Raw genomic sequence first — 144,179 nt, 5'->3', positions numbered from 1 at the left:
CGATTACCCAATGAATGAGTGTTTCGCTCGTTCATCAGGCAATCAGTGGTCCCTTTACATGGGCAGATTGTTGTTCCTATATATGATTGTTAGTGTTTATCTGGAAGATTCTTGGCCTGTGTAAAGGGCCCTTAACTTCAGTTGTACATAGGAAAGGTCTTATCAGTGATTGATAGCATTCTCTGTGTAAGTGTGTATAGATAGCTGTCAGTCACTGATAGTTGTACATGGGGGAGGTGTTATCAGTGATTGATAGCATTCTTTCTGTAAGTGTATATACATAGCTAGCTGTACACAGGGGAGGTGTTATCAGTGATTGATAGCATTCTCTGTGTAAGTGTATATACATAGCTAGCTGTACACAGGGGAGGTGTTATCAGTGATTGATAGTATTCTCTGTGTAAGTGTATATACATAGCTAGCTGTACACAGGGAGGTGTTATCAGTGAAAGTATTCTCTTTGTAAGTGTGTATACATAGATAGCTGTCAGTCACTGATAGCTATACACAGGGAGGTGTTATCAGTGATTGATAGTATTCTCTGTGTAAGTGTATATACATAGATAGCTGTACACAGGGGAGGTGTTATCAGTGATTGATAGTATTCTCTGTGTAAGTGTATATACATAGCTAGCTGTACACAGGGGAGGTGTTATCAGTGATTGATAGCATTCTCTGTGTAAGTGTATATACATAGCTAGCTGTACACAGGGGAGGTGTTATCAGTGATTGATAGCATTCTTTCTGTAAGTGTATATACACAGCTAGCTGTACACAGGGGAGGTGTTATCAGTGATTGATAGCATTCTCTGTGTAAGTGTATATACATAGCTAGCAGTACACAGGGGAGGTGTCATCAGTGATTGATAGTATTCTCTGTGTAAGTGTATATACATAGCTAGCTGTACACAGGGGAGGTGTCATCAGTGATTGATAGCATTCTCTGTGTAAGTGTATATACATAGCTAGCTGTACACAGGGGAGGTGTTATCAGTGATTGATGGCATTCTTTCTGTAAGTGTATATACATAGCTAGCTGTACACAGGGGAGGTGTTATCAGTGATTGATAGTATTCTCTGTGTAAGTGTATATACATAGCTAGCTGTCAGTCACTGATAGCTGTACACGGGGAGGTGAGATCAGTGATTGATAGCATTCTCTGTGTAAGGGATTATACATAGATAGCTGTCAGTCACTGATAGTTGTACACGAGGGAAGTGTTATCAATGATTGATACCATTCTCTGTATAAGCATGTATACATAGATAGCTGTCAGTCACTGATTCCAGTTATGTGAAGTTATCCCCTATCCATTGGATAGAAGATAATTATTAGATCGGTGGACGTCCTACCATGGAACCCCCCCGATCATGAGAACGAGGATCTCGTACCCCGTGGAGCCCACCCAAATGAAAAGAGCAGCCAGTCAGCCATGCATGCAGCCGCTCTATTCATTTCTATGAAAATTCTGAGTACAGCGATAGGACCCCCACCAATCTAATAGTTATCCCCTATTCCCTATAGTTATCACCTAATCTGTGGATAGGGGATAACTTCATATAACCCCTTTACATTAATAAAAATCACTCCAAAGTAATCAACATTCATTACAATTATTAATACAAAATAAATGAAGACTGTTCAAACCATTTCATATTCTGACACAGCAGAATGATTTTTTGATATTTTTCCCCTTTGCTCCCTCTCTTTCAGTTTACATAAAACCAGTTCATCAGAGGTTTAGGAACTAGGAAAATGGAACGAGAGATGCAGCAGAAGAAGCATACGAGAATTGCTAGCCACATGTTTGCCTAGCAATAAGATACTCAAAGTCATCAAAGACACGGATAACTACTGGACAGCAGTTTTTATATCCTTACTATAAAACTAAAAAAAGTAGAGATGAGAGTATTGATTTTAATAAATAGAATTTGTTCATAAAACAGCCTGCTTAAGCAGCGAGGGGTTGGCCTCTGCTGCTCAAGAGATTCCTACACCCCCTTGATTGATGGGGCCAGACATTTCGTCTGGCTCTGTCAATACACGACTGTACCATTGCTCTGAGTAGCAGCACAAGAGAAGAGGCTCTCTCTTCCACCTGCAAGCTAGTCTCTATAGAAACTCAATGTACAGGAATAGAACAGTCCTTAGATTATATAAATTGATGTGGAAATCATTAACGAAAGACATCAAAGGTTTTTAAGTAGAAATTCCTGAGTAAAATATTTGTTATTCATGAGATCTTGTTTTCCACATTTAGAGGAATTTCCTTAAATTACCATTCATTATATTACAAGCAGTGATTTTAACCCCTTAAGGACACTGCCATTTTTCACCTTAAGGACCAGGCCATTTTTAGCAAATCTGACATGTGTCACTTTATGTGGTGATAACTTTAAAACGCTTTTACTTATTCAGGCCATTCTGAGTCTGTTTTCTCGTCACATATTGTACTTCATGACAGTGGTAAAATTAAGTCCAAAAAAAATAATTTTTATTTATAAAATAATTCCAAATTTACCCAAAATTTGGAAAAATTTGCAAATTTACAAATTTCAATTTCTCTACTTTTCTAATAGATAGTAATAACTCCAAAAATAGTTATTACTTTACATTCCCCATATGTCTACTTCATGTTTGGATCATTTTGTGAATGCCATTTTATTTTTTGGGGACGTTAGAAGGCTTAGAAGTTTAGAAGGATTTTTCAGAAAATTTCTAAAACCCACTTTTTCAGGACCAGTTCAGGTCTGAAGTCACTTTGTGAGGCTCACATAATAGAAAACATGAAAAATGACAACTACAACCCTCAAAGTATTCAAAACTGATTTTACTAACTTTGTTAACCCTTTAGGTGTTCCACAAGAATTAATGGAAAATAGAGATAAAAATTTCAAAATTTCACTTTTTTGGCAGATTTTCCATTTTAATCAATTTTTTCCAGTTACAAAGCAAGGGTTAACAGCGAAACAAAACTCAATATTTATGGCCCTGATTCTTTAGTTTACAGAAACACCCCATATGTGGTCGTAAACTGCTGTACGGGCGCACGGCAGGGTGCAGAAGGAAAGTAATGCCATACGGTTTTTGGAAGGCAGATTTTGCTGGACTGGTTTCTTGACACCATGTCCCATTTGAAGTCCCCCTGATGTACCCCTAGAGTATAAACTCCAAAAAAGTGACCCCATTTTGGAAACTACGGGATAAGGAGGCAGTTTTGTTGGTACTATTTTAGGGTACATATGATTTTTGGTTGCTCTATATTACACTTTTTGTGAGGCAAGGTTACAAGAAATAGCTGTTTTTATTTTTTGTTATTTACAACATTCATCTGACAGGTTAGATCATGTGGTATTTTTATAGAGCATGTTGTCACAAACGCAACAATACCAAGTATTACAACTTTTTTTGGTTGTTTGTTTCAGTTTTAAATAACAAAGCATTTTTTAAAATGATTTTTTTAGTGTCTCCACATTCTGAAAGCCGTAGTTTTATTTATTTATTGGGCGACTGCCTTGTGTAGGGGCTCATTTTTTCGGAATGAGATGACTGTTTGGTACTATTATATCGTGCATATAATTTTTGATCGCTTGCTATTACACTTTTTGTGATGTAAAGTGACGAAAAATGGCTTTTTTTACACCGTTTTTATTTTTTACTGCATTCACCTGAGGGGTTAGGTCATGTGGTATTTTTATAGAGCGGGTTATTATGGACGCGGCGATACCTAATATGTCTACTTTTTTTTATTTATGTAAGTTTTACACAATGATTTCATATTTGAAACCAAAAAAAAAAAATTTGTGTCTACATAGTTTGAAAGCAGTTTTTTGGCGATTATCTTACATAGGGTATGATTTTTGCGGGATGAGATGATGGTTTGATTGCCACTATTTTGGGGTGCGTATGACTTTTTGATCGCTTGCTATTACACTTTTTGTGATGTAAGGTGACAAAAAATGGCTTTTTTTTACACCGTTTTTATTTTTATTTTTTACGGTGTTCACCTGAGGGGTTAGGTCATGTGATATTTTTATAGAGCAGGTTCTTACGGGCGCAGCGATACCTAATATGTCTACTTTTTGTGACATAAGGTGAAAAGCTTTTATTTACACAGTTTTTATATTAATTTTTTTACGGTGTTTACCTGAGGGGTTAGGTCATGTGGTATTTTTATAGAGCCGATCGTTACGGACGTGGCAATACCTAATATGTATACTTTTGTTTATTTATTTAAGTTTTACACAATAATATCATTTTTGAATTTAAAAAAATCATGTTTTAGTGTCTCCATATTCTGAGAGCCATAGTTTTTTTCAGTTTTTGGGCGATTATCTTAGGTAGGGTACCATTTTTGCGGGATGAGATGACGGTTTGATTGGCACTATTTTGGGGTGCATATGACTTATTGATCGCTTGCTATTACACTTTTTGTGTTGTAAGGTGACAAAAAATTGCTTTTTTTACACAGTTGAAATTTTTTTATGGTCATGTGATATTTTTATAGAGCAGGTTATTACGGACGCGGCGATACCTAATATGTATACTTTTTTTATGCTACACAATAGCAGCATTTTAAAGAAAAATTATTTTGTTTTCTCCATATTCTGAGCCATAGTTTTTTTATTTTTTGGCGATTGTCTTAGGTAGGGGCTCATTTTTTGTGGGATGAGGTGACGGTTAGATTGGTACTATTTTGGCGGGCATACACCTTTTTGATCGCTTGGTGTTGTACTTTTAGTGATGTAAGGTGACAAAAAAATTGTTTATTTAGCAGAGTTTTTATTTTTTACATTTTACGGTTTTCATCTGAGGGGTTAGGTCATGTGATATGTTTATAGAATCAGTCGATACGGACGCGGCGATAGCCAATATGTCTACTTTTCTTTTTTTCCCTATTCTTTACAAAAAAAAATATTACTTTATTTTGGGAAAATGACGTTTTTGTTTTTTTTACTTGAAACTTTAAATTTTTTGGGGGGGAAACTTTATTTTTTCAACTTTTTTTGTCCCACTTTGGGACTTTAACTTTTGGGGGTCTGATCCCCTTTACAATGCATTCCAATACTTCTGTATTGGAATGCATTGGCTGTATAAGTAATACAGTGTGTATTACTCATACAGCTTCCTGCCTGTGAGATCCAGGGGGCTAGATCTCACAGGCTCTCCACCGGAAGGCAGCCCCGATACCTGCTGCCTTCCATGCCATCGGGTCCCCGTCACAGCAGCACGGGGACCCGATGGCAGCGCCGATCCCCGCCGGACATCGCACGTGCAGCGGTCAGCACTAACCGCGGCACATCAAGGGTTAATGCGCCGTCATCGGTGATTTCACCGATGCTGGCGCATGCAGCCGGGGTCCGGCTATCAGTGACTGCCGGACCCCTGCTGCGGATCGGGCGGGCACAGATCCTGCACCTGCCTGATCCCCATGAAGTACATGTACGTCACAGGTATTTAAGTCCCGCAAAGAAATGACGTACATGTACGTCATGGGTCCTTAAGGGGTTAAACAACCAAAAGTTCTGCATTACCTGCTTTTAACAAAATACTGCTCAAGTGACTGACTTGTATATGATAAATTGTGAAGTGTTAAACATGTGATTGGCTGTAGCTGTCCTGTGTGTGTATCATCACTGCAGCCAGGTACCGTAATCAAAGACCAGAAGGAGGCAGGGAACACAGTGCTGAATGCACCATGGGTCCAACAGGGCATTATGGGCTTTTCTTATGTTATTACACTCCCTGGGTTGTACAACATGTTTTAATTGCTCACCGCTGGCCCTGGGAGAGATCTTAGAAGTTCAAATAGACAGAGGACTTAGGAGTCTATTTGACAGATCTCTTGTTTTCATTTTTGCTGACAGGTTTCCACCCCTTCGCAGATGCTGCTCATTATCAGTCAGGTGGCTCTTTATATGTTCCGCCTCTCACTGGTTTCATTGCGGCTGATAGCTCTTCTGTGGAGTGCTCTGCTTGTGTGGTGGTTCTCTTGTTACAGTTCATCTCAAGCTAAGTCCTTTCCCTTTTCTTGGTGTGTCTGCCTTTACTAGGCCTCAGGGAGACACTAGCTACTTCAGTTTGGAAGGAGCCGGTTGCCTCTTGACCTGTTACCTAAGCTGAAAGTTTGGTGCAGTGTTTCAGCAGTCTCAGGTTCCGGTGCATGTGCATTTCTACCATTGAGACTTGCACATGTTGTTAGCAGCTTAGGGAGAGTATCAGGGAATGCTAGGAGGTGACCTCTTTATTCCCTTGGTTTGGGGCCTAGTCTGTTACTTAGTTGTGGTTCCCTTTGGTTGTCTTTCCTTCCCCGTACTTCCAGTGACACAACCTCTTTAAACATGCTAATGACAATAAACCCCTTTAAACATCTATGAAAAATGGAAGGAGGGGGCACACCAATAGGTACAAATGATCCAAGGAGTGCAAAGTGGTGATTAAAATAATCAAGGAGAAACAGACCCAAGAACGAGTCAAAAGAACCACCCTATAAATGCACATCCAAAAGTAATCATGGATAAAAATATCAAGTTTATTAAATCACACCAAAAGACAAAACATTTAAAAATTGTATACAATATAAATGACATGTCGGTAATAAAATGAGACCGACACATGCAGACTCCACTGAACGTCCACAGATAAGGACCTACAATCAATACCAGCTATATAAGATAAGCACCTATAAATAACATACAGAAAATGTAAAGTAGGATAAGGCCACAGATAAATGAAAACAGACCACAATGGGGTCAAGTGATAAAAGCCAAACCCTGTATGAACTGCTGGTGCAGTGGGTCTGAATGAATGAGAAATGCCCAACGCGTATCGCCGACACAGTCCGACTTCCTCAAGGGTAATGAGCCCTATGTCAGTGCAACTTATATATACCACACATACAATCAAACAAGTAATCATAATAAAATTCACCTGTGCATTGGAAGTGTGCAGCGATGGCATGCACAAGCGAATCACAAACCGGAAGTGCACACGTCACATGCCCGGAAGTGGGAGGCTATAATGGAACGCAAAATGCGTTCCACAGGTGAGAGCACCCACCGTGGAACGCATATTGCGCTAATAGATATGACAGGTATGGCCGCCTAACGTCGCATGTTGCACTCACTTGTCATGCAAGAATCCAGAAAGCCAGTCTTGAGCGTGGATCGCATGCCAAAGTGATAAGCGCCAAGGACCGCGGACCGGAAATGATAGTGGTCACATGACCGGAAGTGGAAGGCCGTAATGGAACGCAAGATGCGTTCCATGAACGAAAAAAGCCGCCGTGGAACGCATACTGCACACAAAGTCACCAGCTGACTCAAGGGCCAATATATGACATAGGTGAAGACATAAGGGTACATAACGGATATATATATATATATATATATATATATATATATATATATATATATATATATAGAAATATAGCCATGGTTTAAGCAAGCGCTCAGTCAAAGAAAAAAACGTGAATGATAATTCATGTATATTAATAAATAAATAAAATGCATTGAAATAGAAAAATAATATCAAAAGAGATGACATGTGCAAGTGTATCAAAACTCGTGCAGTAATAATAAGTGCGGGGATGATGGGGAAGGAAGTGATGGTGCAACACTGAGTGAGAATAAAAAGTAAAGAAGACCTGTAAAGGATTAAATCAATAATTATGAACAATTCATAATACGTGAACCTGACCGAAACAATATTGATTATATACACACACCTATGAGCCCATGCGTCCAATGTGTATATAACCAACATGAAAGTGCCGTCATATTGCCAAAGGGATATTAATATCAGCAATAATGACCTGTGTGCAAAAGAGCTGTGCACTGAGTGCACTGCACTAAAGTAACCATAAAAGTACATTATTATTACTGTAAACTGTATGATGTACATAATTATACGAAACACTATTAATTAATGAATAGTTACAGATATAGATACAGTATATAAATGACCCGTCATGACTCTATATATAATAACAGTGCTAAATAAATGTCGGCCCTGGTGACCTATGTGCAGAGAGGCCATATGCTGAATACATCAAGTGTAAAAACCGGTAAATGTAAGTTCTTCATTTAATCCATGGGGGGCCACCGTATCAAAAGAGAAAATCCATTTGGATTCCAAACGAAGTAGCTGGGAGGTGGCCGAGCCCCTCCCCCCTCGCGGTTTTGCGTACCAAATAAAGTCCAGCAATCCTAAGTCCAGATGTAATACATTGGTGGCAGTCCAGAAAATGTGCAGCTACTGAGGTCAAAGGTTTCCTGGCTTGGGTCCGGTCTCGTCGAGCCAAAGCAATATTCGAAAGGTGCTCTTGAATACGCTTCCGTACTTCCTGGCCAGTCTGGCCAACATAGATTTTATCACATTTACAAATCAGTGCATAGACCACATTCTGAGACCGACAGTTGATGTAATGTCCAAGGGAGACCTCATCTGGGTGCCAATTTGTCCTGTAGACTTGGAGCTCGTCTTGCAATGATCTTTGGGCTTGAATTAACATGGTCTCGTATCTTGGGGTCTGAGTGCTCCGAGGCCTTGGTTTGGGTTTAAGCAATTCCAGACGATCAGCCCCCCTTGCTGTTTCATATGCTCCTGATATCACTTTTTTGGGGTAACCACGTGATCGAAATCTGGTTGTCAGATCCCTTGAAGCTTCACTAAACCCCGACATGGTTGTACAGTTACGGCGTAATCTCAGAAACTGTCCTTTAGGGATACCTTTTCTCAAATGAGCCGGATGAAAGCTATTAAAATGTAACAGGCTATTGGTTGCCTTTTCTTTACGGAATAATGATGTTTGAATGCCCTGATCATCCAGTTGTAATCGTAAATCCAAAAAGTCAGCACTGGTGTCCGAAATCCAAAAATGTATGATGCGCCGGATCTCCATGGGTGTATCTTTGAAGAAAGTATCGGGTCGCCCGTATACCATCCGTGTGCGAAATATTTGAATAAAGAGACTCAACATCACAAGTCAGGATCAATGTCCCTGGAGGCAGTTGAATCTCCTGCAGATGTTGCACCAGCTGCATAGAATCTCTGAGATGTGACTGGAGGCCTAACACAAAAGGCTTAGGAAGCATGTAGAAGGTAGGAACCGTGGGTTGTTTAACCTCCAAAAACTATTTTTCCTTTTATGGTGATAATGTTGAGCTGCCATGCAGAGGTGAGTAATCTCTCCATTTTATGCATGAAGGTTTGTGTTGGATCTCCCTTATCCACCTCCTTGATGACGAAGGCCGAATTGCATTGTAGACTCCTGATGGCTGCCGCCTCTGCATTGGATAGATTTGTATTGAATACTCTGTTGGGTTGTAATTTTCTTATTTCTGATATCATAACCTGTCTCACATTCACTTTCTTTTAGTAGGTCCATTAAGTCCATAAAGACCCCCCTTTCATCCTCAGGCAGTTGTTGTACCAATGAGGGTTGAGCATATAAAGCCTTGAAACATAATTGTCAGAACAGATCTTTCCGTCTGTGTGAGTGTATAAGATGAGAGGTTAAGGATCTTCAAGGCGTCCTCATCACTTGCGGTGCTCACATCCAGTGCCCCTGTTCAGTGGCGACTCTAGTAACAATATATAGGGGGGGGGGCACAAAGATACCACAGTCAAAAATGGGGGGGCAAAAACAAAATAAGTATATATAAATAAGATTACAAAATACGAGAGAATTGCGGTATGCAGGGATACATTTATAATAAAACAATTTACTTACAAAAGAAGCTATTCAGTCGTCTGCTGTGCCGTCCTCTGCTTGCTCCCGCGGATTCTTTCCCCTTCTTTCTGTCTCTCGTCAGTGCGCAGGCGCACTGTTATGGTGGATCTGTGGAAGACACACTGTTATGGGGGCATCTGTGGATGACACTTATTATGCCTTTCATTAGCCCTCATTATGCCTCTCATCACTCCCATATCAGCCCCCATGCCTCTCATTAGCCCCCATATCAGCCCTTATGCGTCATTAGCCCCCATTATAAGCCCTTATGCATCATTAGCCCCCATTCCTCTTATTAGACCCATTATGCCTCTTATCACCCCCATATCAGCCCCCATGCCTCTCATTAGCCCCCATATCAGCCCTTATGCCTCATTAGCCCCCATTATAAGCCATTATGCCTCATTAGCCCACATTATGCCTCTTATTAGCCCCCATATGCCTAATTAGCTCCCATATGCCTAATTAGCCCCCATTATGTCTCTAATTAGCCCCCATTATGCCTCTTATTAGCGCCCATATGCCTTTTATTAGCGCCCATATGCCTCATTAGCCCCCATATGCCTCATTCCCCCATATGCCTCTAATTAACCCCCATATGCCTCTAATTAGCCCCCATATGCCTCCAATTAGCCCCCATTATGCCTCTCATGATTAGCCCCTATTATGCCCCCAGAAGCCACATTTTTTATAAAATAAAAAAACACTTACCTCTCCTGCTCCTGGACGCCACCTGCAATTTTCTCTCTCCTCAGTCGACTGTGCTCTGAACTGGCACGCACAGAGTGAGGTCACAGAGCGCCCTCACGCTGTGCGCAGCCCTGCACAGCCGACAGCCGAAGACCAGGAAGTTGTAAGTACAGAGCGTTTACCGCTTCCTGGTCCTTCGGTACTAATGAGCGCTTCCATAATGTAAGCGCTCATTATTATTCACCGGCCTGCTTTGGGGGGAAACAGCGGGGGGGCACCTGGGGGGGCAAAGAATAACATAGGGGGGAAATTGCCCCCCCTCGCCCCCCTGTAGCAACGCAACTACCCCTGTTAGTGTTGAGGGCGTTTTTTGCGAGTTACGGGATATTGGCTGTTGCCCCTCTGCTGTGCAAATGTTCTCTTTCTTGGGTTTACGTAATCCTCGCCTAACACGCCCTCGTCGCTTGTTTCGGATAAAAAAACATCACTGGCATTGTTAGTAGAGCAACCAATACTAGATGCTATGTTGTCACTGCGGTTATTAGGGGTATAGGTGTTCAAACGACCCCGGCCCACACTCCGTTCGTTGCCAGCATGTTTCCATTTATATGCTTGTTAGCATTCAAAATCTAGTTTATCCCTCTGAAATTTACTTTTCTTGCCAGTCATGATTTCTTTTTCATAGCTCTATAAATTGGCCTGTAATCTGACCTTGAAATCTGTGACCTTATCTACATCCATTTTATGCAATCTCTCTTCCAGATCTCTGATTTTGATTTTCACATCACCCAACAGAGCCTTGTCATGTTTAATAAGCATGCCCATCAGGATCTTGGAGCATTGCAGCAACCCCAATTCCCAATTAGTCTTAAATTCGGCGGTAACCTCCCAGGCTGGAAATTTCTGGACTCTAAGCCCCCTGGGTGCAATAGAGCATTTGAGGTATTCCACCAGACCCTCGTGAACAACCTGTGTGCCTCGGTCAAATCAATAGTCAACTGTTTGAAATCATTATTACCAATGTTACTGTCAGTATCATGAAACACAGCCATAACCTGTGTATTCCATATAGCCTCCCTGGCCTCCAAAGTGGCCGCCATGCTGATAATACCACACACTCTCCAAACAAAGGGGGAGGAAGACCCTACACAGGTGGTGCCACACCCTCAGAACGGGGGAGTATGAATCCACCCAAAAAGAATATCTATGAAAAAAGGAAGGAGGGGTCACACCAATAGGTACAAATGATCCAAGGAGTGCAAAGGGGTGGTTAAAATAATCAAGGAGAAACAGACCCAAGAACGAGTCAAAAGAACCACCCTATAAATGCACATCCAAAAGTAATCATGGATAAAAATATCAAGTTTATTAAATCACACCAAAAGACAAACACATTAAAAAATTGTATACAATATAAACGACATATCGGTAATAAAACCCCTTTAAACATGTTAATGTCAATGACAATAAAAATCATAAGCATCATTCCAAAGGGCGTCCATGAGGGGCCAATGACAGCCAAAGTGCAGCATCTGCTTACAATGATATCTTGCAGAACTGCTAAGCTGTTAACTGAAAGGGTTGATTGGGTTTCATTATGAATTTTGCCGTCATGGTGCATGGGAGCGTAGCTTATTGGAAGAAATGACTTGGGCATGACACAGCCATGTGGAAATTGCTATAGGGACAATAGTCACAGAATTTTTTTTAATAATTTCTGGCTGTTTTTCTTTTCCTTTTGACAATACTGCACCATTGAAATAGTAGATCAGTAGATTCAGGATAACAGAATGGCAGCTCTATTATTCTAGGCCTAGGTAAGAGCCTTTCACTTATTAGTGTAATGTGTAATCCTCTACTTAAGTCCCACCCTCCTTCTCCATTTAGAGCGAATAGTCAGACTCAGAAATCAAGAGGGCTGTTTGCTGTGCTAAAGGAGGGGGCTAAAGAGTCAGGACAGAAATTAAAATACATTGAGAATTTGTATTCTGTTTTTTGTAAAACAAAAAAATAAAATTAAAAAGGGAATGTGTTCTTTTTTTTCTAATCAGTTTTTATTTTCCAATTGTAGAATTTTTATTTCATTTTCTGTACATGAATATGGGGGACCCATTTTGCCTGAGCTGTTCTTAACAGTATTTAGAGATATGCTTTACAGCAGCCACCATGGCCAAAGACACAATAGACTGGAGGGAACTCATTGACTTTTATGGGAGGGTTTTGTAGACTTGTGCAAAGGTCACTGTATGGGGGAGTTAGATAATCTGTGACACCACCTAGTGTGAATGGTCGATCCCTTGTTATCTATGTATGTGTCATCTGTCATTGTAATCCTGCCTGTGACAATAATAAAATGACTGCTGAAAAGGGATCTGTACAGAAAAGGAAGTCTCTATATTTTTTAAAATATAAATAATACCATGGAAAATTAGAAATATCAGCAAAAATTAATAAAAATTATATTTAACATTAAACTTGATTTAGCAGCAGGTCATTTTCTGATGACACATTCCCCTTCAAATTACTAAAGGTCTCTTTACACAGGACGACAGAGCAGTAGATTGTCAGGAGGGAAGCACTCCTTCCGACAATCTGCTGCTCACTAATGGAGGAGACCGCTTCATTTACATGCAGCAATCTCCACCAGAATATGGAGAGGAGTGATCCCTAATGCCATCGCTCTTCCCCAAACTGACATGTTGTTTGCTGACAGCAGAAAGGCCCACAAAAAGAAAGGGCTCAAAATGGCCCTAAAAAAAAGCTAAAAATTAAACTAAAAACTTAGATTTTTAGGCAAGAGACTTGCCTCCTTATTCGTGTATTGGTAAATAGGAATGATAATCACTTCTTGAAGTCGTGCATATAAGTGTGGTATGTACCTTGTTTTTATCACTACTTACTGTCACTTCTTCACAAGACTGTATGACATCACTATTTTTAAAGAACTGCTATAACAGTTAAAAGAATGTATTTTTTGGAAAATAAAAAAACTTACAGTCGAAGTTCCATCACGGCTCTCAGAAATTGCATCTGCTGAATATAGAGGTATGGGTGTTTGATCTGTGCACCATGCCCAGTATGCTTTTCATCCATCAACACGCAACAGAAATGGTCCCTGCAGCTATCCTAGCATGTCTTAATGTGTTTGACTAACAAAAAAATCTAAAAAAGAAAAATTTTTAACTCTGAAAAAAATGTATGCAAGAATTCAGTATGGTCAAGTACAGTTTAATGAGGGCAACAAGGGCAGCCTATAGAGGGGGTAGTTTACAGTTGTGCCACCTGTTTGTTGGTCACATTGCAGGAATGAGGGTCAGACACGCAGGGTGCACCTAGCCTTTCTGCTGTCTGAGGCAAAAACGGAAATGGCGCCCCTCCCTCCCCATTGCCAATTTCTTAACCTAACCCCTTCCCTTCAGCCCATGGCCCTTTGGCTGCCCCTCTCTAGTAGTGTTGATCACAAATATTCGAATTGCAAATTTTTATCGCAAATATTGGCACTTCGAGAATTAGCGAATATTTCAATTGCCAATTTCCGCAATCAAGAAAATAATGACTGGAGATAACGAATTCACGAATATATAGCGAATATTCACCAAATATCACGAATTTGAATATTGCCCGGCTGTCACAGCCTTTGGTTTGTGCTGTGACACTGTTGCCACACTTGCGGTTGCCTGCGGCAATGTGTTGCTGTGAGAGCATGCGGTGGCAGTGTCTCGGCCTTCTGGGTGTTTGCCGTGATATGGTTGCCACGCATGCTGTTGCCAGTGGTAACGTGTGGTTTAGTATGCTTGTGTGTGCACTTCCCCTTTTAGTGGCTTCCTTCCTCTGTCTGGTGTTGGAAGGGTTAACTCCCTTCCTAGTGTTTTGTGAACACTGGGTTTGTGTGTGTGTGTGGCTGCTTGGGCTATTTAGCCTCTGCTGGATGCCTGAAGCTCAGTGTTCTTCCAGCCTTGGTGTATGCTGATGGTTCACTGTTCCTGGCTTTAACCATTTGTCCAGTGAGGGCCCCCCTTGTGGTCATTGATGTTATTATGGTGTCTTTTTCCATTCTTATCTTTTGGTTTGCGTGGGTTATGTTCAGGGTGTTGTATGTCTTGTGTTGTGTTACATGGCTGGTGATGTTTAGTGTCCAGCATGTTTGCTAGACATTCCACTGTCTCACGCTTATTGCAGCTATGGGTTTCCTGGGTTCCTGTGTGGTTGTGGTTTGTGCTGTGTCCTTTAATGGTGTGGACAGCAGCACCTGTGCACGGGTTCCAGTCAGTGTGGCTGTGGTAGGTAAATGTGTTATGGGTTTCGCTTACCTGCCAACTCCATATGCTGCATGTGTTCCCCTCCCCTTGCAGCCTGGCCTCAGATAGACTCCTGTTCCTCCATGACTGGGATGAACAGGTCGTCTCTTCCCGGCTCCTTGGTGAGAGTTTTCCAGGGGCGACTCAGGGTCTCTAGGAATCCAGAGTATGAGTCGTCCTACCATCGGGGTCCGCTCATACGGTGAGGAGTCAGGGAGAGGATTAGGGACGCTGTAGGAGGTGACCTGCTCCCTTATTACTCCTTTTGGCCAGGCTGATCCCCTTTTACCCTTTGACACTGCACGGTGGGGGGTTTCCCCCACTCCCCACCGTGACACCAGCTCATCACTACTCTCTAGCCCCTACCTGGTGCTGCCTGAGGTGATTGCCTCACCTGGCCTCATTGGTGGTGCACCCCTGCAGATATACGTGCACGGACACCAGCAAATGGACTTACCACTTTTGACTTGTTGGATCCGGCAGAGGTTTTACCATTTCTCTGGTAGCAGCTCTATGCAGATCTCTTCCAAAGTTGTATCTTTGTGGAAACAGTCATTCTTATACCAGTACAATCAAGCTGGATGTTTTGATTCTGGGCATTATAGTGGCTACTTCTTCTTTCTGCAGCTCTTCAGAATACAGTTGCAAGGAAAATCCCCACACAGCATCATAGAGCACAGATAAGACATACAGTTGCAAGAAAAAGTATGTGAACCCTTTGGATTGATATGGATTTCTGCACAAATTGGTCATAAAATGTGATCTGATCTTCATCTAAGTCGCAACAATAGACAATCACAGTCTGCTTAAACTAATAACACACAAATAATTTAATGTTACCATGTTTTTATTGAACACACCATGTAAACATTCACAGTGCAGGTGGAAAAAGTATGTGAACCCCTAGACTAATGACATCTCCAAGAGCTAATTGGAGTGAGGTGTCAGCCAACTGGAGTCCAATCAATGAGATGAGATTGGAGGTGTTGGTTACAGCTGCCCTGCCCTTTAAAAAACACACCCGTTCTGGGTTTGCTTTTCACAAGAAGCATTGCCTGATGTGAATGATGCCTCGCACAAAAGAGCTCTCAGAAGACCTACGATTAAGAATTGTTGACTTGCATAAAGCTGGAAAGGGTTATAAAAGTATCTGCAAAAGCCTTGCTGTTCATCAGTCCACGGTAAGACAAATTGTCTATAAATGGAGAAAGTTCAGCACTGCTGCTACTCTCCCTAGGAGTGGCCGTCCTGTAAAGATGACTGCAAGAGCACAGCGCATACTGCTCAATAAGGTGAAGAAGAATCCTAGAGTGTCAGCTAAAGACTTACAAAAGCCTCTGGCATATGCTAACATCCCTGTTAGCGAATCTATGATACATAAAACACTAAACAAGAATGGATTTCATGGGAGGATACCACAGAGGAAGCCACTGCTGTCCAAAAAAAACATTGCTTCATGTTTACAGTTTGCACAAGAGCACCTGGATGTTCCACAGCAGTACCTGCAAAATATTCTGTGGACAGATGAAACCAAAGTTGAGTTGTTTGGAAGAAACACACAACACTATGTGTGGAGAAAAAGAGGCACAGCACACAAACATCAAAACCTCATCCCAACTGTGAAGTATGGTGGTGGGGGCATCATGGTTTGGGGCTGCTATGCTGCGTCAGGGCCTGGACGGATTTCTATCATCGAAGGAAAAATGAATTCCCAAGTTTATCAAGACAGGAGAACTTAAGGCCATCTGTCCACCAGCTGAAGCTCAACAGAAGATGGGTGTTGCAACAGGACAACGACCCAAAGCATAGAAGTAAATCAACAACAGAATGGCTTAAACAGAAGAAAATACGCCTTCTGGAGTGGCCTAGTCAGAGTCCTGACCTCAACCCGATTGAGATGCTATGGCATGACCTCAAGAAAGCGATTCACACCAGACATCCCAAAAATATTGCTGAACTGAAACAGTTCTGTAAAGAGGAATGGTCAAGAATTACTCCTGACCGTTGTGCACGTCTGATCTGCAACTACAGGAAACGTTTGGTTGAAGTTATTGCTGCCAAAGGAGGTTCAACCAGTTATTAAATCCAAGGGTTCACATACTTTTTCCACCTGCACTGTGAATGTTTACATGGTGTGTTCAATAAAAAAAATGGTAACATTTAATTCTTTGTGTGTTATTAGGCCTCCTGTACACGACCGTATGGCTTTTTCAGTGTTTTGCGGTCCGTTTTTTACGGATACGTTGTTCCGTCTTTTGTTTCCGTTTCTGTTCCGTTTTTCCGTTCCGTTTTTCCGTTCCGTTTTTCCGTATGGCATATACAGTATACAGTAATTACATAGATAAAATTGGGCTGGGCATAACATTTTCAATAGATGGTTCCGCAAAAAACGGAACGGAAACGGAAGACACACGGATGCATTTCCGTATGTGTTCAGTTTTTTTGCGGACCCATTGACTTGAATAGAGCCACGGAACGTGATTTGCGGGCAATAATAGGACATGTTCTATCTTTAAACGGAACGGAAAAATGGAAATACGGAAACGGAATGCATACGGAGTACATTCTGTTTTTTTTGCGGAACCATTGAAATGAATGGTTCCGTATACGGACCGTATACGGAACGCAAAAAACGGCCAGTAAACGGGGAAAGAAAACGGTCGTGTGCAGGAGGCCTTAGTTTAAGCAGACTGTGATTGTCTATTGTGACTTAGGCTACTTTCACACTGGCGTTTCTGGGTCCGCTTGTGAGATCCGTTTCAGGGCTCTCACAAGCAGCCCAAAATGGATCAGTTCAGCCCCAATGCATTCTGAATGGATAAGGATCCATTCAGAATGCATTAGTTTGCCTCCGTTCAGCCTCCATTGCGCTCTGGAGGCGGACACCAAAATGCTGCTTGCAGCGTTTTGATGTCCGCCTGATGATGCGGAGCCAAATGGATCCGTCCGTACTTACAATATAAGTCAATGGGGACGGATCTGTTTTCACTGACACAATATAGTGCAATTAAAAACGGATCCGCCTCCAATTAGCTTTCAGTGTAAGTCAAAATGGATCCGTTTGCATTATCATTGTTCATGGTAAAGCAAACGGATCCGTTTTGAACGGATACAATCGTTTGCATTATAGGTGCGGATCCGTCTGTGCAGATACCAGACGGATCCGCACCTAACGCAGGTGTGAAAGTAACCTTAGATGAAGATCAGATCACATTTTATGACCAATTTGTGCAGAAATCCATATCATTCCAAAGGGTTCACATACTTTTTCTTGCAACTGTATGTCTTATCTGTGCTCTATGATGCTGTGTGGGGATTTTCCTTGAGTTTCCTAGTAATGTCTAAGAAAAATACAGACTGTACACAGATGGCTTCCGTGTGCTGTCCGTGGTTTTCGCTGATCCACTGAATTGAGTGGGCCTCATGCAGGGAATAGGAGCAGTTTTATAATTTGTGGCACTCAGAAGAGCAGATCTGCAGAAAAACACTAAAGTATGCATGGCCCCATGCAAATGAATGTGTCAGTTTGCAAATCACAATAAATTCGGATTGCACATAAATTAAAAATACGGTCATGAGGCCTAAAATAAAGAAATAAATAATTTTTCCAAACCCAATAACCCTACAGTCACAAAATTTCCCAGTAGTTCTTTGAAGCCTCCTGTATATTTCTAGCGTTTGGCGCAGCTGTACTAATACTGTGAAATCAATGTCACAGCATAAGATTATAACAACACATGCTATTGTGTATGTGTCATTATTTTTACACACCACTCGGTTCTCCACCACGCAGACTCATCCTGTGCAGCGCAGATGACTCTTCTGGCCCACGTGAAGCGCATGGCAGATAGCAAGGAAATATAGCGCCTTGTTGTGGACAACTACAAGTAATGGCAACAAGGTACTAAAAGGGATAAGGGGTAATTCTTGAGTATTACAGAACAATGTATTTTTAGTATTGTGTTATAGTATTATATTATAGTAGCTTTATAGCTTATGGCATGAATTTAATGGTAGGTGCTTTTTGTCAAATAAAAATTGTTAGTATAAACGTGCAGTGCATTTTATAAGTGGAAACCTTTTAGTTTACTCTATTACACAGAGGTATAAAGCTGGGCACTCATTTTTTGTATAGTGAATGAGATTGATCAATATTTCCCAGTTATTAATTTTGCTATTGGCCCAATCATTTGGCCAGCATGGAAGATTTCAGCTGCTTAGCTTGCTACAAATTATTCTTGCTTGCTAATTTTATTTTACAAAAATGTACTGCATGAGTGGCTCTTTTTCTATCGAACTGCTATGATTAGTTTTCCTGGCCATTTGAGGAAAATATTTGCAATAATGCATATGATAGATATTCCGCTTAGAGACAAATCATTCATTAACATAACCGCCTAGGCTACACAGTATAGTAGAGCACCACAGATCTCTATGTTATTGGTGTAGAATGCCAAGTTGGTTAGGGTTATAGATGCTACATCTGTAGGTGCATAGTATTCAGAAGATTGCATTAAATTAAAAACTATGTATTGTACACCTTTGGGGGCATTTCCTTTTATTGCATTGTACTCATTTTGAGCTAAAATAATTTTTTCAATTGGTCTTTATTAAAAATGTGGAGCCCTTTTGTCTGTACAGGGCTGAGTTTATCTAGTAGCAGCACCTGAATTTTCTCTCTGCTCCCTAAGGCAGTTAAACTAACAGACTCCTTATCTCTGATCTTTGACCTTATAAATACACACTATAGCTCAGTTCTTATCTTACTGATAAGAATGTGGCTTAAATAAGTGTTTATGACCTATTAGAAATTTAGCGATAAGATTTATTAGATAGCCAAGTGAAAGTAAAAAGTACATTCACACATGTAGAAAGGTAACCTTTTGTGACAGAATAGCTCAATATTTTTAGTAAAGACCATTGACAATTGAAAAAAATATATTTTTTAAATGAGCAAAATGCAAGCATAAAAAATTGCCCCAAAGTTGTACATAGCCTTTAAATGTAGGTATGTAAAGAGGTTGCCCACTTTAGTCAATCCCTATTTATTAGATGGGCCCCTTTACAAAAAGCAGATCACAAAATGTCTGGTGATAATTTCTTGAGAAACCTGACAATAAGTTTTAATTGTCCCTGCAGCCACACTACACTGGTGTGCATAACACAGTGCACATTCAAGCAAAGGGGACGTTGTTGTAATGCTGGACAGGTCCTCCAGAGTGGAAAATGCTCATTTTGCTCTAGTATGGTTTGTGAAAATTGGTTTCATAAACTAGGCAACACATAATGAAAGTGTCTTCTGATCCAAAACTTGAGAGTGAATAGGTTTAAGGCTCCATTCACACGTCCGCAATGTGTTTTGCGGATACACGGAGACACGGATCCGCAAAACACGGAAAGCGGCAATGTGCGTTCCGCATTTTGCGGACCGCACATTGCCGACATAATAGAATATGCCTGTTCTTGTCCGCAATTGCGGACAGGAATAGGACATGTTCTATTTTTTTGCGGAAACGGAAGCACGGATGCGGAAGTGCGGATCCGCAAATGTGGATGCGGACAGCACATTCCGTCCCCATAGAGAATGAATGGGTCCGCACCCTTTCCGCAAAATTGCGGAAAGGATGCGGACCCATTTTGCGGACGTGTGAATGGAGCCTAAGTCCAGTATATTTACCCCCCATGCTCTTAAGATAACTCCAATTTAATCATCTAAAGGAGGTCATACACATTACATAAAACTTGTTTGATGGTTGAACACCAGTTGAATAAACAAACATCTGGTGTACGTTCTTTTTACATACACAGCCATACACATTTTAGCCCATATTGGTTGTTACAGTTGTTTGAATTGCTCATACATATTCAATGCCACTGGGCGATGGACAAAAGATCTTTCTGGGAATGTTCTTTAAAAGAAAGATCGTTCGTCCATCTATCTTTTGAAATGATAATAGTCTATCATCAGTTGGCTAAAACAATCATTCGTTGTTAAATTTGAATTAACAAGTGTTCGTTTTTGGTTGAAATCATTCATTTTTATCAACTTTAGACTAATGTGTATGGCCACATTAAATGCCATTTATTTATTAGAAGAGGTAATTGGAAATGTCCTAAAACAGGGTTTACAAACACAAAATGATTGCTGCTGCTGTTTGTGCTATAATCTGTATAATCTGTCTTTTTTATTGTATTCCTCCTAAAAGATGGTTTATATAAATGCTTTTAACTCAGTTTTTGAAAACATTCCAGTAAATGCAGACTATGAGCTTTCAATGTATTAAAGTCGCATTGAATTTACTTTAATTGCTGCTTTGATACTTTGTATAAACAGGGAATTCTATCAATTAAAGTACATGAGATAAATTGTTTATACTGAAACGGCTTTTCAGAGGTGAGTTCAAGTGCTTTGTTGTTACTCACTGTCATTCAGACCGACTAATATCTAGTAAATACAGAATGATTTTTGTGTAATAATTACATTTATAATCAATCCACAAAAAAATGCAATTTTTTTTACCATAATGTCCAGCAGAAAAAGACATTGTCTGTCATTTGACAACATTCACAGCACCCATGGTCAAACAGTTCCCATTCTTCTTGGTTTTTTTTCATCCACCAGCCAAGACCCACCCACCAGAGACCAGAGCCTGATAAAAGGCTCTATAAGGCCGAATGCACACGGTCGTGTTTTCCGCGGCCGAGAGCGGTCCGTGGTATGCCGGGCTGGATTCCTGTTCAGAGCAGGAGCGCATGGTGTCATTGGTTGCTATCACACCGTATGCTTCATGCCGCCGCTGCACTACAGTAATACACCCTTTAATATTTTTAGCAGACCTCCGATCGGATGAAAAAAAATATTTTTATCTTATTTTTCTTTGTTAAAACCTAGGTGCATCTTGTAGGGCAAAAAATGCGGTGGCTCGAGTGTAAATGGCTTGTGGCTCCTGGTAGTCATAGTTTTTTTTTTGGGGCTCTTTGTGTATGTAAGGTTGGCCACCCCTGCCCTAGCCTAAAGCTGACCTACAGCAGTGAAGAAAAATGGCTGGGTTGTTATGGAAACCTGGAGTAAAACTGTGTGTATGTGGAGACTAAGGGCCATGCGAGATTCTATTGGCTGATAAGGGACATGTGACCGTGTGTATGGCAGTTCGGATATGAAGAGAAAGACTTGCAAGCTTGTATTGGCTAATACAGGAAATTTTTGGGGAATATTTCAGGAACAGTACGTCGTAGAGAGCTGTGACCCCCACAAGATTTTTTTCCAGGTAGCAAGGGATGTGTATACCAAGTTTCATTGAAATCGATGGTTGCATTTTTGAGTGATCGCGGAACATACTGTACATACATACATACATACATACATACACACATATATACGTCCTTCTTTATATATATATATAGATTTTTTTGTACGTACAACTTTTGAAGAGAAAAAAAAGATACTGTAGTAGATGAGCTCCCCTCAATGTGCAGGTGGTACTCGAATGCTGGGCTGCACACCCAGGATTCACATGGAAAAAGTGGAGATAGGTTCAGCACTGGGTTAAAAATCAATGCTTTATCGGAACTCAGGACATATAAAAAGTTTTTAAAAACATAGCAGCGCTTATGCATTTCAGAGATACCCTTAGTCATAGCAAAGAATATATAAAATGTGACTAGGTTAAATACCGAAGAAAACAAGCATGGCAGTAAGTAAAACCAGAAGTGGATTACAATAATCTCCATTCAAATAAACCAAGCAAAATGTAAAAAGCAGTAATTAAATAGCTAGACATATATAAAAATAAGTGAATAGGTGTGACGAATACCGTACCCCGACTGACGTCGGACGTCAACTACGTTGAGCTCACAAGACACGGTATAGTCACCAGTTACCAAGGCGTGACGTTACACCCTTCTGGAGGAGCGGGTAAGGTCAGTCTTGGTACAGTTTTCACAGATTCCTTCTGTCCACACCGGCACAGAGAGGCAACTAGTTGAGAGAGCCTTTTCACTGCTTCAGTGAAACAGCGTGTTCTCAGCCCGGAAAGACTGCCACCAGTTCCTTGTTTGATATAAGCCCGGTCCGCTAACAGGATTATATAGGGTAAGAAACCAACCCGCGGTAGCATATTACTAGGCCGAAACACGGATGTGGGGAATCGTGATCGAGATACCAGACAGCACAAGATTAAATTATATATTTAATCGCCTTAAGGGCTCACTAGACAATATACTATACACACAAGGATATATACAGTGGTCTGAGGTTACAAATACAGATGGCGTGGTACAAACAGGGTTAAACAGAACAAAAGTCAGTTTACCAGGTATAGGAGTCCTTTTGGGTTGTGATGAGTCCTTTGCTGTAGTCACATGTAGGGCAGTGATGTCAGCAGATTGCAGGTCCCTCTAAACACATGTCACAATGTGACCCTCCTTCAGAGAAAAGACACGCCCGCTTGCTGGCACAAGCCTTTTAACCTGTAGTCGGCCCTTCCCCTCCTGGCCTCTGGGAGGGGTCCACCCTCCCTCTGCTGGGCTGGCAGCACATGAGCCACAAAACCGATTAGGGCTAATGGCTCCAGACCAGAATGTTGCAGGCAGGTGGTTCTGGGACCAATGGATCCGCCTGGGTTCTGTCTGCCAGTAGAGTCCAAGCATGGTACCGTTATGTGGTTTCTTCCTGGAGATATGTATATCTCCCCTCCTTGGCATCCCACCGCCAAACTATGACCACAGGCCTGTTCATCGTGGCCACAGGGACACAAATATGTATCCGGTTTGTGCCTGTGATGGCCGGGCGATTCATAATTCCTTATGAACCGCCGGCTCCAATATGTCTGATAAATTTTGATTGAACTGGGGAATGGCCTAGATCCCCTGCAGAGAGGTCTTTCCTGTTCCATTAGCTGGGTTCCTGAATGGAGGTGAGAAATTGTAAACAAAAATGGCCTGCAAGAAATTCTCTGCCAGATGGCTGGGCTTTAAAGCAGGGCCCTCCTGTGGAGTTCACTACCTCTTCTATCTGACAGCTGATGGCTGGTGTGGGAACGTGGCTGACATAAAATAATAATCCATATTCCTCACAATAGACAAATAACAACATGAAAAAACTAAATTAAACCATGAAAAGTGAACAAATATTAGTACAAATATGCCAGATCAGTTTTTAGGTTAATTTCATGAGGGGAGCGGCTTTCCCATAATCAGTATCCAATAAGTATCACAACAGAGTAAAGCATTCCTTTAGTTGGTTAACCCTTTCAGTGGTTTTTACTTGGAAAGTACTTGTGTCCCTTTGGTGACAATTCACAAGGTGCAATGCCGCACCAGACAGATTCCTTTGATTTGGGTGTCTAATACTGTCGAGGTGCTTAGCAATTCTCGCTTATAAACGCTGTGTAGTGCATCTGATGTACTGCATTTTACATTGGGTGCATTCAATAATGTAAATAATATAGCTGGTGTTACAATTCATAAACATATTCAATTGATGACAGTAGTTACTTGTGGAGACAACACGTTTGCAAGGTTTTAGATATGTGTATGTGGAACATCTAGTGAAGCCACATTTAAAAAGGCCCTTGCATGACAGCTATGTTTGCATTCTTTTGGTAACAGGAGAAACATATATTGGTGGTACTTGAAGGTTTCCCAATGTAATACCACGTCTGTCCACAAATCTGGAACATTTGATTGGGAATGCTACTGATGGGGGGGGGGTCATTCTCTAGAATTGGTAAGTATATGCGGATTTGTTGAGTGATTTCCCCATATTCCAGAGAATAATTGGTTGAGAAGGTTACTATATTGGTTTCTTTTTTTTATATATATATATTTTTTGTACCATTTCTGGAATCATTATTGGTATTTTTTAGCATTGTGATTTTTTTAGGAGGTTCTGGAGAGAGCAATATGCTTAGCTCTCTCCAACAATCATAAGGGATATAATTTTTCCTTCAGGTGAGAGTCAATAATATTGCATTCAACCACAAAAACCTGTGATGTGTGAGTCCCGGGATGTGAGATGCTAGCAGCTGCCAATGGTTATCTAGCCATTGACAAAGTCTTTCAAAAACAGAACCAGAGCATGACACAATGGGATGATAAGTAAGTGGAGCATCTTGTTTGTGTATTTTGGGCAAACCGTACATTATGGCAATGCAGGGGTTTATTGTTAAAAAAAAAAAAATCTTCTTTTCACTTATGAGTGTCCCTCTTCCAATATTAATTGTAATGCAGTGGTATTCTCTGTCTAGTTTTCTATAAGTATTATGATGATCATGTAATACCGTATTTTTTGCCCTATAAGATGCATTTCCCCCCCCAAAAGTGGGGGGGGGGAATTAGCAGTGCGTCTTATGGGCTGAATGCTGCAATTTACAATAATACATGGCCGCCGCTGCACAGCACGGTCGCCGGGTGTATCAACTAAGAAGGAGGAGGGGCTGGGGACCGGCATCTGCATTAGGAATGACAGCGGGGACCGGTGCAGCCCCTGTATTCTAATGCACCGGCCCCGCTCACTGTAGTATAATCTTATCTAACCTGCATTGTTAAGATATAATAATCGTGTAATCCATCTGCATTACTTACAACATTAAGTTCCGTAGCAGAGAGGAGGGAGGAGGCAGGCCGGGAAGGCGGGCGGGCTGCGCATCACTCACTACGTCATGCGCCTGCGCCGCCCACTTTATGACATACGGACGTCCCGCGACAGTGAGTGGCAGGAGATCTTTGAGATTGGCAACACGTGGTTTGATCTGACATGTTTACCTTGTGGATCAATAGGCGTCTGTGTTGTTACTGGTACTGGCCACACCCTTAACTTCCAGGTGTTGCTATTGTGGTCATTTAACTTTCCCTATTTATAGTTGTTTCTCCCACAATGCTGTGCGGTTTATAGCTTCAATTAGACCTGTGGATAGCTGGTGTTTGGATCTCGGCTGAGTTCCTGGTGCTGCCATAGCTTCTTGGAAGTTAAGTGTTAGGCTACTTTCACACTTGCGGCAGAGTGATCCGGCAAGCAGTTCCGTCACCGGAACTGCCTGCCGGATCCGTCAAAACGTATGCCAACTGATGGCATTTGTAAGACTGATCAGGATTCTGATCAGTCTGAAAAATGCCTGATCAGTCAGAAAAAGGCATTAAAATGCCGGATCTGTCTTTTCCGGTGTCATCCGGAAAAACGGATCCGGCATTCCAGTATTTTGAATGCCAGATCCAGCACTAATACATTCCTATGGAAAGTCTTCAGTTTTTTGGGCCGGAGAGAAATCCGTAGCATGCTGCAGTTTTATCTTTGTCCTGATCAGTCAAAAAGACTGAACTGAAGACATCCTGATGCATCCTGAATGGAATGCTCTCCATTCAGAATGCATGGGGATAAAACTGATCAGTTCTTTTCCGGTATAGAGCCCCTAGGTTGGAACTCTATGCCGGAAAAGAAAAACGCTAGTGTGAAAGTACCCTTACCTTTCCCTTTTGTATTTTATTTAGACTTTTCTGTGTGTTGCATTTCCTTGTTGTTTTGTATTAGGCCTCAGGGAGACTCCCGTTCATCCTTCCTTTTGGGGGAACAGGTTGTCTCATTCCTGTCATTAGTACCAGAGTCCTATAGGGTGAGTTAGGACACTAGGTATTCCTGTGTATAAACTCACCTACTTTTGGGGTCTGTTCATACTGGTAGTCATTCAGGGCTTTGGTTAGGGTTTTCACTAGGAGGTGTCCATCTTCCTTCCCTAGTTTTCAGGCCTTATTTCCTTTCCCCTTTCCCTCCTATGTTCGGTGTGGGGTTTCCCTCCCACATTAGAGCGTGACACCTTTAGGGGCTATAGAATCAAAGTTATATATAAATTGGGACTCAGACCTCAACATTTTTGCACTATAATTTCCCCTCTCCAGTCCTTGTTGATTTGTAATTCCTGTAAGAAGGAACAAGGAGCCGTCATTGACGGAAGATACGTGTCACCGAGGTTCCTGGCCTCGGTGAGGTAAGAACCGGATTTTTTCCTGAAGTGTCAGTTCTGTAGTGCAGTCTGACACTTCAGCTGTCAGAATGGCTGTAAAGCCAATCCGGGTTGGTTCTTATTGGGAGCAGCCAAAGAGCAGGGTGGGTGGCTGTTCCCCACGGTTCCAGGCTGGGTTTTGGCTGGGATATAAAAACCCAGCCAGCAAGTTCAGCTGTGTGGATTATCCTCCATCTGCTAGTGGAGTGCTGGCAGTCAGGGTGTTGGAGCTTGAGTGTTTGGGCCTGGACTAGGCCTGCTACATTGTTGGTGGACAAAAGTACCTGGACTATTGCTTCCTTCAAGGACTTATGTGCTGCAGCCTGGTGTGATCAAACACCAGACTCAAGGTGACTGTTTTTCCTGAAATTGTTATGTTGTCACTTTACGTCTGTGTGAATAAAACACTGCACTATTTAAGTTAAAGACGTTGTCATTGCCTCTGTACTGCGTCCGCAAGCCTGTCTACCAGAGCAAGTCCCCACATTTGGTGTCGGATGCGGGCAAACGCAGTGAGGCAGGCCTGAAGGCTGAAAAGTTTTTGTTTTTTCCGGGCACAAGTGCATGTCCTACATTAAGCCGGCAAGGTTACGACCCGTATCCCCTGACAAAATGGAGGCGGTCGTGAAGGCCCTCGTGGAGGCTAACTTGCAGCAGCGGGAGGCTAACAAGCAGCAACAAGAAATGAACCAGCTGCTATTGCAACATGTGATGGCGTTGCAGGCGTCAGGAGCGTCCCAGAATGTCCCCGATGCCCGGAAAGCTGTCCACGCGGCGATTCCGAAGATGACCCCCTCGGATGACGTTGAGACCTATCTGGCGGTCTTCGAAAAAGTGGCCGTGAGGGAAAAGTTACCCTGAGACCAGTGGGCTGAGGTCGTTGCTCCATTCCTGGTGTCTGGTCCCCAGCAGGTATTGTTTGATCTCCCTGATGATCAGGCGGCCGACTACCCGACAGTAAAAGGTGAGATCCTGGCGAGACTCGGGGTGAATGTGTTGGTCCGGGCCCAGAGGGTGCATCAGTGGGAATTTAACCCAGCTGAACCCGCCAGACCACAATATTATGATCTGCTGCACCGTTTGCAAAAATGGCTGCAGCCTGACATGTTGACTCCCACTGCTATGTTGGATCGGCTGTTGGCGGATGTGTTTTGGAGGGCTTTGCCATACCCTCTCCAGCACTGGATCGGCCAGGTGTCTCCGAATAATGCCCTGGAGATGGTCGACCTGGTGGAGCGCTACGAGGCCACCAAAAATCTACAGGGGGGTTCTTTTGGGAGGGGGCCAGTCAAACCCCGGAAAACTCCACCCCAGACCCAGCGGCCGGTGCCAGCTAGACCCGCCCAGGATGTACCCCCTGCAGACCCAAACCCGGTGGTCTGCTGGCGTTGTCAGGAGCCTGGACACATAAGGGCCGATTGTCTCCATCGGGGGGAACCCATGGACACCAACTATGGCTACCGCCACTCATTATATGCCAGAAGGTTGTATGCCACAGGAACTTCAGAGACTGTGGACAATAGCCACCTGTGCCAGGTGGAAGTGGGGGGCACTCTGGCGGTGGCACTGCTGGATTCAGGGAGCCTGGTGTCCCTGGTAAGAGCTGCCCTGGTGCGGCCGGCTAAGTATACTGGCCGAAGAGTCGGCGTTGTCTGCATACATGGGGACTTAAAGGAGTATCCCACCGCCCTGGTCTCTCTGTCAATGGTGGTTGGAAGGTGGATGCATGAGGTGGCCTTCGCCACAAAGTTACCGCATGAATTGATAATTGGGAGAGACTTCCTGTCACGGAACCATGAACCAGACGTACAACAAGAGATAAGTGAAAATAAGAAGGCTTTATTGAAAATAAAGCTGTAAAGCAAAAGTCCAAACGGATGGTGAAACCGAGCAGAGTCTTTGCGAAGCCAGAGGTCAGGAACCAGAAGGGTAGTCAGACGAAGCCAGGATCAGGAACCAGCAGGGTAGTCAGACGAAGCCAGGATCAGGAACCAGCAGGGTAGTCAGACGAAGCCAGGATCAGGAACCAGCAGGGTAGTCAGACGAAGCCAGGATCAGGAACCAGAAGCAGCAGCAGTCTTAGAAGCATGTGAACACAAGAGGACCAAGCAAGGAACTGAAGCCACAGACCTCCTATATATATGAGCTAGGCATCCAGCTCCTCCCAGGGGAAGGAGGAGCCGCAGGGTGGAAGGCTACAAGAAACCCAGGACCCAAGATGGCCGCCAGCACATGTCAAACGAAGGAGAGCAGCAAGCAGGTAAGACCATGACAGTACCTCCCCCTCAAGGGCCCCTCCTCCGCGGAGCACAAAACGGTTTCTGAGGGAAGCGTGCGTGGAAGGCTCGGAGCAAGGCAGGAGCATGGACATCTGCGGAGGGAACCCAGGAACGCTCCTCTGGACCATAACCACGCCAATGGACCAAAAACTGCAACCGACCGCGGACCAGGCGTGAGTCCAGGATATTGCTCACCTCATATTCCTCACGATTGCCCACTTGGACCGGACGAGGCCGAGGAACCGAGGAAGTGAAACGATTACACACCAGTGGCTTCAACAGGGAGACATGAAACACGTTGGAGATCCGCATGCCAGGAGGAAGCGCAAGGGCATAGGCTACCGGGTTTACCCTGCGAAGCACTCGGAAGGGACCAACAAAGCGAGGCGCCAGCTTGGGAGTGGGCACTCGAAGGTTGAGGTTGCGGGTGGACAACCATACACGGTCTCCGACCTGGTAGGAAGGAGCAGGCGCTCGTCTGCGATCAGCCTGGAATCTCTGGCGCTGCGCAGAGACCTCAAGGGACTTCTGGATCTGTACCCAAGAAGCACGTAGGACGGAAAGGTGATCCTCCACAGCCGGAATATCCTGGGGAGAGAATACCTCCGGTAACACGGCAGGTTGGAACCCATAATTGGCCATGAAGGGAGACGTCCCAGAGGAAGAGTTCACCGCCGTGTTCCTGGCAAACTCAGCCCAAGGCAGGAGGTCAACCCAATTGTCTTGGTGATCGGAGACATAGCAACGAAGGAATTGCTCCAAGGCCTGATTGGATCGTTCTGCGGCCCCATTGGACTGAGGGTGGTAGGCCGAGGAGAAGGAGAGATGAATCCCCAACTGGGAGCAAAAGGCGCGCCAGAACCTGGACACAAACTGACTCCCCCGATCCGACACAATCTCCTTAGGCAAACCGTGCAACCGGAAGACCTCCCTGGCAAAAATCGTGGCCAACTCTTGTGCAGAGGGTAACTTCTTGAGAGGAACACAGTGGCACATTTTGGAAAACCGATCCACAATCATGAGAATGACCGTATGGCCTCGGGATGCAGGGAGGTCCACAATGAAATCCATCCCCAGGTGTGACCATGGGCGCTCCCCGGTGGCTATGGGTTGCAGAAGGCCCAACGGAAGGTGCCGAGGGGACTTACTCTGGGCACAAACGGAGCATGCCGCTACATATGCGGCGATGTCGGAACGTAGGGAAGGCCACCAGAACAGACGTGAAACAGCCCAGGACAGCTGATTCTTTCCAGGATGCCCCGCGGTCTTGGAGTTATGGTAGGTTCGCAACAACCGAGTGCGCAACTCCTCAGGCACAAAACATCTGCCGTTGGGTCTCCCAGAGGGAGCACCAGATTGAGCCGCCAAAATCTGCTCACCCAGGGGAGAGGTCAGGCTGGTGCGAATGGCGGCCAGGATCTGATTCGGAGGTATGACCGAAGTCGGAATCGACTCCTCCCTGGACAGCTCGGAGTACTGCCGTGATAAGGCATCCGCCCTGATGTTCTTGGAACCGGGTAGGTAGGAGACCACGTAATTAAAACGTGACAAGAACAGAGCCCATCTGGCCTGACGTGGTGTCAATCTCTTGGCCTCAGAAAGGTAGGTCAGATTCTTGTGGTCCGTCAGGATGAGAACCGGAACCACCGAACCCTCGAGCAAGTGCCTCCATTCTTTAAGGGCCTGCACGATGGCCAATAACTCCCTGTCACCAATCTGATAGTTGCACTCCGCGGAAGACAGTTTCCGGGAGTAAAACCCACAAGGAAGCAGAGGACCCTCTGGTGTTCTACGCTGAGACAGAAGGGCGCCTACTCCCGTCTCAGACGCGTCCACCTCGAGGACAAAGGGCAACCCAGGGTTGGGATGCGACAGAATCGGAGCCGACACAAAGGCGGACTTTAGGGCCTCAAAAGCTCGGATGGCCTCGAGCGGCCAGACCTGGGAATTACTGCCCTTCCTGGTCAGATCCGTGAGAGGCTTGGCCAGCATGGAAAAGTCCCTGATGAACTTCCGATAATAATTGGCGAAGCCCAAAAAGCGCTGCAGGGAACGAAGACCACTGGGCTGGGGCCACTGTAAGACAGCCGAAACCTTCTCAGGATCCATGGAGAACCCCTCAGCGGAAATGATGTAACCTAAGAAGGTTACCTGGGATCGGTGAAATTCGCATTTCTCAAGCTTACCGAACAGCTTGTTCTCTCGTAACCGTTGCAACACTCGTCTGACATCCAGAATGTGGGCCTCCATGGATTCAGAATATACCAAGATGTCATCCAAATAGACTACCACACACTGCTGCAACAGGTCACGGAAAACATTGTTGATGAATTCCTGAAAGACTGCGGGCGCATTGCACAACCCAAAGGGCATAACCAAGGATTCGTAATGACCGGTCCTGGTGTTAAACGCGGTCTTCCACTCATCGCCCGCCTTGATCCTTACCAGGTTATATGCCGCCCTCAGGTCGAGTTTGGTAAAGACCGTGGCCCCTTTAAGGCGATCGAACAGCTCGGAAATCAAGGGTATCGGGTAAGCGTTCTTGATCGTGATGCGATTGAGACCCCTGTAATCGATGCAAGGCCTCAACTCACCGCCCTTCTTTTTCACAAAGAAAAATCCAGCCCCTGCCGGGGACGAAGATTTGCGAATGTGTCCGCGTGAAAGCGCCTCCCTCACGTACTCCTCCATGGCCTCATTCTCCGCTACCGACAGTGGATAGACTTTGCCACGAGGAGGAACGGCACCAGATTGTAACTCTATGGCACAATCGTATGGGCGGTGCGGAGGTAGGGCAACCGCGTGCACCTTATCGAATACATCCCGGTACTCCTCGTATTCAGGAGGCAACAGAGAGTCCGAGGAAGTACACAGCAACTTGACAGACCCATGGATGCAACTAGCCCCACACTGCGGTGACCACGAGAGGATCTCGACCGATCTCCAATCGAAAGTCGGATTATGCTTCTGGAGCCAGGGGTACCCCAAGACCACCGAGTAGTGTGGAGACGAAATAACCTGGAGGCAGACCGACTCTCTGTGAACGGCACCAATGGCTATCCCCACTGGAAGGGTCTCATGAGTCACGTGTGGCGGCAGAAGGGGTCTGCCGTCTATCGCCTCAAGAGCCAGTGGGGAACCTCGAGCCTGCAGAGGAATGGAATTGGCGGCAGCGAACACACTATCAATGAACAAACCACCAGCACCAGAGTCCACCAACGCCTGGGTCGTCACCGAGCCCCCGACCCAGGAGAGGACAACAGTGATCAGTGGTTTGTCAACACGGGAAACCGGGGACGAGGAGACTCCACCCAAGATCTGCCCCCGACAGGATCTCAGGGTACGAGCGTTTCCCGGACGGTTCGGACATGCCAACCGAAAATGCCCACCGAGACCACAGTACATGCATCGGCCCTCGCGTCTCCGGAGTGCCCTCTCCCCCTCGGACAGGCGAGCAAACCCCAGCTGCATGGGTTCACCCCCAGACAAGTCATCCCCAGGAGGCGTGGGAGGAGAGGGAGGCACGGGTGGGACAGCAAACGTAGGCACCAATCTGTTAGAAGACCTCCGCAGGTTCTCCTTAAAGGAAGGTCTCTCCCTGAGTCTGGTGTCAATCAAAATCAGGAAAGAAATAAGAGACTCGAGCTCAACTGGTAGGTCCTTAGCTGCAACCTCATCCTTTAAGGCATCCGAGAGACCATGAGAGAAAGCAGCGACCAGAGCCTCATTATTCCAGCCCACCTCTGCTGCCAGGGTACGAAACTCAATGGCGTATTCAGCTACGGATCGTGAACCCTGTCTGATGGACATAAGGAGCTTCGCAGCAGAGGCAGCACGAGCCGGCACATCGAATACCTTCCGAAGAGAAGCAACAAAACCGGAAAACTCGGCAACCACCGGATTGTTGTTCTCCCATAAAGGGCTGGCCCAGGCCAAGGCCTTGTCCGAGAGCAGCGAGATCAAGAAGCCCACCTTTGATCTCTCAGTAGGAAAGGCATGTGGCAGCAACTCGAAATAAATGCCCACCTGGTTAAGGAAACCTCGGCACTGAGTTGGCTCTCCCCCAAAGCGCTGTGGAAGAGGGGCAGAACCGGTCATACCCCGAAACACCGCAGGCGCAACAACAGGTGTCGGGGTAGACTCTGGCGCAACAACCGGAGCGGCAGTAGGAGCGAGCCCAGGAGCGACAACCGACCCATCGGCAACGGGAGCGAAATGAGCCGTGCGTTCAAGCAGGGTTTGCAACGCCACAGCGAACCGACCCAACAGGTGATCCTGCTGATCAAGTCTGGCAACCAGCGTGGGTAGCGAGGATGGCCCTGTACCGTCAGAATTCATGGCTTGGTCCTAATGTCACGGAACCATGAACCAGACGTACAACAAGAGATAAGTGAAAATAAGAAGGCTTTATTGAAAATAAAGCTGTAAAGCAAAAGTCCAAACGGATGGTGAAACCGAGCAGAGTCTTTGCGAAGCCAGAGGTCAGGAACCAGAAGGGTAGTCAGACGAAGCCAGGATCAGGAACCAGCAGGGTAGTCAGACGAAGCCAGGATCAGGAACCAGCAGGGTAGTCAGACGAAGCCAGGATCAGGAACCAGCAGGGTAGTCAGACGAAGCCAGGATCAGGAACCAGAAGCAGCAGCAGTCTTAGAAGCATGTGAACACAAGAGGACCAAGCAAGGAACTGAAGCCACAGACCTCCTATATATATGAGCTAGGCATCCAGCTCCTCCCAGGGGAAGGAGGAGCCGCAGGGTGGAAGGCTACAAGAAACCCAGGACCCAAGATGGCCGCCAGCACATGTCAAACGAAGGAGAGCAGCAAGCAGGTAAGACCATGACACTTCCCCGGGTTCACGGCACTCTGGCCGGATACGAAAGTTACTGATACCCGGGAGACAGATGTAACCCTAGCAGAGTGGCCTGACTCAGGGGGGAGGCCAGAACCTTGGGAACCTGAGTCAGAAGGACCAGCAGTAGGGGTGACCGCCACTTCGGTGGAAGAGGGGGAGACAACCCCGTTAAGTGTGATGGTGGGAGACGTAGAGGATTTGCCGCCGGGTCCTGAGCTGGCAGACCTCAATGTCTCTGGGGATAATTTCGGTGCAGCACAACACCAGGATCCGACTCTATCTCGAGCCTGGGAAAATGTGGTAGTAGTTGAGGGTGAGCCGCAACAACCAGGGGCCGAATCTATGTTCCCCCGTTTTGTGGTTCAACAGGAGATGCTGTATCGGGTAAATAAACTACGGGGTGAGCATATTAAACAGCTGGTGGTGCCAAAGGCATATTGCAAGCTCGTGTTGGAATTAGCCCACCAACATGTTCTTGGGGGACACTTGGGCCAGCAGAAAACGCAGGACCGGATTTTACAGCGGTTCTACTGGCCCAGTGTGTTCAGAGAGCTAGAAGAGTTTTGCAAGTCTTGCCCAACCTGCCAGATAACCAGCCCCCAGCCACATTTCCGTAGTCCTCTGGTCCCTCTCTCGATTATTGAGGTTCCCTTCAAGCGGATCGCTATGGATCTCATAGGCCCAGTACCGAATTCAGCTAGAGGGCACCAACACATTCTGGTCATCCTCGACTACGCCACGTGGTACCCGGAGGCGGTGCCACTGCGTCATACCTCAATTAAACTCATAGCTAAGGAGTTGATGGAAATGTTTTCTAGAGTGGGTCTGCCTAAGGAGGTTCTAACTGATTAAGGGACCCCATTTATGTCCAAGGTCATGAGTGAACTCTATAAGTTGCTCCACATAAAACAGTTACGGACATCCGTGTATCATCCGCAAACGGATTGCCTGGTAGAGAGGTTTAACCAGACGTTAAAAAATATGTTGAAAAGAGTGGTGTCTAAGGATGGAAGGGACTGGAACCTTCTTCTGCCCTATCTCATGTTCGCAGTGCGAGAAGTGCCCCAGGCCTCTACCGGGTTCTCGCCCTTCGAACTGATATACGGCAGACACCCTCGTGGTTTATTGGACGTCGCCAAAGAGGCGTGGGAACAACAAACCACACCGCACAAAAGTGTAGTTGAGTATGTCACCCAGATGCAGGGACGGATGGAAACAGTGTTACCTCTGGTTAGGGAGCATATGGAGGCAGCGCAGCGAGCCCAGAGTAGGGTTTATAATCGGCAGGCTCGGGTCCGAAACTTTAACCAGGGTGATCGGGTGTTGGTTCTGGTACCGACTGTAGATAGTAAGTTCCTAGCTAGGTGGCAGGGGCCCTACGAGGTACTAGAAAAAATTGGACCGGTAGATTACAAAGTACACCAGCCAGGGAGGCGAAAGCCGCAGCAGGTGTACTATGTGAATCTGCTCAAGCCGTGGAAGGAAAGGGAAACCTATACGGAAGACCACCATCAAGAGAATGCCAAGAGTGTGCACAGCAGTAATCAAAGCAAAAGGTGGCTACTTTGAAGAACTTAGAATATGACATATTTTCAGTTGTTTCACACTTGTTTGTTATGTATATAATTCCACATGTGTTAATTCATAGTTTTGATGCCTTCATAGTCATGAAAATAAAGAAAACTCTTTGAATGAGAAGGTGTGTCCAAACTTTTGGTCTGTACTGTATGTATAATGCAAAGGAAAAATGAATCAAGCCATCAAAGGAGGTAATATGGACAATCATAATACATTAGTAAATGCCATGTTGTATTAACTTTCTCTACATAATAAATGCCATTTGCTAAAGTCAGACAACCCCTTTAAGTATGTACTGCTATGGCAGTAGACTTCACTTAAGTCCCCATATATATTAGAGTATTGTCAGCTGAACCCACCATTTTCAATGGGGTCAATTAACAAACTAATGTGAATGGGAGGCTCCTAACACTACCCTGACAGATGATGTTGAAGAAGAGAAGAATCAGGCATGTTGAATTTAAACATTCCATCCATTTGTTCTCCATAGAAAAGCCATCTCTCATCCCACTGAAAACACTTATACGGTACACTTGGTCAAACATGTATTGTATGTGTATGAGGGAGTCGGCAGAGAAGGTGTATGGACACCTATGGTTGGACTTAAGAATTTCGGGATGATGTCCATAAAAACTTATTCTGGACGAACATACAGTATACTGTATGCAAGATCAACAATAATAATATTCCTGAACTGTATCTACAGTATGTGGTTGTCTGTCATGGTAGAGAATTAAAAATGAGTATGTTTGAAAAAGGAAGAGAGTCTGGAGTAAATTATCTGCCAACGGTTCTGAAAACCTGCCAAAGTTCCTTCAGGAGACTGTGAAATGTGTTTATTTGAGTGGTGATATACTATACACAGAGATTAAAGCTGTGATGTCAATCCAATTCCCTCAAAAAACACTACACAATAATGTTAGGAATCTCCACAACCTGACCTCATTCTTTAAAGAAGAGCCAAAAACCTTTTTGCATTTTTCAGAAATGGCAATCCAAATAAAAAAGCCTGTTTACAGTTTTTGAGATCTTCATGATAACTAAAATAAACGTTTACTGTTTAACCCCTTCCTGACAGTCTATTTTTACAAATTTGACATGTGTCACTTTATGTGGTAATATGTTTGTAATGCTTTTACTAATCCAAGCCATTCTGAGATAGTTTTCTCAGGACAAATTATTCAGAATTGATTTGACAAACTTTGGTTTTCCACAAGAATTGCAGGATTTGCAGACTTTTTTTTTTTGTTTATTTTACGCATTTATATAGCGCTACTATATTCCGTAGCGCTTTACAGATATTATCCAGTGAGGCTCACAATCTAAGTTCCCTATTAGTATGTCTTTTGGAGTGTGGGAGGAAACCCACGCAAGCACAGGGAGTACATCCAAACTCCATGCAGATGTTGTCCTTGGCAGATTTGGCACTGGAAGGCACCAGTGCTAACCACTGAGCCACCGTGCTGCCCATTTTCCATTTTAATCCATTTGTTCCTGTAACTCAGCAAGGGTTAAGTGAAAAACAAAACTCAATATTTATTACCCTGATATTTCAGTTTACAGAAACATCCTATATGTGGTCATCAACTGCAGTATGAGCACACCAGGGGGCTCGGAAGGGAAAGATTGTCTTGGTTGTTGGAGGGCAGAGTTTACTGGAATGGTTTTTGGGTGTCATGTTACATTTGAAGAGACCTACTGTGGTACTCCTACAGTGGAAACTCAGAAAAAAGTTACCCCATTTTGGAAACTACACCACTCAAGGAATTTATTGAGGAATGTACTGGCACTTTGACCCCACAGATGTCTCATAGAATTTAGAAACACTTGGCTGTGATAAAATGTTGCACATTTTGCACAAGGGATAAATGGAAAAAAGCACAGCACAATGTGTTACTCATTTTCTCCTGGACACAGCCATACCCAATTTGTGGTTTTAAACTGCTGTATGGGCACACTGCAGGGCTCAGAAGGGAAGGAGCGCCATATGGCATTTGGAGGACAGATTTAGCTAGAAAATTTGAAGAGACCATTTAGAATCTGAAGAGATTCTGAGGTACCCCTACAGTGGAATCCCCAAAAGAGTGACCTACACACCTCAAGGAATTTTTTAAGAGGTGTAATGAAAGCTGTGACCCCCTCAGATGTTTTATAGTATTTTCAAACACTTGGCTGTGAAAATGAAATCTGCTTTAGCCCCAGATTTTTCATTTTCACAATTGGTAACAGGAGAAAAAGCACCCACACAATTTGTTATGCATTTTCTCCAGAACATGGTATCACCCCATATGTGGTCATAAATTGCTGTATAAACACACTACAGGGCTCAGAAGGGAAGGAGCAACACATGGCTGTTGGAAGGCAAATTTTGCTGGAATGGTTTTTACGTTTGAAGGTATACCTAGTAGAAACCCCTAAAAAGTTACCCTATTTTGAAAACTACACCCCTCAAGAAATGCATTGAGGCATGTAGTGAGTGCTCTGACCCCACAGATGTTTTATAGAATTTACAAACATTTGGCTGTGAAAATAAAAAATTATGGGGGGCATTTATTTTTATTTTTTTACGCCCCCTTTTGGTGTATTTGTGTCAAAGATTTTGTTGCAAAGGTGTTTAGTGGCAAAATCTGTGACTTTTTCCCGCTTGTGCTTCCATTGCAAAGTGGTGGGAAAGGGGGCGTGGCCTGGGTGGGGAAGAGAGTGAGCTGGCAGGCCCATCTCATTCATCATTTTCCACGCCAGTTTTTGGCATGGAAAATTATCTTAATCTACGCCAGCAAGGGAGCATGTTGCATGGCCAGTGGCAGTAAGCACCAAAGTTATGTAGAGGCTACACCTCAACATAACTTAGGCACATCCAGCGGCAGCGCACAGAGATTAAGAGTGTACCAATCACCGGTCTTAATAAATGTCCCCTATATTTTTTCCAATAAAATGTTGCTTTAGCCCCAGATTTTTCACAAGGGATAACAAGAGAAAAAGGCATCTCGTGATTTTTATTGCTCTGGCTGTCAACTACAGATGCTCTGAGGTTATATAAAAAAAAGAAACCCCCAATAAGTGACTTCGTTTTAGAAACCACATCCCTCACAGAATTTACCAAGGGGTATAGTAAGCATTTTGACACCACAGGTGTTTTGCAAAAATGTATTCACAGCAGGTGGTGTAAAGTGAAAACTGCAGTTTTTACATAGATATCCCATTTCAGTGCCCTATATGTTGTGCCCAGCATATGCCAGTGTGAAAAGTCAGCCCTCTTATTGTTTCCCTGTGCTTCCTAATTTTATAAACACATTTGGCCCTAATCTTTTGCCTGGACATGCAAGGGGGTGGGGGGTAAAAGAGCATCATGGACATTTGTGGCCCAATGTGGTGATTTACGAATTTTGTGCTGACATACATGTATGGTGTGATGTGGGAAGTCACTTTCATGCCGTACGGTGAATGTCAGGAAGGAGTTAAGCCAGTCATACATGTGGAAGGCTGAAATTTGTGGGAGGGGCGGTCTTACCTTCTTAAGCTCCAGCCCCCAGCTCCTCAGGGCGCTTCTGTTCATACGCTGGATAAGGAGTCGCTTGCTCTAGTACTGCATCCGTGCACGTCGTGAGTTGCTTTCATCTGCTTTGTTTCGTTTCATACACTGCCGTTCACGTCTTCTGGAGAGGTAAATTCTGTGCCATACTTCGTGTCACATCGTGTTACCTTTGGCTGTGACCTTCTGTCTATGCTCTCGCTGCAGCTTCGTTTCTGTGTGTCATTTGTGGTTCTTTATGGGTTAACTCCCCTGTGTGCCTATTTGGAGTTAATCCTCTGTCTGCTCCATGGGTGTGGCTTCTCTGCTGCACCCATGGAACCTGTATATAAGGCTGAGGTTTCCTCAGTTCTGGTCAGCTCTCTTATGTGTCTGTACCTGATTTCCGTTTGTTATTGCTTGACGACGCGGTGGTCTCTCCTGGGACCTCCAACTCGTGACACTTCGGCTCCCTGAGTCGGCGTGCGTTCCAGCGTGGAACACATTCCTGCCCCAAGTTGTTGTTGTTTTTTTTTTTTTTTTTTTTTTATTTGCTTGTCTCCTTTTCCCCATCCAACTCCCTCCCGAGGCAGCAGGGGGGGCAAGGTCCGGCCCGCGGGTCCCCCCCTCCACACGGCCTCCCCCGTCCCGTCCTTACTTAGGGCTCCGCTGCAGCCCAGACATGAGCTCCGGGTCACGTGCTCGGCGTGCGTTCCAGCTTGGAGCGCACGCCGGAGTCCCTCCGCCGGGCCTGGGCCTGGTCACGTGTTCGGCGTGCGTTCCAGAGTGGAATGCACGCCGGAATCTTCATTCAGGCCCGGCAGATTAATGCGACGTGGCGGCCCCAGTGCGGTGGCTCCAGCTTGAGTTAATCCTGTCCCCACTGGGTCCCTCCCCCTCTCGATACACACATTGATTCTGGCCCCACAACCAGGTCTCCCGCCCTACGTACTACTTAGGACGGGTGGTCCCCGTCCCCCAGTCTGCTGGTCCGCATGGTCACCCCCCCTGCACATTTTCCCAGGCAAGCCCGGCACCCCCGTCAAAACAGGCCATACGTAGTAGGGGTATCTAGCCCCTGGGCAACAACGGCCACGTCCACAAACAGCCGCAAAAATTTTTTTTTTTTTTTATAAAAATCCCTCAGTAGGGCCCAACCACAAGCTCACAAGGTCATCCCCGATTCCTCATTTAGGGAGGGGCCCCGGGGTCCCCGCTGGGCTGAAAGGGCGCTAGTTCCAGTTCGGTGTTCAAAGAAACTGGGGGGTCCCAATACGAGTGGGCCAGGTCATCATCACACACCATACTCATTCAGCGGTCACAATGCTCACTACAGTCATCTATTCCATGGGGCGTCAGTGCCATGTGTTATATGTATGTATTTTCACGTTATATGCTGTTGTCTCCTCTACTGGTTCGTCAGGCTCATACCTACCTCTGTCTCCTGGCTCGTCCAGGCTCATACCTACCTCTGCCTCCTGGATCGCCCAGGCACGCACCTACCTCTGTCTCCTGGCTTCACCCAGGCTCATACCTACCTCTGCCTCCTGGATCGCCCAGGCACGCACCTACCTCTGTCTCCTGGCTCGTCCAGGCTCACACCTACCTCTGTCTTCTGGTTCGCCAGGCTCATACCTACCTCTACCTCTGTCTCCTGGATCGCCCAGGCACGCACCTACCTCTGTCTCCTGGCTTCACCCAGGCTCATACCTACCTCTGCCTCCTGGATCGCCCAGGCACGCACCTACCTCTGTCTCCTGGCTCGTCCAGGCTCATACCTACCTCTGCCTCCTGGATCGCCCAGGCACGCACCTACCTCTGTCTCCTGGCTTCACCCAGGCTCATACCTACCTCTGCCTCCTGGATCGCCCAGGCACGCAACTACCTCTGTCTCCTGGTTCGCCCAGGCTCATACCTACCTCTGCCTCCTGGATCGCCCAGGCACGCAACTACCTCTGTCTCCTGGTTCACCAGGCTCACACCTACCTCTGCCTCCTGGATCGCCCAGGCACGCAACTACCTCTGTCTCCTGGTTCGCCCAGGCTCCTACCTACCTCTGTCTCCTGGTTCGCCCAGGCCTGTCATCCTCCCCAGTTATGTTCTCTTTTCTTTCCGAACTTTATGGATTTGCCCTCTCAGGAATGTGTCCTGACCATTCACTGGTACGACATTTTGGACCAAGGTCAGGTGACCCAAGACATCGGTACAGGTAATAGCCTCTAAGCCCAGGTACGTACCCAGACCGACACAAGCCTTCTCGTAGGCACCGGTCGTACTACGTTCTGGTCACATATAGTTATTGCATATTTTTCCTGGAACAGTCTGGTTATGTATTCCCCTGAATCACTCAGGTTTAAGTATTGGCCTGAATCGCTCAGGCTTCTGTATTTTTCCCTGGTCTCTCAGTGGGTAGGTAGTGGCCAGGTCCACCCAGGTCCAAGGTAATGCCCGACGCACCCATGGTCCGTCATCTTCACGAAAGGCGTATGTAATCGCCTGATTCGCTCAGGACTCCATGTTGCCTGAACCGCTCGGGATCCAATGTATTTGCCTGAATCGCTCAGGTTCCATGCATCTGCCTTGAACGCTTAGGGGTTTTCAGCAGGGTCCCGCTGGTTCCCGGTTACCCGGTTCGTGTCCTGCATGTCTGGATTTCTGTTTCCCGCAGGTCTCGTTGCAAGCAGCGCGACTTCGGGCCCTGATTCTGGCAGTTCAGGGTCACCCAGCAGTTGGCCATGGCGCCCAGGCTGCATCCTGGTTCTCCGTCGCTTCATCCCAGTGCCACCAGATCGCACCTCTCTCCAGGTCTTGTACCAACGCAAGCTTATTGTCATGTAAGCAGGGCCTCAGGCCACCGGAATTTCGATCCATCCTCAATTGTGTCGCAGGGCTCCTCCGTGTCCAGTCACTCCACGGTTCAGGTAAGGTCCAACCGAGTGGCGGCTTTACGCTCCTCCGCAGCTCGGAGCCTTCCTTTATTCATCACGAGCCTCCATCCCTAGGTCTTCAGTATCGCCGGAGAGTTGGCAGCGCTGTCCGTCGATCCGGGTAGGTTGCGATCCTTCCTATACCATGGTCATTCCTGTTTCCTTTCCACTCTCGCCGGTCACTCGGCCACTGCTCAAAAGGAAAGGAAAAAGGAAAAAAAAAAAGAGAGAGGAAAATATATGTATGTGTACTCTCCTGAATATCTCAGGGTGTATTTTCCTGAATCGGGTTTCATATATTTCCCTGATTAGCTAAAATTTTCACGTATTTCCACGATTCACCCAGGTCTCAGTTCCCTGAATCGCTCGGGTTTATGTATTTCCCTGAATCGCTCGGGCCATGTATTTTCCTGGATCGCTCAGGGTTATGTATTTCCCCGAATCGCGCAGGTTTGTATTTTTCTGTCTCTTCAGGTTGACTGTATTTCCAGGTTGTATGTATTTTCCTGATTCTCTCAGGTCACGTATTTCCCTGAATCGCTCAGGTCTTATTTCCCACAGGTTGTACGTATTTGCCTGAATCGCTCAGGTCTTATTTCCCACAGGGTGTACGCAGTTGCCTGAATCGCTCAGGATCCAATATATTTGCCTGAAAACGCTCAGGGGTTTTCCCATACCATCAGGAAACTACCAAGCCGGTGTCAAGGTTTACGAAGTTTTTTCCAGGTCCCACTCGCAAGGTGGCTTGGACGATGTCTCCTACACCCTGGCGTTCATAGCCCACTGTCACCGCAATCTCAGGCTGTCATTTAACACCATCGGGCTGTACCTAGCGGGGATACAGCACTGCGCCATGCTTCATAATCCAAATGGAGGTTCCTTTTCTTCAGTGCAGACAGTCAAGGCGGCCCTTGGGGGGGATCCAGAAGTGCGGGGATGCCCCTACCGGCTGTAGACAGCTTGTCTCCGGCGAGATGTTTAGGAGACTGTCGTCTGCGCTGGATGGACATTATTTTGGGCACTCCCCTAGTTTGGTTATTAAGGCAGCCTTGTACCTCGGGTTTATGGGTTCCTTAGGCCAGGTGAGTTCACCAGCACCTCCCCTAAACGTCAGGGATTGCAGGTGCGGCAATTGTCCTGGGTCCATGACCCCTTGGTCCTCTGGCTCCCTTCCACGAAATCCAATCGGCTTGGGCCTCCCTCGGAGGTCGGGTTCTCCAAAACTTCGAACGATTGGTGCCCGGTCATGGTCCTCCGGCGATTGGTAGCCCTGTTGCCAGATGCCCCCCTAGATGGCCCGCTGCTTCCTTGGCGTGGGAGTTTCAGGACTTTGATCCAGTTCGTGTCCCACATCAGAACGCTGGCTTCAGGTCTCGGTCACAACCCGCTGGCCATCACAGGACACTCGCTCCGGGGCCGCGTCCTCAGCATGAAAAAGGGGGTCCCGGCGCACGTGATCAAATGCATGGGTCGCTGGTGTTCTTCTTGCTTCACGAGGTACATCCCGAACCCAAACGTAGAGATTTCCCAGGCTTTCTGTAACCTTGCTCTCTGAGAGAAATTAAATGTTTTGGACACTACTCTGCTCTCCTCGTCTATTTTTGCCCACTGCTAGGCTTACCCTCGCCCCTGGCTCCCGGCACAACACAGCCAGTTTAGGTCAGGGGAAGCGCTTCCCCCTCATCATAGCCTAAGCCTCTCCCATAAGTGGAAGGCTGAAAAGTCAGCCTGAATTTGTGGGAGGGGCGTCTTACCTTCTTAAGCTCCAGCCCCCAGCTCCTCAGGGCGCTTCTGTTCATACCCCCCACCCCCCCCTGTTCTCAAACACTCCCTTTAGGGTACGCCCACTGCTAGGCTTACCCTCGCCCCTGGCTCCCGGCACAACACAGCCAGTTTAGGTCAGGGGAAGCGCTTCCCCCTCATCATAGCCTAAGCCTCTCCCATAAATTAAATAAACACTGACTGAACCTGACAATTTTGTTGGGACTGGCCAGCCAACTAATATGCATGTGGGCCTTGTGACTCTCTTGATCGCAAATCTGCGGAAAATATGGAATGGCTAGTTGGATTTTAACATGCTCAAACCTTGTGTTTTTTTAAGAAGATAAGCAACCCCAGAGGTGTTTGGAAGTGATATTCTCCCCTCTTTCCATTCACAAGACATGCATGTGTCAAACCTGAGGCTAGGGCAACACGGTTGTTAATTCGTTAGCACTGGTGCCTTGCAACGCCTAAGTCCTAGGTTCAAATCTGATGAAGGATAACATCTGCATGGAGGTTTTATTTTCTCCCTATGTTTGAGTGGGTTTCCTCCAGGTACTCGTACCGATAGGGAACTGAGATTGTGAGCCCCATTGGGGGCAACAAGCAATGATATTGTCTATAAAGCGCTGTGGATTATGTCAGTGTTATGTGAGTACAATAAATTATTTTAAAAAAAATGTGTCTGGGATGGCCTGCCTTATAGCCAAGGGATAAAAATATGTACTGATCCTATGATGGACTCATAGGTGCTTAGCATGTATACAAGAAAGAGTTCTGATGACTATATTATAACCAGTTCTGCACTGTATTGTCTGCTAGAGTTAAATGGCCATTGAAATCCCTCCGATCAGCTGTTTGAAGAGGCCTTGGTACTCCAGCAAGTGCTGTAGCCTCCTCAAAGCCTACCAAGTGCAGTGTCGTACACTATATTGTGGTTGTACTTGGTATTGCAGCTCAGGCCCATTTACTCGACCATGTGAGAGATGAACATGATATCATGGGCCTAAGAGGCTGCAGTGCTCACCAAATTTGCCAGGGTGCTGGGATCAGATCTACAATGATCAGATATTGGTGACCTACCCTGAGGATAGGCCCTCAATATGAAAATACCAGACAACCCCGACAAGAAATAACACCAGCATTCATCCTCACTGTATTAAGAGTTTTCAATTCACATTGACTACTCCAGCCTAAATGCGATCTGTCACCTGCCCCCTGAGTTTATATCCTGACGCATGGGGAGTGTCTGTAGCATCAGATCTAGTCTTCCCCTCCTAGCTTAAACATTACAGATCCAAGCCTGCTTGAAGCCTGCGGGGGAAAACCTGCCCTAAAACACAGCATCATTGCTGACATTACATCTACATGGTCCAGGAGAAGAATCAGAAAAACAGCCCTGAGAGGCAAGGTCACTGATGTTGTGTCTACAGGGCAGAGCATTAAAAGCCTTGCCACATCTCAGATGTACTGTAGATGTGATGTCATTGGGATAGGGAACCAACACAGCAGAAAATATCAGGTGACCTTGATCGAATGCAGGAAAACTGGGCATTACAGATAAACAATCACTATTAGTAGGTGATAATATTTGTTGCATCCTGTCAACTGATGTTGAAAATTGCAATAAGCTGATCACAGGGGGACCTGTTGCTTTAAATCCTTTGATCAGTTGTAATCTGTTAGTGAACTTCAGCAGCAGAAGTGTGATTTTTAATGAAAGCAAAGGCTGTCTGTTTTAAGGGCATCTTTCAGCAGATCTGTACCTACAAAACTCACTGACCTGCTGTTTGTGCGCTTGGCAGCTGAAGGCATCTGTGTTGGTGCCATGTTCATATATGGCTGGATTAATATATGCACATGAGCGTTGCCATGACACCTAGAGGCTCAGCTTCCTTTTGCAACTGCCATTCCCTCGGCACTTTGACAGGGCCAGGCAGTGTAAACATCACGCCTGGCCCTGACTTTAAAAAGTCAATCAACGTGGACATGGGCTTCGTTCGGCTCAGTTATGTGCCGAATCCATCCTCTCCGTTTTACTGCCCCTAAACGGGGCAGGAGAATGGAAAGCCTGAATGGTGTTTTGAACGAAGCTTTAGGCTTCAGGTTTCAGTCATTGAGTGCAACCTTTCTGTCACTCAGAAAAGAAAAATTCAGGAAATATTTCACAAACTACATTTTGTATAACCATATGGAAAAAAAATTGCGGACAAGAATAGGACATGTTCCATTTTTTTCCGGAGCCGCAGACCGGACAGCAAAACTGTGTGCTCTCTGCATCCATGCCGTCCCCATAGAGAATGAATGGGTCCGCACCCATTCCGCAAAATTGCGGAACGGATGCGGACCCATTTGCGGGCGTGTGAATGGAGCCTTAATGTGCCAAAAATTCACCAATAAGTGCCAACTTATAGGCAAAGTAAGATGCAACAGATTTACCATACATTAGCCCCTATTATAAATCTGGCACAGTTGAAAACAATATTTACATTGTCTTCATTTTAGACAGTATTAGTAAATCTGCCCCTGTAAGTTCACAGTAAATCATAGTGTGTGTGTGTGTGTGTGTGTGTGTGTGTATATATATATATATATATATATATATATATATATACCTAAAGAATTATTAGGAACACCTGTTCTATTTCTCATTAATGCAATTATCTAGTCAACCAATCACATGGCAGTTGCTTCAATGCATTTAGGGGGGTGGTCCTGGTCAAGACAATCTCCTGAACTCCAAACTGAATGTCAGAATGGGAAAGAAAGGGGATTAAAGCAATTATGAGCGTGGCATGGTTGTTGGTGCCAGACGGGCCGGTCTGAGTATTTCACAATCTGCTCAGTTACTGGGATTTTCACGCACAACCATTTCTAGGGTTTACAAAGAATGGTGTGAAAAGGGAAAAACATCCAGTATGCGGCAGTCCTGTGGGCGAAAATGCCTTGTTGATGCTAGAGGTCAGAGGAGAATGGGCCGACTGATTCAAGCTGATAGAAGAGCAACGTTGACTGAAATAACCACTCGTTACAACCGAGGTATGCAGCAAAGCATTTGTGAAGCCACAACACGCACAACCTTGAGGCGGATGGGCTACAACAGCAGAAGACCCCCACCGGGTACCACTCATCTCCACTACAAATAGGAAAAAGAGGCTACAATTTGCACAAGCTCACCAAAATTGGACTGTTGAAGACTGGAAAAATGTTGCCTGGTCTGATGAGTCTCGATTTCTGTTGAGACATTCAAATGGTAGAGTCCGAATTTGGGGTAAACAGAATGAGAACATGTATCCATCATGCCTTGTTACCACTGTGCAGGCTGGTGGTGGTGGTGTAATGGTGTGGGGGATGTTTTCTGGGCACACTTTAGGCCCCTTAGTGCCAATTGGGCATCGTTTAAATGCCACGGGCTACCTGAGCATTGTTTCTGACCATGTCCATCCCTTCATGACCACCATGTACCCATCCTCTGATGGCTACTTCCAGCAGGATAAAGCACCATGTCACAAAGCTCGAATCATTTCAAATTGGTTTCTTGAACATGACAGTGAGTTCACTGTACTAAAATGGCCCCCACAGTCACCAGATCTCAATCCAATAGAGCATCTTTGGGATGTGGTGGAACGGGAGCTTCGTGCCCTGGATGTGCATCCCTCAAATCTCCATCAACTGCAAGATGCTATCCTATCAATATGGGCCAACATTTCTAAAGAATGCTATCAGCACCTTGTTGAATCAATGCCACGTAGAATTAAGGCAGTTCTGAAAGCAAAAGGGGGTCCAATACCGTATTAGTATGGTGTTCCTAATAATTCTTTAGGTGAGTTTATATGCACTGTAGGAAGGCGCAAGGGTCCGTCATTGACGGAAGGTATGTGTCACCAAGGTTCCTGGCCTCAGTGAAGTAAGAGCCGGTATTTTCAAGTGTCAGCGGGAGCTAGTGCTGGTTGACACGTTGCTATTTTAGTATGGCTGTAAGCTGATCTGGGCCAGCTCTTACTGGGAGTAGCCATAGTGCTGGGTGGGTGGCTACTCCCCACGCTCCAGGCCGGGTCTTTACTGGCCTATATCAAACCCAGCCAGCAGTCTCAGCTGACAGTGGATTACTCCTCTTTGACAGTGGAGTGCTGTCAGTGCCTGTGTGTTTTGGCATCTGAAAACTTGTGCCGTGCAAAAGGGCTGGGAGTCTCATGCTGAGAAACAGGCCCCTAAAGCCTGCTGTGGACCACAGGTGGAGAAACTGCAAACCAGGTGAAGGTTTTTGTTCTGTGGACTTTTCATGGTGTGAACAAACACCTAGACTGAAAAATGTCACTTTTTATTTTTCCTTATGTGTGAATAAAACACTGAACTGTTTAAGTTAAAGACTTTGTGGTTGCCTCTATACTGCGTCCGCTAGCCTTTCTACCAGAGCAAATCCCCACAGCACACACACATATACACACACACAGTGCCTTGAAAATGTATTTATACCCCTTGAACTTTTCCACATTTTTTCACATTACACCCGCAAACTTAAATGTATTTTATTGGGATTTTATGTGATAGTAGGAACTATGTGTGAAGTGAAAAGAAAATGATACATAGTTTTCAACATTTTTAATAAATAAATAAATCTGGAAAGTGTGGCATGCATTTGTATTCTGCCCCCTGAGTCAATACTTTGTAGGACCACCTTTTGTTGCCATTACAGCTACAAGTATTTTGAGGTATGTCTCTAACAGCTTTGCACATCTAAAGGTTGACATTTTTGCCCATTCTTCTTTGCCAAATAGTTCAAGCTCACTTAGACTTGATGGAAAGTGTCTGTGAACAGCATTTTCAAGTCTTGTTACAGATTTTCAATGGTATTTAGGTCTGAACTTTGACTGGACCATTCTAACACATAAATATTCATACATTATCTAAACCATCCCATTGTAGCTCTGGCTGAATGTTTAGGGTTGCTGTCCTGCTGGAAGATTAACTTCCTCCCCAGTCTCAGGTCATTTGCATCCATTATCATGTTTTCCTCCAGGATTGCCCTGTATTTAGCTCAATCCATCTCCCAATAAACTCTGACCAGCTTCCCTGTCCTTGCTGAAGAAAATCATCCCCACAGCATAATGCTGCCACCGCCATGTTTCATGGTGTGTTCAGGGTAATGTGCAGTGTTAGTTTTCCGCCCCATGTAGCGTTTTGCATTTCAGCCAAAAAGTTCAACTTTGGTCTCATCTGACCAGAGCATCTTCTTCTACATGATTGCTATGTCCCCTATATGGCTTGTGGCAAACTGCAAACAGGACTTCTTATGGCTGGCTTTCAAAAATGGCTTTCTTCTTGCCACTCTTCTCTTAAAGGCAGACTTGTGGAGAACACGACTAATAGTTGTCCAGTGGATAGAATCTCCCACCTGAGCTGTGAATCTCTGCAGCTCCTCTAGAGTGACAATGGGCCTCCTGGCTGCTTATCTAATTAGTGCTCTCCTTGCCTGGGCTGTGAGTTTAGGTGGACAGCCATGTCTTGGTAGGTTTGCAGTTGTGCCATACTCTTTCCATTTTTGGATGATGGATTAAACAGTGCTCCATGAGATGTTCAGAGTTTGGAATATTTTTTTTATAACCTAACCCTACTTTACACTTCTCCACAACTTTATCCCTGACCTGTATGGTCTGTTCCTTGGTTTTCATGATGCTGTTTGATCACAACATCTGTACTTATACTGCAAATACATTATATACAGGTGGACTCTATTTACTAATTAGGTGACTTCTGAAGGCAATTGGTCCCACTGGATTTGATGTAACTCAAGGACCAGGCTTATTTTCACCTTAAGGACTAGGCCATTTTTTGCAAATCTGACCAGTGTCACTTTATCTGGTAATAACTTTAAAACGCTTTGACTTATCTGGGCCATTCTGAGATAGTTTTTTCGTCACATATTGTGCTTCATGACACTGGTAAAATGAAGTAAAAACAAATCTTTTTTATTTTTTAAAAAAATACTAAATTTACCAATTTTTTTTTAAAAATTGCAAATTTCCAAGTTTCAATTTCTCTACTTCTATAATACATAGTAATACCTCCAAAAATACTTATTACTTTACATTCCCCATATGTCTACTTCATGTTTGGATCATTTTGAGAATGATATTTTATTTTTTGGGGATGTTACAAGGCTTAGAAGTTTTAGAAGCAAATCTTGAAATTTTTCAGAAATTTTCAAAAACCAATTTTTAGGAACCAGTTCAGGTCTGAAGTCACTTTGTGAGGCTTACATAATAGAAACCACCCAAAAATGACCCCATTATAAAAACTACACCCCTCAAGGTATTCAAAACTGATTTTACAAACTTTGTTAACCCTTTAGGTGTTCTACAAGAATTAATGGAAAATAGAGAGAAAATTGTAAAATTTCACTTTTTTGGCAGATTTTCCATTTTAATAATTTTTTTCCAGTTACAAAGCAAGGGTTAACAGCCAAACAAAACTCAATATTTATAGCTCTGATTCTGTAGTTTACAGAAACACCCCATATGTGGTCGTAAACTGCTGCACGGGCACACGGCAGGGCGCAGAAGCAAAGGAATGCCATACGAATTTTGGAAGGCAAATTTTGCAAGACTGGTTTTTTGACACTATGTCCCATTTGAAGCCCCCCTGATGCACCCCTAGAGTAGAAACTCCAAAGAAGTGACCCCATTTTAGAAACTACACCCCTGAAGGTATTCAAAACTGATTTTACAAACTTTGGTAACCATTTAGGTGTTCCACAAGAATTAATGGTAAATAGATAAAATTTCAAAATTTCACTTTTTTGGCAGATTTTCCATTTTAATAATTTTTTTCCAATTACAAAGTAAGGGTTAACAGCCAAACAAAACTCAATATTTATGGCTCTGATTCTGTAGTTTACAGAAACATCCCATATGTGGTCGTAAAAACTGCTGTACGGGCACACAGCAGGGCGCAGAAGGAAAGGAATGCCATACGGTTTTTGGAAGGCAGATTTTGCTGGACTATTTTTTTTGACACTATGTCCCATTTGAAGCCCCCCTGATGCACCCCTACAGTAACTCCAAAAAAGAGACCCCATTTTGAAAACTATGGGATAAGGTGGCAGTTTTGTTAGTACTATTTTAGGTTACATATGATTTTTGGTTGCTCTATATTACACTTTTTGTGAGGCAAGGTAACAAGAAATAGCTGTTTTGGCACCGTTTTTATTTTTTGTTATTTACAAAATGGTTAGATCATGTGGTATTTTTATAGAGCAAGTTGTCACGGACGCGACAATACCAAATATGACAACTTTGTTTTGTTGTTTGTTTCAGTTTTACATAACAAAGCATATAAAAAAAAAAAAGATTCTTTAGTGTCTCCACATTCTCAAAGCCATAGTTTTATTTATTTTTTGGGCGACTGTCTTGTGTAGGGGCTAATTCTTTTCGGGATGAGATGATGGTTTGATTGGCACTATTTTGGGGTGCGTATGACTTTTTGATCGCTTGTTATTACACTTTTTGTGATGTAAGGTGAAAAAAAAAATCTTTTTTTACACAGTTTTTATTTTCATTTTTTATGGTATTCACCTGAGGGGTTAGGTTATGTGATATATTTATAGAGCAGGTTATTATAGATGCGGCGATACCTAATATGTATACTTTTTTTTAAAATTTATGTAAGTTTTGCACAATATCATTTTTGAAACAAAAAAAAATCATGTTTTAGTGTCTCCATAGTCTGAGAGCCATAGTTTTTCCAGTTTTTGGGCGATTATCTTAGGTAGGGTGTCATTTTTGCGGGATAAGATGACAGTTTGGCACTATTTTGGGGTGCATATGACTTTTTGATCGCTTGCTATTACACTTTTTGTGATGTAAGGTGACAAAAAATGGCTTTATTTACACAGTTTTTTTTTTTGTTTTTTACGGTGTTCATCTGAGGGGTTAGGTCATGTGATATTTTTATAGAGCAGGTTATTACGGACGCGGCGATACCTAATATGTATATATTTTTTTAATTTACTTAAGTTTTACACAATAACAGCTTTTTTAAAACAAAAAAATTTGGGTTTTAGTGTCTCCATATTCTGAGCCATATTTTTTTATATTTTTTGGGTGATTGTCTTAGGTAGGGGCTCATTTTTTGCGGGATGAGTGATGGTTAGATTGGTACTATTTTGGTGGGCTTACCCTTATTTGATCACTTGCTGTTGTACTTTTAGTGATGTAAGGTGCCAAATTATTTTTTTTTATTTAGCACAGTTTTTATTTTTTACGGTGTTCATCTGAGGGGTTAGGTCATGTGATATGTTTATAGAGCCGGTCGATATGGACGCGGAGATACCTACTATGTCTACCTTTTTTTTTTTTTTTTTTTTTTCCTATTCTTTACCAATTTCTTTTTACTTTATTAGGGGGAAATTACATTTTAGTTTTTTTTTTACTTGAAACTTAGAATTTTTGCGGGGGGAAACTATATTTTTTTAACTTTTTTTTTACTTTATTTTTTGTCCCACTTTGAGACTTCAACTTTTGGGGGTCTGATCCCCTTTACAATGCATTCCAATACTTCTTCTTCAAACCGCAGGTCACAGGACCCCCCCCCCCCCCCCCGTGCATTGTCCCAGGGTGCCTGCTGATTGATTTCAGCAGGCACCCAGTTCCAATCACCGCCCGCCGCGCGGCGGTGATTGGAACTACACATGATGTACCGGTATGTCATGTGTCCTTAATTACCAGGACATCATGTCATTACGTCATGTCATTACATCATGACATTACGTCATATGTCCCTAAGAGGTTAACGGGTGTCAGAGTGCAGGGGGCTGGATACAAATTCACACCACACTTTTCAATTTTTTTTTTATTAGAAATTTTGAAAACCATGTATAATTTTCTTTTCATTTCACACGCTAAAAGATAAAAGTTTGAGAGTATATCAATTTTGTAGGAGTCTATATTTCCATCAGGGGCGGACTGGCCATACACTATACAGGGAAACTTCCTGGTGGGCCGATACTCAGGAGGTTGCCTTAGCCCTTCTCACAGCCACCATCCATGGAAAGTAATGATCTGACACTCCTGACTCCTGAATTCAACTGTGTTGCCATCCTGAAGCAACTGGAGTTGGAGGACAGAACATGGCAGCTAGTAGGGTAATGCTACCAAATATGGAAAAAATTGTCCCTGGTTCATGTTCACATCTCCAGCAGACATCAGTTTCAGACATATTGCATTTATAAAGTAATTCAGTTTTCCTATACCATCTCGAATTCTTTATATGAATTCTCGTACACATTTATACAGTGAGAAATTCCATGGGATAATGATAGAATATCTTTAACCTCTCTCTATATTCATATGTAGAGCACAGATTAAAGAGTTGGCTAGCTGGGACCACTCTCCTCTGTGCATAATACAGCATTAAACTCACAAAACATTTTTCCGCACACTCTACAACACTTGCCTTGGGAAGCTGTGTAACTGTTTCTGGAGATCTGTAGGTATCTTGAGCAGCAGCACACATCTTCACAGACGGAGATAGTGGTAAATTAAATACAAAGGCACCTCTTGCAATGCTATTGCCAAAGCCGAGTCTCAGACCCAATGCTTATCATCTACTGTGGCCTCAGGTCCAAGACAGTCCTTTGACTCTTCATATATCTCCTTGGGTTGCACAATAACTTCCTCATGTCTGGCGTCTTGCAGAGCCAGGTTTCAAGCCCAGAGCTCATCTTCCTATCTAGCCTTACGTCTAAGACATTACATTATCTCCTTGCAGATTGAAACCGCTTTGTATATAATATACATCTTAATTATCTGTCTTCTGTTTATCTCTGCATTCTGTGTCTGGTGATCCTTTCTATGTCCCACTGCTGCCAGCCAGTTTGTCATGGGGCATCATTTCAAAGTTCCTTCATACAGCAGCCAGATGATCTAGATGTAGCTCAACTCTTTTATTTGCATTCCAATCCAAAATATCTCAGGGGATGGCCTCAACACATCTCCCTGATCAGGAAATCCTCACACATGGTCCCAAGATCTGGCCTTAACTCAGATCCATAATACAATAAAATATCCCAGGAGTTGGCTTTAACACATCTTGAACATGCAATCCTTACACATGGTCCCAGGATCTGGCCTCAACTCAGATCCTGACCCTTCCAGTACAACACAGCACCTAACAACTACCACACCCAATTTCTATACTTTGTCTTTTCATCACTCCCCCCAACCCATTGGTAGGTAGGGGGGGCACTCCCAACCCACAACAATCCAGTACCTCTTGAAGGGTCCATGATCAGAAGATGATGAAGTCCATGCTTTCCTTCCTTCCCCACCTTATTCCAAGGTGATCTGTCTCCGGACAGTCTAACAAATGTTTACTCAGTGGAACCCTCAGCAACACAGAAATGGTTTATGGCCCCACCCCCTGAATGTTTGTAAGATACATGACTCTAATAGAGTCTGTAGGTCCATGGCTGATAAGAGGAGGATGAAGGTTATGCCTTGTCGCAACCACATTATGGTGAGAAATAAGCCAGACATGAGGCCCCGTGACAATATGTCTAAAGAAACTAAAAGGGATATAAAGAGGCAAAGCTTGCAATGTTTATAAATGCTGAAAAAGGAAAAATGTAGACAGAAGATGCTTCCTACCTAGCCATGAAATATATGGGAAAGTAATAGATGGAATGTACGCTTTGATCTTGGCTATGAGCAGAGGATAATTACTCTTAAAGAGATCTAAGGGGTATGCTGTGAGCTTAAATATGGAATAGACGAGGCAGGCCACTTAAACATTGTGGAAGCATGTAGATGTTGGATAACATCTCGGGGGGGCCGTTACATTTAGGGCTTTGGATTTATCTAAATTAAAACCCGATTTATCTTAAAATTAGAAACCCAACCAAAGGAGTCAAAAAATCTTAAGGATGGCAGGAAAAGTGGACTGAGGTTTGTTATAAAACCCAAAAATCGTCTGTGAACGCTGCGGTCTTGTTAGAAAATTGACCAATGTCAAGACCATGATTCTCAGGTGATTGCCTCATAATTTATAGCAAAGTCTCTAACATAAGAATAAGCAATGTGGGTGACAATGGGCAACCCTGTTTCTTCCCATTCAAAATAATGAACAAGTCGTACAGGGTGCCATTAATTTAGCTCTCAGCAGATAGGCATATATAAAGCAAAAATATGGTATCAATGAATACAGGAGAGGAAAACATTGATATTGCAGCTTTCATGAAGCCCCGGGGGACCCTATCAAATGCCGTTTAAACATCAGTGCTAAGGAGAATCAGCGGAACCCCATAGGACCTTGCAGAGGAAATGGTGTACACAGCCCAATAAACATTGTTTTTCCCTTTTTGACCCTGAATGAATCTGCAAAGCTTGCATTTTAGACCAGCATTTAAAGTTGTAAATAAACAGAGAGAAAGGACAGTAACTGTTATAAAGTCCAGGATTTTTATTTTCTTTGGGGAGGACCACTATACTCTCTTCCAATGATTGTTTAGGAAACGGCTGGCCATCAAGGATAGAGTTGCAAACCATCAGAAAGCGCTTCAATAAAATGTCTTGGAATTTCTTGAAGTATAATATGGGAAGGTCATCGGGCCCAGGCTTTTACATGTGGGAATCAAATAAAGAGCAGTACGGATTTCCTATAGGGTAAAGGGAAATACTGTAGTAGTTAGGAGCTACTAGCCTTCAATAAATAAGGGGACTTGATAGAGGAGAGAAAGGCGTCATGGGATTTAGTGGGAACAGTATTGTCTACACAAGGGAACAGCAAGTTATAAATGGAAGGGTGAAATGTATATATCATTTTTATTCTTATAACTATTTATTGAAATGTATATACACATACTGATAATTCCCAACTTAGCCACGAAGTGGCCATTAGGATAACAAAAACACATAGTACCCTGAGATTTCTTATTTTTCCCAGAAGGCAGGCATTACACGACTTGCCATGGCTCGTGTGAACGTAATGGCAGGAAGGCAGAACCAGCATCCAAAGGAAGCCATATTTAGAGTCTCCCATATTTTGTGAATGTCAGCAGGCAATCAGACAACAAGCTGGCAATCATCCTTCACAGTGGCAAGGCCAAAGGGGAACAGCCACTTCACCGGTAACTTCTGTGTCCATAGCGCATTGGTCAGTGGCTTCATTATGCAACGCTAAGCTAGGGTGCTTGCGGACAGATCTTGATATATGGCAAGCTTATGAGACTCAAATACAATTTCTGGGGAGTCTCGAGCAGCACGTAGCAGAGCCACTGTGTATAAGTAATTCAGCAGGCCGCAGATTACATCACAAGGTGGCTTAGGCCGCAATGCCCTGTGTACATGTTCCACCACTATACGAGGTCCATGTTCAGGGCCCACCAGGGATGCAAACCCCCGGCAGGCAGGTTCTCCACCAGAACACTCTCAGGTACGCCTCTGATTTGAATGTTTTTGCGACAACTGCAGTTATCCTCGTCTTCTGTGTGAAGATGGAGCTCATTCAAGTTGGACTGGTGGAAGCAAATCTCTTCTTGCAGCGACTCACTATGGTTTGTAATGGCAGCCTGCGCATTCTCTAAGGCAGATACTTGATGATTAATTTGCTTGATGTTGGTTTTAATGTTTCTCTCTCTCAACATCGGAGAGAGGGTATGCTGCAAAGACTTCTTAAGGAACTCTCGGGAGATGGCCAATGGCTCAGAACCTGCCAGGACTTCAGAAGGGCATAGTAGCTGAATCATTAAGCAGATCCGCCGCAACTATCTTGCCCCAGCTAGCAGGAGAGGCATGCTTCTTTCTGAGAAACTGGTCCGTCTCCACCTGGTTTTTCTTCGATGTTTGTGCCCCAGTCTTATCAATGTCTTAGTTGATAATACTGGCTTAAATAAGCTCAACCGGCTAACCACATTCACTTTTCAAAACTGGAGTAGACTAGAGTAAAAAGTCAAATGGCCCTGATTTATCATGTCTTCGCTATAGAATTCTGTCTTCAAAAAGTAGCAAAATGGGGCCTTTGCGACTTTTTGACTTAATTGTGCAAAAATTTTGCGCCCTTTTTGAAACCGCTCACTCCAGTTGAAATATGGGTGGGGAAGTAGGCATATTTAGCTATGTTAATTTGTTTCACTCCTGATTTATCACTGAGACTTTTTTTAAAAGTCGCAAACTCATTCTAGTAGGAGGATAGAGTAGTACAACTGGAGTAGCTTAGGTTAGAAAAGGTTAGGTTTAAGGATAAGACAAATTTATCAAATAACATGTGACATTTAATAAATGTGGCATAAAGTACATCAATGCACACTCAAGCGTTGAGTTTAGGCACTCTGATTATAGCTCATCAAGCAGCTCTTGAGGGGACTGGAGGCTGCCAAACCTTCCCATTATGGGTCTTTTTGACAATAGTAGAATGTGATGTGGGAAAGATAGCTAGTTGTTGATGTTACCCTTCAGACACGAAAAAATTGTTCCGGCATGTTCATTTTCAATATAATACAACTGGATCCATTCTGAACGGATACAGCAAGTTGTATTATTATTATTATAGTTGTATTATTCAAATGGATGCATTTTCCTCCGGTTTTGAGATCTTCTGTCGAATCTCAAAACCGGAAAATGCAAATGTGAAAGTAGCCTCTTCAATTGTACTAAACAGTAGATGACCTATTTTATTTAACACTTAGGATGAATTTCAAAGAAGCACTCCCACAAAAAATGTTATTCTCTGGCCCATTAGAAAAGTATATCCTCTGTGTATATACAGTATTATACAAAAAAATGAGGCAGCACTCCAAATATGGTGAAATGAGTGATGGACCAACTTGATGGCCAATGAATCTTACAGAACTGGAAGACTTTTGCAAGGAAGAATGAATGAAAATCCCGCAAATAAGAGTTTAAAGACTCTTGGCTGACTACAAAAAGCATTGGCAAGCTGTGATACTTGCTTCTAGGTACTAACCATGCAGAGTGCCCAAAGTTTTGCTTTGGGTGCTTTTCCTTTTTTGTTATTTTGAAAATGTAAAAGATAAAAATAAAAAATAGCTTTTGCTTAAAATCCAAAGGGAATGTATCATCTTTAACTTTATGCCTGCAATGTCAGTAGGTAGTAAGGAACACGGACAGTGAGCCCTAACTAGAACCCTGCCTTCTTGCAGTTCAAGAACTAAGTAGAAAGTCAACATGTCTGAACCTTCCCCTAATATCTATTTTCAGGAGATAGGACACTACCATGCACATATGACTTCAATCAACTTACATTTACAGTGTATGGGAACCTTTACCATAATAAAATATCTGACTGATCAGAGTTTAAAATTCATCTGTTAAACCCACCATTAGTTGTCATCATTGAAGACACAGGCCATATTATCATTGAGGACAATTAGATTTCTTAAATCACAATTTTAACTTTATTGAATTTTCTCATATTTTGATATGATAAAATAGTGTTGGGCTTAAAGGGAACCTGACATACTGGATATGAAGTTTAAACTGCCCACAGTACATTGTTCATGCGTTTATGGTGCTGTGGAATTAGGGGGTCATTTATTATACTGAAATACGCCCAATAATAGTACCAATAAAAACTTCAACTCTTCCCGAAAAAAGCAAGCCCCCATAAAAGACTGTCTTAAAGGCAGAGAAATAAAAATTTTGGTAAATTGGGGATTTTTTTTTTTATAAACAAAGGGATTTTCTTTTTAAATAAATAAAGGTGAAACCAACTCAAATTTACAACTGGTATGAAGTACAAGTGTCACGAGAAAACAATCTCAGAATGGCTTGGATAAGTAAAAGCATTCCAAAATTCTTACTACATAAATTAACACGTCAGATTTGCAGGAAAGTGTAAACTGGCCTGGGGTAGATAGGGTTAAATAGATACTACAATATGGGTTGATACAAACAGACAGAAAAAGTCATTCTAAAATGTGTTCTCTCACTGGACAGCTCTCATATGAATTCATAGAGTATATTTTAGGCCTCTTTAGGAGCGTGACTGATTAGGTCCGGATGCGTTCAGTGAAACGCGCACCATTTTGCAAGCAAGTTAAGTTAGTTTTGTCTGCAATTGCGTTCAGTTGTTCAGTTTTTTCCACGCAAGTACAATGCGTTTTGATCCTCACTTGCTTCCGGATGCAATGCGTTTTTCACTGAAGCCCCATTCACTTCTATGGGGCCATGACTGTGAAAATTCAGAATATAGAACATGCTGCGTTTTTCATGCAACGCAGAACTGATGTGTGAAAAAAAACGCTCATGTAAACAGACCCATTGAAATGAATGGGTCAGGATTCAGTGCGGGTGCTATGCGTTCTAGTGTTCATTGCAAATATTCTAATCACAAATTTTTATCACGAATATCGGCACTTAGACATTTCGAATATAGTTCTATATCTTCGTATTCGCGAATATTCTGGATTTTTTTTTATCAGTACCGTCCTGCTTTTTGCTTGTGGGCCAATGAGAAGGCTGCAATATCTTTGTCAGAGTTTAGCACCATCCCAGGCAACCAATAGGAAAGTTGCCTACCCTTTACTATATAAGAACCTCCCCAGCAGCAATTTTCTGCAGTATTTTTGCAGTTCTGAGAGAGATAGCAGTGCCATTGCTGTGCTCTGTGCTTTCACATGGATCCTTATTTAATTACATTAGTTAGTTAGCTCATATATATAATACAGATAGTTAGTGGGAGATAGTCAGTGTAGGTTAGATAGTGATATAGTGTAGCTGTAGTGTGATAGGAATTACTGTACTGTGCATTTTCTCCAGTCTCAGGAAACTTCTAGCAGCTTGAAAAATGTAGCAAAAGTGACCCATTCCTGTATTGCGCGGGCGATACGTGCATATTAAATTGCCGATTTTCACAATCCAGAAAATAATGACTCGAATTCTAGAATTTGCAAATGTTTTGCGAATATTAGGCCAAAATTTTTAGAAATATTGCAAAAACAAATATTGCCCATGCTGCTCCTCACTAATGCGTTCACATCACGCTTTGCACCCGTGCGGAAAACTCGCTCGTGTGAAAGGGGCCTTAGACAGTAACACAGCCAAGCTTTCTGTGCGTTTACCTCATTACATATACCCAGTGATTCATCATAAAGCATTTGGGTCATGTATAAACTCCACATAAACAGACTGATTCTGTTCTCTGGGTAATCACAAAGAATAGTTTTTGTAGTCATTACATATATTGTCATTCTGAAAGACAAAAGGAATTTATCACGTTAATTACTTGCTGGAGACATACTTTTACCCTATCTGTCTGGTATGAGGTTTGCAACACTATAAAACAAAATAATTTAGCATGATTAAGTTGTGTTTAAAAATTATATTATGAAAAAAATTCCCAGTACAATTACTTGAGTAAAAAGCAAAGCATTCCCAGTAGGGATCTTATATAAACAACATGGGGGCATGTATCACCATGTCACAGTTTTAAACTAAAAAAAGAAGGTTGAAAAAGCTGCTGCATATCAATCAACCTGCCGAGGCACATTTCAAGCTCGCCATACACATTCAACAGGTGTCGGCCAAATGATCATTTTGCCAACGGCTATCTTTCCTGACTTCCTCCTGCCTTCCCTGTACATATACATGTTAGGTTTGGAGAGTGGAGAAAGCTGCTGTCATACACTGCCGGTGGTGGCTTATCTCCTGGAGAACATCATCTGTTGGTGGAGAGTCGGGAGCTCCACACAGACATTAGAGTATCGTCCGAACCCCCCATTCTCAGTGGGTTCAGCTGACAAAAGACTAATGTGTATGGCCAACTTTAGACTAATAAAAACACCTTTGAATTTTGTTTCTAAGCATGGTGGGGGAGTTCTACAGTAAGAAGTCCACAATCTTTGTTAATTTTACTCCTTAATAAGGCAGCTAGTTTTGGCCTCCAAAACAGTGATTTTTTTATATTATAGTATAATAAAGTATATATATCGAGCAGCCAATGTAATGCAACAAATCCCATTAAATTGACCGTCCTGCCATGCCTGGAGTCATACAGTTCTGTGCAAAACTTTTAGGCAGGTGTGGAAGAAATGCTGCAAAGTAAGAATGCTTTCAAAAATAGAAGTGTTAATAGCTTTATTTATTTTTATTTAGTCTGCAGCACAATGAGCCCAAACATACAGCCAATGTAATAAAGATCTATCTTCAGCATAAAGAAGAACAAGGATTCCTGGAAGTGATGATATGGCCCCCACAGAGCCCTGATCTCAACATCAAATGTGTCTGGGATTACATGAAGAGACAGAAGGAGTTGAACGATCCACAGATCTGTAGTTAGTTCTTCAAGATCCTTGGAACAATCTCCCTGCTGAGGTCCTTCAAAAAACTGCACAAGTGTACCTCGACGTGATGCTGTTTTGAAAGAAAAGTGTGGTCATACCAAATATTGGTTTCGATTTCTCTTTTGTTTATTCACTTTGTATTTTACTAATTAATAAAAATAAACTATAAAACAATTCTTGTTTTGAAAGCATTCATAATTTGTAGAATTCTGTACTAAGACCTAAGATCTATGCACAGTACTGTACATTCTGTACTTTAACTTGTATATTGAGCAATTGCAATTCCAAACATATTCTGTTACCCAAATTTCCCTCTTCACCTTTTGTATTAGCAGCCTATTATCAGTTTTAGGGGCTATGTGACCATTAAACACATCACACAACCAAAGATTACAGTGTGAAAGTGAATGGGGTTGCATGCAATTTACAAAACCACAAATGGATAGTCGCAAATAATCTACTACTGCTGGATTTTATTGTGATTGTGCGTCGTGGCAACTATTTACTTGCGCAACGCTTGTCACAGCCAAAGTTTTTGTCTGAAAACCCCCTTTCAAGTTTCCTTCTTGAGATTTTTATTTAAATCAGCTTCATCGTGATATTTCTAGGTTGAAGATTATCATTTCCTTCCCTGCAGCACAAGTACAGATCCAGAGTGTAATCAGTTCTAGCATGCATGGTCAGTGTAAAGACTAGAAGATCAAAACATGCTAGATAAAGATAATAAGGAAAGAATTTTACCAGGTACTGTAAATGGGATAAACAAACCATTTCTTTTATTTTCCATGACTGTACTCAGTAGACAGGAGTGTGGTAGGAACACTCTATATAAGTTTTCCTTGTGAATTACTGATGCTATGAATAGTGTAAGCAGTAGCTGCTGAAATCTAATAATTTATATGTAAACATGCTTGGTGAATGCATTAAGATAATAAAGTGCTGTTTGTAATAAATAATTATGATTGTATACTGTACCATGCTAAAAGAAAATATGTTGAAAGTATGAGTACACAAATATTGCAGTTCATAACCTTGGTTGACAGTAATAGGACAGGCTTTCTAAGAACTGTACTAGGTGATCTCTGTGACAGTCAAGGTGGCTGGAAATTAATAGCATATGCTAGAAAACACAACAGCAGTAACCTGTCTCAGATAGTCCCATATTAATTCTGGCTTGTAGCTGTGGGAGCAGTAGTGAAGGTAACGCACCAAAAGGCAATATTGCCACATACAGTACAGACCAAAAGTTTGGATACACCTTCTCATTCAAAGAGTTTTCTTTATTTTCATGACTATGAAGGCATCACAACTATGAATTAACACATGTGGAATTATATACATAACAAACAAGTGTGAAACAACTGAAAATGTCATATTCTAGGTTCTTCAAAGTAGCCACCTTTTGCTTTGATTACTGCTTTGCACACTCTTGGCATTCTCTTGATGAGCTTCAAGAGGTAGTCCCCTGAAATGGTCTTCCAACAGTCTTGAAGGAGTTCCCAGAGATGCTTAGCACTTGCTGGCCCTTTTGCCTTCACTCTGCGGTCCAGCTCACCCCAAACCATCTCGATTGGGTTCAGGTCCGGTGACTGTGGAGGCCAGGTCATCTGGCGCAGCACCCCATCACTCTCCTTCATGGTCAAATAGCCCTTACTTTCAAAGTTTTCCCAATTTTTCGGCTGACTGACTGACCTTCATTTCTTAAAGTAATGATGGCCACTCGTTTTTCTTTACTTAGCTGCTTTTTCTTGCCATAATACAAATTCTAACAGTCTATTCAGTAGGACTATCAGCTGTGTATCCACCTGACTTCTCCTCAACGCCACTGATGGTCCCAACCCCCTTTATAAGGCAAGAAATCCCACTAATTAAACCTGACAGGGCACACCTGTGAAGTGAAAACCATTTCAGGGGACTACCTCTTGAAGCTCTTCAAGAGAATGCCAAGAGTGTGCAAAGCAGTAATCAAAGCAAAAGGTGGCTACTTTGAAGAACCTAGAATATGACATATTTTCAGTTGTTTCACACTTGTTTGTTATGTATATAATTCCAAATGTGTTAATTCATAGTTTTGATGCCTTCAGTGTGAATCTACAATTTTCATAGTCATGAAAATAAAGAAAACTCTTTGAATGAGAAGGTGTGTCCAAACTTTTGGTCTGTACTGTATATATATTTTTTTTATAAATATTTATTTTTATTTTAGAAACCACAAATTAGTACATGGTCCAATATTGATCAAGTCAGTGTACATAACACAACAATTATAAACATCATTATACCTAGCTTGTACAGATCAAAAGTTCACGCCCAATATAATAGTGAATATACTTATAACCACCCCCCTTCCCCCCCCCCCCATATTGGCTGCCGTCCGATCCATTCCATCAGCTATAGAACAACATTAAATATAGACGGTGGCACGCAAGACCACTTAGCTATTTTCTTGCAATATCCTCATATATTCTAATTTGTTGGAGGTATAGACTCCACTCGCTTACCGAGGGCGGGGAGACAGAGCCCCAATACTTAATCAACATAGCTTTGGCGACCATCAATCCCCTCATCCAGATCTGTCTGACCCGGAGGGGGGTTTCCATTTCTGAGACATAGTATCCCAAAATCACTGTCAAAATGCCCGGGTTGTAATTTGAAGCGGACTCCTTTTCTAGGGAAGAGAAGACTTGCTCCCAATATTTTTTTATTTTAGTACAGCCCCAAAGCAAATGGACATAGTCCACATTAACATATCCACATTTAGGGCAACAACAATCCCTGGCTTTATTTTGGGGGAATTTTCCTTGGATTTTTTGGGGTATAATATAATCAATGCAAAATCTTAAATTTGATTAATCTATGGGCATTGGAAACCGACGCCTTCCTCACATTCTTATAGATGGAGGACCACTGTAGTGGAGAGCAATTCAACTCTTGCTCCCACTTACTTGGATTTTTAAAAGGAGTTACAGTTGCCAATGCCATTCGGAGTTTAGCGTAAAATGCGGAAATCTTCACCTTCTCATACTTCTGAACGTGACAATAGTCAGAGAATAAATTCTCTCGTGGAAAAATGAAGTCCCTATTCCTAGAGGCTACAAAAGTGTGTTTTAAACGTGAATACATAAACACATCTAGTGGTGAGCTATAAGTGAAACCAAATTCCCAAAACGATTTAAAATGGCCCGAATAAAAAAGGTGAGACACTTTATTGATACCCTTACGTGACCAATAACCAAAATCTGTAATTTTGAAGAATTCCACCAGCCCCCCTCCTCATCATAGCAGGAGGAGAGCTCATACCATTAATATTGATACTTGCAACCGGCTGTTCATATAGAATTTGGGTCATTTCAAAAAATAAATTCCCCAGGCCAAACTGAGACATAGTAGCCCACAAAAAAGGCCACTCCATCCTGTCAAACGCCTTTGCGGCATCTAATGACAGGATGGAGTGGTCTATGCTACCCCCAACAGAAAGGTTCAGATAAACCCTATATAGACTCATCTGTATTTGACGACCCGGGATAAAGCCCGTCTGGTTGGGGTGTACTGTATATATTCACTTAGTAGAGAAATCACAAAGTCTTTAAAGGGGTTGTCCCACCATAAGAACTTCTAACCTGTGGAAAGGTGATAACTTATAAGTATCTGATAATGAGGATCCTCCCGCTGGGACCCACGTCAATCACTTGAAAGGTGTCCCAGACTTCCTGGAGTGAATGGAGCAACTATCATGCATGCTAGCTATTGCTTTATTCATTCTCTAGAGGACTGCTGCAGATAGTCAAGCACTGTAAATTGAAGAGTTTGTTTGCTGAGACCCTAACTGATTGCTAGGTAGAAGCATTTAGCCAAGAGATTTCTCTCCTTACCAGGTTAAGCCATATGGCTGGCTATACAGTTTGTCAACCCTGCCAATTTTGTCTGAAGAATTGAGGCTTTTGAAACAAACTTATCAAAAATCACAGAAAAAGATATAAAACATTCTGCACGATATGATAACTGAATATATGGCTGTGCATAGCTACATTTATAAAAGAAAAATCATGGAGAATAATGCACTAATACTAATACATTCTAATATGATAAAATCTGAGACTCTCAGCCAATATATTTTGATCAAAACACATCTTTGTCCGCCTACCAGCGCCAAAGTGGTCTCAGTCAGGCAGGACCTACTGTAAACCTACCTATGCCGTTGGCCATCTAGATTCAGGAGAGCAGACCCTGCACATATAGTGTGCGGCTCCTAGTTACCTCTGTGTGCATCCAGCAACCAATGAGAGGAGGAGCCGGCACAACTATGTGTACCACCTAATGAAGGTAGTCTGTGGGATAGGTGGGGAAAAAGTGCACAAAAATGCTACTCCTATTACAGTCAATAGACTCCACTACAGTCAATGGTGATCTGTTGGGCAACATATGTGCCAATTCTTTTCTTTTTTTTTTCGTTCTTCTGCTCCTATAACAGACGAGGAAAATGGAAATAACAAGTACCAATGTGAACGTGGCCTTAAAATTACAATCCAATTCCAACACAACAGATAGATGAAATATTCCCTAAGGAGATATAAGGGAAGGAGATCTAATCCTTCATATAATATAAAAAATGTATACTGTAGGATATTTGATCTTCTGGATACGATGTGCATGGGGCCTTATGAGTATGGCTGACTTTAAGAACACAAGAACTGAACATGCATTATTGGAACACTAAACTTAGACATTCTTTATTTTTTTTTAAACTTAGACATTCTTGATAAAGGTAAATATAATCATTTTTGTGTATTTACTGCATTTAGTGCTCTTGTAAACAAGGTCGGATTGGCCCACTAGAGCACCAGAGGATCCTCCAGGAGGCCCAAGCTCTGACAATAATGGACCTCTAATTAAACAGGGCCTTTAAGGTCATATATGCACAGAGGGTGGGCCCTCAGAATCATTTACTCTGGTGGGCCCAAGGTACTTCAGTCTGACGCTGCTTGTAAAAGGAAGCTGGACCAGGGAGACAAGACTGATGCCATTGACAGGAATAAACTAACGGTGTGTTTTACAGAGGCATTATTTTGCCTGAAACAAGCAAAGATCAACAATATAGCATGTTGATCGGCACTTGTTCAAGTCCATTGATCAATGGATCAGTCACTGACACTGTAGGAAATAAATTTATCGGTAACATACACTTTCATTATTGTCGGCAGCATATCTCTATTTACACAAGGTGATGTGCTGCTGACCAAATGTTTTTTATGCGATCACCCAAAAATCAGTAGATACTGACAGCGAGTTTACATGGGGTGAAGATCAGACAAACTTTCATACGAATGTCCTTGCCTGATCATTGGCCCTTGTAAAAGCATTTACATTGGCCAATACACTACAGTAATGATCTGAAACAAACTTTCTAGAGGCATACACTGATCTAATAGGGCCCTGTAGCAAAACTTCATATAGCCTCTGTGAGGTTTCTATGAAGAAAATTTTAATCGCTCTCTGCATCACCAGCTACCCGAATCTTGTGTAGAAATTTTTTTGTAAATTCTTTCGAGCTGTCTTACATTTAGACCTTTTTCTACCCCTGAAACAGGCATATAAAATAGTAAATGAAACGGGCCTTCTGGCCTACCCTTCCCCGCCAACGCCAAGCCCACTTTTTTAGACCTGGCTTGAGCGGAGAGAATACACAGTTTACGGCGCAACTAGCCGTTTCAACACAATCTGCACCTGAAATACGCCTAATATAGGTATATTTAATCTTAATAAATTACCCCCAATATATTCTGTCTTCCTGTAACCACCACTAGAGGGAGCTCAATGAAATAGAATGAATACAATTACTACTGAATGCAATGTCAGCTGTAAAAATCTCTTTGCAATGAGATTCCCCTAGTGGTGGCCTTCCTGAAGCCATAACTTTTTTATTTTTATTTTTGTTCACATAGACATATAAGGCTGTTGTTTGTGGGAGAAGGTGTACTAATGGTGGTGAGAAACTAGAAAAAAGATTCCAAATGGGGTGGTATTGGAAAAAAAATAAAAATTCTGCAACAGTTGTATGGGTTTTGTATTTACAGTGTTCACTAGCAGTAAAACCGACCTGTGCCCTTCATTCTCAGGGTCAGCACAATTACAGTGATTCATATCGTTTTTCTCATGTTTCAATGCTGAAAAAAAAGAAAAACTTTGGGATTTTTTTTTTTTCTTTTCATTGGCATATTCTGACCCCCATAACTTTTTTATAGGTTTATGGAGCTGAGTGAGGGCTCATTTTTGATGAATGATCTGTGGTTGTTATTTGTACCATTTTCGCGTGACATTTTGATGACTTTTTATTAAAACTTTTTGGGGACGTGAAGCAATGAAAAAAATGTGAATCAGGCATTTAGATTTTTCACCTATGCAAATTTGGGTTCGGAACATAAAATAAAGTTTACCATGCTTAGGGAAGCATAGCTAGTTAGATCATACAAGCAGCACAGTGATTTTAGTTTGGTGACAGGCCCTTTTTAAAGAGGACCTTTCATCGGTCCAAACATTGTGAACTAAGTATCATGACATATACAGCGGCGCCCAGGGATCTCACTGCACTTACTATTATCCCTGGGCGCCGCTCCGTTCTCCCGTTATGTCCTCCGGTATGTTCGGGGACTTGGTTATAGTAGGAGGAGACTGCCTTTGTTCTGCTGGGCGTCTCCTTCTCCTAGTGTCACGAGGGTATCAAGAGCCACGTCTGACTCCGTTATACCCGGGGTCAGGAAGTCGCAGCGGGTGGCTGCGCGCTCTATATCTAAAGATCACGGTGTTTCTTAGTTATTGTTTTCTGTGTTTGCCTTGCTATCCTTTTTGTCTCTCTCAGGGATCCGTAGCTTCTCCTCCTCAGCTGTTTCTTGTCTGCCACTCCCTACCTCCTTATATTCTCCCCTCACACTTCTCTAGTTGCCAGTTATAGAGCTTCCTGCCTGGACATCTATACTGACCCACTGGAGTGCTGGAGTGGTTAATCCTGGTTGTTGTTCCTGTGTGCTACCCTCCGGATCCCTGTTTGGCTTATTGTTGTCTCCTGTTGTCGCCCACCTGGGAATATATGTTGAGTCTGTGTTGTCTGTCCTCCCCTTGGTGTTTTCCCTTAGAGTTAGTGGTGCGGACTAGTGTTCCCATCGCCCTGTTCACTACCTAGGGCTCAGCTCAGGGAGAGCCAGGGCTTTAGGCACGTGATCGGCGTACGGGTGAGGAACCCGTCTAGGGACGTCAGGGCAGCCAGGTGCCAGCCGCCAGGTGAGTCAGGGGTCACCATCTTCCCTCTCACTTGGGCAGGGCCTTCCTCGTTCCCTCCCTCTGTGTCACGTATGTGATAGCCACGCCGACCGTGATATTATAACTGGCCCTTACTTTTTGAGAAAAAAATAAAAATAAAAAATAAAAATTTAATTTTTATTTTTTGTTTGTTGTTTTTTTTTTTTTTTTCTCTCTCTACTTAGAATCCAATATGGATCCTATTGATGCCTTGGCAGAACAGCTTCAAAGCCTGTCTTTGGAGGTGGCAGGATTGAAGGCGTCTGTTCTCCAACAACAGCAGCAAATGCAGCAGACCGCACCCCCAGCGGTTGCTACGGGTAACCAGGTTGTCACTGAACCCAAGGTTGCTCTTCCCGACAGATTTTCTGGGGGAAGGGACAAATTTGCGACGTTCCGTGAGGCCTGCAAATTATATTTTAAGTTGCGCCCTTACTCCTCAGGTCATGAAGAACAGCGGGTAGGGATTGTCATTTCCCTGCTTCAGGGGGATCCGCAATCCTGGGCGTTCTCGTTACCCCCTGGTTCTCAGGCTCTTCGGTCAGTGGAGGGATTTTTTGGGGCTTTGGGTCTCATATATGATGACCCTGACCGAGTCGCCCTGGCTGAGTCGAAGTTACGGAGACTCCTACAGGGAGATCGGTCAGCAGAGGAATATTGCTCAGAGTTCCGTAGGTGGGCTACGGATACTCAGTGGAACGACCCGGCTCTCAGGAGTCAGTTCTGCTCTGGGTTATCTGAAAGGGTTAAGGATGCACTGGCGCTGTATGAGACCCCCCTTTCCCTTGATGCTGTTATGTCCCTCTCTATCAGAATAGATAGACGTCTTAGGGAGAGATCCAAAATTCCGGAGCAATTGGTTACCTCTCCCAAGCAACAGTCAGCCTGTACTGACTTAGATGAGCCTATGCAGCTAGGCGGAACTTCTCGTCAGGTCCGTCCTCCCGAGGTTCGCCGTAGGGGGGGGGCTTGTTTTTTCTGTGGGGGGAGGGGTCATTTCATTAATGTCTGTCCCTCCTTTCTCAAAAACAAAAGACCGTCGGAAAACTACTAACCCCGGGCTGTGCGGAGGATGTCAGCCGGGGGGTATACGTTTCCTCCATACGAACATCTCAATTTGTGTTACCAGCGGTCATTGTTTTTGGTGTTAAGACGGAGTCTATTTCTGTTTTTCTGGACAGTGGAGCAGGGGTAAACTTGATTGATGCCCATTTTGCCCGCACTATGGGTTTGTCTCTCTGTACGCTGCAGAGACCTATTCCCGTATTCGCTATAGATTCTGCTCCTCTGTCTCAGAGAAACCTCACCCACATTGTTCGTAATTTACACCTTCGGGTAGGGGACCACCATAATGAGTGTCTTTCATGTTACGTTCTGGAGGGCCTTCCCTCTCCGGTGGTATTGGGTCTTCCCTGGTTGGTAGCGCACAATCCAGTGGTGGATTGGCAGGCCAGGGAGATATTGGAGTGGAGTGAGCATTGCAGAGAGAATTGCTTAAATAACAATTGCTTAATCGCCTCCATAGCTTCCCTACCTACATTTATTTCGGACTTTGAGGACGTTTTTTCTGAAAAGGGTTGTCAGAAACTACCACCTCATCGTCCTTATGATTGCCCGGTTAACCTGATTCCCGGGGCAAAATTACCCAAGTCCAGGTTGTATAATCTTTCGGGTCCCGAGAGACAAGCCATGAAAGATTATATCTCCGAGAGTCTGGCTAAGGGACACATCAGACCCTCTTCTTCACCCGTGGCTGCAGGGTTTTTCTTTGTTAAAAAGAAAGATGGGGGCCTGCGTCCTTGCTTAGATTTCCGTGAGTTAAACCAGATAACCATCCGTGACCCATACCCTCTTCCTCTCATTCCTGACCTTTTTAATCAGATTGCGGGTGCTAAGTGGTTCTCCAAACTTGATCTTAGGGGGGCCTACAATCTGATTCGTATCAGGGAAGGGGATGAGTGGAAGACAGCTTTTAACACCCCTGAGGGGCATTATGAAAATCTAGTTATGCCTTTCGGTCTGACCAATGCCCCTGCTGTCTTCCAACATTTCGTTAATGATATTTTTAGTCATCTCATCGGCAGGTTTGTAGTCATATACCTAGATGATATCTTAATTTATTCGGCTGATCTGAAAACACATGAGGTGCATGTCAGGCAAGTACTGCAGGTCCTACGGACGAATAAATTATATGCGAAAATTGAAAAATGTGTCTTCGCTGTTCAGGAATTACAGTTCCTGGGATATCTATTATCTGCTTCAGGTTTCCGCATGGATCCTGGGAAGGTCCAGGCAATTTTAGATTGGGATCTTCCTGAGAACCTTAAAGCCCTACAACGGTTTTTGGGTTTCGCTAATTTCTATAGAAAGTTCATTAAAAATTATTCAGTGATCGTTAAACCCCTTACCGACATGACTAGGAAGGGGACGGATTTTTCCAAATGGTCTGACGCCGCTAAAGATGCATTTTCCTCTCTAAAGGAGAGGTTTACCTCGGCACCTGTTCTAATTCAACCTGATGACTCCCAGCCTTTTATTGTCGAGGTAGATGCGTCAGAGGTGGGAGTGGGAGCTGTATTGTCTCAGGGTCCGTCTCCTGGCAAATGGCGTCCTTGCGCTTTCTTTTCCAAAAAATTATCTTCTGCGGATAAGAATTATGATATTGGAAATAGGGAACTGTTGGCGATTAAACTGGCGCTTGAAGAGTGGCGTCACTTCTTAGAGGGAGCAATCCACCCCGTCACGGTGATTACGGATCACAAGAACCTTCTGTACCTAGAATCGGCTAAACGTCTCACCCCTAGACAAGCTAGGTGGTCGCTATTCTTTACCAGATTTAACTTTGTAATCACCTATCGTCCTGGGGCAAAAAATACCAAGGCAGACGCATTATCTCGTAGTTTCCCTGGAGGGGGTAATGTTTGTGATCCGGTACCTATTTTACAAAGAGGAGTGGTTGTCTCTGCTGTACACTCTGTTCTAGAGGGAAAGGTGTTAGAGGCTCAGGGGGACGCCCCGGCCTCTTGCCCCTCAGAGAAATTGTTTGTACCGTTAAACCTGCGTCTTGAATTATTAAAAGAACATCATAATTCGGCACTTGCTGGACACCCGGGTAGTAAAGCAACCTTGGAGCTTTTATCTCGTTGTTTTTGGTGGCCAAGGTTGCGTCAGGATGTAATGGATTTCGTGTCTACTTGTTCTACTTGTGCACGCGCGAAAGTCTCTCATACACGTCCAGCAGGGTCTTTATTGCCACTTTTCATCCCCAATAGGCCATGGACACATCTGTCAATGGATTTCATCACTGACTTACCGTTGTCGGCGGGTAAAACAGTTATCTTGGTAGTAGTAGACAGGTTTAGCAAAATGGTACACTTTATTGCGCTACCCGCACTTCCTAATGCTAAAACTCTCGCTCAGGTGTTTATCAGTGAAATCGTGAAGCTTCACGGGGTCCCTTCCGATGTGGTTTCGGATCGGGGAACCCAGTTTATTTCTAAGTTTTGGAAAGCTTTTTGTTCCCGTTTGGGGGTTCACTTGTCCTTTTCCTCAGCTTTCCATCCTCAGTCGAATGGACAGACTGAGCGTACCAACCAAAACCTAGAAACCTATTTAAGGTGTTTTGTGTCTGAAAACCAAGAGTTGTGGTCATCATATTTACCGTTAGCTGAGTTTGCCATAAATAATCATTATCAGGAGTCCACTGGCAAGTCACCATTCCTTGGTGCATACGGTTTTCATCCCCAATTTTGTACTTTCAAAGAGGGGGGGTCTTCTGGGGTTCCCGAAGAGGAAAGGTTTTCTTCATCTCTTTCATCGGTATGGCAGAAGGTGCAAGTTAACTTGAAAAAGATGAGTGGTAAATATAAATGCATGGCCGATAAGAAACGGTCGCCAGGTCCGGACCTAGGAGTGAATGACTATGTGTGGTTGTCTACTAGGAATATTAAGTTGAAGGTTCCTTCTTGGAAACTGGGTCCTAGGTTCATTGGTCCCTATAAAATAGTAGCCGTCATTAACCCTGTGGCTTTTCGCCTGGAGCTACCTCAGACTTTTAAGATCCATAACGTCTTCCATAAATCGTTACTCAAGAAGTATGTTCCACCTCTAGAACCATCGCCGCTGCCACCTCCTCCTGTTATTGTGGATGGTAATCTGAAGTTTCAAATAGCCAGAATTGTTGATTCTCGTCGGGTCCGCCGCTCTCTTCAGTATCTGGTGCATTGGAGGGGTTACGGTCCCGAGGAAAGAATGTGGGTTCCAGCGTCAGAGGTAAACGCCAACAGGTTAATTCAGACTTTCCATGCCTCTCATCCTTCGGACTCAGGTTCCCAGGGTTCTGGTCTCCCCCCTGATCCAGGCCACTCTGCTAGGGTTACATCTGTCTCACGGGTATCAGTAACTTTCGTATCCAGCCATAGTGCCGGGAAAGTCTCTCCCAATTATTAGTTCATACAGTAATTTTGTGGCGACGACCACCTCATGAGTCCATCTGCCACTGTTGATAGAGAGACCAGGGCGGTGGGATAGTCTTTTAAGTCCCCATGAATGCACACAACGCCGACCTTTCGGCCAGTATACTCGACGGGCTGCACCAGGGCAGCTCTCACCAGGGCAGCTCTCACCAGGGACACCAGGCTCCCTGAATCCAGCAGTGCCACTGCCAGAGTGTCCCCCACTTCCACCTGACACAGGTGGCTATTGTCTACAGTCTCAGAGGTACCTGTGGCACACAGCTTCCTGGCATACAATGAGTGGCGGTAGCCATAGTTGGTATCTGTCACGAGGGTGTCAAGAACCACGCCTGACTCCGTTATACCCGGGGTCAGGAAGTCGCAGCGGTTGGCTGCGCGCTCTATGTAAGATAGGGCTATTTCCTTATGGTAGCTTTCTAGGTTTGCTTTGCAACCCTTTTGGCTCACTCAGGGATCCGTAGCTCTTTCTCCTCAGCTGTTCCTTGTCCAGCACTCCCAACCTCCTTATATTCCCCTCTCACACTTCTCTAGTTGCCAGATATAGAGCTTCCTGCCTGGACATCTATTCTGACCCTCTGGAGCTGTGTTGCTGCGTTCTCTGGTTGTCGGTCCAGAACGCTACCCTCCGGATCCCTGTTGGACCTTTGTGGTCTGCTGTGGTCGCCCACCTGGGTGTATGTGTTTGTCTGTATTGTCTTTCCTCTCTCTGGTGTTTCCCTCTTAGTGTCAGTGGTGCGGACTAGCGATCCCACCGGCCCGTTCACTATCTAGGGCTCATTTTAGGGAAAGCCAGGGTTTAGGCACGTGATCGCCGCACAGGTGAGGAACCCGTCTAGGGACGTCAGGGCAGTCAGGTGCCAGCCGGAAGGTGAGTCAGGGGTCACCACCTTTCCCTCTCCCTTGGGCAGGGCTTTCCCTTTTCCCTCCCTGTGCGTGACGCCGGTCATTACATTATATCTGGCCATTCGACTGTGTAGGTAAAAAAAAAAAAAAAAAAAATCTTTTTTTTTTTACCTACTTAGAATCCAGTATGGATCAAATTGCTGCTCTGTCCAAACAATTTCATGGCCTGTTTTTGGAGGTGGCAGGATTGAAGGCGTCGGTCCTCCAGCAACAGCAGCAATTACAACTGACCGCAAGCCCAGCGGTTGCTACTGGTAACCAGGTTGTTGCGGAACCCAAGGTCCCTCTCCCTGACAGATTTTCTGGGGGAAGGGACAAGTTTTTGACATTCCGTGAGGCCTGTAAATTATATTTTACACTGCGCCCTTACTCCTCTGCTAATGAAGAACAGCGGGTGGGGGTTGTTATTTCCCTGCTGCAGGGGGACCCGCAGTCCTGGGCATTCACTTTACCTACTGATTCCCAGGCTCTTCGGTCAGTGGATGAGTTTTTCGGGGCCTTGGGTCTCATATATGACGACCCTGACCGAGTCGCACTGGCTGAATCAAGATTACGGAGACTCCTACAAGGAGAGCGGCCGGTAGAGGAGTATTGCTCTGACTTCCGTAGGTGGGCTACGGATACCCAATGGAACGACCCGGCTCTCAGGAGTCAGTTCTGCTCTGGGTTATCCGAAAGGGTTAAAGATGCGCTTGCATTATATGAGACCCCCTTTTCCCTTGATGCGGTTATGTCCCTTTCTATCCGAATAGATAGACGCCTTAGGGACAGGTTGAAAAAACCGGAGAAATTAGTAACCCCTCCCAAGCAGCAGTTAGTCTGTACGGACTTAGACGAGCCTATGCAGCTAGGAGGAACTACTCGTCAGGTCCGTCCTCCTGAGGCTCGCCGTAGTCGTGGGGTTTGTTTTTTTTGTGGGGAGAGGGGTCATTTCATTAATGTCTGTCCTTCTTTCCTCAGAAACAAAAGACCGTCGGAAAACTACTAACCCCAGGCTGTGTGGAGGATGTCAGCCGGGGGGGTATACGTTTCCTCCATACGTACATCGCAATTTGTGTTGCCAGCGGTTATTGTTTTTGGTGATAAGACGGAGACTATTTCTTTCTTTCTAGACAGTGAAGCAGGGGTAAATTTGATAGATGCCCATTTTGCCCGCACTATAGGTTTGTCTCTCTGTACGCTACAGAGACCTATTCCCATATTCGCTATTGATTCTGCTCCTCTGTCTCAGAGAAACCTCACCCACATTATTCATAATTTACACCTTCGGGTAGGGGACCACCATAACGAGATGCTTTCATGTTATGTTCTGGAAGGGCTTCCAACTCCGGTAGTGCTGGGTCTTCCCTGGTTGGTAGCGCACAATCCAGTGGTGGATTGGCAGGCCAGGGAGATATTGGAGTGGAGTGAGCAGTGCAGAGAAAATTGCTTAAATAGCAATTGCTTAGTCGCCTCCATAACTACCCTACCTACATTTATTTCGGATTTTGAGGACGTTTTTTCTGAAAAGGGTTGTCAGAAGTTACCACCTCATCGTCCTTATGATTGCCCGGTTAACCTTATTCCCGGCGCAAAATTACCCAAGACCAGGTTATATAATCTTTCAGGTCCAGAGAGACAAGCCATGAAAGATTATATCTCCGAGAGCTTGGCTAAGGGACACATCAGACCCTCTTCTTCACCCGTGGCTGCAGGGTTTTTCTTCGTTAAAAAGAAAGATGGGGGCCTGCGTCCTTGCCTAGATTTTCGCGAATTAAATCGGATAACCATCCGAGACCCATACCCTCTTCCTCTCATTCCTGACCTGTTTAACCAGATTGCGGGTGCTAGGTGGTTCTCCAAACTTGATCTTAGGGGGGCCTACAATCTGATTCATATTAAGGAGGGTGATGAGTGGAAGACAGCTTTTAACACCCCTGAGGGGCATTATGAAAATCTAGTTATGCATTTCGGTCTGACCAATGCTCCTGCCGTCTTTCAACATTTCGTTAATGACATTTTTAGTCATCTAATCGGCAGGTTTGTGGTAATATACCTAGATGATATTTTAATTTATTCGTCTGATCTGAGAACACATGAGGTGCATGTCAGACAAGTACTGCAGGTCCTACGGACGAATACATTATATGCTAAAATTGAAAAATGTGTCTTCGCCGTTCAGGAGATACAATTCCTAGGTTATTTTTTATCTGCTTCAGGTTTCCGTATGGATCCTAGGAAGGTCCAGGCAATTTTAGATTGGGATCTTCCTGAGAACCTCAAACCACTGCAACGGTTCTTGGGCTTCGCAAATTTCTATAGGAAATTCATAAAAAATGATTCACTTATTGTAAAACCCCTTACTGACATGACTAGGAAGGGGACTGATTTTTCTAAATGGTCTGACGCCGCTAAAGTTGCTTTTTCCTCTCTAAAAGAGAGGTTTACCTCAGCACCTGTACTAGTCCAACCTGATGTCTCTCAGCCTTTTATTGTTGAAGTCAATGCGTCAGAGGTGGGAGTGGGGGCGGTGCTGTCTCAGGGTCCGTCTCCTGGCAAATGGCGTCCTTGTGCTCTCTTTTCTAAAAAACTATCTGCAGCAGAAAAGAACTACGATATTGGCAATAGGGAACTATTAGCTATTAAACTAGCGTTTGAAGAATGGCGTCACTTTTTAGAGGGGGCAGTCCACCCCGTCACTGTGATTACGGACCACAAAAATCTTCTGTACCTCGAATCAGCTAAGCTTCTCACCCCTAGACAAGCTAGGTGGTCGCTATTTTTTTACCAGGTTTAACTTTGTGATTACCTATCGTCCTGGGGCAAAGAATACCAAGGCTGATGCACTCTCATTGTTTCCCTGGAGGGGGTAATGTGAGTGATCCGGTGCCCATTCTTCAAAGAGGAGTGGTTGTTTCTGCGGTACACTCTGTTCTGGAGGGGAAGGTGTTAGAGGCCCAGGGGGACGCCCCGGTCTCTTGCCCCTAAGAGAAATTGTTTGTACCGTTGAACCTGCGTTTAGAATTATTAAAGGAACATCATAATTCGGCACTTGCTGGGCACCCGGGTAGTAAAGCAACCTTGGAGCTATTGTCTCCTCGTTTTTGGTGGCCAAGGTTGCGTCAGGATGTATTGGATTTTGTGTCTTCTTGTTCTACCTGTGCGCGCGCAAAAGTTTCACATACACGTCCTGCAGGGTCGCTATTACCGCTCGTCATTCCCAATAGACCATGGACACATCTGTCAATAGATTTTATCACTGACTTACCTTTGTCTGTGGGTAAAACAGTTATTTTGGTAGTAGTGGACAGGTTTAGCAAAATGGTACACTTCATTGCGTTACCCGCACTACCTAATGCTAAGACTCTTGCTCAGGTATTCGTCAGTGAAATCGTGAAGCTTCACGGGGTCCCCTCCGATGTTGTTTCGGATCGGGGTACCCAGTTTATTTCTAAATTTTGGAAAGCTTTTTGTTCCCGTTTGGGGGTACACTTGTCCTTTTCCTCAGCTTTCCATCCTCAGTCGAATGGACAGACTAAGCGTACCAACCAAAACCTGGAGACATATCTAAGATGTTTTGTGTCTGAAAACCAAGAGTTGTGGTCATCATATTTACCGTTAGCTGAGTTTGCCATAAATAATCGTCGTCAGGAATCCACTGGCAAGTCACCATTTCTTGGTGCACATGGTTTTCATCCCCAATTCTGTACTTTCAAAGAGGAAGGGGGTCTTCTGGGGTTCCCAAAGAGGAACGGTTTTCGTCATCTCTTTCATCGGTATGGCAGAAGGGGCAAGCTAACTTGAAAAATATGGGAGGTAAATACAAATGCATGGCTGATAAGAGACGGTCGCCAGGTCCGGACCTAGGAGTGAATGACTATGTGTGGTTGTCTACTAGGAATATTAAATTGAAGGTTCCCTCTTGGAAACTGGGTCCTAGGTTTATTGGTCCTTACAAAATTGTAGCTATCAACAACCCCGTGGCTTTTCGCCTGGAGTTACCTCAGACTTTTAAAATCCATAATGTCTTTCATAAGTCGTTACTCAAAAAATATGTTCCACCTATAGAACCGTCACCGCTGCCACCCCCTCCTGTTGTTGTGGATGGTAATCTAGAATTTCAGATATCCAAAATAGTTAATTCTCGTCGGGTCCGCCGCTCTCTTCAATATCTGGTGCATTGGAGAGGTTACAGTCCCGAGGAAAGAATGTGGGTTCCTGCGTCTGAGGTAAACGCCGACAGGCTAGTTCGGTTTTTTCATGCCTCTCATCCTGAGAGACCTGTGTCCGGAGGCCCCTCATAGAGAGGGGGGTACTGTCACGAGGGTGTCAAGAACCACGCCTGACTCCGTTATACCCGGGGTCAGGAAGTCGCAGCGGTTGGCTGCGCGCTCTATGTAAGATAGGGCTGTTTCCTTATGGTAGCTTTCTGGGTTTGCTTTGCAACCCTTTTGGCTCACTCAGGGATCCGTAGCTCTTTCTCCTCAGCTGTTCCTTGTCCAGCACTCCCAACCTCCTTATATTCCCCTCTCACACTTCTCTGGTTGCCAGATATAGAGCTTCCTACCTGGACATCTATTCTGACCCTCTGGAGCTGTGTTGCTGCATTCTCTGGTTGTCGGTCCAGAACGCTACCCTCCGGATCCCTGTTGGACCTTTGTGGTCTGCTGTGGTCGCCCACCTGGGTGTATGTGTTTGTCTGTATTGTCTGTCCTCTCTGGTGTTTCCCTCTTAGTGTCAGTGGTGCGGACTAGCGATCCCACCGGCCCGTTCACTATCTAGGGCTGATTTTAGGGAAAGCCAGGGTTTAGGCACGTGATCGCCGCACGGGTGAGGAACCCGTCTAGGGATGTCAGGGCAGTCAGGTGCCAGCCACAAGGTGAGTCAGGGGTCACCACCTTTCCCTCTCCCTTGGGCAGGGCTTTCCCTTTTCCCTCCCTGTGCGTGACGCCGGTCATTACAGTATCCATGGGTTCACCCCAATGGGGACAGTCAGCCCTTGTGTGTTCAGGCTCGTGACATCGCCAGCTGGGTCTGCAGGGGATACGTCCCGGGCGAGTTTGGCTGGCATCGGTCGCCGGGTCTGGGGTGCAGATTTCCGGGGTTTGACTGGCCCCCTCCCAAAAGAACCCCCTTGCAGATTTCTGGTGGCCTTGTAGCACTCCACCAGGTAGACCATCTCTAAGGCATTACCAGGAGACACCTGGCCGACCCAGTGCTGGAGAGGGTATGGCAAAGCCCTTCAAAACACATCCGCCAACAGACGGTCCAGCATAGCAGTGGGAGTCAATATGTCAGGCTTTAGCCATTTCTGCAACTGGTGTAGCAGATCATAATATTGTGGTCTGGTGGGTTCAGCCAAGTTAAATTCCCACTGGTGCACCCCCTGAGCCCGGACCAATACATTCACCCCCAGTCTCGCCAGAATCTCATCTTTTATGGTCAGGTAGTTGGCCGCTTGATCATCAGGGAGATGAAAAAACACTTGCTGGGGTCCAGATGCTAGGAATGGAGCGACGACCTTAGCCCACTGGTCTCGGGGTACCTTCTCCCTCACGGCCACCTTTTCGAACATCGCCAGATATGTCTCGACGTCACTTGAGAGGGACATCTTAGGGATCGCCGCACGGACAGCTTTCCGGGCATCGTAGACGTTCTGGGACGCTCCGGCTGCTTGCAACGCCATTACATGTTATAATAGCAGCTGGTTATTTTCCTGCTACTGCTTGTTAGCCTCCCGCTGCTGCAAGTTAGCCTCCACGAGGGCTTTCACGACCGCCTCCATTTTGTCAGGGTAATATAGGACGGCTTAATATAGGACATGCACTTCTGCTCAGAAAAAAATAAATACTTTTCGGCCTTCAGGCCTGCCTCACTGCGTTTGCCCGCATCCGACACCAATTGTGGGGTTTTGCTCTGGTAGACAATCTAGCGGCAGTATAGAGGCAATCACAAAGTCTTTAACTTAAACAGTTTGGTGTTTATTCACACATAAGGAAACACAAAATGACCATTCACAGTCTTGGTGTTTGTTCACACCATGCAATGTCCATAGAACAAAATCTTCACCTGGTTTTCCCCCAGCCGTCCACAGCAGGCTTTAGGTGCCTGTTTTCCAGCGTGCGGCTTTCAAGCCTTTAGCACGGTACCAATTCACAGATCCCAAAACAGAGTCTCCACAGCTTCCCTGTCAGATGGAGGATCATCCACACCCAGCTGAGACTGCTGGCTGGGTTTTCATATAGGCCATAAAGACCCGGCCTGGACCATGGGGATAAGCCACCCACCCAGCACTAACAGCCATACTAACAACAAACAGCACTAGCTGCTGCTGACACTTAAAACTACCGGCTCTTACCTCACCGAGGCCAGGAACCTCAGTGCAACCTCCATCAATGACGGCCCCTTGCGCCTTCCTACAATACATAAATATTTTTTTTTCTCTTATTCTGATCCCTATTGTTGACTACAATACTGACACGGATGTTTTCAAGAGCCTTATGTAGCTTATATATAGTAAAAAACCTGATTTAAACAAATACAATCCTGATCAAAAGTTTAAGACCACTTGAAAAATGGCAAAAAATCATATTTTACATTGTTGGATCTTAACAAGGTTCCAAGTAGAGCTTCAACATGCAACAAGAAGAAATGAGAGTGAGACAAAACATTTTTTGAGCATTCAATTTATTGAAAATAACGATTAAACTGAAACAGGCTGTTTTTCAGCTGATCAAAATTTTAGGACCGCATGCCTTTAAAAGGCCAAATCTGTGCAAAGATGTGGATTCATTGTCATTTTCTGTCAGGTAGTCACAAGTTGTGATGGCAAAGACAAAAAAACTCTCTCTTTTTGAACGTGGTCGGGTTGTTGAACTGCATAAGCAGGGTCTCTCACAGCGCGCCATCGCTGCTGAGGTGGGACGCAGTAAGACAGTCATTTGGAATTTCTTAAATGATCCCGATGGTTATGGAACAAAAAAGTCAAGTGGAAGACCCAAAAAAAATTCCGCAGCACTGAGCCGGAGGATCAAATTGGCTGTCCGTCAAGACACTGGACAATCCTTGACCCAAATTAAGGCCCTTACTGGTGCTGACCGCAACCCCATGACCATCAGACGGCATCTGTGACTGCAGGGCTTCAAAATCAAAAAACGTCTTCAAAGACCTCGTCTCCTTGAACGCCACAGAACTGCTCGTTTGGACTTTGCAAGAGAGCACCAAACATGGGACATTCAAAGGTGGAAGAAAGTTTTATTCTCTGATGAGAAAAAATTTAACCTTGATGGTCCTGATGGTTTCCAACGTTACTGGCATGACAAGCAGATCCCACCTGAGATGTTTTCTACGCGCCACAGTGGAGGGGGCGCCATAATGGTCTGGGGCGCCATAATGGTCTGGGGTGGAACAATGGAGCTTCAGGAAGTGCAGGGGCGTCAAACGGCCGCTGGCTATGTCCAGATGTTGCAGAGAGCATTCCTCATGACTGAGGGCCCTCGTCTGTGTGGTAACGACTGGGTTTTTCAACAGGACAACGCTACAGTACAAAATGCCCGCTGGACAAGGGACATCTTCCATGATAATAACATCACTCTTTTGGCCCATCCTGCGTGTTCCCCTGATTTAAATCCAATTGAGAACCTTTGGGGATGGATGGCAAGGGAAGTTTACAAAAATGGACAACAGTTCCAGACAGTAGATGGCCTTTGTGCGGCCGTCTTCACCACTTGGAGAAATGTTCCCACTCACCTCATGGAAACGCTTGCATTAAGCATGCCGAAACAAATTTTGGAAGTGATAAACAATAACGGCGGAGCTACTCATTACTGAGTTCATGTTTGGAAGTTGGATTTCTGTTTTGGGGGGGTTTCGTTTTTTTTTGGAGGTTTGGTCCTAAACTTTTGATCAGCTGAAAAACAGCCTGTTTCAGTTTATTTGTTGTTTTCATTAAATTGAATGCTCAAAAAATGTTTTGTCTCACTCCCATTTCTTCTTGTTGCATGTTGAAGCTCTACTTGGAACTTTGTTAAGATCCAGCCATGCTTAATATGATTTTCTGCTATTTTTCAAGTGGTCTTAAACTTTTGATCAGGACTGTATAACATTGTATAATGAAAGCTATACTATACCAAGAAAACTCTTTTTAGGATCAAGTCTATGTCTTACAAATAGGCAGCTATGAAGTGACACTGTCTAGTTCAAGGAAATTAAGAAGACTTAGGGCTCTTTCACAAGAGCGGATGCCGTGCGGGTAATCCGCTGCGTGAAAGAGTGCCAAGCCGCGCTCTGGACAGCAGAGACACGGAGCATTAACATGATTGATAATGTTCCGTGCCTCTCTGTGATCTTTTTACTACAAAATCACAGTGAGATAAAGTTATCAACGTGATTTTGTAGTAAAAACGTCACAGAGAGGCACGGAGCATTATCAATCATGTTAATGCTCCGATTCTCTGCTGTCCAGAGCACGCTTTGGCACTCTTTCACACAGCGGATTACCCACACGGCATCCACTCGTGTGAAAGAGCCCTTAGATGGATAAATGATGCCTCATAGTTTTACGTGGTGTCCAAGCAATTTTAAGCATGTTTTATCACTCGTGTGACAGATGGAATTTTTTATAAAGCATTTTTTCAGCCTGAGCTGTTTTCAACTAGGCCAAATAGTTTTATGAACTTTGGAACAGACCTCACAGCACTAAATCAGTTGAACATGATCTGTAGGTAAAGTTAATTCATTTCAAAAGAGTAAAACTGCAGTAGACAAAAGGGTCTGTATGACAGCGGGTTTACAGTAATGGGATACAAAAACACTAGCTTTCTTTGTTAACATTGGCTCTAAAACACTGGCCTTTTCACAGTACACGGAACATTACCCTCAAGCGATAAATGTAGTTTAGACTTTCTTTTTTCTATTACAGTATATATTTTATATAGGGCCAGAAAATTCCAAACCAAATGCAGAAATTCATACAACACTCCCACAAGGGGACTCACAATCTAGTTTCCCCATGTCAAGTACACAGACACAAATGTTACAGCCAATTTCATATGAACTATGGCCCAGATTTACTAATCTATCTGCACTATAACCTGTCTAAAAAAAAGTGGCGCATATTTGCGCAATTCGACGCTAGTAGGATTTCTACACTTTTTTCTGACATGCTCGAAAAGGGTTGGGGCTTAGCAGAAAGTGGGCAGTGCTTTATGGTAAAGAGGTAGGCCTAAGATGCACTATTTAGCACCATAATGTTGTCGCAATTTTGGCATACAAAAGTGTCTATCCCTGCACCAGATTTATAACCCAGCCTGTACCATTGTGATAAATCAGGTGCACGTCTAGACATCCAGTCTAAGCGTAGACCATCTACAGGCAATTCATATGTGCATTTAACCCACCATATAGCAGAAGCCTTATTCAACTGTTAGTTCAAGCAACACGTTAGAACAGCAAAAGAATGTGTCAGTTGCCAGCACTTAATAATAATAAAAACAATGCAGTTACCTAGCTTATAATTGCACTTTATCATTATTATTATTTATGGAGGAAGTAGGGGAAGGGGCAGAGGACTTGGCAGATAAGATGTAGCAACTGCAAGTCTTACAATGCTTCCATAGCATCGCGGATGACGCTAGGGAGGCTCGTGTCCGCCTGCCATTGGCTGCTCCCCTCCCCCCCCCCCCCGACACCGGATATTTTCATCTGCGCACGGGGAGAAGCAGCAGCGGCGGTGCAGGGACCATTAGCGGCACAGGGAGCCAGTGTGAGGGGCCTGGGCATATATTCAGTGTGAGGGGCCTGGGCATATGGGCGACCTTTTTTAGTCTTCACATGAGGCGCTGCCTTTCTTTATTCTCTTTTATTGCATAGAGCCAATGGATGCCACAGTCACATCATTATTATGTATGGAAGTGCCCATTTGTTAAAGTGGCCATTTAAGGCTACTTTCACACTACCGTTCAGAGCGGATCCGTCTGGGGTCTGCCCAGACGGATCCGCTCATATAATGCAGACTTGGGATCCGTTCAGAACGGATCCATCTGCATTATAAATCCGTCTGCATTATAAAGTAGCTTCAGACGGATCCGTCCAGACTTTACATCGAAAGTCAATGGGGGAAGGATCCGTTTGAAAATTGAGCCATAATGTGTCATCTTCAAACGGATCCGTCCCCATTGACTTACATTGTAAGTCTGGACGGATCCGTTTGCCTCCGCACGGCCAGGCGGACACCCGAACGCTGCAAGCTGCGTTCAGGTGTCCGCCTGCTGAGCGGTGCGGAGGCTGAAAGCTGCCAGACTGATGCATTCTGAGCGGATCCGCGTCCACTCAGAATGCATTAGGGCATTACGGATGCGTTCGGAGCCGCTTGTGAGCCCCTTCAAACGGAGCTCACAAGCGGAGCCCCGAACGCTAGTGTGAAAGTAGCCTAAAACATAATTATACCTATAATTATACCTATTATGCCTAATTATACCTATATACATCAGCCTTAAAGAGGCTGTCCACTTGAATTATACAGTTCAGCTGCTTTACCTTGCTACAGTATTTTGACAGACGAGTCTACTACTTTTACTGAAGGAACACCGCTTTCATTTAAGAATTACAGAAGAATAGGAATGAATAAAGAGGGGCAGACACAGGATTTTTCCGGGGCAGCATTCCACTGCCATATATAATTAAAGAATGTAGTCTTCCGTTAGTCTACATTTCATGACTTTTCATCACATTCTTTAAATAAGCCCCTTGGGTGCTTTCTCCTCTACTGGAGGGCTAGAAAAGGAAAATGTTTTCAAACTTACTGTGATTTTCTTTTCCTAGATAACAGTAAAAGTATAAACTCCAGATTCCTCTTCCATGGCATTTCTTATTTACTTTCTTCCTATATATAACTCATCTGGCGTATAGGTTTTCTCCTGAATTTATATAAAATATCAAGGAATTTATTTTCATAAAAGGTAAATGTCTAAAATAGTGCATTTAAAGGAAATGTGTCACCAAAATTTTTATCTGCTAGTTAAAAGTAGATATCACACATATACTTTTTTATAATCGGTTTTTATTTTCTGATTGCAGATTTTGTTTTATTCTATTCCCTAAACATGATTATGAGGGCTGCCGTCTTGCCTGAGCTGTTCTTAACAGCATTTACAAAGCAGTGAGAAAATTGCTTTACAGCAGCCCCGTGGGCCATAGACACAAAGATCTAGAGGGAACGTTTTCTAGGCACGCTCTGTGCCCTGTGCAGTGGTCATTGTACAAGGAAAGAATACATAAGCTTTGACAATCACCTATTGTGAATGGTGGAACCTGTCTTATCTATACACAGAGGTGATATCATTATAGGCTGGATTAGAATGACAGACAACCAGGTAACTGCCGTAAAGAGATCTGTGAAGAGCAAGAAGTGGCACCCATTATTAGGCTTAGTAGCCAGTGAGAAAATTGAAGGATTTTATGTTTTTGTTTAAATATAGACATTGACATAGGAAATTAATAACATCATGAAAAATTCTTTAAAAATATGTTAAACATAAAAGTTTTAATAATAAATCATTTTCTGATGACACATTCTCTTTAAAGGTTTTAGGCTGCAATAACTATCTGCTATAGTGTCGTATAAGCCGCACCACAACTGCACACTAGCATAGCACCTAGGACACAAATTTCACCAATGTCTTAAAAATGCTAAATGTGAATGTGAATAGTACATGGTCACTGACATTTTTATGCTACAAAACAAGAAACTCAGCAAGTGTACACTTGGACAGTAATAGATTTAATAGTTTTGATATGTTCTAGTCATATTAATAGCATTATCATTTTCTGGGCATGGTATACTGTGAAATATTTACATACTGTATAATGCATTTATAATAAACATATAAAAACGTTGGTGGTATTATTTAGGCTCTTCGTGGAGGTGTTCTTTCAGTACTTGGTAGTATAAGCATATACTATTTGGACACTGTATAATGTTATTATCTCAGCAATATGTGGTATAACGTGAGAACTGTATAATGGCTTAATTTCGTCACTATTGCTTAAATGACTTTAGGTGGTGTTATGCAGCTGATCTAAAGCGCAGATTCAGCACATTTCAACACTGTACAGTGTGCACTAAATGGCACTAATTTGCTGATAATGACTGATATTATTCAAGCATTCAAATGTGTTATATTGACCATGTACTTTTACTTGTATATGCAGTGGCCAGGTTTGGGGTCGCCTCAATGCTACGCTGGGTCCCCCGAACACCGTCGGGGTGTCATCACGTGTTGCTGCTCTCCGGAAGGGATGGTAAGGCGTGGTGCACCCCAATAGGAAATAAGTCCAGAGAGTCAGGGTCTGCAGTAAACCAGGGTGCTTCTTTACTGGATGAATTCAGGTACAAAACAATACAGGTGAGGCATTGGGCTGGCTTCTCCAGTCTCCTCCCTGGCAGAAGAAGGGTTTGATGTTGAGGAACGGACTGAGCTAGCTGTCCCTCTTTCTCTTCAGAAGGCTGGTACCCTGGTCCAAGGCTGGTGATCCAGGGTCTGTGGCAGCATAACCCTGTCTCAGCGTCTTCTTCTGGTCACTCAGTAGTCTGGCAGAGTCTCCTCTTCCAAGCACTGGTCCCTAACTGCAGCACACTAGGGGCTCTGACTGCTCTCCTTATATACAGTTTATAGCTAGACTAGAATCTTCTGGTGGAAGGGGTGGAGTGGAGAAACTCAGCACAAACAGATACATTGTTTCAGCTCCTGTCTGGTTTAGACTTACATTAGAGCTACAATGATACTCAATGGCAATGACACAGTAGGTTTTCCAGACAAAACACTTTTCCAGACATAACAACATAGCTAAAACCAGACATTTAAATGGTCAGGCTGTCTGCTTTTTGGTGGTAAACAAGCTTGGGTTTTTCCCCTCCAAAACATGGTGGTAAACAAGTCTGTGTTTTTCCCTCCAAAACATGGTCTTCTTTAAACCCTTTGTCAGCTGTGGAAAATTACCAGCTTCTCAATCAAAGCCCTAACAGTCTCTCAGTATTCATTAACCCTTTCCACAGAACCATGTAAATACAGTGATAATGAACATGATATATATAACAACTAGTGTTGAGCGCGAATATTCAAAAAGCAAATTTTTATCTCGAATATCGCCACTTCGAGAATTAGAGAATATTTAGAATGTTGTTCTAAACAGTCAGGTCCATAAATATTGGGACATTGACACAATTCTAACATTTTTGGCTCTATACACCACCACAATGGATAAGAAATGAAACGAACAAGATGTGCTGTAACTGCAGACTGTCAGCTTTAATTTGAGGGTATTTACAGGTGAACGGTGTAGGAATTACAACAGTTTGCATATGTGCCTCCCACTTGTTAAAGAAGCAAAAGTAATGGGACAATTGGCTTCTCAGCTGTTCCATGGCCAGGTGTGTGTTATTCCCTCATTATCCCAATTACAATGAGCAGATAAAAGGTCCAGAGTTCATTTAAAGTGTGCTATTAGCATTTGGAATCTGTTGCTGTCAACTCTCAAGATGAGATCCAAAGAGCTGTCACTATCAGTGAAGCAAGCCATCATTAGGCTGAAAAAACAAAACAAACCCATCAGAGAGATAGCAAAAACATTTAGTGTAGCCAAAACAACAGTTTGGAACATTCTTAAAAAGAAGGAATGCACCGGTGAGCTCAGCAACACCAGAAGACCCGGAAGACAACGGAAAACAACTGTGGTGGGTGACTGAAGAATTCTTTCCCTGGTGAAGAAAACACCCTTCACAACAGTTGGCCAGATCAAGAACACTCTCCAGTAGGTGTATGTGTCTCAAAGTCAACAATCAAGAGAATACTTCACCAGAGTGAATGCAGAGGGTTCACCACAAGATGTAAACCATTGGTGAGCCTCAAAAACAGGAAGGCCAGATTAGAGTTTGCCAAATGACATCTAAAAAAGCCTTCACAGTTCTGGAACAAAATCTTATGGACAGATGAGACCAAGATCAACTTGTACCAGAGTGATGGGAAGAGAAGAGTATGGAGAAGGAAAGGAACTGCTCATGATCCTAAGCATACCACCTCATCAGTGTAGCATGTTGGTGGGTAGTGTCATGGCGTGGGCATGTATGGCTGCCAATGGAACTGGTTCTCTTGTATTTATTGATGATGTGACTGCTGACAAAAGCAGCAGGATGAATTCTGAAGTGTTTCAGGCAATATTATCTGCTCATATTCAGCCAAATGCTTCAGAACTCATTGGACGGCGCTTCACAGTGCAGATGGACAATGACCCAAAGCATACTGCAAAAGCAACCAAAGAGTTTTTTAAGGGAAAGAAGTGGAATGTTATGCAATGGCCAAGTCAATCACCTGACCTGAATCCGATTGAGCATGCATTTCACTTGCTTAAGACAAAACTGAAGGGAAAATGCCCCAAGAACAAGCAGGAACTGAAGACAGTTGCAGTAGAGGCCTGGCAAAGCATCAACAGGGATGAAACCCAGCGTCTGGCGATGTCTATGCGTTCCAGACTTCAGGCTGTAATTGACTGCAAAGGATTTGCAGCCAAGTATCAAAAAGTGAAAGTTTGAGTTATGATTATTATTCTATTCCATTACTTTTGGTCCCTTAACAAGTGGGAGGCACATATTTATGGACCTGACTGTATATTTGTTATATTGAATATTTGTAATTTTTTCCATCTGAACACATGATTCCTCCCTGCTTCTTGCTTGTGGGCCAATGAGTCATTGGCCCACAAGCTATTTAACCGCCTCCGGACCGCCTAACGCAGGATCGCGTTCCAGAGGCGGCGGTCTCAGGCAGAGTCATGCATATACGCGTCATCTCGCGAGATGCGAGATTTCCTGTGAACGCGCGCACACAGGCGCACGCGTTCACAGAAACTGCAGGTAAGCGAGTGGATCTACAGCCTGCCAGCGGCGATCGTTCGCTGGCAGGCTGTAGATGCGATTTTTTTTAACCCCTAACAGGTATATTAGACGCTGTTTTGATAACAGCGTCTAATATACCTGCTACCTGGTCCTCTGGTGGTCCCTTTTGCTTGGATCGACCACCAGAGGACACAGGCAGCTCTGTAATAAGTAGCACCAAGCACCACTACACTACACCCCCCCCTGTCACTTATTAACCCCTTATTAACCCCTGATCACCCCATATAGACTCCCTGATCACCCCCCTGTCATTGATCACCCCCTGTCATTGATCACCCCCCTGTAAGGCTCCATTCAGATGTTCGTATGTGTTTTACGGATCCACGGATCCATGGATCGGATCCGCAAAACACATACGGACGTCTGAATGGAGCCTTACAGTGGGGTGATCAATGACAGGGGGGTGATCACCCCATGAAGACTCCCTGATCACCCTCCTGTCATTGATCACCCCCCTGTCATTGATCACCCCCCTGTAAGGCTCCATTCAGATGTCCGTATGTGTTTTACGGATCCACGGATCCATGGATCGGATCCGCAAAACACATATGGACGTCTGAATGGAGCCTTACAGGGGGGTGATCACGCCATATAGACTCCCTGATCACCCCCTGTCATTGATCACCCCCTTGTAAGGCTGGCTCCATTCAGAGGTCCGTATGTGTTTTGCGGATCCATGGATCGGATCCACAAAACACATACAGACGTCTGAATGGAGCCTTACAGGGGGGAGATAAATGACAGGGGGGTGATCACCCCATATAGACTCCCTGATCACCCCCCTGTCATTGATCACCCCCCTGTAAGGCTCCATTCAGACGTCCGTATGTGTTTTACGGATCCACGGATCCATGGATCAGATTCGCAAAACACATACGGACGTCTGAATGGAGCCTTACAGGGGGGTGATCACCCCATATAGACTCCCTGATCACCCCCCTGTCATTGATCACCCCCTTGTAAGGCTGGCTCCATTCAGAGGTCCGTATGTGTTTTGCGGATCCATGGATCGGATCCGCAAAACACATACGGACGTCTGAATGGAGCCTTACAGGGGGGTGATCAATGACAGGGGGGTGATCACCCCATATAGACTCCCTGATCACCCCCCTGTCATTGATCACCCCCCTGTAAGACTCCATTCAGACGTCCGTATGTGTTTTACGGATCCACGGATCCATGGATCAGATTCGCGAAACACATACGGACGTCTGAATGGAGCCTTACAGGGGGGTGATCACCCCATATAGACTCCCTGATCACCCCCCTGTCATTCATCACCCCCTTGTAAGGCTGGCTCCATTCAGAGGTCCGTATGTGTTTTGCGGATCCACTGATCCATGGATCGGATCCGCAAAACACATACGGACGGCTGAATGGAGCCTTACAGGGGGGTAATCAATGACAGGGGGGTGATCACCCCATATAGATTCCCTGATCACCCCCCTGTCATTGATCACCCCCCTGTAAGGCTCCATTCAGACGTCCGTATGTGTTTTACGGATCCATGGATCGGATCCGCAAAACACATACGGACGTCTTAATGGAGCCTTACAGGGGGGTGATCAATTACAGGGGGGTGATCACCCCATATAGACTCCCTGATCACCCCCCTGTAAGGCTCCATTAGGGACGTCCGTATGTGTTTTACGGATCCACGGATCCATGGATCGGATCCGCAAAACACATACGGACGTCTGAATGGAGCCTTACAGGGGGGTGATCAATGACAGGGGGGTGATCACCCCATATAGACTCCCTGATCACCCCCCTGTCATTGATCACCCCCCTGTAAGGCTCCATTCAGACATTAGTGGAAATAGTTTTTTTCTTTTTTTCTTACAAAGTCTCATATTCCACTAACTTGTGAGAAAAAAAATAAAATCTCACATGAACTCACCATACCCCTCACGAAATCCAAATGCGTAAAATTTTTTAGACATTTATATTCCAGACTTCTTCTCACGCTTTAGGGCCCCTAAAATGCCAGGGCAGTATAAATACCCCACATGTGACCCCATTTCAGAAAGAAGACACCCAAAGGTATTCGCTGAGGGGCATATTGAGTCCATGAAAGATTGAACTTTTTGTCCCAAGTTAGCGGAAAGGAAGACTTTGTGAGAGAAAAAAATATATCTATTTCCGCTAACTTTGCCAAAAAAAAAAAAATCTTCTATGAACTCGCCATGCCCCTCATTGAATACCTTGGGGTGTCTTCTTTCCAAAATGGAGTCACATGTGGGGTATTTATACTGCCCTGGCATTTTAGGGGCCCTAAGGCGTGAGAAGAAGTCTGGGATCCAAATGTCTAAAAATGCCCTCCTAAAAGGAATTGGGCCCCTTTGCGCATCTAGGCTGCAAAAAAGTGTCACACATGTGGTATCGCCGTACTCAGGAGAAGTTGGGGAATGTGTTTTGGGGTGTCATTTTACATATACCCATGCTGGGTGAGATAAATATCTTGGTCAAATGCCAACTTTGTATAAAAAAATGGGAAAAGTTGTCTTTTGCCGAGATATTTCTCTCACCCAGCATGGGTATATGTTAAAAGACACCCCAAAACACATTGCCCTACTTCTTCTGAGTATGGCGATACCAGATGTGTGACACTTTTTTGCAGCCTAGGTGGGAAAATGGGCCCACATTCCAAAGAGCACCTTTCGGATTTCACAGGGCATTTTTTACACATTTTGATTTCAAACTACTTCTCACACATTAGGGCCCCTAAAATGCCAGGGCAGTATAACTACACCACAAGTGACCCCATTTTGGAAAGAAGACACCCCAAGGTATTCCGTGAGGGGCATGGCGAGTTCCTAGAATTTTTTATTTTTTGTCACAAGTTAAGTTGCTTGTGGGCCAATGACTCATTGGCCCACAAGCAAGAAGCAGGGAGGAATCATGTGTTCGGATGGAAAAAATGACAAATATTCTAAAAATGAATATATAGCACTATATTCGATAGTGATATATATTCGTTTTTGACCCACTCCTGTATTGATTGCGTAATATTCGTATATTACGCGATCATTACCATGCCGATTTTCGAGTAAAAGAAAAAGAATGTAGAATATAATAAATATTCTACAAAATATTTGCGAAATAACACGAATTCAAATATGACCCCTGCCGCTCATCACTAATCACAACATATAAAATGCAGGTACACAGTATTAAAGAGTGCAAGTTAACCCTTTTAGGTGAAATAAAGTAAGACGTTTTAACTTTGCATAAGGGAAATAGGCAAATGTCCAAAAATGGCCAAATGTCAAAGTACTCCCTGCTTCAGGACACTACATATATTTTTTTTTATTGTGTTAATACATACATCACATACATAGTAGCTTTGCTTTGTTTGGGCGAAGTGCTAATTGTTCTATTTATGTCGAGGTCTTACCTCATGCTGGTTTGTCAGGTATAGTGTCTGCCTTGTGCATCCCAGATTCTGTTATTCTGATCTTGTTCTACTTTAGAGTCCATTCTGAAATCTATAGTTGAACGGAATCTAATGTGTTTTCTGTGTATTTTGAAATCTGTAGTTTCACTGGGGGAGATTTATCAAAACTGGTGCAAAGGAAAACTGGCTTAGTTTCCAATAGCATTAAGACTCCACCTTTCATTTTCAAAAGGAGCTCTGAAAAATGAAAGGTGGGATCTGATCGGCTGCTATGGGCAGCTAAGCCAGTTTTCCTTTTCACCAGTTTTGATAAATCTCCTCCAGGGGTGGATTAAGTAGATCATATGCCTGGGGCTGTTTACTCATCTTGGGCCCCCTTCCTCAATTTGCCCTAACCATGCCCCCTTTCACGATTCACCTCATTTTTTGTTATTTTTCTGGTAAATACAGTATATACTACATAAATCGTATAACACCCTGAGACCTTTAAAGTGTATAGTGTACAACACCTCACAGTCTACAGTATATACTAGAACACCCTACAGTCTACAGTATACGCTAGAACACCCCACAGTCTACAGTATATACTAGAACATCCCACAGTCTATTGCATATACTACAACACCCCACAGTCTACAGCATATAATACCCCACATTACATATAGTACCCCGATCGCAGACTTTATCACCGGGCCTCTGTTGTTTGAAAGAGCAAAAACCTGTGCTCGCTTGCGGGTGCCATATTTAAATAGACAATCAGCGCTATACATTTACGGCGCTGGTAGTCTGGGGATTAAATAAAAGGTTAGTTGCTCTTTAAGTTTCATTTATTTTTGGATAGATATAAAGCAGATGAGAGCCTATAGGGTTAATCACTGCAGCAGGATTGTTTACGCTTTTCTTTGTGGCCCAGGTCCAAAGCAGAAGGTCTCTGTCTCACAGCTTCAGTTCTCCCTTTGTTATTTATTAATTAATTAATTAGTAGAAGTAATAACAGAGCAGACCGTTAGTTTACTGCTAAAGGAGTGGCAACCCTAGCTAGCGCTGGGATGCAAACTTCTATTGAGGACATCAGAGTGGGGCGGGCACCCCGGGCACTCAGTTGCTACCTGATTGGAGGAAGCGTTGCAGTTATGAGAGTCCCTCCTCATTCTCCTCTCCCTGGCTCCTTTCACTCAGGGCCTGGCCTGCTGTTGTTAGTGACAAATGAAAATATCAATATGTAATGGTGCTGGGGCATTTGGGCGGCGATGGGCCCCTTATTGACGTTGGGCCGGGGCTGCCGACCCAAACGCCCCTATTATAATCCGCCATTGATCTCACCCACAGAGTTTTGAGTGTTTGATGTGTTGGGAATATGTTTATTGCTGTTCTGTTGTATTTCTCTGGCTCGGTAGAATTCTGTTCTTTTGTCATTATGGCCAAACAGTTACCGTACATTTTTTGTTTCATCAAGCCACTTTCCTTCCCTTAATTCACATCCCCACCTTGACGGACACGTCTTTTTTCAACTGTACTAACTATGTAACATTTCTTCAGAAATTAGGACCTTTGTCCACATTTGCAGCTGCAAACTGTAACTTGGGTTTTTTATGATTGTGTTGGAGCAGTGGCTTCTTCCCAATTGAGCGGTATTTCAGATTATGTTGTTGATACAGGACATGTATTACTTGATATAGATACTTTTGCACCTGTTTCCTCCATCATCTTCACAAGGTCATTTGTTCCTGTCCTTGAATTGATTTGTATTTCTCACCATCTCTAAGAGACAGAATGTGTCTCCTTCCTAAACGTTATAATGGTTGCTTGGTTGCATAATGTTGCATAATATTGTTTGAGCAGATTAACATGGTACTGTAACGGCCTTGGTGTTGTGCGCTGTGACACGTTTGCCGTACATGCCGGTTGCCAGGGGCAACACGTGGTTGTCTGCATGTGTGTGCTTTGCTCCCCTTCTTCTGGTTCCTCCTCTGTCTAGTGGTGGAGGGGTTAACTACCTTGCTGGGTGTGGTCACTAGGTGCTTCTTATACCTGTGGCTTAATGCCAGGAGTCAGTTGTACTCCAGTCTTGGTGTGTGCTAGAGTTATGCTCTTTGTCTGGATGTTCCATCTTCCAGTGTGAGGGCCACCTAGTGGGACAGCGATGTCTTCCTTATGTCTCCTCCATTTTCCCTACCTTACCTGTTGTTATGTTTGGTGTGGATATATGTTCTGGGGTTGTTGTACGTCTAGTTGTTGTTCCGTGTCTGGTCAGTGTTTGGTGTCTGTCCGGAAGGGATGCTAGATGTTCTCCTGTTTGTCTGTTGTGTCCTCCGGAAGGGGGCTCCATGGTTTCCCGCAGGGGTGAACCAAAAGTCAAGTCTATGAGCTGCTGCTGGAGTGCTGGTTCCTGTGTGTCAGTACGTACTGCATCTGTTTGGTGTTTGGATTGCAGTTAGTTTGTATAGGTTCCAGTTTATCTTAGTATGTCCTTCTTTGGTGCCTTCCAGCAGCTGCGGCAGTTAAGGTAAGGTGGGTTTCTTGGTTCACTGGTTTTTCCCGCCACTGGATACTTACCTGCCGTTCCACTTGGCTTTTCTCTGCAACTGGGCCAGTTGAGACTCCTGTTCATCCATGTCTTGGAAGAACAGGTTGTCTCTTCCCCGCTCCTATGTGAGGGATTATCACGGCGACCCAGGGTCCTAGGTATCCTGGGTATGAGCCGTCCTACCATCCAGGTCCGCTCATACGGTGAGGAGTTAAGGCGAGGATTAGGGACGCTTTAGGAGGTTACCTGATCCCGGCATCCTGGCCTAGCTGCTTCCCCACATACCCTTTATCGTACGGTGGGGAGTTTTTCCCCACTCCCCACCGTGACAGGTACCTTCAGGAACTTGGAAATTGCTCCCAAGGATGCACCTTTTGGCTGATTTCTTTTAATTATGCCAAGATGTTAAGTAAAGAGGAAAGTAAACCTACAAGGTAAGCCTTCTGCCACAGCTATAATTCCAATTTATTTTCCAATCTATTTAAAGGCACAGTCTTGGTGTATGCAAACTTCTAAACCACTGGGAATGTGATGTCAGAAATAAAATCTGAAATAAAACATTGTTTCTACAATTGTCCTGACATTTCACATTCTTGAAATATAGTAGGGATCTAAGAGATAGAATGTGTAACAAGATTAAATGTCAGGAATTGTGAAAAACTGAGTTTTAATAAATGCGACTAAGTGGTATGGAAACTTATCATATATATAGTAGATATAAAAAGTATACACACCCCTGTTAAAATGTCAGGTTTCTGTGATTTAAAAAAATGAGACAAAGATAAATCATTTCAGAACTTTTTCCACCTTTAATGTGACCTATAAACTCAATTGAAAAACAAACTGAAATCTTTTAGGTGGAGGGAAGAAAACAAAACAAAAAAAAAGGTGGTTGCATATAACTAGGGATGTAGCTGTGTTCAGGATTAAGCAATAACATTCAAAATCATGTTAAATTGGAGTCAGCATACACCTGCCATCATTTAAAGTGCCTCTGATTAACCCCAAATAAAGTTCAGCTGCTCTAGTTGGTCTTTCCTGAAATTTTCTTAGTTGCATCCCACAGCAAAAGCCATGGTCCACAGAGAGCTTCCAAAGCATCAGAGGGATCTCATTGTTAAAAGATATCAGTCAGGAGAAGGGTGCAAAAGAATTTCCAAGGCATTAGATATACCATGGAACACAGTCAAGTGGAGAAAATATGGCACAACAGTGACATTGCTAAGAACTGGACGTCCCTCCAAAATTGATGAAAAGACTAGAAGAAAACTGGTCTGGGAGGCTACCAAGAGGCCTACAGCAACATTAAAGGAGCTGCAGGAATATCTGGCAAGTACTGGCTGTGTGGTACATGTGACAACAATCTTCCGTATTCTTCATATGTCTGGGCTATGGGGAAGAGTGGCAAGATGAAAGCCTTTTCTTACGAAGAAAAACATCCAAGTCAGGCTACATTTTGCAAAAACACATCTGAAGTCTCCGAAAAGCATATGGGAAAAGGTGTTATGGTCTGATGAAACCAAGGTTGAACTTTTTGGCCATATTTCCAAAAGATATTTTTGGCGCAAAAACAACTGCACATCACCAAAAGAACACCATACCCACAGTAAAGCATGGTGGTGGCAGCATCATGCTTTGGGGCTGTTTTTCTTCAGCTGGAACTGGGGCCTTAGTTAAGCTAGAGGGAATTTTGAACAGTTCCAAATACCAGTCAATATTGGCACAAAACCTTCAGGCTTCTGCTAGAAATCTGAACATGAAGAGGAACTTCATCTTTCAGCATGACAATGACCCAAAGCATACATCCAAATCAACAAAGGAATGGCTTTACCAGAAGAAGATTAAAGTTTAGGAATGGCCTAGCCAGAGCCCAGACCTGAATCCGATTGAAAATATGTGGGGTGATCTGAAGAGGGCTGTTCACAGGAGATGCCCTTGTAATTTGACAGATTTGGAGTGTTTTTGCAAAGAAGAGTGGGGAAATCTTGCCAAGTCAAAATGTGCCATGCTGATAGACTCATACCCAAAAAGACTGAGTGCTGTAATAAAAATCAAAAGGTGCTTCAACAAAGTATTAGTTTAAGGGTGTGCACACTTATGCAACCATATTATTTTATTTTTATATTTTTTCTTCCCTCTACCTAAAAGATTTTTAGTTTGTTTTTCAATTGAGTTGTACAGTTTAGGCTACTTTCACACTAGTGTTCAGAGAGGATCCGTCTGGTCTCTGCACAGACGGATCCTCTCCTATAATGCAGACGTTTGGATCCGTTCAGAACGGATCCGTCTGCATTATAGTTTAGAAAAAATTGAGAAAGTAGTTCAGACGGATCCGTCCAGACTTTACATTGAAAGTCAATGGGGGACGCATCCGTTTGAAAATTGAGCCATATTGTGTCATCTTCAAACGGATCCGTCCCTATTGACTTACATTGTAAGTCTGGACGGATCCGTTTGCCTCCGCACGGCCAGGCGGACACCCGAACGCTGCAAGCAGCGTTCGGGTGTCCGCTTGCTGAGCGGAGAGGAGGCTGAACGCTGCCAGACTGATGCATTCTGAGCGGATCCGCATCCACTCAGAATGCATTGGGGCAGTACGGATGCGTTCGGGGCCACTTGTGAGCCCCTTCAAATGGAGCTCACAAGCGGAGCCCCGAACGCTAGTGTGAAAGTAGCCTTATAGGTCACATTAAAGGTGGAAAAAGTTCTGAAATGATATATCTTTGTCTCATTTTTTTTTACATCACAGAAACCTGACATTTTAACAGGGGTGTGTAAACTTTTTAGATCCACTGTGTGTATATACACTCACCTAAAGAATTATTAGGAACACCATACTAATACGGTGTTGGACCCCCTTTTGCCTTCAGAACTGCCTTAATTCTACGTGGCATTGATTCAACAAGGTGCTGATAGCATTCTTTAGAAATGTTGGCCCATATTGATAGGATAGCATCTTGCAGTTGATGGAGATTTGAGGGATGCACATCCAGGGCACGAAGCTCCCGTTCCACCACATCCCAAAGATGCTCTATTGGGTTGAGATCTGGTGACTGTGGGGGCCATTTTAGTACAGTGAACTCATTGTCATGTTCAAGAAACCAATTTGAAATGATTCGAGCTTTGTGACATGGTGCATTATCCTGCTGGAAGTAGCCATCAGAGGATGGATACATGTTCTCATTCTGTTTACGCCAAATTCGGACTCTACCATTTGAATGTCTCAACAGAAATCGAGACTCATCAGACCAGGCAACATTTTTCCAGTCTTCAACAGTCCAATTTTGGTGAGCTCGTGCAAATTGTAGCCTCTTTTTCCTATTTGTAGTGGAGATGAGTGGTACCCGGTGGGGTCTTCTGCTGTTGTAGCCCATCCGCCTCAAGGTTGTGAGTTTTGTGGCTTCACAAATGCTTTGCTGCATACCTCGGTTGTAACGAGTGGTTATTTCAGTCAACGTTGCTCTTCTATCAGCTTGAATCAGTCGGACCATTCTCCTATGACCTCTAGCATCCACAAAGCATTTTTGCCCACAGGACTGCTGCATACTGGATGTTTTTCCCTTTTCATACCATTCTTTGTAAACCCTAGAAATGGTTGTGCGTGAAAATCCCAGTAACTGAGCAGATTGTGAAATACTCAGATCGGCCCGTCTGGCACCAACAACCATGCCACACTCAAACTTGCTTAAATCACCTTTCTTTCCCATTCTGACATTCAGTTTGGAGTTCAGGAGATTGTCTTGACCAGGACCACCCCCCTAAATGCATTGAAGAAACTGTCATGTGATTGGTTGACTAGATAATTGCATTAATGAGAAATAGAACAGGTGTTCCTAATAATTCTTTAGGTGAGTGTATGTATATATATATATATATATATATATATATTATACACCTGAAATAGCAAATCTTACAGTGCAATGAAGAAGCACTGTATCACCTGTGGTTCTTCAGCATGTTCAGAAACACTGGATTAAATGTTTAACAATGTGCTTCCAGCAGAATGGTGGACACATAGAAGACATCATGTAAACAACTTTGGGAAATTTTGACCTGGCTTAACTCATAAATAGGTAAAGTTAGGTGAAATCTGACATTTCCAGTGTGTTTCTGAGTAAATTCTAGCCAAGACACATATAGCACATGACCTCCTTCCCACTGGAAAAACCCGAGTTGAATTCAATATAACGGATTTCAAAATGGCAGCTGAAAACGTTTCCACCACCAAATAATGCAGCCTCCCTCCTAATTAATACTTTCACACATTGGAAGTAAATTTTCTACAAATTACACCAGTTAAAAGGCTGTGTCCAGACATCCAGAATTTTGCCACACCCTGTATATATAAGAAAGAGCACATTAGGACACATTTATGAAGACAGTCTGAAGCGGCATAGTTAATCCTCCAACACATTATACAAGTTTTAGGATATTTTGCCCACACTACTATATAATGCTGGTTCTCATTTGATGGTGTTTACTGCTTCGTTTCTAAGATAAAAGTAAGCAAAGAATGTTTAGTACAGAAACATGCCCTTGCTCCCACAAAACCAAAAAATTTGCTTGTATTTGGCAAGTTTCAAGGACCCTCCATGGAGATTTTTAATTGCTAATATAAGATCACGTCTCATTGGAGATGGCCATCTCCCAGGCAATCGATGCTGCAGACGGATCCGGGAGAGGCGGGTAGAACGGTCGACTCGCTTTACACTTTCACGGCCACATCCAGGGGCCACCAAGCCGGCAGAAGAGCCAATGGAGGTTAGGTCCTCCCATCTTACACAAGAGGAACGAGCTTGTCGCCAACAGAAAGGTCTGTGCCTGTATTGTGTAAAAGCAGGACATGTGTACCTAGGGGGCATAGAGGAGAACCTCCTAGGTGCTATTATCCCTCCTCCAACTCAAATGTTGGTACCCATTTCACTACAGTGGCAAGACAAAGTCCATGTGTTTTCTGCCCTGATTGATTCAGGAGCAGCAGAGAATTTTATGGACTCAGTCTTGGTGCATCGACTTGGCATCCCGCTTGCCACTAGCGTCCACGGAAGTATTAAGTACATTGCACCAGCATTACCATCACTTCCAGGACGTGTTCAGTCCACATGGGGCTGATGTGTTACCTCCCCATAGGTCATATGATTGTCCCATAGATCTGTTGCCAGGTACCATGCCACCCCGGGGACATCTATATAATCTCACGGGGCCTGAGATTCAGGCCCATCGTGATTATATAAAAGAGAATCTCGAGAAGGGTTTCATTCGTCCATCCACTTCCCCCGCTGGAGCCGGGTTCTTCTTCGTGGAGAAGAAGGATGGAGGCTTGAGACCCTGCATCGACTTTTGCGCCCTCAATCGGATCACAGTGAAGAACCGGTACCCTCTGCCTCTGATTGACGATTTGTTTTCTCAGGTGACAGGGGCCCGGATGTTCACCGAACTCGATTTGAGGGGTACATATAACTTGGTACGCGTCAGAGAAGGTGATGAATGGAAGACCGCATTCAACACCAGGGACGGGCATCTCGTTATGCCTTTTGGTCTCTGTAATGCTCCTGCGGTCTTCCAGGAGTTCATCAATGATGTCCTTAGGGATTTCTTAGGTAGATTTGTTGATGTCTATTTAGACGACATACTAATCTATTCGTCGGATCTGGTGTCTCATCGGAGACACGTGTGTCAGGTTTTCCAGAAACTGAGGGAGAACCGCCTCTTTGCCAAACTAGAGAAGTGTCTGTTTGAGGTAATGGAATTGCCTTTTCTGGGGTACATTATCTCAGAAAGGGGATTGGCTATGGATCCATCCAAACTTTCTGCTGTATTGGATTGACCTCGGCCTAAGGATCTGAAGGGACTGCAGCGTTTCTTAGGCTTTGCCAACTTCTACCGCAAGTTTATTAAGAATTTCTCTGCGAACCTTTCACTAACCTCACTAAGAAGGGAGCTAATCCTTCAAAGTGGCCGAGAGAGGCAGACAGAGCCTTTGAAACGCTAAAGCAGGCCTTTTGCACTGCGCCAATCCTTACTCATCCAGACACTTCCCGACCTTGTGTCCTCGAGGTCGACGCCTCCGAGGTTGGTGTTGGGGTAGTTCTTTCACAGTATTCTGGGGTCCCTGAGAGGTTACATCCCTGTGCCTTCTTCTCTCGGAAGGTCTCTCCAGCCGAGCGTAATTATGACATCGTCAATAGAGAGCTTCTGGGAGTAAAATTAGCTTTTCAAGAGTGGAGACATTGGCTAGAGGGTGCGGAACATCCCATTACAGTTTACACTGACCACAAAAATTTGGAGTACCTAGAGACTGTCAAGAGACTCAACTCCCGACAAGCTCGGTGGGCATTGTTTTTCACCCGCTTCAATTTTCGCCTCACATATAAGCCAGGTTCTAAAAATGTGAAGGCAGATGCTCTGTCCTGCTGCTTCCCTGAGGCTGCTTCCATCCTGAGCTCTGAGCCAGAGACTATTCTTCCCACTAAATGTTTTCTGGCCGCCTTAGGGACCGCAGAGTAAATGGAGGACTTGTCCTCTCTTCTCAAACCTTCACAGGCAGAGAGTCCGCCTAACAAGCCCGAGGGGCGATGGTTTGTACCAGTTAACCTTCGGTTAAAGGTTATCCAACAGCTTCACGACTCCAAGTCTGCAGGGCATCTGGTGTTAAGAAAACACTTGACCTTGTTAAATGTCACGTTTGGTGGCCCAGTATGTCCGTGGATGTTAAGGCCTACATCCAGGCATGTAGTGTGTGTGCTCAATATAAACCGTCTTGGTCTGCCTCTTCTGGTACTTTGCTCCCATTTCCCATTCCTCAGGCTCCATGAACTCACATCTCCATGGACTTCATCACAGATTTGCCAAGGTCCTCTGGAAGTACGGTAATCTGGGTAGTGGTGGATCGTTTTAGTAAAATGGCCCATTTTATCCCACTTCCCGGATTGCCCTCTGCCAGAGAATTGGCAGATCTGTTTTAGATAGAGGTGTTCAATTCATTTCTCGGTTCTGGCGTTCTTTCTGCTCCCGGTTGGGTATAAATTTGTCTTTCTCTTCTGGTTTTCACCCAGAGACCAACGGTCAGACGGAAAGAACTAACCAGACCCTGGAACAATATCTCCGGTGCTTTGTGTCAGACTGCCAGGAGGAATGGGCCGCACATCTACCCTTCACGGAGGTGGCTTATAACAACCTTGAGCATGCTTCCACTAAGATGTCTCTATTCAGGTGTGTGGGGGGCAGGGATCCAAGGCTCTCTTCTCTGGCCGGGCCCTCCACTGATTCACTGGTGGTGGATCAATGGTTCGAGGATAGACGCCCCATTTGGTCGTCGGTTCAGCGGAATCTCCGCAGTGCGGTGTCGCAACAGAAGAAATTTGCTGATCGTCATCACACTGTAGAGCAAAAGTTTAAGGTGGGAGATCAGGTGTGGGTCTCCACCCGGAACATTCCGCTGGGTCAGCCATCTTCCAAGTTGGGTCCTCGATTCATTGGTCCATACCCGGCGACGCAGAAGATCAACCGAGTTACGTACAAAGTTGCTCTTCTACGAACTCCGCCCCCTTCATTCAGACTCCACCCCCATTGGAGGTCCAAGGGGTGTCAGAGTTTGAGGTGAACAGGATTTTGGACTCCCGTTTTGTCCAGAGGTCTCTCCAATACTTGGTAGACTGGAAGGGTTTTGGTCCAGAGGAGAGATGTTGGGTACTTGCTCGTCAGGTGCATGCGGATGAGTTGGTGGCATCCTTCCACCGGGATAATCCTCGGGGGGGTAATGTAAGATCCTCACCTGTCTCGCACTCCGGTGTGACCAAAAAGGGTCCTCGTGGAGCTGCGGCACAGGTTACGCGTGTCTCCATTGATACACCAGCTCCGACCCCTTTGCGAACCGACGCGGGAAGGCGTTCGCATGTGCGCCAGAGGGGAAGACCGCATGGCTTTCAGGGACAGCTTGGTCGGGCTAGTGGCAGTACGCTGCGGCCGAGCTTGTGTCCGGTGCTTGTTGCGGATCCCATTCCGGTGTCCATGTCGACGCGTTTGCACACTCTCACAGAGCCTGTCGTGCATCCGCATTTACGTTCAAAAACGGGTTCGCAAGGGGATACGCGGTTGCGTGTACGCGCTTTGCCAACCAGCGAAGTGAATAGCAACTGGCCGCAAGTTCAAAGCAGATTAGGGGGCCGGCATTGGTCTAATTGACTAATGACCGACCAAAGCCCTGTACACAGATATAGGGCAGGATCATGACCTATGGGGAGTGGACACTTGGCGCCCTGGGATTTGTTAGCAGGCACATAATATGTGGCCTCCCAGGTTGGTCAGTGCCCACTGTTATCCTTCCTTATCCAGGTGCAGGTCAGTACTGCTAGCTACTGACTGAAGTTTGCTGGGACTCCGTCCGTTCCAGTGGGACCCAGGACCCGGGACTTTCCGTGATGCATCCGTTTACCTGGCAAGTTGCAAAGAGACTTATGCACGGATCGGGACTACTCCTGGCTTTCCTTTGTTTTTTGTTTGCCTGATGTTTGCCCAGTGAAGTTTACCTGGACTTTGTTTATTTTGTTAATAAACCCCTTTTACTTCACCCTCACTGGTCTGTCTCATTGGTGCCTTGCATTACAGCTATACTTGTGGACCTTACATGTTGACATTTAAATTTCATTGCTCTTATTGCATATACTCTTAGAGTATTGTTCCTTCCTGCTTGATAATATACAACATGATGCAGCCATGCTGGGAATTCCAAATTACGAAAGCGTGTAATTTTAAATTCTCCAAGGGCAATTATGGGAAATGTAACATTCTCCACAGTGCTGCCTGCTATAACCAGAACCATCCTAAGCCACACCAGTGTTTTTAGCAATAACATAAATTAGTCAACTGCTGTTTAAGTAAATCCCTTTCCATAAAGTGGTTCTAACTTGTAACTTTACATTAAATCCTAATTCTTCCACAAATGCTACTCTTTACCAGTCTTACATAACCCATGGCTCTGTGTCCATTACCATCCTTTTGCTACTTATCTGGATTTCATCCTCTACAGTAGTTCAAGCACTCCTCCGCCCAACTTAGCTCCGCACTAGGAGGAACTGTTAGACCTTTGAGGAGACTAGCTGCTCTGATCATGCAGGTCAAAAATGAAGTAATTTAATTGACAGATGCAGACAAAGAGGCACTTTGACCAGAGTGAGAGATCACAAATGATGACTGTTACAAGGTAACTTGTTTTGTTATTAAATTAGGCTTTTTGTCACAATTTTTTTTATCATAATTAGGGATGAGCGAATGTTTCAAAAATTTGATTCAGCTGATTCCACATAGATGTCTACAGAACCTGCTCTAATAACCCCTTTTCCGACAAGCGGCGTAATAGCATGGCACAGCGGGACGTGACTTGCCGCCCAGCGCAGTACTATTACGGCACGCTGATCGGGCGGGTGCAGGAGCTGCACCCACCCAATCAGCTGCAGGGGACCGGCTGTTCCCGTTAGCCGGACCCCTGCTGTATGCGCTGGCATCGGTGAAAACACCAATGTGTGGGGGTGATAGAATTCAGTGCCCTTAGTGATATGGGCACATTGGAAACAATGGAGGCAAGGAAAGGTGCCTCTTTTTTGTGTAGTTAAGGTGCTTTGTTTTAATGTCCCCTTCCTGCTACCTAGGTCAGCACATACTAATTTGTCCCTCAAGTTGGGGTTCTTTTTATTGCATATCAGCGGGGGACTTTTGAATTCTTCAACCCCAGGATAAGATTTTGTTAGTATATACCAGTGTTGTCAGATCAATTTGGCAAACATGAAATTGTGTGGATGGAATTTATTAATAAACGCTATCCTTTGCTCCTTATTTCTTTATTTGAAATTCAAGGCTTTTATACATGTGACTCAAGGAATGTGATCTATCTAATTAAATGCCCTTGTGGTTTTGTATATATAGGAGAGACGATGCAAACCATTAGAGACAGAATATGTCAGCAAAAGTCTACAATAAGGACCAAAAACCTCTCATTACCGCTCCCAAATCATTTTGACAAACATAAACATTCAATTTCACAATTGAGGTTTAAGGGTTTAGAGCAAATTACTAGACCAAGGAGGGGATGTCAAGAAACTTTTACTCCGTAGAGAGGCATATTGGATCCACACATTGGACACGATACACCCCAAGGGGTTAAATCGAGATTATGACATTGTACGTCTGTAGATATTAATATTTAGATTTTTTTTTTACTTCTTCCCTGTGCTGATTACCCAAATGAACATCATGGTATCCTTTATATTCATTAAATAGAACCCAATGTGTTTTGTATTTGTATCTATGAGTTGATTTATTACCACCCACTTTGAGTGTTATTGACACCTGTGTGTAATGACTTCATTTATCTATAAATATGTGACTCTAGTGATGGCAACATATCTACTGAGAAAGGCTGTTTGCCGGAACGCGTTAAAGCTGTATAATTGTTGAGGAAGGGTTGAGATGTATGCATATACACTCACCTAAAGAATTATTAGGAACACCTGTTCTATTTCTCATTAATGCAATTATCTAGTCAACCAATCACATGGCAGTTGCTTCAATGCATTTAGGGGTGTAGTCCTGGTCAAGACAATCTCCTGAACTCCAAACAATGTCAGAATGGGAAAGAAAGGTGATTTAAGCAATTTTGAGCGTGGCATGGTTGTTGGTGCCAGACGGGCCGGTCTGAGTATTTCACAATCTGCTCAGTTACTGGGATTTTCACGCACAACCATTTCTAGGGTTTACAAAGAATGGTATGAAAAGGGAAAAACATCCAGTATGCAGCAGTCCTGTGGGCAAAAATGCTTTGTGGATGCTAGAGGTCATAGGAGAATGGTCCGACTGATTCAAGCTGATAGAAGAGCAACGTTGACTGAAATAACCACTCGTTACAACCGAGGTATGCAGCAAAGCATTTGTGAAGCCACAAAACTCACAACCTTGAGGCGGATGGGCTACAACAGCAGAAGACCCCACCGGGTACCACTCATCTCCACTACAAATAGGAAAAAGAGGCTAATTTGCACGAGCTCACCAAAATTGGACTGTTGAAGACTGGAAAAATGTTGCCTGGTCTGATGAGTCTCGATTTCTGTGTAGACATTCAAATGGTCCGAATTTGGCGTAAACAGAATGAGAACATGTATCCATCCTCTGATGGCTACTTCCAGCAGGATAATGCACCATGTCACAGAGCTAAAAATCATTTCAAATTGGTTTCTTGAACATGACAATGAGTTCACTGTACTAAAATGGCCCCCACAGTCACCAGATCTCAACCCAATAGATCATCTTTGGGATGTGGTGGAACGGGAGCTTCGTGCCCTGGATGTGCATCCCTCAAATCTCCATCAACTGCAAGATGCTATCCTATCAATATGGGCCAACATTTCTAAAGAATGCTATCAGCACCTTGTTGAATCAATGCCACGTAGAATTAAGGCAGTTCTGAAGGCAAAAGGGGGTCCAACACCGTATTAGTATGGTGTTCCTAATAATTCTTTAGGTGAGTGTATATCCATACATGCATGCAAACACATGCATGCATGTATGATATATATGCATGCACGGACTGCCACATCATAGGATGATGTGCACAGATGTGCCCAGCATCTGCGCACATCTGGCCTTGGTGGCCCACAGGGGCTCATTGTGGCCCCTGTGGGAAATATGTGCCCCCTGTGGGAAATATGTGCCCCCTTATAGGTCCCTTGTGATATGTATATATATGTATAGATGTCATATGGGCCCCCTAATAGGTATAATATATATATATACCCCAGTATCAAGTGTATACATGTGTATAGATGTGCCCCAAGCATCCATATACATGTATATTATATATTATGCCCCCTGGTTCACCTGAAGCCAGATGTATCAGTGTGAATGTGCCCCAAGCATTCGCACTGATGCCATCTGGCTAATTGCATTAGAATGACCGGATAAAAGTCCGGTCATCCTGTATGCTTCAAAGAACTCAGATTCAATGGAATCGGAGTCCTTTGTAGTATCTCCAGCGCTGCTGGAGATATTCATGCATAATAGGAAGAGGGGAGAAACCTCCCCTCCTTCTATTATGCGCATTCCGGCAGCACGATTACTATCGCGCTGTCCGGAATGCAAAGTGCTGCAGGCGGGAGATCAAAGGCTTCTCCTGCCTGTCAGCAAATGGCGCGGCCCTGCTGTGCGTGTTCAGGGACGCGCGGGCTGGCGCGGTGACGTCATATCACCGCGCCGCCCCACGTGTCTTTTGCCCGTGCCGGGCGCACAGCGCATGCGCCGCGGCCCGGGAGTGCGGGCTGCGGGATATAAATATCCGGCAGCCCTGCACTGAGGGAGGCGTGTACCCCTACCTGCCTCCCTGAAGAGGAGCGCAGCCGGCGTTCAGACAAGATCCCCACCCCCCCCCCATATGGAGGAAAGAAGCCGAGCTGCCCCCCACTGACGAGGATCACCCTGGACAACGAGCAACAAAGTGCTGAGTATCTCCCCCTTGATTAATCCCTACCGCTACCCCACCAACGATTTCCCCTGCCTGATTAACCCCTACCACTATCCCACCAACGATTCCTGATCAACCCCTACTTGCCCATATCCGCATCTCACCTCGGATGTCCTAACCTAATAGGGTGGCCATCCTTATCTGTTGGTGCAGAGGGATGTGTAGCAGAGGACGCGATCCTCTGAAGGTAGGGTGTTCAGACACCAGTGTTAGGATAATGAGGGGTCCTGTGAGGTGAAGGGCAGCCCAATACCTTTCTCTACTTATGGGTCAAAGGTATTGGTGCTGGGATTTGACAACTAACTGCACCGGAGGGGAGAAATCCCCCAGGGGCGCCTGGTATTTTCCTCTGTCATAGGTGTGTTCACTATGGAGCAAAACTCAGATGACGCCACAGAAGAGACTAGCTATCCCCCCTGACACTCTTGTGAGGCTCCAGAGGATCCCACTGGATTTTGGCAACCAAGCGACCTTTGTTCAGAGGTGTTCTAGTGATGGAGGACTGTGCCACAATCCAGCGGGAGCATTATCTCAGGCTCTGGTGAAAGACTTGAAGATGTTCGGGTGGAAGTGCTTATTCTACGATCGCTTGTTTCACCCAGTGAAACTTCTTCTGGTTCTGGTCATCGTCATCTACATTAGACTGTGTATCGGAGGGTCAAGGGACTTATTGACCAAATACACCAGAACCAGACAGAAATTTACCGAACTAACCTGAAGAGGAGGCTCAGGACATAACTCCAACATTGTCCTGTAGCCAAATATCTTATGGACACACTTTGTTTCCTATGAGGGTCCGGGACGTATAACTTGTGCTATCCTGAAACCCCATAGCACATTGTACATATATTGATTTTGTTTGTTGTTAATTGTGTACCCATGGACACTCTAGGTGCAAATGTGTGACAGCCTATACCCAGGGAAACTCGCCCAACACACTGCGGTGAGTTATAATTTGGCTGTACACATTTGCATCCTATAGTCACTTCCCATTGATACGTGGGTCTACGACCTACCTGTGTCTTTGGAGGTGTAGAGAGATAGGCCAGGTTGCATGAGTCTCTATGGGTACACACATTTAATGGAATTTGGTGGTGTTGGGAGGGATGTGACCTGTGTTTGTGTGAATGGGGATAAGATTAGGACACGATAGGGACAAGACTCCTCTGTTTGCCATTTGCCACCTTGAACCCTGGAACGGTGAAGTGCTTAAGGGAAGGGCTGGATGTGTAGTGTGGCGGAGGTGTTCTCCGCAGTTAGAATTTAGGTACCATGACATCACCTCGCTCTGACCTGCCGTGTAAAGACCTATTAATCTGTCCATGGGACCACCGCACCCATCAAGATGGAACAAGAGACGTTGGACAAAAGTCGTGCTTGAAGGAAGTTGGAGACTGAGGTTGTGAGGATGAACCCGCTCCAGATTCTTGGAGGCGGGCCATACCTGAAGATCGGCAATGATACCGAGAGACTGTGGGGGTGTGGTCACTCCAATTGGGGGTGGCCGACACTGGAAGACTATTACTTGAAAGAAAGGGCAGTTAAAGACTGCGAGGGTGAACCCGCTCCAGATTTGGGGGTGAGGGAACGACACCTGAAGATCGGCAACTACCGAGAGACTGTGGGGGTGTGGTCACTCCAAACGTTGGGAGTGGCCGACACTGGAAGACTATTCAAAAGAGGTCAAGAAAGTTCCAGCGAGAAGAAGAGGGTATATCCTGTGGATGGAGGAGTAGGTTACGGTGAAGGGCAGGTCGGAGGAAGGTGGATGAGGGATGTCTAGGTGCCTAAAGATCAGTGTGCACTATAGTTCTTCCTGAACTTCCACCAAGGATGGGGTTGAGGGGGGGGGCAAATATATCTCAACCCTTTCCCCCAAGATATTGTCGTATTTCCGACAACAGGGGGATTGTTGAGGAAGGGTTGAGATGTATGTATGCATATATATCCATACATGCATGCAAACACATGCATGCATGTATGATATATATGCATTCACGAACTGCCACATCATAGGATGATGTGCTCAGATGTGCCCAGCATCTGCGCACATCTGGCCTTGGTGGCCCACAGGGGCTCATTGTGGCCCCTGTGGGAAATATGTGTCCCCTGTGGGAAATATGTGCCCCCTTATAGGTCCCTTGTGATATGTATATATATATGTATAGATGTCATATGGGCCCCCTAATAGGTATATAATATATATATATGTCCCCTATATACCCCAGTATCAAGTGTATACATGTGTATGGATGTTCCCCAAGCATCCATATACATGTATATTATATATTATGCCCCCTGGTTCACCTGAAGCCAGATGTATCAGTGTGAATGTGCCCCAAGCATTCGCACTGATGCCATCTGGCTAAATGCATCAGAATGACCGGATAAAAGTCCGGTCATCCTGTATGCTTCAAAGAACTCCGATTCAATGGAATCGGAGTCCTTTGTAGTAAGTATCTCCAGCGCTGCTGGAGATATTCATGCATAATAGGAAGAGGGGAGAAACCTCCCCTCCTTCTATTATGCGCATTCCGGCTGTGCGATTACTATCGCGCTGTCCGGAATGCAAAGTGCTGCAGGCGGGAGATCAAAGGCTTCTCCCGCCTGTCAGCAAATGGCGCGGCCCTGCTGTGCGCGTGCAGGGATGCGCAGGCTGGCGCGGTGACGTCATATCACCGCGCCGGCCCATGTGTCTTTTGCCCGTGCCGCGCACACAGCGCATGCGCCGCGGCCCGGGAGTGCAGGCTGCGGGATATAAATATCCGGCAGCCCTGCACTGAGGGAGGCATGTACCCCTACCTGCCTCCCTGAAGAGGAGCGCAGCCGGCGCTCAGACAAGATCCCCACACCCCCCATATGGAGGAAGGAAGCCGAGCTGCCCCCCACTGACGAGGATCACCCTGGACAATGAGCAACAAAGTGCTGAGTATCTCCCCCTTGATTAACCCCTACCGCTACCCCACCAACGATTTCCCCTGCCTGATTAACCCCTACCACTATCCCACCAACGATTCCTGATCAACCCCTACTTGCCCATATCCCACCAACATTTCCCTATACCCCTACATTCACCCCTAATTGCCCATATCCCCTATCCCACCAACGATTCCCTACACCTCCTCCCATATACCCTACACAACCCCCTCTATCCCACCAACATACCCCTACTCCCATTGTCCCTATACCAACCCTGCAAGCATCCATATTAACCCTTGCAGTGCTGTCCCATACCCTAACCCTATAGGAGCATCCTTGCTCCCTATACTGTACCCCTGCAATGTCTGTGGCCTGCATTCCGCCCTGCAGTGCCACCGTTAACCCTTTGTCGTTCTCTTAGGGATAGAATTAGTCAGGTAGGGTGGGCTGCTAAACATGTGTGAGTGCATTGTATAGTTAGTTTGTGGGTGAAATTTGGGAACCGTGTAGTGTAGTTTAGTGCTGTATTTATAGTACTGTATTGTTAGTGTATTGCGTGCTTAGTGTATTGTTGGTATTAATAAATACTGTTTGTTATTTGTACCTACTGTGTAACGTGTTGTTATTAGCAGTAGCTAGCTCAGTTAGGCGCTTGCAGCTAGTTTAGTGATTAGCGTAAGGCAAAGTATAGTGAAAGTATTGTGTTATTAATATAAAGGTATAAATAGGCGGAGTCATCGGTAGACAGCTCCTCCTATTTATGAATATTAATTACTGATATTTGCATAAATATTAGTAATGAATATTCCCCCTTTACAATAATCTATGACTACATTTTGAAAATAAATTGAACCCTTTAGCAAGACACGATTGCTGGGATCTTCCTTTTACTTGATGTGGAGTTCGCTCTCTCCCGTGCAACAGGATCGAGTCCTGACTGGATTGTACTCAAATTTATGACTGTCATGAAGTACAATGTGTCACGAGAAAACAATCTCAGAATGGCTTGGATAAGTAAAAGCGTTCCACATATAGTTCCACATATAGTGACACGTGTCAGATTTGCAAAAAATGGCCTAGGCAGGTAGGAGAAAACTGGTCTGGGGTAGAGAGGGTTAAATGCTTATACAAGTATAGCCCCCCCGACAGAGTGGAGAGGGTGTCAGCAGTAAGTTTGTGTTGACGTCACTGACTATTTATAGGGCTGTGAAATCACAGGGCTGGCTGCTGATTGGCTGCATGCATGGCATTATGGGTGATCCCGCTTTCCCAGAGTTCCTTTCTCCATGTCCTCACACAGGCAGCAGCCATATTAGGAAAAAATGTGATTCGTTACCACAAAGCGCAAGGAAATTCGGATTTGGTGCGAATCGTCAGCTTTGATTCGCTCATCTCTAGTCATGATGAGACACTGAGATGACACAGCATCACTAGTGCTTTATGTGAGGCAGTGATAGGCCTCATGGCTGCTAGGGGAGAGATATGGCAAGAGTTTCCATTTCTTCGCTGTCAATCAGCAGGTCAGAGGCCGCACCAGGTCGAACAATCAGTCTGGGATAAGAGCCCAGTCCAGACTGTTAGGAGGAGGAAAAGTCTGTGTGCAGCAGAGGCCTGGGAAGGCTCTGTACAAGTGGGCTCAGCCGAGCTGGCTGAGGGGCAATGGGGCGAGTCAGGAGGACTTCTGGGCCACAATCCCCCAAAAGGTACTGGACTTTGTTACAGCCTGGAAGTGCTGGATTGTTAGGCTGGGAAAAGCCGCATGTTCTTCCCGTGTGTGAACAGGGCTTTCAGTGAGGTAGGGAGTCCTCGTGTTTAGTTAGAGCCCAGCCGGGCAGGTGTTTTATTTGTATTGTTTGTTTTGGTTTTGCTGAGCTGCCAAATAAAAGCAATGTTTGGCCCCTAACCCTGTGGTCGATGAAGATCATTGTAAGAATGACCCCCGAATAAGAGGCGATCCCTTACAATTGGTGGAGGATGCGGGCAAGTTGTCCATGAGAGAAGGGCAACGGTCGGTTGCTAGGGGCCACTCAGAGAGTGAGGCTACCATGCCAAGACCCAGCAAAACTAAAGTGGTTACTAGTAGCGACCAGATGACAGTTATATCTGACGAGACGAGAGTTCAGTCGGGTAACAGCCTAGTGTCTGAAGCTCATATCCAGACAGTTGTAGATGACCTGACAGGACAGTACAGCTACAAACTTGAAGATGTTTTCGCTCGCTCTGCACAGTCCCTAGATACACTAGAGATGGGGCTAGCGGTTCTCACAGAGCAACTGCATGAATCTCCAGAGGAGTCACAGAAAGAGATGAATGAACTGAAGGAACTAGAGTCACTAATAGAAGCGGAAATTCTCCAACTTCAAGAGGAACTTGCAGCTTCTGAGCGATCCAGACTTCATGCAGAGCAGGAAAGAGATGAGCTGGCTGATGAGGTTCTAAATAGCGCCTCAGAAAAATCTGCTCTCTTGGAGGAGAAAAGACATTTGGAAGCCAGGATCGCTCAACTTGATCAAGAGTTGCGTGATCGGATGGTAGACCTGGACCACCAGAAACAAATTGTGTCTAAATTGGAGAAGAAACAGAAGATGTTGGACAAGCTCCTGGCTGAAGAGAAAACCACCTCGGCCAGATATGCCAAAGAACGTGACCAAGCGGAGACTGATGCTCGAGAGAAGGGAATCAAGGCCCTCTCCTTGGCCAGAGCTCTTGAAGAAGTACTTGAGGAGCGAGATGAATTTGAGAGGCTGAACAGGCAACTCGGAGCAGAGATGGAAGATCTCATGAGCTCAAAAGATGACGTCGGGAAGAACGTCTATGAGTTGGAGAAGTCTAAGCGTGCTCTCGAGCAGCAGGTGGAAAATGAGAAACCTGAAGAGGAGAGTCCTCTGAAGGATGTCAAGAGGTCTAAGCCAGAGCCTGTTAGGAGGCGGTCTGGAGATGATGGCGCTGTAGTACCGCCCGAGGCAGAGAAGATGGAAGGTCTTTCTGCTGAACCCATTGATGGGGCTGATGTGGATGCAGAGGCCAAGAGTCTCATGACAGTGTGTAACCAGGACCAGGTTGCAAAAGACGTCCCCTCCGCCTACAAGGTCTTCCAAGTAGCCAGCAGCCTGCTGGGGAAGAAATATGAGGAGATGGACGACCAGTATGCAGATCCTGTCTACTACTGTGGGCTGGCTCTCCCGAATTCCTCCCAAAAGGAGAACAGTGTCCTGGGTGAGCCTCTGGAGAAAGAGGAGAAGGACTTAAAAGGGCAAGTATATGATGCCAGGTCCAAGGAAACAAAGGCTGAAGAAGTTAAGGCAGAGGTGTTGGAGGACGTGAAGTCCTCAGGTGCTGCAGAGACCGATGTGGAAAAAGCCACTAAAGAAGCAGAGGTCTCTGAAACTGCTGCCAAAGTGGGGGAAACCACAGCTGGGAAGATGGAAGATGTGCACCGGAGGCAATTTAAAAAAGCGTGCGGGGAAAAGCCTGCTCTGCTGAAGGAGAAAACATCTTCTGCGAGAAGTTCCAGAGGGCGAAAGCCAAATGTGGAGAGAAAAAGAAAGAAAAGAGAGAGGCCACGGGTGCGAAGGCGTAACATCCTTGCTCGTGAAAGAAAGTACCTGCTCATGAGATGGGGAAGAAAGTCCCATAGATATGATCTACTCCATAATAAACTTGTGTTCGTGACAAACCAAGCGCTGTTGTCCTGGGTCTGGCAGAATAAAGGGAAGTCTGTAGGCCAGGTAGATGCCCTCTCACAAGCATCTGGGTTTGGTGCTAGTGTTCACGCCTATGTGCTTGAACAAAGGGGGGATATGTGAGGCAGTGATAGGCCTCACGGCTGCTAGGGGAGAGATATGGCAGGAGTTTCCATTTCTTCACTGTCAATCAGCAGGTCAGAGGCCGCACCAGGTGGAACAATCAGTCTGGGATAAGAGCCCAGTCCAGACTGTTAGGAGGAGGAAGAGTCTGTGTGCAGCAGAGGCCTGGGAAGGCTCTGTACAAGTGGGCTCAGCCGAGCTGGCTGAGGGGCCACGGGGCTAGGTGTTAGCCTGAACTTTGGGGGACTCCGCGAGGTCTTGGAATCGACAGTCGCTAGGCCAGAGTCAGGAGGACTGCTGGGCCACAATCCCCCAAAAGGTACTGGACTTTGTTACAGCCTGGAAGTGCTGGATTGTTAGGCTGGGAAAAGCTGCATGTTCTTCCCGTGTGTGAACGGCGCTTTCAGTGAGGTAGGGAGTCCTCATGTTTAGTTAGAGCCCAGCCGGGCAGGTGTTTTATTTGTATTGTTTGTATTGGTTTTGCTGAGGTGCCAAATAAAAGCAATGTTTGGCCCCTAACCCTGTGGTCGATGAAGATCATTGTGAGAATGACCCCCGAATAAGAGGCGATCCCTTGCATTTATAAAAAAGAAAGCAACTCAAAATATAACCACATGCATTTTACTACGATTTACACAGTTCTGCAAGTACTGCAGCCACACTTTTTTTAACTGAAACTGACCGAACAATTACTGCATCACAAAACTGCTGCATGTGTTCTTTTAATAATGCATTTTTTAACACAACTCATCTGCATTGTGTTAATCCAGTCTAAGGAGAGGGGGGTGGAAAGGCTGAAAATGGGAATGCCCCCCCCCCCCCCCCAGGCCCAGAAAAGAAACCTATTAAAGGCCCACTGAGGAAATCCTGCTTTTTTAGATTTTTTTAGTTTAGGTACAAATTTCTGGATATACATATCTCCAGTGGTGTTCCAGTTTATACAGGATAGAGAACCTTTATAAACAGATCATAGATTAACCCCTTTGTGACCACCAATATGCCTTTTTGCAGCAATCAATAGGGGCTATCACGTCTGATTAGGCAGGTAACAGACATGTGGCGCAGAGGGGAGGGAAGGGAGTACCCTACCACTAGGGAGAGGGAGTGGTGACCCCTAACTCACCTAGCGCTGGCGCCTGGCTGCCCTGACGTCCCTAGATGGGCTGCTAACCCGTACACTGATCACGTGCCTTGTCCCTGGCTCACCCTGAAATAAGCCCTAGGTAGTGAGAAGGGTGGTGGGAGCACTAGATCTCACCACTGACACCTAGGGGAAACAACAGGGAAAGGACAAACAACACAAACAATCCCCAAAGGGAGACAACAAACAGGAGAGAACTGCAGATCTGACAGCATCAGTTCCAACGGCTCCACAGAAACTCCAACTCCACAAGAGGTCAGAATAGAAGATCTGGAAAGAAGGTCTATATTTGGCAATAAGGAAAGCAAAATGGGAGAATATATAGTAGCTGGGAGTGGCTGAAAAAGAACAGCTGAAAGGAAAAGCTACCGATTCCTAAATGGGACAAAGAGGATTGCAAACCTAAGCAGGAAAACCTGGACGGGAATCCATGCCCACCACTAGGTCATGGAGCGATCTCTTGAGAAACCGAGCGAGTAGCCACCCGCTGTGACCATCTGACCCCAGGAACAACAGGGTCAGCGATAGGTCGTGACACCCTCGTGACAGGGTCCTTATGCTGGGCCGCTGCCTTTTCACAATGGCCTGGTCTAAGCTTTGCACAGGTCCCCCTCTACAGCGGAGAGTGGGGGCTCAGTTTTCACATGAGAGCCGCGCTCCTGCTCTAACAGCCCAGACTGGCAGGACTGCCGATCCAGGCTGTTTAATCCCTTACATGATGCGGACAATTGCGCTCGCCGCATGTAGGTGGTTACGCTCCCTCTGTCTCCCATCAGCACCCTACAAATGTGATCGTGGGGTGCCGATGTGTGTATAGGCAGGCTGGGACCTGGTATAGGCCCCAAGCCTGCCTTAAGTGTTCTCCAGCTAGCTGCGCCAATGTCAGTATAGCACTGACATTAAAATACAATGCACTATAGTGATTGTATTTTAGAAGCAATCAAAATATTGATATAGTCCCCTTTTGAGACTAAGTGGTTAAAAAAAGTAAAAAAACATTTATTTAATAACAAAATCCATTGAAAATACACTTTTTTTCTATTGAAAATACGCTTTGAAATGAAAACAAAATGGCAAAAATAAAATTTCCCCCACATTTGGTATCGTTGCATCCATAACGACTCACACTACACAAATATCATGTAAATTATTCTCTATGGTGAGCGCCGTAAAAAAAATGCCAGAATTGCTAATTTATTCTTAGTCACCACCGAAAAAACTTAATAACAAGCGATCAAAAACAGTTATTTATCCCAAAATTATACCAATCAAAAGTACAAGTCATCCCACAAAAATCAAGCCCTCATACAACTGTATAGAAAGAAAAATAAAAAAGTTATGGGTCTTGGGATGCGGCAATGCAAAAGATTTTCTTCTTGTGAGACACTCTCCTGTTCCGCGGTCCACTGGGGCCTCCAGGGGTCCTCGTGGGGTTCGGCCTGTGGGGAGAGGACGGGGAGTGCTTAGTGGGTCTGCTGGCACTCCATCTGGTGGGCCTCTGGGTCCCCTGCCTCGACCTTGGGGGGTCCCATTGGAGTGGAGGGACAGGTCACACATGCTTCTGCGGAGCCTGCGGCTCAAATTCCTTTGCGGACGGATGCGTTGGTGCGTCCGCATGGGGGCACCGGAGGGGAAGACCGCTGGGGTCCTGGAGGCAGATTGGCCGGTCCTGTCTCCGGTGTCGCCTGCAGGTTCGTTCAGTCGTCCGTGCCAGCGCGGTCCCGTATCCGTGCTGGGCCAGTTAGGCGTCCGCGCGCACACTCGAGAGTTGGTTCGCAAAGGGATACGCGGCTGAGCATACGAGCATCTTATGTGCTACGACGGCCGCTGGCAGGAAAAACACCTGTGCAGATTAGGGGATAGGCCGCACAAGTGTTAGGTATTAGGATCATCATGTGACCTATGAGGAATCGACACCTGGCACTCTGTGACTGGCTAGCAGGTACTTATAGGGATTCTGTCACCAGGTTTCACCCCCTCCAGATAAAAATATGGTTATGTTCAGGGAGCTTTAACCATTCCTAATGTGGTCTTATAAATGTAATCTGTAGACTCATTTTGCTAAAAATACGCTATTACTAACCTGTCATTCATAAAAATAAGGTGCCCAAGGGGATGTAAATGGCTCCAAGCTGTCGCCCGCACCTGCTGCCGTTCGTGCCCAGCTCCGCCTCATAATCTTCTGTGATGCCTCCTGCTCTCCCTCCCTCCCCCCTCCTCCTACTGTGACGTCTCCTGCTCTCCCTCCCTCCCCCCTCCTCCTGCTCTCCCTCCCTCCCCCCTCCTCCTGCTGTAACATTGCGATGTTACAGCAGGAGGAGGGGGGAGAGAGGGAGAGCAGGAGACGTCACAGTAGGAGGAGGGGGGAGGGAGGGAGAGCAGGAGACGTCACAGTAGGAGGAGGGGGAGGGAGAGCAGGAGGCGTCACAGAAGATTATGAGGCGGAGCTGGGCACGAACGGCAGCAGGTGCGGGCGGCAGCTTGGAGCCATTTACATCCCCTTGGGCACCTTATTTTTATGAATGACAGGTTAGTAATAGCGTATTTTTAGCAAAATGAGCCTACAGATTACATTTATAAGACCACATTAGGAATGGTTAAAGCTCCCTGAACATAACCATATTTTTAGCTGGAGGGGGTGAAACCTGGTGACAGAATCCCTTTAAAAGGTGATCTCCCTGGCTGGTCAGTGCCCATTGTTGTTCTGACAATCCGGGTGCATATTGGTGATCGTTTCTCTCCAGCTTACCTGTGTATGACCTCTGCTTTTCTTGATCATTCTCTAGTGACCTCCCTCTGGATACTTTATCTTGGCTGAACAATCTATCTCATGTATGACCTCGGATCAGACCCTGGATATTCTCTGACGTCTCATCTCTCGGTACCACACTTCTCAGATATAACGTGTATGAACTTTGGCCTGGTCACGGACTGCTTCTCTGGTCTCTCCCTGCAGAGGTTCTTATTCGGCTTGATTACCTGTGTATGATCACTGGCTTTTGACTGAATTATCGTCGACTCAATAAATCCATCTGTCTGGTTGCCTGGGATTCTGCACCATTATACTTCTTTTTAAAAAAGGGGTTTTATTGCACATAAGTAGTAAAACATAAAAAACTATATGTATTTGGTATCGCTGTAATCGTACTGACCCAAAAAATAAAGGTATTATGTTATTTATGCTGACAAATGAATGCCGCAAAATTTATAACGTAAAAACTCAGTGGCAGTGCTGCTGCTTTTTCCCATCTCCCTCCCAGAAAGAGTTAATAAAAGTTAATCAAAAAGTTATGTGTACATCAAAATGGCACCATTAAAAACGACAACTTGTCCCGTACAACTTGCTCTGTACATAGACAGAAAAATAAAAATGCTATAGCTCTTGGAAGGCGACAATGAAAAAAAGGAGGAAAACTTTTTGGCAGAAAGACCCAAAACAGGCTGATCACTAAAGGGTTAAAACTATCTCCTTATGCAGGACACTAAAGTGTATTAGCCATCAAATGTATGTTGGATGTGTTGAAAAGTGAAGATTTCCTTTAGCCTGCACAGCACAGAAGTAGAGGGATTATCAGCCATTAAGCAGGTTCTATACCATTAGGCTCAGATTTCATACCCCTTTTACTTCACAGCTTCCTGCTGTAATGAGAGAAGAAAGCTTGCTAAAGAGAACATCCACAATAACCTGGATCTCTCGTATCCTCCTCCTCACAAAAGAAAATGCAGTACATCTGCTGCGAATGCATTTGCTGAGTGAATTGACACTGGTACTTTTCTTTTAACCCCAATTTTTCTTTAGAATACCACTTTATTACACATTTCTTTAAAAGGAAGGAATTGAGGGTTGAGAGAAAATACCAGCTGATGGCTGTCTGTGTTTCTAAAGTTAGGGGTTGTATGAGAACAGAAGAAACAATATGCTTTTTTTCCAGAAACAACACAATTCTTGTCTATAGACCTTTCATGGGTCCAAATATTATAAACTAAGTATCAGGATACGTAGGGCATAGTGCAGGAATCTAACTACACTTACAATTTTTTCTGGGCGCCACTCCATTCGCCCGCTGTGGCCCCCGTTGTATTCTCCCGCCTGGTTGTCACGAGGGTATCTAGAGCCACGTCTGACTCCGTTATACCCGGGGTCAGGAGGTCGCAGCGGGTGGCTGCGCGCTCTATATCTAAAGATCACGTTGTTTCTTAGTGATTGTTTTCTGTGTTTGCCTTGCTATCCTTTTTGTCTCAATCAGGGATCCGTAGCTTCTCCTCCTCAGCTGTTTCTTGTCTGCCACTCCCAACCTCCTTATATTCTCCCCTCACACTTCTCTAGTTGCCAGTTATAGAGCTTCCTGCCTGGACATCTATACTGACCCACTGGAGTTGTGAATCCTGGTTGTCGTTCCAGAGTGCTACCCTCCGGATCCCTGTTGGGCTTCTTGTTGTCTCCTGTTGTCGCCCACCTGGGATTATATGTTGAGTTTGTATTGTCTGTCCTTCCCTTGGTGTTTTACTTTAGAGCTAGTGGTGCGGACTAGTGTTCCCACCGCCCTGTTCACTATCTAGGGCTCAGCTTAGGGAAAGCCAGGGCTTTAGGCACGTGATCGGCGTACGGGTGAGGAACCCGTCTAGGGACGTCAGGGCAGCCAGGTGCCAGCCGCTAGGTGAGTCAGGGGTCACCACCTTCCCTCTCACTTGGTCAGGGCCTTCCTTGTTCCCTCCCTCTGTGTCACGTATGTGATAGTCACGCCGACCGTGATATTATAACTGGCCTCCTGGGCGTTCTCGTTACCTCCTGGTTCCCAGGCTCTCCGGTCAGTGGAGGGATTTTTTGGGGCTTTGGGTCTCATATATGATGACCCTGACCGAGTCGCCCTGGCTGAGTCGAAGTTACGGAGACTCCTACAGGGAGATCGGTCAGCAGAGGAATATTGCTCAGAGTTCCGTAGGTGGGCTACGGATACTCAGTGGAACGACCCGGCTCTCAGGAGTCAGTTCTGCTCTGGGTTATCTGAAAGGGTTAAGGATGCACTGGCGCTGTATGAGACCCCCCTTTCCCTTGATGCTGTTATGTCCCTCTCTATCAGAATAGATAGGCGTCTTAGGGAGAGATCGAAAATTCCTGAGCAATTGGTTACCTCTCCCAAGCAACAATTAGTCTGTACTGACTTAGATGAGCCTATGCAGCTAGGCGGAACTTCTCGTCAGGTCCGTCCTCCTGAGGTTCGCCGTAGGGGGGGGGCTTGTTTTTTCTGTGGGGGGAAGGGTCATTTCATTAATGTCTGTCCCTCCTTTCTCAAAAACAAAAGACCGTCGGAAAACTACTAACCCCAGGCTGTGCGGAGGATGTCAGCCGGGGGGTATACGTTTCCTCCATACGAACATCTCAATTTGTGTTACCAGCGGTTATTGTTTTTGGTGTTAAGACGGAGTCTATTTCTTTTTTTCTAGACAGTGGAGCAGGGGTAAATTTGATTGATGCCCATTTTGCCCGCACTATGGGTTTGTCTCTCTGTACGCTGCAGAGACCTATTCCCGTATTCGCTATAGATTCGGCTCCTCTGTCTCAGAGAAACCTCACCCACATTGTTCATAATTTACACCTTCGGGTAGGGGACCACCATAATGAGTGTCTTTCATGTTACGTTCTGGAGGGCCTTCCCTCTCCTGTGGTATTGGGTCTTCCCTGGTTGGTAGCGCACAATCCAGTGGTGGATTGGCAGGCCAGGGAGATATTGGAGTGGAGTGAGCTTTGCAGAGAGAATTGCTTAAATAACAATTGCTTAATCGCCTCCATAGCTTCCCTACCTACATTTATTTCGGACTTTGAGGACGTTTTTTCTGAAAAGGGTTGTCAGAAGCTACCACCTCATCGTCCTTATGATTGCCCGGTTAACCTGATTCCCGGTGCAAAATTACCCAAGTCCAGGTTGTATAATCTTTCGGGTCCCGAGAGACAAGCCATGAAAGATTATATCTCCGAGAGTCTGGCTAAGGGACACATCAGACCCTCTTCTTCATCCGTGGCTGCAGGGTTTTTCTTTGTTAAAAAGAAAGATGGGGGCCTGCGTCCTTGCCTAGATTTTCGTGAGCTAAACCAGATAACCATCCGAGACCCATACCCTCTTCCTCTCATTCCTGACCTTTTTAATCAGATTGCGGGTGCTAGGTGGTTCTCCAAACTTGATCTTAGGGGGGCCTACAATCTGATTCGTATCAGGGAAGGGGATGAGTGGAAGACAGCTTTTAACACCCCTGAGGGGCATTATGAAAATCTAGTTATGCCTTTCGGTCTGACCAATGCCCCCGCTGTCTTCCAACATTTCGTTAATGATATTTTTAGTCATCTCATCGGCAGGTTTGTTGTCATATACCTAGATGATATCTTAATTTATTCGGCTGATCTGAAAACACATGAGGTGCATGTCAGGCAAGTACTGCAGGTCCTACGGACGAATAAATTATATGCGAAAATTGAAAAATGTGTCTTCGCCGTTCAGGAAATACAGTTCCTGGGATATCTATTATCTGCTTCAGGTTTCCGTATGGATCCTGGGAAGGTCCAGGCAATTTTAGATTGGGATCTTCCTGAGAACCTTAAAGCCCTACAACGGTTTTTGGGTTTCGCAAATTTCTATAGAAAGTTCATTAAAAATTATTCAGTGATCGTTAAACCCCTTACCGACATGACTAGGAAGGGGACTGATTTTTCTAAATGGTCTGACGCCGCTAAAAATGCATTTTCCTCTCTAAAAGAGAGGTTTACCTCGGCACCTGTTCTAATTCAACCTGATGTCTCCCAGCCTTTTATTGTTGAGGTAGATGCGTCAGAGGTGGGAGTGGGGGCTGTATTGTCTCAGGGTCCGTCTCCTGGCAAATGGCGCCCTTGCGCTTTCTTTTCCAAAAAATTATCTTCTGCAGAGAAGAACTATGATGTTGGAAATAGGGAACTGTTGGCGATTAAGCTGGCGCTTGAAGAGTGGCGTCACTTCTTAGAGGGAGCAATCCACCCCGTCACGGTGATTACGGATCACAAAAACCTTCTGTACCTAGAATCGGCTAAGCGTCTCACCCCTAGACAAGCTAGGTGGTCGCTATTCTTTACCAGATTTAACTTTGTAATCACCTATCGTCCTGGGGCAAAAAATACCAAGGCAGACGCGTTATCTCGTAGTTTCCCTGGAGGGGGTAATGCTAGTGATCCGGTACCTATTTTACAAAGAGGAGTGGTTGTCTCTGCTGTACACTCTGTTCTAGAGGGAAAGGTGTTAGAGGCCCAGGGGGACGCCCCGGCCTCTTGCCCCTCAGAGAAATTGTTTGTACCGTTAAACCTGCGTCTTGAATTATTAAAAGAACATCATAATTCGGCACTTGCTGGGCACCCGGGTAGTAAAGCAACTTTGGAGCTATTATCTCGTCGTTTTTGGTGGCCAAGGTTGCGTCAGGATGTAATGGATTTCGTGTCCACTTGCTCTACTTGTGCACGCGCGAAAGTCTCTCATACACGTCCTGCAGGGTCTTTATTGCCTCTTTTTATCCCCAATAGGCCATGGACACATCTGTCAATGGATTTCATCACTGACTTACCGTTGTCTGCGGGTAAAACAGTTATTTTGGTAGTAGTAGACAGGTTTAGCAAAATGGTACACTTTATTGCGCTACCCGCACTTCCTAATGCTAAAACTCTTGCTCAGGTGTTTATCAGTGAAATCGTGAAGCTTCACGGGGTCCCTTCCGATGTGGTTTCGGATCGGGGAACCCAGTTTATTTCTACGTTTTGGAAAGCTTTTTGTTCCCGTTTGGGGGTACACTTGTCCTTTTCCTCAGCTTTCCATCCTCAGTCGAATGGACAGACTGAGCGTACCAACCAAAACCTAGAAACATATTTAAGGTGTTTTGTGTCTGAAAACCAAGAGTTGTGGTCATCATATTTACCGTTAGCTGAGTTTGCCATAAATAATCGTTATCAGGAGTCCACTGGCAAGTCACCATTCCTTGGTGCATACGGTTTTCATCCCCAATTTTGTACTTTCAAAGAGGGGGGGTCTTCTGGGGTTCCCGAAGAGGAAAGGTTTTCTTCATCTCTTTCTTCGGTATGGCAGAAGGTGCAAGTTAACTTGAAAAAGATGAGTGGTAAATATAAATGCATGGCCGATAAGAAACGGTCGCCAGGTCCGGACCTAGGGGTGAATGACTATGTGTGGTTGTCTACTAGGAATATTAAGTTGAAGGTTCCCTCTTGGAAACTGGGCCCTAGGTTCATTGGTCCTTATAAAATAGTAGCCGTCATTAACCCTGTGGCTTTTCGCCTGGAGCTACCTCAGACTTTTAAGATCCATAACGTCTTCCATAAATCGTTACTCAAGAAGTATGTTCCACCTCTAGAACCATCACCGCTGCCACCTCCTCCTGTTATTGTGGATGGTAATCTGGAGTTTCAAATAGCCAGAATTGTTGATTCTCGTCGGGTCCGCCGCTCTCTTCAGTATCTGGTGCATTGGAGGGGTTACGGTCCCGAGGAAAGAATGTGGGTTCCAGCATCAGAGGTAAACGCCAACAGGTTAATTCAAGCTTTTCATACCTCTCATCCGGAGAGACCTGGTCCTGAGTGTCCGGAGGCCCCTCGTGAAAGGGGGGGTACTGTCACGAGGGTATCTAGAGCCACGTCTGACTCCGTTATACCCGGGGTCAGGAGGTCGCAGCGGGTGGCTGCGCGCTCTATATCTAAAGATCACGTTGTTTCTTAGTGATTGTTTTCTGTGTTTGCCTTGCTATCCTTTTTGTCCCAATCAGGGATCCGTAGCTTCTCCTCCTCAGCTGTTTCTTGTCTGCCACTCCCAACCTCCTTATATTCTCCCCTCACACTTCTCTTGTTGCCAGTTATAGAGCTTCCTGCCTGGACATCTATACTGACCCACTGGAGTTGTGAATCCTGGTTGTCGTTCCAGAGTTCTACCCTCCGGATCCCTGTTGGGCTTCTTGTTGTCTCCTGTTGTCGCCCACCTGGGATTATATGTTGAGTTTGTATTGTCTGTCCTTCCCTTGGTGTTTTCCTTTAGAGCTAGTGGTGCGGACTAGTGTTCCCACCGCCCTGTTCACTATCTAGGGCTCAGCTGAGGGAAAGCCAGGGCTTTAGGCACGTGATCGGCGTACGGGTGAGGAACCCGTCTAGGGACGTCAGGGCAGCCAGGTGCCAGCCGCTAGGTGAGTCAGGGGTCACCACCTTCCCTCTCACTTGGTCAGGGCCTTCCTTGTTCCCTCCCTCTGTGTCACGTATGTGATAGTCACGCCGACCGTGATACTGGTATGCTAATTTTAGCGTCGGAGCAATGAGGAGGAGGCTGAGTCTTTTTCCAGAGAGCATCACAGCCAGAGAGAAGGTGAGTTTTTTTATTCCCTGGCTGTGATGCTCTCTGCTGCGATTGGACAGCTGGACAGCGCTTCAGCATACCAGGCTGGAGAATACCATGGGGGCCACAGCGGGTGAACGGAGATGCACTCAGAAAAAAATAGTAAGTGCAGTTAGATCCCTGCACTATGCCCTACGTATCCTGATACTTAGTTTATAATATCTGGACCCATGAAAGGTCCTCTTTGAATAGTTTTGATAAAATGTCCCAATTAAATGATTTCCTTTTCTAGTTGAGGCATGTCCTCATCTTTCATTCTTTTACTTGGAATCTCAAGTTTCTTGGCAGTCTGATGCATTGGATACACAAATTACAAGAAAGTTTAGAATAGCAAATCCAAAGTCACAAGTGCACATCCATAAAGCCAAAAATGTGCGCGAAGTGCACCTGTATAGTAGGTATAGTACCACTGTAGTCCAGAATAATCTGTAATCCCTAGTTCTATTGTTTACATGTATCACAGTGTGCTGCCATATCTTGTTTGTTGGATACACAAATGACATTACACACATGGAAGACAATAAAAAAGATCAAAAAATTATTATAAATATAGTTGAAGACCAGAACAAAAACATCAAGTTAGGATATGTTTTTTTTTTACTGAGCTCTTGTCACGACTATGTTCATGGTCGTGACTCTTAGACCCGCATGCAGTTGCCAGCGGTCAGTTTGGTTGTTCACCGCAGGTGAGGGCTGTGAGTTGTTTGCCCCACCTGTGGTTGCCGCTGGCAACATGATGTTGGCAGTGTAGCAGCCTGAGCTGGTTGCTGGGCTGCTCACTGTCTATGAATGCGGTTGCCTCAGGCAACCTGTGTAGTGTATGTGTGCACTTTCCTTGTTTGGTGTGCACGGGGTTTTGTTGTGTGTGCATTTCCCCTTTTAGTAGCTTCACTACCCTGTCTGGTGTTGGAAGGGTTAACTCCCATCCAGTGTGTGTGAGTGGGTGTGGCTGCTTGGGCTATTTAGCTTCCACTGGATGCCTGAAGCGGAGGGGTACTCCAGCCATGCTGTATGCTGGAGTCATCCTCCTGGTCTTCTTATGCCATTTCTCCAGTGAGGGCCACCCTTGTAGTCATAAGTAAATGTCATGATGTTAAGTTTATGTTCTTGTGCTTTCTCACCTTATTGCAGCTATGGTGTTCTGGTTTCCTGTGTGATTTGTGATGTGTGCGCTGTCCTTTTATGTTGGTGTGGACATCAGCACTTATGCTCGGGTTCCAGTCAGTGTGTCTGTGGCAGGTAGGTGTGGAACTGGTTTCACTTACCTGCCATATCCATATGCTGTATATGTTCCCTTCTCCTTGCAGCTTTGTCAGTTGAGACTCCTGTTCCTCCGTGATGTGGAGGAACGGGTCGTCTTACCCTGCTCCTAGTCCAGGGATTTCCTGAGGGCTAGTAGGGACCCGAGGTTCCAGAGAATGAGCCCTCCTACCATCTGGGTTGGCTCATACAGTTAGGAGTCAGGGTCAGTATTAGGGACGTTTTAGGAGGTGACCTGCTCCCTGATCCTGTCATCCTGGCCTAGCAGCTTCCTTATCCTTTTAACATCGTTCGGTGGGGGGTTTCCCCCACTCCTCACCGTGACAGCTCTTTAGGATGGAAAAGCATAGTGCACTACCCTTTCATCCATTTTTCCCCACTGTATACGTTCAGCATAGGGCAAAAACATGATGTGAACAGCCCCTTAGTGTGACAACCACCCGGCAATCTCGTTGTACCAAACTATGCCACAGTTGCCATACAGGTCTCGTCTACTAGAGACTTCTGGAGGCGAATCCACTGTGAGCACAGTAAACGTTTAAGATTGGTTGGTGTGCCTATACATGATACAATCGCGATTGTATGTACAATTGGTAAAATAAAAATATCGTTTTTGCGCGGGAAACAAACTTAATTTGCTGCCAACACTCTTCATATTGAATCAGAGCAAAGAGACCCCAACTAGCTATTCCTAAAGGGAAGAAACTGTTATTTGCAACCTAGCTAACAAATCAACAATTTATAAAAAATAAGACAATGCGGTAGTATGTCTCTTCTGAGGACAGAGTTCTTAGCATAGACCAAATAATCAGGTAACAAGGGCAAAACTGGAACGATTAAATAGTTAGTTTTATATTTAAAAAAAATACACACAGAAATATACATTAAAACTGACAGGTAAATATACCTGCCAGTCTAACAGATTGTTTGGATAGAAATAAGTAAGAGATGAAAGGGAATAGAATGTCTGTAAGTTCAGAATTACCGTGGTAGAGTCCAGTAAAAGATAAAGTCTTTGCAAGGAATAATCCAAGATGGCGGGGTGTCCGTGTTCAGCGGGCGGTCGTGATATTATTCGACTTCAGATGGTAGATGAAGGACCCTGACCTGAGTGGGTCGCTGTGTTTTACCCACTCTGTAGCCGGAAGTGGCTAGGACATGCACAAGTCCAGCCTTGTGTAATTGGAACAGGGGGCAGTTCTTGCCCCAGACAGAGAAAATCTGGCAGCATCCTTGCTTTGCCAGTTTCTCAGTACTCGTAGGTCAAATTAAGAAATAGAATTCATATTTATAATCAGTAGAACTTTAAAAATCATCTGATACCAAATTTGACTGGAAGACAATACCGTGTGCCTGAGAAACTTTATATCTCGAAGCGGGAATCTCCGATTCTGGTGGTAGTGGAATGTTTTAGCAAAATGGCGCCTTTCATTCCCTTTCCTGGGTTACCCAATGCTAAAACACTGGCGCAAGCATTTGTTGATCACATTGTCAAATTGCATGGCATTCCTTCAGACATAGTCTCTGATAGGGGCACGCAGTTTGTTTCCAGATTCTGGAAGGCTTTCTGTTCTCGCTTGGGGGTTCGCTTGTCGTTCTCTTCTGCTTTTAACCCGCAGTCGAATGGCCAGACGGAGCGTGTCAATCAGAATCTGGAGACATATCTGCGCTGTTTTGTGACAGAGAATCAGGAGGATTGGTGTTCTTCTTTGTCCCTTGCTGAGTTTGCTTTAAATAACCGTCGCCAGGAGTCCTCTGATAAGTCACCATTTTTTGGTGCATATGGGTTTCATCCGCAGTTTGGGACATTCTCTGGAGAGGGGTCTTCTGGTTTACCTGATGAGGAGAGATTTTCCTCATCTTTGTCATCTATTTGGCAAAAGATTCAGGGTAATCTAAAGAGCATGAGTGAGAGATATAAGCGTGTGGCGGATAAGAGACGTGTGCCTGGTCCGGACCTGAATGTGGGTGATCTGGTGTGGTTGTCTACTAAGAATATCAAATTGAAGGTTCCCTCCTGGAAGTTGGGTCCTAAGTTTATTGGGCCTTACAAGATCTTGTCCGTCATCAATCCCGTTGCTTTCCGTCTTGATCTTCCTCAGACTTGGAAGATCCATAATGTTTTTCACAAGTCCCTATTAAAACCTTATGTCCAACCCACTGTACCCTCCTCTTTGCCTCCTCCTCCGATTGTGGTTGATGGTAATCTTGAATTTCAGGTCTCTAGGATTGTGGATTCTCGTATTATCCGCGGTTCTCTCCAGTACCTCGTTCATTGGGAGGGTTATGGTCCTGAGGAGAGGATGTGGGTTCCAGTGGCCGACATTAAGGCCACTCGTCTTATCAGGGTTTTCCATAGGTCTCATCCTGAGAAGGTGGGCTCTGAGTGTCCAGAGTCCACTCGTAGAGGGAGGGGTACTGTCACCGCCAGATCTCTGAGAAGTTCTGACAGACGTTCTTCAGTACCTCTTGCATGATGTTCTTTTGTTTTGGTTTCGTTTTGTCATCTCTTCTCCCTCTCCCAGCTGTCATCTATTAGCAGTGATTGCCTCCCTTTATATCCCCTCCCATACTGCCTCACTTTGCGGTTTATACTACTTCCTGGATTGTGCTCACTGCTAGATGCTGCAACTGCTGGTTCCTCAGATAAGTCTATTCCTTTATTTGTGTTTTCCTGTTGGCTTGATTCTAGGTGACCCTGACTCCCTCCGTATTGAGTGCAGGGAGCCGGTGGTCGTGTCCCCTCACTATTATAGGGTTTTCAGGTGTCACTCAGTCTAGGTACGAGGGCATGCAATTTTCTATCATAAAGATCTTTGCATGGGCTGAGCAGTCAGGGAGAGCTCTAGGGCTTTTATAAGGTTCACCCATATGTTCCTTACTTTGGGATCAAGTCAGTCGGATCTTTATTTGTGACTTCTAGTTTTCTAGAACACCATCCGTGACAATATGATGCAAATTGGAACATGGTGGAGTAAAAGCCCTCTTACATGGGCCGATGTGAAAGCAATTATTGTGAACGAACCAATGTCCATGATTATTGCCTGAGCTTCTTAAAGGGGTTGTCCGACAAAAAATATTGTACATTTTTCAAACTAGCACCTAGATCTGAATACTTTAGTAATTGCATGTAAGTAAAAATTTAGCATAGACACAAATTTATTGAATAAAATGTATCTGTATAGCGCCACCTGCTGTTTGCTTTTTTTCTTATTTCTTTGACCTGCTCACTGAGAAGGCCGCACATGCTCAGTTTCAGCCTTCAACTGCCTCCTGAACTATGATAGGGAGAGCATGGATTAGCTGCAGCAGAAAAGACACTCCCCTTGAGCTTTCAGCTTAAAGGGACACTGACAGGCCCAATAAGCATATTTAGGTATATATATGACAGTACAGGTCTTATAAAGTGTATTAGAATCATCTAAGTATCCCACCTGTCCACCTTATAAATACAGTAAAATGAAGTTTTATAACCTGCTTGAATCGTCTTCAATCTGCCCAAGGGGCGGCGTTTCATCTCCACTTGCACCCAGCCAGCCTAGCCCCAACTGCCGTTTTGAAGCGCCACCCAGCTCATCAATATTCACTTCGCTGGGCGGCTACTCTGAAGCGCTGCTCTGAACTGTGCCCGTCGCATGCGCATAAAGCAGAGGCTGCATCGGCCTCTGAGATGCAGACTGTGCGCAGGCGCGATGTGATCCCGGCCAGTGAGGGTGCCGGGCGCATGCGCTGAAGATGAGCCGGAGGCCGATGCCCATAGGATTGTATTGGGCATGCGCCGGATCTTGCGTCGGGGACAGTAGTAGCCGCCCAACGAAGTGAATATTGATGAGCTGGGCGGCGCTTAAAAAAGGCAGTTGGGGGAGGCTGGCTGGGCGCAAGTGGAGATGAAACGCCGCCCCTTGGGCAGATTGAAGACGATTCAAGCAGGTTATGAAACTTCATTTTACTGTATTTATAAGGTGGACAGGGGGGATACTTAGATGATTCTAATACACTTTATAAGACCTATACTTATGGGGTGAATGCTGCTGATTTTGCCATATTTTCAATGATACACCCACCGCGATGCCGCGTGGCGGGTGTATCAGCTGTGAGGGAGGAGGGGCTGGGGGCCGGCATTTGCTTTTATAATGACAGTGGGGCCCGTGCAGTGACTGTATTCTACTACACGGGCCCCGCTCACTATATAATCGTATCTGTAATAGTTAATTATGTATATACCAGTAATCGCATAATCAGCGCCTGTATTACTTACAACTACAAGCGCTCAGGAGATAGCAGAGAGGAAGGAGGAGGTAGGCCAGGAGGACGGGCGCTGGCAGCGTGAGTCACTACGTCATGCGCCCACGCAGCCTGCTTCATTCATAAAGTGGGCGGCGCAGGCGCGTGACGTAGTGACTCACGCTGCCAGTGCCCGTCCTCCCGGCCTGACTCCTCCCTCCTCTCTGCTACCTACCGAGCGCTTGTAGTTGTAAGTAATACAGGCACTGATTATGCGATTACCGGTATATACAGTACAGACCAAAAGTTTGGATACACCTTCTCATTCAAAGAGTTTTCTTTATTTTCATGACTATGAAGGCATCAAAACTATGAATTAACACATGTGGAATTATATACATAACAAACAAGTGTGAAACAACTGAAAATATGTCATATTCTAGGTTCTTCAAAGAAGCCACCTTTTGCTTTGATTACTGCTTTGCACACTCTTGGCATTCTCTTGATGAGCTTCCCAGAGATGCTTAGCACTTGTTGGCCCTTTTGCCTTCACTCTGCGGTCCAGCTCACCCCAAACCATCTCGATTGGGTTCAGGTCCGGTGACTGTGGAGGCCAGGTCATCTGGCGCAGCACCCCATCACTCTCCTTCATGGTCAAATAGCCCTTACTTTCAAAGTTTTCCCAATTTTTCAGCTGACTGACTGACCTTCATTTCTTAAAGTAATGATGTCCACTCGTTTTTATAGCCATTGTAATTTAATTTAAGCCAATGACCCCACCCAGAGCACCTGAAGGGAGGCGGATCTAGCACGACTCCAAAACAAAACAAATGATTAGACACGTGCTGCTAATCTGACAGACCTCCGCACATCGTCTGAGCAGGGCATGACACACCCACAGATCCCCCATAAGTGTCACCCACAGATCCCCCATAACAGTCACCCACAGATCCCCCATAACAGTGCGTCACCCACAGATCCCCCATAACAGTGCATCACCCACAGATCCCCCATAACAGTGCGTCACCCACAGATCCCCCATAACAGTGCGTCACCCACAGATCCCCCATAACAGTGCGCCATCCACAGACCACAATTAGTTCAAAACCCACCAAAAGCACACCTATTGGTTCAAAATATATTTTTTCTTATTTTCCTCCTCAAAAACCTAGGTTCGTCTTATGGGCCGGTGCGTCTTATAGGCCGAAAAATACGGTACATTTAAAATAATTTAAAGGGGTCTTAGGTACATATGGTCTCTTCTAAGATAATGATGTCTTGAAAACGAAAAATAATCTGAACAATATGAAGTGGCACAGGACAAGTAAAGATGCTTTCAGACATGAGAAGACTTCCAATGACATAGTTGATCACAGGGATGACCAAATGAAGCCTGACCTTCCAATGAATGCACAAACACACAAGATTATAACATTGATGCTCTGAAAAACTGAAGGGAAAAGAGGATAGTGTAAATGGGAAATGTAGATGGACTATCACAGAAAATCTAAAAGCCTAAATAATAGGACCTTATGAAGAGCCACATTTCATATGAACATCAAGCAATGACATACAGCAGATATGAACTAATATAAAAATAATGATAAAGTTATAAGAAATGTTTACAACAGAAGCAAGACATGAAGTTCATAGGCACCCATGTAAATTCTCCCCATCTAGGATATGCCATACTGTTCCCTAAATGTCCATGCAATAGAGTGATGTCTGACTCTGGGTGCAACTACTTACTACCTCTGTAACTGTCTCTAACAATGCTCAGATGGCAGTAGAGGCTGGTCATAGTAAAGTTTCTTATCATGACTGGGCAAAAATAGCAATATAGGAGGGCGATATGGAGTGTCTGATGGAAGGAAAATCTCATGGGCATAAATAATTTCCCACATAGGATACTGGTTTTAGCACTGAAAAAAAAACCAAGGTCTGAACCACCATAACTGCTGCTTGAAAAATCATTGGCGGGTTTCTCAATAGCCATTAGAGTACCCTAACTACAGATGTGAGTTGAACAACCAGTCAAGCACCCATATGTAGATGTTTCCTTCCTTACTTTTACTTATGACTAAAGTTGAGCGGACACCTGGATGTTCGGGTTCGACGGGTTCGGCCGTACTTCAGAAAAAAGTTTGAGTTCGGGACCCGAACTTGACCCCGAACCCAAACCCCATTGAAGTCAATGGGGACCCGAACTTTTGAGCACTAAAATGGCTGTAAAAATGTCATGGAAAGGGCTAGAGAGCATGGCAAGTGCTCTGCAAATAAATGTGGATAGGGAAATGACTTTGAATAACATAAAATACGTAAAAATAAAAAATAATAATCTTGATCTAGGAGGACAAGGTCCATATGGAGTAGGAGGTTGAGGAGGCGGTAGATGTGGCGGTGTAGGTGGAAGCGGCGGTGGAGGAGGTAGTCTACACTGCTTTTTGCTTTTAAATTAATTTTTATATTTTTAAATCAGGGTATACCCCAAAACATTGGGAAATATAACCTGTGATAACCCCCTCCAGTCGTGCTAAACACACGTTCAGACAATACACTGGCTGAAGGGCAGGCCAGCACCTCCAAGGGGTAAAGGGCAAGCTCAGGCCATGTGCCCAATTTGGAGACCCAGAAGTTGCAGGGGCTGACCCCTGTCAGTCAGTTCGTGTAGGCGTGTGCACACTTACTGCCCCACCATGTCGCACGTCCCCGTGATGTTCACGATCCAATTTGATATCTGCTCTATCAACTTTCGATGTTCTTTTATGCGCCTACCATGGTGATCAAGGTTGGCAGGGAATCAGGGTTCCACGCTGGAGAGGGAGCGTGAGAAAAAGAGACCACATCCAAGGGAGGATTAATTTTTTCAAATTTAAAATTATAGAGCGGAATTATGGGACAAATTATTAAAGCTTAAAAGTTGGACAACTTTTTAAAGTTTAAGCATTGAATGAAAGGATGTGGCGCGCATTAATTAATGAAGAATGTATAAAATGTTATTCCCTGTTAACTATGCAGAGCAGGGGTTTCTATCCGGCAAAATTTGAAAAATGTCACCTGACAATGTAATAAACGATTTTTTAAAATTTATGTTCCTGTCACCTATGTAGAGGTGCCCCAGTGACATCCACCATCCATTTGGATATCTTATCTATCAACTTTCGATGTTCTTTTCTTAGCCTACCATGTTGATCTTGGTTATCGGCGAATCAGGGTTCCACTCCAGAGAGGGAGCGTGAGAAAAAGAGACCAAATTTAAGAGAGATAAATTTATAAAAAAATATTTGGATCGAGCGGAAATATGGGAAAAGTTATTGAGGTGCAAATGTGGGACAAATTACAGAAGCCCAAATGTGGGCCAAAAGAGTAAAGCGGAAATGTGGGACAAAGTATTGAAGTGCAAATGTTGGCCAAAAGATTAAAGCGGAAATGTGGGACAAAGTATTGAAGCGCAAATGTTGGCCAAAAGAGTAAAGCGGAAATGTGGGACAAATTACAGAAGCCCAAATGTGGGCCAAAAGAGTAAAGTGGAAATGTGGGAAAGCTATTGAGGCGCAAATGTGGGGCAAATTACAGAAGACAAAAACACAGAAATATAGTGGTAATACTGGAGGAGCTAACACTGTAGCGTGTTTTTCATTGGGGGAGCAGCCCCACCGCATGTGGACCGCAGCAAACGACTATCCCCAGCAAAAAATGCATACGGTGGAGGATGTCGGCGCGGTCCACATGCACCACAAAGGCATCCTACACAAAACGGAGCATTGTGCGGATGAAAATATAATCATATAAATCATAGAAAAAATGCACCAAACGGATATGCCACTGACTATACTGGCTAGTCATAAATGCAGATATTAAAAGCTGAGACTTTCGCCAATATATTCCTGTCAGGCAAATATCGGAGCCCATCATGCACCACGTCACGGTCACTCAGGATGGCAAAGGGTCCTACCACTACGCTAACTATGGTGTGAACAAGGTCTGAAGGTGATGTAATCCATCTCACAGCCAAGCTTCCACACAACCGCCTAGCAGGACAACTAGTGCAATGTGAACAAAGTCAGACTGTAAGCCACACCCATATCAGACAATGTGATGGAGGTTACCAGGTGCAAAAGAGTGTTTGAATGCCAGGTAAAGGCACATACACTACATATAAGACAAGACAAAAACACAGAAATATAGTGGCAATACTGGAGGAGCTGCTCAACCCCTAACACTGTAGCGTGTTTTTCATTGGCCCCACCGCATGTGGACCGCAGCAAACGACTATCCCTAGCAAAAAATGCTTACGGTGGAGGATGTCGGCGCGGTCCACATGCACCACAAAGGCATCCTACACAAAACGGAGCATTGTGCGGATGAAAATATAATCATATAAATCACAGAAAAAATGCACCAAACGGATATGCCACTGACTATACTGGCTAGTCATAAATGCAGATATTAAAAGCTGAGACTTTCGCCAATATATTCCTGTCAGGAAAATATCGGAGCCCATCATGCACCACGTCACGGTCACTCAGCATGGCAAAGGGTCAAAAAATTACAGAAGCCCAAATGTGGGCCAAAAGAGTGAAGCGGAAATGTGGGAAAAGCTGTTAAAGCGCAAATGTTGGCCAAAAGAGTAAAGCGGAATTGTGGGACAAATTATTGAAGTGCAAATGTGGTACAACTTGTTAAAGTTTCAGCATTGAATCAAAGGAGGTGGCGCGCATCAATTAAAGAAGCATTTCAGAAATTTTATTCCCTGTCACCTATGCAGAGCAGGGGTTTATTCACGTCTAAAATTGTATAATGTCAACCCAAGAATGTAACTATGACAGAAAAAAAATGTTTATTGTCACCCTAAAATGTAACATAAAAATTATTGAAATTTATTACGTAGAGGAGGGGTATATTACACCCAGAAATTTGTGAATTTCACCCAAAAATGTAACAGACAATTTTTTTTTAACCTGTCTACTAGGTATAGCAGTGGTACATCACACCCAAAAATTGGTGAGTTTCACCGGAAAATGTAACTGACAATTTATTTTTACTTTTTTACCCATCTACTAGGCATCTCAGTGGTACATCACACCCAAAAATTGGTGAATTTCACCTGAAAATGTAACTGACAATTTTTTTTTTAACCTGTCTACTAGGTACAGCAGTGGTACTTCACGCCCAAAAATTGGTGAATTTCACCCGAAAATGTAACTGACAAAGTAGTGAAATTACATAAAATAAAATACAGACAAATAAAAATTTGGTGGAGGTGGAGTTCCATATGGAGTAGGAATTTGAGGAGGCGGTGGACGTAGCGGTGTAGGTGGAAGCCATGGTGGAGGAGGATGAGGTAGCCAAGACAGGTTTTTGGTATTAATAAAAAAAATTTAAATTAGGGTACACTCCAAAAGAGTGTGAAATATCCAAAATACAAGAATGAGCAATTGCGCTGCAGTATAATAATGCCTGGTTAGTGCCGGTATATAAGTCTATTCTGCACAAGGTACGGACAAGTCCTGTGGGATCCATGCCTGGTTCATTTTAATGGCTGTGGACAGGCTGCTGCGTTTGTCTGTGATGACGCCCCCTACCGTGATAAACACACATTCAGATAATACACTGGCCGCAGGGCAGGCCAGTCCAGCACCTCCAAGGCGTAAAGGGCAAGCTCAGGCCATGTGCCCAATTTGGAGACCCAGAAGTTGAAGGGGGCAGACCCGTCATTCATTACATGTAGGCGTGTGTACACATACTGCTCCACCATGTTGCTGAAATGCTGCCTCCTGCTAAGACGTTCCATATCAGCTGGTGGTGCTGGTTGTTGTGGCGTGCTGACAAAGCTTTTCCACATTTCGGCCATGCTAACCCTGCTTTCTGAGGTGCTGGCGGTGCCCCAGCTGTGTTGGCGACCTCTTCCTCGTCCTCTGCTTTCGCCTTGTGCTTCCACTGAGCCCCCGCTGTCAGGTGGGAATGCCACCAGCAGCGCATCTACCAGCGTGCGATTGTACTCGCGCATCTTACGATCACGCTCCAGTGTTGGAATTAAGGACGTTACGTTGTCCTTGTAACTGGGATCCAGTAGCAGGGCCACACAGTAATCAGCACAAGTTAGAATGTGGGCAACTCGGCGGTCATTGCGGAGACACTGCAGCATGCAATCGCTCATGTGTGCTAGGCTGCCCAGCGGCAACGGAAAGTTGTCCTCTGTGGGAGGTGTATCGTCTGTGTCCTCTGTATCCCCCCAGCTACACACCAGTGATGGCCATGAGCTGGTCTGTGTGCCACCCTGCTGTGAACATGGTTTCTCCTCCTCCTCATCCTCCACCTCGTCATCCTCCAGAACTGTGCCCTGGCTGGACAATTGTGTACCTGGCGTTTGTGGGTGCAGGAACCCACCCTCGGAGCCACTTGTGAATGACTGGCCGGAAACCCTACGAAATGATCACTCTTCCTCCTCCTCCTCCTGTGCCACATCCTCTTCCATCATCGCTAGCAGCGTTTTTTCAAGGAGGCATAGAAGTGGGATAGTTACGCTGAGAACGGCGTTATCAGCACTGGCCATGTTAGTGGAGTACTTGAAACAGTGCAACAAGGTACACAGGTCATGCATGGAGGCCCAGTCATTGGTGGTGAAGTGGTGCTGTTCTGCTGAGCGACTCACCCGTGCGTGCTGCAGCTGAAACTCCACTATCACCTGCTGCTGCTCGCACAGTCTGGCCAGCATGTGCAAGGTGGAGTTCCACCTTGTGGGCACGTCGCATATGAGGCGGTGAGCGGGAAGGCCGAAGTTACTCTGCAGCGCTGACAGGCGAGAAGCAGCAGGGTGAGAACGCCGAAAGCGCACACAGACGGCGCTCACTTTATGCAGCAGCTCTGACATATCGGGGTAATTTTTAAGGAACCTCTGCACCACCAAATTCAGCACATCCACCAGACAAGGGATGTGCGTCAAACCGGCTAGTCCCAGAGCTGCTACAAGATTTCACCCATTATCGCACACCACCAGGCTGGGCTTGAGGCTCACTGGCACCAACCACTCATCGGTCTGTTGTTCAAGGCCCGTCCACAGCTCCTGCGCGGTGTGGGGTTTGTCCCCCAAACAGATACGTTTTAAAACTGCCTGCTGTCGTTTACCCCTGGCTGTGCTGAAGTTGTTGGTGAAGGTGTTATGCTGACCAGATGAGGAGCTGGTAGAGGATGAGGAAGCTGAGTAGGACTAGGAAGCAACAGGAGGCAAACTGAAGTGCCCTGCAATCGGTGGTGGAAGGACATGCGCCAAACTGTTATCCGCCTCAGGCCCAGCCGCCACTGCATTTACCCAGTGTGCTGCTATGGAGATATAACGTCCCTGACCGTGCTTACTGGTCCACGTATCCGTAGTGAGGTGCACTTTGCCACAGATGGCGTTGTGCAGTGCACACCTGATTTTGTCCCCTACTTGGTTATGCAGGGAAGGGATGGCTCACCTGGAAAAGTAGTGGCAGCTGGGCACGACGTACTGTGGGACAGCCACCGCCATAAGGCCTTTAAAACTATCCGTCTCCACCAGACGGAATGACAGCATTTCAAAGGCCAGTAATTTAGAAATGCTGGCATTCAGGGCTAGTGATCGCAGGTGGGTAGGGGGGTACTTCGTCTTCCTCTCCAGCATTTGGGAGATAGAGAGCTGAACGCTTCCTTGGGACATTGTGGAGATGCTTGGTGACCCAGGTGGTGGTGTTGGGGGAAGATCCTCTGTTTGCGGGGTGGCAGGTGGCATTGTCACTCCAGAGGTGGATGAAGAGGACGAGACTGCAGCAGAAGAGGAAGCAGGAGGAGCCAGAGACCTTTCTTGGTTTTTGAAGTGTCTACTGCACTGCAGCTCATGCTTTGCACTTAAATGCCTGGTCATGCAGGTTGTGCTCAGGTTGAGAACGTTTATGCCTCGCTTCAGGCTCTGATTGCACAGCGTGCAAACCACTCATGTCTTGTCGTCAGCACATTGTCTGAAGAACTGCCACGTCAGGGAACTCCTTGGAGCTGGCTTTGGTGTGCTCGGTCCCTTGCTGTGGTGGGCAGTAGCAGTCGTACTGCCTATAGGACGGCCACTCCGCTTTTGCACCCTGCTCCCTCTTCTGCTGTGCTGGTGGCTCTGTGCGACCACCGCCTCTTCCTCCGAACTACATAGGTCACTCGCATGACCTTGATTCCATGTGGGGTCGAGGACATCATTCTCCTCCACATCATCTTCCACCCAGTCTTCACCCCTGCCCTCCTTGTCGGACACTTTCGAAAGCCCCAGCAGTTGGCACCTGTGTTTCGTCATCATCCGAGACGTGCAGCGATAGTCCTCCCATGTACTCATCTTGAAAGATACGAGGTTTGGCATCGTTGCACTCAATCTCTTCCACTTCTGGGGCAGGGCTAGGAGAATGGCCCTGGGAAACCCTGCTAACAGAGTTTTAAAAAAGCAGAAGAGACTGCTGCATGACTTGGGGCTCAGACTGCTTGGCTGATTTGCAAGGGAGTGAGGTGAAAGACTGATGGACATCGGCTGCAGGTGCCAACTGTGGTCTTTCAGCATGAGACTGGGTGGGAGACAATGTGAAGGAACTGGAGCCACTGTCAGCAACCCAATCTACTATCGCCTGTACTTGTTCAGGCCTCACCATTCGTAGAGCTGCATTAGGCCCTACCAAATACCGCTGCAGGTTCTGTCGCCTACTCGCACCTGAGGAAGGGGTTTCACTTGTGCGTGTAGCTGGCACAGATCGACCACGTCCTCTCCCTGCAACAAGAGCTCCACCAGCAGCACCACGACCTGGGCCACATCCCTTATTTTACGCTTTCCTCATATTTCTCGAATTTAGGATCTTGCCCTAAATGGGTGTTTAATTAATAGTAGACAATATGTACAGGGTGTATCTCACACGCCCTGAACCAAACTAGGCCTCAATTAAATTTGTTTGCCCAAAATGGCTGTATTTCAAATACCTGAATAGAAGCCCTGTATTTAACCCCTTAAGGACTCAGCCCTATTTTACCTTAAGGACTTGGCCATTTTTTGCAAATCTGACCAGTGTCACTTCAAGTGCTGATAACTTTAAAACGCTTTGACTTATCCAGGCCAATCTGAGAATGTTTTTTCGTCACATATTGTACTTCATGACACTGGTAAAATGAAGTAAAAAAAAAATACCCAAAAATGACCCCATTCTATAAACTACACCCCTCAAAATATTCAAAACTGATTTTACAAACGTCGTTAACCCTTCTTCCACAAGAATTAATGGAAAAAAGAGATAAAATTTCAAAATTTCACTTTTTTGGCAGATTTTCCATTTTAATAATTTTTTTTCAGTTACAAAGCAAGGGTTAACAGCCAAACCAAACTCAATATTTATGGCCCTGATTCTGTAGTTTACAGAAACACCCCATATGTGGTCGTAAACCGCTGTACGGGCACACGGCAGGGCGCAGAAGGAAAGGAATGCCATACGGGTTTTGGAAGGCAGGTTTTGCTGGACTGTTTTTTTTTACACCATGTCCCATTTGAAGCCCCCCTGATGCACCACTAGAGTAGAAACTCCAAAAAAGTGACCCCATTTTAGAAACTACAGGATAGGGTGGCAGTATTGTTGGTACTAGTTTAGGGTACATATGATTTTTGGTTGCTCTACACTCACCTAAAGAATTATTAGGAACACCTGTTCTATTTCTCATTAATGCAAATATCTAGTCAACCAATCACATGACAGTTTCTTCAATGCATTTAGGGGGGTGGTCCTGGTCAAGACAATCTCCTGAACTCCAAACTGAATGTCAGAATGGGAAAGAAAGGTGATTTAAGCCGTTATATTGAATTTAACTCGGGTTTTTCCAGTGGGAAGGAGGTCATGTGCTATATGTGTCTTGGCTAGAATTTACTCAGAAACACACTGGAAATGTCAGATTTCACCTAACTTTACCTATTTATGAGTTAAGCCAGGTCAAAATTTCCCAAAGTTAATTACATGATGTCTTCTATGTGTCCACCATTCTGCTGGAAGCACATTGTTAAACATTTAATCCAGTGTTTCTGAACATGCTGAAGAACCACAGGTGATACAGTGCTTCTTCATTGCACTGTAAGATTTGCTATTTCAGGTGTATAATATATATATATATATATATATATATATATATATACATACACTCACCTAAAGAATTATTAGGAACACCTATTCTATTTCTCATTAATGCAATTATCTAGTCAACCAATCACATGACAGTTTCTTCAATGCATTTAGGGGGGTGGTCCTGGTCAAGACAATCTCCTGAACTCCAAACTGAATGTCAGAATGGGAAAGAAAGGTGATTTAAGCAATTTTGAGCGTGGCATGGTTGTTGGTGCCAGACGGGCCGATCTGAGTATTTCACAATCTGCTCAGTTACTGGGATTTTCACGCACAATCATTTCTAGGGTTTACAAAGAATGGTGTGAAAAGGGAAAAACATCCAGTATGCGGCAGTCCTGTGGGCAAAAATGCCTTGTGGATGCTAGAGGTCATAGGAGAATGGGCCGACTGATTCAAGCTGATAGAAGAGCAGGTATGCAGCAAAGCATTTGTGAAGCCACAACACTCACAACCTTGAGGCGGATGGGCTACAACAGCAGAAGACCCCACCGGGTACCACTCATCTCCACTACAAATAGGAAAAAGAGGCTACAATTTGCACGAGCTCACCAAAATTGGACTGTTGAAGACTGGAAAAATGTTGCCTGGTCTGATGAGTCTCGATTTCTGTTGAGACATTCAAATGGTAGAGTCCGAATTTGGCGTAAACAGAATGAGAACAAGTATCCATCCTCTGATGGCTACTTCCAGCAGGATAATGCACCATGTCACAAAGCTCGAATCATTTCAAATTGGTTTCTTGAACATGACAATGAGTTCACTGTACTAAAATGGCCCCCACAGTCACCAGACCTCAACCCAATAGAGCATCTTTGGGATGTGGTGGAACGGGAGCTTCGTGCCCTGGATGTGCATCCCTCAAATCTCCATCAACTGCAAGATGCTATCCTATCAATATGGGCCAACATTTCTAAAGAATGCTATCAGCACCTTGTTGAATCAATGCCACGTAGAATTAAGGCAGTTCTGAAGGCAAAAGGGGATCCAACACCATATTAGTATGGTGTTCCTAATAATTCTTTAGGTGAGTGTATATTACACTTTTTGTGAGGCAAGGTAACAATAAATAGCTGTTTTGGCACCGTTTTTATTTTTTGTTATTTACAACATTCGTTTGACAAGTTAGATCATGTGATATTTCTATAGACCAGGTTGTCACGGACGCTGCGATACCTAATATGTATACTTTTTTTTATTTATAGAAGTTTTACACAATGATTTCATTTTTGAAGCAAAAAAAATCATGTTTTAGTGTTTCCATAGTCTGAGAGCCATAATTTTTTCAGTTTTTAGGCGATTACCTTGGGTAGGGTATTATTTTTGCGGGATGACATGACGGTTTTATTGGCACTATTTTGGGGTGCGTGTGACTTTTTGATCGCTTGCTATTACACTTTTTGTGATGTAAGGTGACAAAAAAAGGCTTTTTTTACACCGTTTTTATTTTTATTTTTTTACGGTATTTACCTGAGGGGTTAGGTCATGTGATATTTTTATAGAGCCGGTCGATACAGACGCGGCGATACCAAATATGTATACATTTTTTTTATTTATGTACGTTTTACACAATTTAAAACAAAAAAATGATGTTTTAGTGTCTCTATATTCTGAGCCATATTTTTTATTTTTTTTGGGCGATCGTCTCAGTTAGGGGCTCATTTTTTGCGGGATGAGGTGACGGTTAGATTGGTACTATTTTGGTGGGCAAACGCCTTTTTGATCGCTTGCTGTTGTACTTTTTGTGATGTAAGGTGACAATTTTTTTTTTTTATTTAGCACAGTTTTTATTTTTTATTTTTTACGGTGTTCATCTGAGGGGTTAGGTCATGTGATATGTTTATAGAGACGGTCGATAAGTACACGGCGATACCTAATATGTATACTTTTTTTTCCCCCCTATTTTTTACCAATTTTTTTTAACTTTATTTGGGGGCTGGATCTCACAGGCTCATCACCGGAAGGCATCACGCTGCCTTCCATGCCTTCGGGTCCCCCCTACAGCCGCACGGGGACCCGATGGCACCACCGCCAGCAGCCGCAAACCGCAGGTAAAGCCACAAATCGCAGGTCTGAATTGACCTGCGGTTTGCTGCGATCGCCGATGCGGGGGGATCACATGACCCCCCCCCCCCGGCGTTGTGACAGGATGCCCGCTGAATGATTTCAGTGGACATCCTGTTCCGATTAACACCCGCCGTGCTGCAATGTAGTTTTAAAGTTAGGACGTACCGGTACATCATGGGTCCTTAAGGACTCGGCAAACATGGCGTACCGGTCCGTCCTAAGTCTTTAAGGGGTTAAAGGGTGTATCTCACACGCCGTGACACACACTAGGCCGCAATTAAAGATTTGTGCACAAAATGGCTGTATTTCAAATAACTGAATAGAACACTGGTATATAAAGAGTGTATCTCAGACGCCATTAACCATACTAGGCTGTATTTCAAATACCTGAATAAAACCCCTGTATTTAAAGGGAATTTCAAACGTTTTGATTATGTAAGCGTATTGGGGCGCCGAAGGCGCACTCGGTCTCCCATCAGCCGCAGACCTGCTGCTTAGCTTCGGGAGCGAGGATCTGTGTTCGGCCTCGTTCCCAGGGCGGCTTTTGCTAGCTGGGAGGCTCCCTGCTCCTAGGTCTGCCTTAAGTGCCGAGCTGATCACTCGGTGCTCGACTTGTCTGTCTGTCGGTCATGTGACGCTGGCCACGTCACATGACCCTCACTCGCCACTATAAATACAGGCAACCTGCTGGTTACAGGTTGCCTGTGATTTTGGTCCCTTAGGCTGTGTATTATTATTGTTATTAAGTTTACCTTTGGATTTGACCCTTGATCTGCTTCCTGACACCTCTTCTGCTTGCTCCCTGAACCTTGACACTACCTCTCGGATTTTGACCTCGGCTTGCTTTTGGATTTTGTCTTTGCCTCTTCTCTTGTACTGACGTGACCTCCCGGATTTTGACCTCGGCCCGCTCTGGGATCTGTCTCTGTCTCCTCCCTCATACTGACGTGACCTCCTGGACTGACCCCGGCTAGTTGACCCGCCTCGCCCTTCCTTTTTTGGTGGTACCTTGCTTGTTCCACCTCTCTGTCTGCTCGAGTGCTACCTCTCATTGGCTGTCCACTTCCCTGCTGTCTCTATCTCTCTGCTTGCACTTACTCAGGTCAGGGACTGTCGCCCAGTTAAGCCCCATCACCTAGGGCGGGTGGTGGAAGTAGGCAGGGACAGGGGACCAGGTGGCAGCTCAGGGGGTGCACCTCCACTCTATCTTTATACCCGTGACGCTACCCCGTGACAGAATCACAGGCCTTAATTTAGCATGGACCCTCTACAGAGCCTCACCGAACATGTGCAGGGTCTTGCTCAAATAGTACAGGAACTTGGGGAGAGACTACAGGTTCAGGAGACCGTCCGAACTCCCCCCATTCTTGCTCCCGCCACCGTTCAGGTGGAACCACACATTAAATTACCCGATCGGTTTTCGGGTGACCGCCAAAGTTTTTTAGCTTTCAAGGAAAGCTGTAAACTTTATTTTCGACTACGTCCTCACTCCTCTGGTCCTGATCCACAGAGGGTTGGTATTATCATCTCCCTGCTTCAAGGGGACCCCCAGGAATGGGCCTTTTCTTTGATTTCGGATTCCCCTTGTCTTAATTCTGTGGACCTCTTTTTCCAGGCGTTAGGGGTTCTTTATGATAAACCAGACCGAGCCTCTGTTGCAGAATCCAATCTTAAGGCCCTCACTCAGGGAAAACGTCCCGTGGAGGATTATTGTACGCAGTTCCGCAAGTGGTGTGTTCCCTCGGGTTGGAACGAACCAGCGCACAAATATCAATTTAGGGCAGGCTTGACTGAGAAGTTAAGAGACATGTTGGTTTGTTATCCCTGTCCTGACTCTTTAGAGGAGACCATGACGCTAGCCATCAAACTAGATAGACGGATCAGAGAGAGACACAGAGAGCATTTGTTTTCTCCTCATACCCTTCTTTAACCTGAGGTTTCCCCCATTGAACCCAAGATGGATGCCCACTCGGACGAGCCCATGCAACTCAGGATGACGCGAAGAGAGCTACGCCGCTGTAAGGGCTCTTGTTTGTATTGTGGGGATCCCGACCACTGGATCCGTCAGTGTCCTAAAGCTCCGCCTTCTGGAAAGTCACCCAAGTCTGAAGGATCCAAGGACAAGGTACTCCTGGAGGTGGTAAGAAGTAAATTATTGTTGCTGGTTTCTATTGCCTTTGGAGTCTTAAAGGGGTCAGGAAATGCCTTTGTGGATTCAGGGTCAGCTTTTAGTTTTATTGATTGCAAATTTGTTGA

Source organism: Bufo bufo, chromosome 1, assembly GCF_905171765.1.
Source record: "Bufo bufo chromosome 1, aBufBuf1.1, whole genome shotgun sequence".
Taxonomy (NCBI): domain Eukaryota; kingdom Metazoa; phylum Chordata; class Amphibia; order Anura; family Bufonidae; genus Bufo; species Bufo bufo.
The sequence above is the reverse complement of the archived record's forward strand: the minus strand, read 5'-3'. Positions refer to the sequence as shown.